Raw genomic sequence first — 144,179 nt, 5'->3', positions numbered from 1 at the left:
TTGGAGAAGACAAACCCTTGGACAAGCCCATTCATTCATTCATCCCATCTCACACCATCCTGGTGGCCGGCCTGTCCTCCTTAGTTTCTCCACTGAAATAAAAACTCTGGAAGGCCTTTAAGAAAGCTAATGAGGCCCCAGGAAAGGAGACAAGACTTTGAAGGAGACAATAAAGGATTTGGACTTTAACCCCTGGCTGTTCTTGTGGTGATTATTGAACTGAATGGAAGGCTGCTCCAGAGACCCACAGAAAAATAGAACAAAGAACATTACAAGGTTTAATGAACAAACAAAAAGCGTGTATTAGGTAAAGCACTAATGTTGGAGGTGGCTTTAACACCAGGACCAGGGGATCTTGGCAACTCTTTGGTTCAAGTTCAGTGCTAGGACAAAATGAGGTTTTAGCAAGTTTGAGCTGCCAATGGCTAGGGCTACTTGATAGGCTTTCTCTTAATTCACCTTTAAGTGAAATAAGGCAGCCTGCTAGTTTGACTAAGCTGGCTTGTCTCCTCTGTTGGGAGTTGATGTTTAAATGAATGTGTTGGTGGAGATGGGAATAGAAGTCTCAGCCTTGAAAGGGGTTGCTTTTAGACAGAACTTCTTTCAGTAAACCTTTGCAACAAGTGCACTGGATTGCATTTTCCCACAAATACACGTGATGAAGTCCGTAATGGTGGGTGTGGTTGGCAGATGGGGAGAAGGCTCTGAGAGAGATCAGTTTAGCTCTGAGGTCCCATCCTCCGGTAAGATTGTCCCTACCCAGACAAATCTGAGGCCTACCCTCTGTAGGGGTCTTGGGCAGCCTCCCCTTCCTGTGTCCTGTCAGAAATCCCAGTCATGTCCCTGAGGTTAAATTCTCCCTATACATCTACTTAGGGTCCATGCCATGGCTGCTGCTCCTATGGCAGGATTTAGCCTGCCAGCTAAGGCCCCAACTTCATGGCCTGTTTCCTTTCCACTAAACCCTTTTATGTATTTTGTCTATAACTTCTTCCCTTAAATAAGCTTACCTTTTGCCAAAGAGAATGGCCTGTGAATTCTTCACATGGCTAAATCCTAAGATTTGGGGCCGACCATCCTCTGGTGTCTATATCAGTCAAGTCACATCAATAGGAAGAGTGAACACACATAGGGAGCACAAATGGTCACTGAGAGACATGAAGGGGCGTACAAATAGGAAATATGCATGTGGCCAGGGACCAGGTGGGAGGGACAGCTCTTGGCTATGATGCTTTAGAGCAGGGGAATGCTTCTAGGGACATCAGGGTAGGGCTCTCACTGGGCTCGCTTCCCATTGGATACTGCTTTTCAAGAAAGCACTTCTCTGGACCTATACGTTTTAGCAACTCTCAGTTCAAAAGCAAGAGGCTTAAAAAAAAAAATTAGTTATTTTAGAAAAACAATTATTCTTACCCCACTGTTAACACCAGCAACATACCTAGGAAAAATTCTCTGAGTTTTTCTTTTTCTTTCTTTCTTTAAAGTAGCCTATTTGTTTCCAGTCTAGCTAGACTTATTTCTTCTATATATAGTTGGAGTTGTGGGGTTTTTTTTTAGCCCTAGGCACCAAGCTTCCATTCCCAACTAGATTATGCCATCAGACTTAGCTTTTTATTTGGACTCCAATTTATGCTGTAGCCTTTTGGGTCTCCTATAGTGAGGATTCCCTATGCATCTTGATTTTAATCTCTGAGGCCAAGATTATACCTGGTTTTTACTGATGTGTTATTAAATTAATATCTATTTATATAGGTAATGTAGATAAGCAAATGAAGGTAGACAGCAAAAGTTGGGGTTCAGTCATGTGAAGAATTCACAGTGGCTATTCTCTTTGGCAAAAAGTTGATTTATTGAGGGAAGAGATTACAGACAAAATGAAAAGATACAATAGACACCAGGAAGATTAAATATGAAATAGAGTTGGGAGAGCATATAAATGACAAATTCCTTAGTGACACTCACAATTTCCCAGTAGAAAGGGTTGAGGTTGGGGCATGTCCTTAGCAAGAAGGCTAAATCATGAAAGGAACTCAGCACCCTAAAAGAGTTACTTAGCTGTGAGGAGAAGTGGAATTGGGAAGCAGCACAGTGGAGTTAGGGGAGATACCACATGGCATGGGAAAAGGGTAATCACCATGAGGCAGAGTGCCATGGTGGACTGACCCAAAGGAGGGCAGCAGCCATGGTGTGGCCCATAAGTAGATTTGCTAAAGAAAATTTAACTTCAGGGACATGACTGGGATTTTTGATGGGACATGGCAAGGGGAGACTGCTCAAGACTTCTACAGAAGGTGGGTCTCAGGGAATTGACATAACTTGGATTTCTGACTGAAAGACTTCCCCAAAGGGTGGGACCATGATGCTAAACTCATCTCTAGCAACGCTTTCTCCTTGCTTGGCTTGAGGAACAATTCTTTAGTTTCTCTCGGTCCAAAGCACCCTTAAAAGCAACTTAAAAGGTTAGGATTCTCCAGTTTTCCAATTCCAAATCTATTTTCCCTCACAGAAGAGTAGAAGAGATAAAGGTATAAGCAAAACCTAGGAAGCCTTTCTAATGCATTCTCTTGGCTTCTCATATGCAGATACAGCCAGCCAGACTGAAAGTCTTTGAGCTCATCTTTACATAAATTATTCTCCACTATTGGACTTTTAAAATACCTCCAGTTTAAATATTTGGATACATAGCTTTTTCTCTTTGATACTCAAAAAGGGTATATTATTAACCATGGAATTATGCAGGTCAAAGAATATGATTATTTTTATAATCTGCTGAACATTACCAAGTTGGTCTCCAAGATTCTTCAAGTTTAAAATTTACCAGCAATAAATATATTTGTTTCTCTACAATCATGCCAGTATAGTTTCATTATTTTTTTCTCTCCATTTTGATGAATGTGAAATGGTAGTTCCAAGTTGTTTTAGTTTGCACCTCTTTATTAATGAAGTTGAGCACTTTTTTCAAGTGAGAATTAACAATGTCTATTTCCTCTTTTGAAAATGAACTTCATATTTTTGACCACATATCTATTGTAGATTATCCTTTTTAAGTTCCATTTTTAGATGCCAGATTTTATATATATATATATATATATATATATATATATATATATAATATAAGACAAAATTCCAATTTCTTTTTCTGTCAAATTGGAAGTCAATTTTCCCAACTACATTCATTAAATAATTTTTCCCTGATTCAGATTGTGAGAATTGGATGGGGATTTAGTTTCCATGGAGTTATGAAAATAGGTGTAATAAACTAAATTAGAAAAATGAAACATAAAAAATAGGAGGCTGGAACCCAGAACAAGAAAATCAAAGAATGTAATCAGGGTTGGGAGTTTTAGGTTTGATAAAGAACCCTCAGGACTTTGCCCCTTTCCACTTCTCAGGTTCCTTCAACATCATTTCCCCCCATAAGAATGTAAATTCCTAGAGGGCAGGGACTGCTTTATATAATCCAAGGTGGAGAATTAGAATAGGAGATACTTGTGACATTTAATGGAGGGCAGAGATTTACTCGGGGTAACTTCCGGAATGCCCAATTCATGGGGAATCAGAAGTGGGACTTAGTCTTCAGATCGGAAATAGCTGTTCTTGCAAGAATGTAAAATAAAATACTTCCAAAATTCATCAGTGAGTCAGTTTATTTCTTGGTAAGTAATTTTGTTGTTTATTTTTAAAGCTTTTTATTTTCAAACCATATGCACAGTTTTCAATATTCACCTTTGCAAAACCTGTCTCTACTTTTTTCTCCCTCCCTTCCCCTCTAGACAAGTAATCCAATATATGTTAAACATATGCAATTCTTCACTACCTATTTCCACAATTATCGTACTGCACAAGAAAAATCAGATCAAAAAGTTTTTAAAAATGGGAAAGAAAACAAAATGCAAGCAAACCACAAACAAAAAGTGAAATACTATGTGTGATCCACACTCAGTTCCCACAGCCCTCTCTGGGTGCAGATGGCTCTCTCCATCACAAGACCTGAATCACCTTGCTATTGAAAAGAGCTCTTATATCTGAACGGATTATCATGTAATCTTGTTATTGCTGAAACACAAATCTTTTTTTATGTACTTAGTTGAATATCAGGTGAACTAATTCTATTTCATTCATCAGTTTATTTTTTGCCCTTTTCAGGGAAGTTTAGACAATAACCACTTTGCAATATTTTGGTTCCTAAGCATATTTCTTTTCCTTCTAAATTTAATGCTCTTTTTTTTTTAAAGGAATATTTCTATAAACAAAAGAGAATTCTGTGATACTATGAGCCTATTTTATCTACAACTTGCTTCTTAAAAAGTATATAATAGTGACACTTTCGAAGCTGGCCTGCCTCTGTTTCCGGAACCCCTCTCCTAACCTCCAGACTTTCATTCTAACTATCCACTGCACACTTCCAACGGGATGTCCCATAGACATATTAAACTCACCATGTCCCAAACGAAACTCATTATCTCAAAACCTAACTTGTCTATTGCAGTCACAGGAGCCCCCATCCTCCCAGTCTCCCAAGGTGACCACGTTGGTATCTTCTCTTTCATCCCCCTAGTCTAGGGCCTAGGGCATTTACCTTCCTGATATTTCATCCAGGCGTCCCCTTCTCTCCCCAGATAGCGCCACCACCTGGAAGGCCCTAGGCCACATTTAGACAACTGCAATAGTTTGCTGATGGGTTTCTCCCACTCAGCTGCTGAAACTGATCTTCCAAAAACCTGCACCCCCACCCAACCGCAATCAACCCCAGCCGCCGCCAATTACCTCATTCAAAGGTCTGTGTACCACCGGGATATCCCTCCCCCAACCCTTCTTCGCTTCTTTCCACATGCTTTCCCTTCCAGTCACCCCAACTTCTTTGCTGTTCTAAAAAGACACCCCAACTTCAGGCATTTTCGCTGCCTGTTTACGGTGCCTAGAATGTTCTCTCGTTTTCTCCCGCTACCCGCTTCCTTCAAGTGCCAAATACAAATCTACAGTTTGCAAGAAGCCATCCCCAGCTTCCTCTGCAAGGTAATGTGCTTCCTTTGTTAATTACTTCTAAAGTATCTTGTATTCAAATTTTGCAAGTTGTCTCCTCCTAGGACTGTAAGCTCCTGGAGGACAGGGGCGGTCTTCCGCTTTTCTTTGAATCCCCCGGGCTTAGCGCACAGTGTGAAAGCTTATTGACTGATGGGTTGAATGGCCCCATTTTAAACTTGTGAATTTGTGTTTAGGTCACAAGACGAGAGAAGAGAAATAGGAGAAAGTTCTGAAAGACAGGCATGCTCTGGGAATTCAGGTGAGTCGTTTCTTTATGCTCTCTGACCTGTCTCTCCACACCACAAAGAGAAATGAGGAAATCTTACTTTGGGACCGTGTTTTATTTAGCATAACGGTGCAGCCTCAGAAAGTTGTGGTGAGGCGTAAATGAAATTTAAAGTATCTAAAGCACTTTTCTAACTTTACAACGTTGTATGTAAAATTCAGCTATTATTCAAGTTGCTGCAGTAAGAGAGGAGCGTCCGAGCTCAGAACTGAATACTAAGAGCAATCACTTTTGTCCGGAAGAATTACGTAGTGCTTTCCGGTCGGAAGGGATTTAGGAGGCCTACTTCCGGTTGCGGGCCGAAGTGGGGGGGAGGAGGTGGATGTCCTGTCTACCTTTTACAATCTGTCAGGTAAAAATGGGGATAGTTGCTTGTCCCATCGGCTTGCTGGTCGTGCGTGTGGGGCATAGTGGCAGAGACTGAAGTCAGTGCTCTTTTTTAGGCACCACAAATCAACTCGGAAGCCGCACTGAGGACCCGGAGCTAGTTTCTGCCCGGAACCTCGTCTGGGTGCTCTCCCGCGGAGTTGCGGCTGCGCATTGAGCCTCACTGCCGCCGCCGCCTCTGCTCTGCCTCTGCAGCCGTCGCTGCTCCTCTTTGGCTTATCGCTCTACTCTTCCTCAGCTCTTCGCTGTCCCGACTCCAGGTGCGTGAAGCGGAGGGCAGAGTCGGTGGGGCGGGCCAAGCTCGACGCGAGTGGGAAGGCCCCAGCCCGTCTCGCCTCCGGGGAAGGGACCCGCCCCGGGCGGGGGCGGGGATGGGGGGGGAGGGAGAGAAGCGGCCTCCTCCTTCCCTTCCCCCCTCTCCGTTTCCCCCCCTCCCCGCCCCCGCCTCGTTGCAGTTACTGAAGTGGGTCTGCGCCCGCCCCCTCCTTGTCCCCTTTCCTGCCCCGAGCGCGTGCGTGCGTGTGCATAAGTGAGTGTGTGTGCGTGACTGTATCCTTGCGTGACTGTATCCATGCGTGACCGGCTCCATCTGCAGGGGGCGGGGGCGGTGTCTCAGGTCCCCTCCCCCAAGTAGCTTCCTTCCTTCCCCGCTTGACAGCTTGATTCCTTTCTCCAGGCTCCATAGGGATCGGAGGGAAATGCACCAGACCATCAGTTAGGTAAATTTTTTTTAACTTTTTGTGCAGAGGCCAAGGGTGAAAGGTGGTGTGGGCGGAGTTAAGGAGATAATATGGATAATAACTAGCGTTTATAAAGCTCTTTAATGTTGGAAAAGCCCTTTACAGATACCTCCTTTTGTCTTTTCAGCACTCCGGGAGGTAGGTGTAGAAGTAGTACCTACCTAGAAAGGGAAGTACCGCCAGACAGCAGTTAGGTAACGGCGCTAAACTGTGTTGTGGAGAAGCCGAGGATGAAAGGGGATGATGGGGCAGTCCAGATGTTAATGTTACTGGTATTTTTCAAGTGCTTTAAAAAGGTTTTGTCATTTTTATCTTCACAATAATCCCGGGAGGGGAAGGGATTTGGAAAGTATTGTTGTCCTCCACGTTTTACTGGGGAAGAAACTGAGGCTGACAGAGGTTGTGACTTGTCTCATGTTATACGGCTGATAAGTGCTTGAGGCTAGATTTGAACATCGTTGGCACTTAAATACTTCCTTCCCCTTATTTTACAGATGAAGAGATCTATACCTGATTTCATACTTCCAACGGTAGATGGTTTAAGTGTATTGAGGGCTTTTAACTGCCAAGACCAAGAATGATTTTTTTTATCAAGTAAAAACAATTGCAAAAAAACCACTTTTTTTTTTTTTTTTTTTTAAACAAGAGAATCAAATAGGTTCAAGTTACTTTATATGAAAAATTGTCTTGGGAGATAGGAGACCAAGTTTTTCACTTTTGGTTGTGCCATTAACTACTGTGAACTTGGATCACTTACTCAATGGGAGTTTGAAATTAGGGGTTCAGACTAATCATTCTCACATTCAAAATTCAAAATGTTACTAGGTGCACCTAAATTGTCAAGACACAGAGGACAATTATGCTGTGCCATAAATGTGAAACTTTCAGTATTTCCTGGTTGGATTTGACCTGATTCAATATGGTATTTCTTATTTTCCATTTAGAATATGAAGAATTGCTAAATTTCTTCTTTTAAGAACTATTATCTCCAGAAAAGCTGATCATATATTGATAAATCTTCAGAATCTCATTTTGAAGTATTTTCTAGTAAATAAAAGAAGGAAATTATTGTGCAACTCAGGCATAAACTACTACAAAAATATTTCAGAGAGATGACAGAAGTTAAGCAATTGTGCAAAGCATAAAATTAATATTTTTAAAAAAAATTTGATCATGGACTAGATCATGATATTTGTGTACTCAAAGGCAAGGTCTGCACACTGTCTTTGTTCAATGGAGATGTGGAGTCTTGACTACAACTAGCTTTTTATTTTTCAAAATACATGCAAAAATAGTTTTCAACATTCACCTTTGCAAAGAAATTCCCTTCTAAATATTGAGAATATAATTTTATATTACTGGAATATATTATCATTTTTTCCCCCACAGATATATTTAAGTTAAAAATTTTTTGTTCTTTTGACTGCCCAATAAGTGCTATACTGCATGCTTCCACACCAAATAGTTATTTACCTTGTTTGTTCTCTAGTTTTGATTCTATGGATTACATATATCTTAATGTCTTAATATACACAGTGAGGATTTTGAAAATTTATATAGTATTTTAAACTTAAGGAGAAAATTCTGGACATATCAAAAACAACAGGTAGTTAATTGTTTTATTGTTAAAGGATTCATGTTTAGTCTAGAATTGTTTTTGATTTTCTACTCTTATACATTTTGTTTCATTTGGTAGGGGAGGATAGATCATTGGAAAGAATGTAGTTTAGCTGTGACATGTCTCAACAGTATTCTGATCATTTAAGCTTAATAGGCTAGTTGGTAATTTTGAATAAAGCTGCTAGATTTATTTTGCCCCTTGTTCTAGATAGGAATTTCTTGGGAAATTATATACATATACAATATGTAATATATAAATAGCTTACTCTTATAAATTACAACTCATGTTATTTCTAATTCTGGTTACTGAGGAAAAAAAAGTGATGTGAATTATTTTGCGTTGAATAACTAGAACGAAAGGAGATAATCATTAATGCTTCAATGTCAGCTTGGGAGAATGTCTTCAGTATTCTCAGTGACTCAAAGTTCTGTGCTATTTAACATTTTTTTTCTTAGATAAAAGTCATAGATGGCATTTTTAGCCTATTTACAGGTAACCCAATGCTGGGAAGAAGAGGAAATAGGTAACACATTAAATGACATTGAGGATTCAAAAAGATCTTGACAGGCTAAAACAAAATAGACCAAATCAAACTAGATTAAATTTAATAGGAGTAAATAAACTTTTATGCATTAGCATTCAAAAAGATCTGTATTACAAGGAGAATGACAAGTTTGGGGTTAAGTAGTAGTTTGTCTTAAAGAGATCTAGGGCTATGTGGTTGAGCAAAATCATATGGAAGCCAAAGAGGCAGATGTAATATGAAGTGTAGTGTCTGGTCTTTCAGAGGTGACGGTCCTCTTGTCCTCTCTCCCCTCTGTCCTGGTCAGACTATATGTAGCATTTGTACAGTTCTTATTCAGTTCACATTTCAGGAAATACATTGACAAGCTAGAGTCTGTCCAGATGAGCACAATCAGCATGGTGAGGGACCTTGACTTCATTTGAGTATCATTAGAAGGAACTGGTCTGGGGCAGAGTATGTTTTGCCTGGAGAAGAGAACACTTAGAATAGGCATTATAGTTGTTTCCAAGTATTTGAAGGCTTGTCACCTAACAGAAGGATTTTACTTGTTCTGCTTGAATCCAGAGGGCAAAAGTAGGACTGAAAGAAAATTTTAGACTTGATATAAGGAAAATTTCCAAATAGTTATACACAGCTATAAAGGGCTTTCTCGGGAGGTGGTGATTTCCCCATTTCTGGAGTCCTTCAAGAAAAGATTGGTTAACAACTTCCTAGGGAAAGGAATTTTTAAATTCAATTCTGGTTTAAAGCATGAACTTGGAAAGGACAAAGGTTTATGTTTCTTGCTAACAAAATAGAACTATATTTCTGACCTCCATTGGTTTTTCAGTCATATCCAACTCTCCATGATACCATTTGGGATTTTCTTTACAGAGATACTGGTGTCGTCTGCCATTTCCTTCTTCAACTTATTTTTACAGATGACAAAACTGAGGCAGACAGGTTATATGACTTGCCCAGGATCACCCAGCTAGTAAGATTGAGGAGTCTTTTGACTCCATACCCAGCACTCTATCCACAGGGCTTTCTAGCTAGTCCATGATTAGACTTTCTTCAACCCTAGCACTAATTGAGAAGTGGGACAGAATAACAGCAAGGGAACACTGAGGGGGAAAAAATACTTCCATGTAAACATTAGAAGATTATGGATGGGAGGCAGTTAGATGGCACCAGCCCTGGAATCAGGAGGACCTGAACTCAAATCCAGTCTCAAATACTTGACACTTACTGTCTGTATAACCCTAGGCAAATCACTTAATCCCTAATTGTGTGTGTCTCTCTCTCTCTCTCTCTCTCTCTCACACACACACACACACACACACACACACACACACACACACACACACACAGTCTCCCAAACTTTCAAGTCCAGTGCTATACCCACCATGCCACCTGTTTATTATTTATTGACTTTATAGGCAACTCTTATGCCATCCTGGAGCTAATTATCTATGTCCTTTGCTTTTCTACCTTCCCTTTTAGTCACTCTCACTACAGAGAAATAAAAGGAATTACAACTTAGTTTAATAATTAGCTACTCTGGTAAGTTATTCAGTAATTATTTGTTGAGTGTCTATTGTGTTAAAAGATTTTGTATTGGGGATTAAGAACATATGGTCCCTTCCCTCACAGAGCCTATTGTCTATAATGATATATCATTTTGCAGTTTTCAAATAATTTCCTCATATTGTTCCATTTGATTATTATACAGTTTTGTAAAGTAAACAGGGCAGGTGCTATATTCCCCATCTCAAGGAGGAGGAAACAGGCCTAGAAATGATTTGTGCAAGGTCACTTGTCTGCTAAGTAGCAGAGCTAGAATAAAAAATTTGACTCAGTATAATGAACTTTCCATGGTACTGCATATTACTTATGGTGTTCTTTCATATGCAGAAATAGTTGACTGGTGAAAAGAATGTGCTAATACATCAAAAAATTTGCCACAGAAGGGTAATGTGTACCTCCTTTCTCTTCCCAGCAGATCATGCCTAATGTGTGCATCTTATTTTGTGCAAGCATATTTCAATACTATTAATATTACTCCTTGCTGGTTATGGTTGATCTTTTCCAAAGAAATATTTATCTAAGGAATTTTATTTGTTATAAATTGCTGATAACTATTTGTTATAAACTGTTTTCCTTTAATAAAGCCTTATTTCTTAGGATGTCTGAAGTCAGTAATATTATTTTGAAAGATAGATCTCTCTTATTCTTTTATCTAGAATTGGTATTTTAGTTTTAGGTGTTTTTGTATTTTAAATGCAGAAAAGGTCCAGGTTTTTCTTTCTGCATAGTATTTTTAACCTAACCCATTCATCTTTTAAATGTGACCAAAAAGTACTTGAAATGATGCTTTTTTTTTCCTTTTAACTCTTAGAAACCTATGGAGTTTAAGAAAGCAATGGATTTCAATGGAATTCACTAAAGAATTTTGTGACTGACGTTTTAAAATGGTAAAAGCTCAGCAGTGTGTGGTGTCCAACAAGTTACCTAGGAAGAGGCCATATATTTGTAATATATGCTTCAAGCACTTTGAAACACCATCAAAATTAGCCAGACATTATCTTATTCACACTGGTCAAAAGCCATTTGAATGCCATGTGTGTCATAAAACTTTTAGGCAACTAGTTCATCTGGAAAGACATCAGCTAACTCACAAGCTTCCATTTAAATGTAGTATTTGTCAACGACACTTTAAAAATCTAATAACCTTCTTGAAACATCAGCAACTCCACAATGAAACTTACCAGAATGATGTAAAGCAAGTCAAAAGATTGGCAGAATCCAAGCAAGAGAAGCCAACTTATGGAACATATCGTTCTTTTTCAACAGAAGAGAGGTGGGTATTACACCCATCCTCCAAGTCAGATCATGTGTATGGCACTGCAAGGAGAAGAAAGAAAATCCATGCATGTGATACCTGCAGCAAGATGTTTCCATCCCGCTCAAAGCTGGAAAGACATTTACTTATTCATACTGGCCAGAAACCTTTTAAATGTTCTCTTTGCAGCAAATCATTTAGACAGTCAACCCATTTGAAAATCCATCAGCTAACGCATACAGAAGAGAGACCTTTTCAATGTTGTTTTTGTCAAAAAGGATTTAAGATTCAGAGTAAACTTCTAAAGCATAAACAAATTCATACCAGAAAAAAGAATTTTCAAACTATTTCATTCAAGAAAAAGAATCCAGAGCCACACTCAGTTCCAATTAAATTAAATTTAAAGCAGGATGGTTTTGAAAATGGTGACACACAGGAATCCGAGGAGAATTCTCCAATTGATGTTGACTCTATTTATATTGTCCCTTTTCAGTGTCCAGAATGTGAGCAGTGTTTTGAATCAGAACAGGTTCTCAATGTTCACAAATGTTTGCATGCAGGAGATGCAAAAAATACAAATGGCATCAAAAGAAACCACAACTACAAAACTAATATTAAAGGTAAAGTTTTGACTAAGCTTAGGCGTCCTGGGGATAAGCAGTTAGATGCCTTTCGATCTGACAAAAAGAAGTTTAAAACTAGGTTCTTGAAAAATCGTGATCATCTTGGTGAGCAAAGCTCTGATCAGAATGCCTCACCTAAAACCTTTAAGAGTCCTCATGGCAAATTTGGATCTTACAAAAAAGTTAATAGTACTAAAAAGAAAAGACATTTGCCATTTTCCTGGCAAAAGCAATTGCAGAGCCCTAGTGCTGAGGTTAATTTGAAAGGTACTATTAATAGTGAAGGTATTTTAAATGTAGATGATTCAGTGAATAATGACATAACAATTTATAATCCATCTGGTGAGGAGTTCTTTGATGACCCTGATGCACTTCAACGTGCACTTTCAACTTCCACTGATGATATGCTTACAAGACATAAAATGTGTCCATGTGACAAATGTGAAAAGGTTTTTCCTTCAATATCCAAACTTCAGAGACACTATCTAATTCATACTGGACAGAGACCTTTTGGCTGTAATGTTTGTGGGAAGTCATTTAGACAGTCAGCTCACTTAAAAAGGCATAAGCTCACTCACATTGAAAAAATCCCTTTTAAAAGGCCTATTTACCAAGTAGAATTTGAAAATTTAAATAAACTTTTCACTCATCAAGGAGATAATTCTCAGTTGGTGGGTTATTCTGAGGCTTGTGATGCTCAAGAATATAAGGTGACTGACTCAAGTGAAGTATCAGAATTCAAAGTTAGTACAGAATCAGGGGATTTCATTCTTGTCACTCATGGTAGAAATATGCAGCCCTATCTGTCTAAGAAACTGTTGGAGACAGAGCAGAGGCGTTATAGCCGTTACCACGGCTATTCAGGAAGTGCTGAGAAGAATGAAGGCCTGCTTTACCAGTGTAGTGTTTGTTTTAAAAGTTTCAGGTCTCCATCCAAACTCGAAAGACACTATTTAATTCATGCAGGACAGAAGCCATTTGAATGTTCAGTGTGTGGCAAAACTTTTAGACAGGCACCCCACTGGAAGAGACACCAGCTTACTCATTTCAAAGAACGGCCCTAGGAAAATATGGCTTTCTTAAATTTGGTTATGTAACTGAGAGAATCGCCAACATAATTGGTGCTAGGCAGACCGCTGGCAATATCCCTGGAGATTTATTTTAAAGTCTATTGCATTTGGAATGTGTGGTTATCAGTAGGTCTACATTAGCTGAAAGGCCGGGACTGTGTCTTATTCATCTTTGTATGCATGCCTTTCAGCACCTAGCATAGTGCCTTGCATATACTAGGCCTCAAGTGTTTGTTGAATTGAATGGAACTGAAATTGAGTGAATTAATATGCAATTGCTTGTCTTGCATGGTAAGGTCATAGGATGAGAAAATAGTAAATATATTGTTTATGTGTATCCACCCATTTAAAAAATACTTGAGTGTCCAGTGTTTTATTTTAATGTTGCAAATATATGTGGTGGCTATATTAAAAGTATTATTGAAAATCATAATATGATATTCATTTAGTGGGATTCTTCCTTACATTGTGCCATCTCTTTACATGTACACAAAATCCAAGAGGCAGAAGGTTGTTCCCACCCAGAAGTAATAAACAGTTTTTCACTGTGGTCCCTTTGTATTCCATATGACCTGAAAGTGTAACTGACATTTATATAGTGCGTTATGGTTACAAAGTTCTTTAGATAGAGCATGCATTTAATTCTCACAACACTCTATTGAGGTAGGTTTTGCAGGCATTACCTCCCAGTCAAGTGATTTTTGCCCAGGTATGTGTTTAGTGGTAGAGTGGGCCTGGCTGAATATCAGGTCTTCTGACTATTGTCCATTTACTACTTAATTTTCATCAGAATCTTCTAGTAGCTTTTTTTAAAAATGAGAATTAGTGGAAATAAAAATGAATGAAAAATTCTTATAGCAACATTCTGGTTGCTAATTTAACCTCTTTGAACCTTTGGCTTCTTCATAAAGAGAGAATATGAAATGTTTATTAAATTGACTATAGTAATATTGCATTTCTTTTCAGGAGATACAAGCAGATCTTTTCCTTCACCTGCTTTGGTCTAAGGCAGGGGTTCCCAAACTATGGCCTATGGACCACATGTGGCCCGCTGGGTTATGGCAAATGGGCTGAGGGGCGGAGACAGAGTGTGAGCTTTTGTTTTTACTACAGTCCGGCCCTCCAGCAGTCTGAGGGACAGTGAACTGGCCCCGTATTTAAAAAGTTTGAGGACCACTGGTCTAAGGCCTGGGGTCCTTAACTTCTTGAGTCATAGACCCCATTGGCAATTTTATGAAACCTATAGATCCCTTTTCTTAGAATAACATTTTTAAATGCATAAAACAAAATGCATAGAATTATAAAGGACACCAATTATATTGAAATGCAGTTGCCAAAATATTAAGAAAGCAAGTTCTCAGACCCCCAATTAAGAATCCCTGACCTAGTCAAAGGTTAATGTTTTTAAAATACATTTGAAAAGTGGTACTAAAGCTATGTTCAGTTTTCAGGTCTTGAATATTCTATAGCTTCTTTAATCTTTTTGATTGTGGTGATTGGATTTTCATCTTAGAAACTGAATAAAACTCTTCAACCTACTTTCTTTATGGGAATTACTAGATAAGTCCACCCATGTTATTTAGTTGCAGATCAATGGCCTGTTGCTGAGCCCCATATCCCTTATACCTGAGTTCCTTTTCATAAAACTATCAACTCTGCTTTTCATGTAGTGGTGCCACTTCAGTTATCAACAACTGCATCTAGTGTGTCTTATTTTATCCATCTAAAACCTCTTACAGAATTCTTATGTTAGATAATACTTTGGTTTTAATACTTTCTTGGACAATTATGCAGCATCATGATATATTTGAAGGCAGATTTGATTTAGAGTCAAGGGAAGGCAGTTTCAGGGGTGACTGTGGGTAAATTATTTACTATCTGATGGTCATCTGGAAAGTGAGCCAGGGTTGGATTAGATGATCTAAGATCTCACATAAGTCTAAATCTATTATCCTCTGTATTTGGAGATGATTCCTGTTAGATGCTCATCATGAGGAATGTAATAATCACTTTACAAAACAGAATTCACGATTTGGAAAACTTATCAACTGTAAAGGCAATGTGGTAAGTGCAACTTCTTTTTGGATTTAAAGATTTAATCTTACTTGAAATAAGGAATTCTGGTAAAGCATAGAGGTAGAAAGAACTAGGAGATTGGTTTGAAGTTAGGAAGACCTGGATTCAAATTCTAGGTTAGCCATTTACTAGCTTTGTGTCCCCTGCAAATTATTTAACCTCTATATACCTCAGGCAATTTTCTTTGGACTAAGGAGTTATAGAGAAGTTGCTTTTTACTTTGGTGGGCTTAGTTAAAATCAATGGTGTTCTTGAAAGAAAAGAACCAGCATATGGAGTATAAAACAGGTGAGTACCTATAGGAAACACTATATATAAAAAGTTCCTATCTTTCTTTCTTTTTTTTTTTTTTTTTTTTAAATTTTCCTTGAGGCTCATTTCTGAAAGGGAATTCAGATAAAGAATGAAAAGTTTTGGAACCTGTTTTGAGAGTATTCCTACTTTTTTGGGCTTAATATTTATAAAGAAAAAAAATACATACACACACAGAAATTTGATTTTTCACAATTATTCCAGTAAAAATTCCAAATAACAGGATTCAATGTTTTTTTTTTTTTTTAAGTTTCTTTTAAATATTGAATTTTGTTGATGCAGGTAAAACATTTTCATTTGTTAATTTGTTTTACATAGACCTTTAAAAGTTACACACACTCCTATACAAAATATAACTTTAATTTTGTCTGAATGGATTTGAAGATGATTAATTTCTCTAGGCCTTTTAAAGAAGAATCATGGTTTTTATTTGCATTGGTATAGTTTTGGTTGAATTTGGTTTGAATGAAATTTGTCCCACTCCCAGACTATGAAGATAAAATCAAAACAGGCTTATGTAATTTTTTAAAAGGAGTAAAGCCCTTGCTTACCTGTAAATGTTATTATATAAATAAATTTTCTGCCTATTTTTTGAGTTGCAAAAACCTAAAAAGTTGTCAAAGTAGAACTTTGAAGTACTTGTAACAAATCATCTATTTGTATTGTACACTACGTGAAGATTTTAGAAATGTGAATATATGCTACATAAATCTTATTTTAATAAGATTAAGCATTAGATGTCAAAGTAACTGATGGACTGCTGCATGCTGAAATCAACGGGGTTTTTTTGGGGGGGGTTTTTGGGTTTCTGAGAAGAATAAACTTCATAAAACTCTTTAAAGAGTACTGGAGTTTTTTTTTTTTTATTGTCATCTACTAAGTTGATAAACTATCAATCACATGACTCCTCAAAGTTTGGTAGAACTAGTGGAATTGTTTTCTGTAAAACTAGTCAAACTCAAACAATTTTTTTAATGAGAAAGTTTTTATATTGATGATTTCTCCAAATTACAGAAAATTTAAAAATATATTAGTTTCTACAAATATTACTCTCTAGGACGTCTACAATAACTTCCTGATTCCCAAAACATTAGCCTCTCCTATATTCTAGGCATTGAATTTATATCTCCTAACTTCTCTATTCTCCCTTGTATTGTGACATAGTATTGTGAGATTTGGGTTTAGTCTTCTATCAGCAAAGCTTCCCACCTGGAAATTCCAGAACTATCATCTTAAGAGAGAATTTAATGATGAATTGTTAGATACCTCAAAGCACCAACTTAAAAAAAAAATAGCCTTTTATTTTTCAAAACACATGCAAAGATAATTTTCAGCATTCACCCTTGCAAAAAATTTATATTTCATATTTTTCTCCCTACCTCCCCCCTGCTTTAGATAGCAAGTAATCCAATATAGGTTAAACATAAAAGTACCAATTTTTTACTTAATATTTCTGCTGTGCTGTCTGACTAGTATGTCTCGCATAACTACCACCAGTTCCTTTCTAATTTACAAAATATCCATTCTAGATCATCTGATCTCTTGCTACAGACTCAAGGTACATGCTTTTGTGGTCGCTGACACACCCATCCTTATTTTTATCAGCTATATTCCTCTGAATGCCCATTCCAAATTGATTCTTCCATCTCCTATCCCATTACACTGTGACCTGCTCCAATAGCAGAAAACCATATAAGCAATGGAAAGAATGTTTAACAAGCACAAGCCAGAGTTTGAAGTCCACTGCTGCCACTTAGTTTTTGTGAGTCCTTGGGCAAAGCATTTAATCTACCAAGGTCTTAGATTAGGGATTCTCAAACTACTGCCCACAGGCCAGATACAGCCTGCTGAGGACGTTTATGCGGCCCACCAGGTTATGGCAAATGGGCTGAGGGGTGGAGACAGTGTGAGATTTTGTTTTTACTATAGTCCCGCCCTCCAACAGTCTGAGGGACAGTGAACTGGTCCCCTATTAAAAAAGTTTGAGGACCATTGTCTTAGACTCGTCATCTATAAAACGAAGATGCTGAAGCAGGCCTCAAAAAATCTCTTATTGCTCTAGACCTACAATCCTATGTTAAGATTCTCTGAGTCCTTCCCACTCAAAAATTCATTTGTTGAACCTGCTTCATCTTGTGTGAAGGATCTAAGTTCCATACCTCCCATTTATTCATTAGTGTCCAACTCTTTGTGACCCCATTTGGGGTTTTCTTAGCAAAGATAATAAAGTGATTTGCTATTTCTTTCTCCAGCTCATTTTACAGATGGAGAAATAGAAGCAAATTGGGTTATGTGACTTGCTCAAGGTCACACAGCTAGTAAGGCCTGAGGCTAGATTTCAGGTGCCCTATTCACTGTACCACCCTGCTGCCTCCAATCTCCAACTTGAATCCCTTACCTATAGTTTTAGGGATTGCTTTCCAAAAAATCCAAAAGGGCTGTTTGTGTCTTATGCCCTGTGATTTTTCTTAGCTAGATATCCTGTCTAAATGGGATGCTTCATTTGGAGTCATCAATTTTTACCTTAATTTTTCATTCCAGATTATTACCTTTATTATGTATATGTACCAGCAACAAAACTGGGCTTTGAGCCAGTCTATCCTGGTATATAATTATCTGTTCATACATTGTTTCCTCCTAAAAGTCTTAAAACTCTTGCCTCTATCTTTCCAGTTATGCAGTCCATTGCCACTATGATCCACATTAGCTCAAGTTCTCATTACTCAAACAAAACAATAACCTAATTGCTTTCCCAGCCTTTAATTTTGTCTCTTTTTAATCACTATTACCAGATTATGTGATTTTTACAATTGTTACAATTTTACAATTGTGTTTACAATACAAATATCTATTCCCTGCTAAATTATAAACAAGAACAGGGACTATGTCATACATGAATATGACATCACCTCTACTTCGACTCAATTAGGATCAACAAAATAAAGCCTGTGGGGCAAATTTGTATGACTCTTAGGTTGAAGTTTGCCATTCTACACTAGATTAATGAAATTGGAAGTAGTGTGTGACATTTGAATTGCTACATTTTAATTAGTAAAATCTAAACTGCAATATTTTTATTAGTAATATTTCACTGTTTTGTTTTCCTTAACTGATCTTCACATGCAGCATATTACTGACTTGAAAATGAAGGCAGTGAGAAGGTGCATAGTGGCTTTAAATGGGCTCCAGTGTGCTTCCAAAGGCTTAAAAGAAAGTATGATTAGAGATAGTATTAAGATTTAAGTATGAAGGCATACTGAGAGAGATGTTGTGTGTTATCTTGGGCAAGAATTAACTCAGGTCAGTCCTCTGGTAATTTAGGTTTGATTTGGGAACTGAGCCATTCAACAATTAACAAAAGGGAATTTACTTAGCCATGGCAGGAAAAGTACATTTAACAAGGGTATATTTGAGAAGCCCTGTGAATCAATCCAGTAGTGAAGAATCTCAATGCCCCTCTATAGCCCTGTGGCTTCTTTGTACTCAGGCAATTAGGAAGTAATATATGAGCCCTTAATCTTCTGAACCAAGTAAATCTTGAAGATAACTCAGTACCTTTTTCAGGAGAAGCTAGTCTAAGCTGTGTGGAGAGAAGGGTAAAGAGGTTGCTGCTAACATACACATGATGTAAACAACTCAAATGGTGAAGTGGTACCATTGAGATACCGAAAGAACAGGATAAAGCCTCTAGTTTGTTGGATACACACGATAGTTATTTGTTAAGAAAATACAGAAAAGAATTGTAAGGTTATTGTCAGTCAACTTCAAAGGATGAGAATAGGAAAAGGGAAAATGCCATCTTGCTTTTCAGTTAAAAAAGAAAGAAAGAATGGCATTACAAACTAAAGGTCTGTGAGCTTAAAATATTGGGGACATTCTAGAAATAGTATTAAAAGTTATAGTTTGTAAGCATCTAGAAAAAGGAGCTATGGGGCAGCTAGGTGGCACAGTGGATAGAGCACCAGCCTTGAATTCAGGAGGACCTGAGTTCAAATGTGATCTCAGACACTTAACACTTCCTAGCTGTGTGACCCTGGGCAAGTCACTTAACCTCAGGGAAAAAAAAAAGAAAAAGGAGCTGTGATAATTGGCAGCATGACTTCACCAAAAGCAAGTCACGCCAGACTAATTATATATATTCTTTTTAGAATGGGATAATTAGATTTATTAAACCCTGAATATGTGTAATTTACCTAACTTACTAAATAAGTATGGGAGAAACTAGGCATTGACCCACACCTAATATTGTATACCAAGATAAGGTCGAAATGATTTAGATATAGTGATATTATAAGCAATTAAAAGAACAAAAGATAATTTATCTCTCAGGTCTGTGAAGAAGGAAGGAATTTGTGACAAAGAACTGAAGCTCATTATTGAACACAAAATAGATAATTTTGATTATATTAAGCTAAAAAGTTTTTGTATAAACAAAACTAATGCAGACAAAATTAGAAGAGAATAACAACAAGATGTTAGAGGGAAAGAGATCCACATGTGCAAAAATGTTTGTGGCAGTCTTCTTTGTAGTGGCCAGAAACTGGAAACTGAGTGGATGTCCATCAGTTGGAGAATGGCTGAATACATTGTGGTATATGAATGTTATGGAATATTATTGTTCTGTAAGAAATGACCAGCAGGGTGATTTCAGAAAGGCCTGGAGAGACTTACATGAACTGATGCTGAGTGAAATGAGCAGAACCAGGAGATTATTATCTATAGTCACAACAAGATTACACAATGATCAATTTTGATGGACGTGGCTCTTTTCAACAACGAGATGATTTAGACCAGTTCCAATGATCTTGTAATGAAGAGAGCCATCTGTACCCAGAGAGAGAGCTCTGTGGGAATTGAGTGGGGATCACAATATAGCATTCTCATTCTTTTTGTTGTTGTTTGTTTGCATTTGGTTTTCTTTCTTATTTTTTTGCTTTTTGATTTGATTTTTCTTGTGCAGTAAGATTATTGTATAAATATGTATGCACATATTGTATTTAACATATTTTTGTCATGTTTAATATACATTGTATTACTTGCCATCTAGGGGAGAGAATGGAGGGAAGGAGTGGGAAATTTGGAACACCAAGGTTTTGCAAGGGTAAATGTTGAAAAATTATTCATGCATAAGCTTTAAAATAAAAAGCTTTAATTAAAATAAATAAATAAATAAAATCAGCATCATAAAATGGAAAGGCACAGTTAGACCTTAGTTTGTCTGAAAAAGATCTGAGAACCTTAAACTGGACCCATTAAAAATTATCTTACCTACAACATACCTGCTGCTTCTACTACTTTATCGTCTCTCAACAATCTGTGTAGTCTCAGTTTTACTCGATGTCATTAGTGTTTTAGCTCCTTGGCTCTTCCCCCTACTCCTTAGCTCCATCATTCCTTGTTAAAGACTGCCCTCTGAACAATAACAATCTGACATTTCTATGTCCCCTGCTTTGTCAAACAAAATGGAGCGCGCGCAAATGGAGCCCAATCCTGTGTGGGGATTCTTCTCTGAAGAAAACCATCACTCTCACAAGCTTATGAGAACTTGAAGATTCTGTAGCTGAAATGCATATTTTCTCTTTCTCCCTCTTGTTCTCTTCTCTTTCCTTTCTTTCTCACCCCCTTCTCATTAAAAATTTTTTTTAATTAAAATTAAAAGAAATCTTTTTTTTTTTTCTCTTTCCCATATCCCATCCCATTGGGACAAAAAGAAAAAAGAAATGCCTTATTACAGATATGCACAATCAAAAACAACAAATTTCCTCATCAGATATGTTAAAAAAAAAGTCTCATTTTGTACCCTAAATCCATCATTTTTCTGTCAACATGCTCCATTATTAGTTCTCTGGAAGCATATATAGTCATTACATTTATCACAGATTTTACAACTTTCAATTTTTTTTTTTTTTGGCTTTACAATTTTGCTTTTATTGTATAAATTGTTCTGGTGACCATCTATCAGTTGGGGAATGGCTGAATAAGTTATGGTGATTGTTTTCCAGATCAAAAGATTCTCAGATCAATAGAGGTGGGAATTTCTTGTGGGAACCAGGTAGTTTTTCCAGAGCCAGAAGGGGTTGAGATTCAGGGTTTTTCTAATCCAGGTCTATAGAGGATCTCAAATATTGGGGAATTCTGAGAAAAGTATACTTGAAGCAGAGATACTTATAGCAGGGTGTTAATTCAGTGTGACTCATGAGATAATGGTTCTCTAGTTCACATATACTTAGTACTTAGCATGGTGATGTAATGGTTCTCTAGTTCACACATACTCAGTGTGCTGTAATGATGTAATTGTAATAGTGTATTTAAGGGCTGAGAGGACTTGAAATGGGACATTCCATCTTTGACCATCCTCCTGGTGGCTCTGCTGCCTCCTGCACTCCTCCACTAAGATTAAGGTTGGTCCTGAGATCCTCCAGAGAGCTAGTCTGAACATTGGACAGGTCCAGCCCCTCCAGAATCAGGGGAACACAGTTTTATTATTTCAGAACTACTTGAAAATTGTGACCAAAAAAAGAATCTTGACACAATAATTGACCTGTCATGATAGAACATGAAGGGAAAATAAAAACAGAAGAAAATCTACCAATCACCACTTAAACAAGATCCTTTGTGGAAAACACTTAGGAATGTTATTGCCAATTTTCAAAGTCCCAGATCAAAGAGAAAATTTTGTAACAAGAAAAAAAACAATTCAAATATACTGGAGCTACAATTAGAATTGTATAAGACTTACCAACCACAATAAAAGACTGCAGGTCCTGGAATCATATATACAGACATTCAAAAGAATTAGGCCTACAGCCAAAAATACCATATCCCGCAAAATTATAATATTGAATTAGAAAAAATGGACATTCAATGAACTTTCAGATTGTCAGGACTTTCTATCATCTAAAAATGAACTTAATAGAAAATTTAACATAGAATCAATATCAAAGATCAGTTTCAAGGAACTAAACATGGACAAATTGTTTATATATATTTTTTTTACATGGGAAAGGAATACCATATGTTTAAGATTGACATCAACAATTGGATAGCTCAAAAGAAAGATTAGGGCCGAGTTAAGGTAAAAATAATAACATTATACAAATGAGGTTCTGAGGAGAATAGACACAGAAGCATTAGAGGAGGGAGGAGGGCTCATTTCTGAAAACCTACTCATATCAGAAATGGGTTAAATAGGAAGTTATATATATATACATACCATGACAGAAATGGGTTAAATAGGAAGTTATATATATATATATATACCATGAAGGGTATAGCACTCTCCAAAATCTATAAAGAAATAAAGGAGGAGGGATGGGTGAACAGGAAAGCAAAGAGTGAGGGAAGAAGACAAAGGAAGGATCCATAGGTATGAGAGGTTAAGTAATAGCAAGGCAGAATTAAAGTAAAGAGTCAGCAGGGACAAGAAAGAGATGTGTATATGTAAGTGTGTGGAGGATGTGTATGTGTATGTATATGTCTGAATTATGTATATATAAATATATCCTTTCATAATAATAGCCTGCTTGGGGGTGGGGACGGTGATGAAAGAGGGGGAAAAGAATAAAGTAAAAAAGGTATGCAGCAGAGAACAAAACTATAAGAAAGTGAAGAAAAGATGAACACTCATGAATCTAATTTCTTCTTTTATCTTTTATATTTCTAAATAGTTTTCTAACATATTTTCACCATTAAATCTTTAACCCAAGAAAGTAAAAGAGAAGCTCACTTTTCTAACAATATTTCTAATAGAATTTTTAATACTATCAAACTTATGTTAGTCACTCTTTACCCGCATTGCATATTAATAAACTGAAGTAACACAATTTATTTTAAGAGCAAAACAGCTGTCAAATTTCCTGAGATTGGAGGCTTCCTTGACCCATACATTTTCCAATATTTTGTTTTAAAGTTTAATAATAGTAATATGAACCAAAATATGAACTATCTTTCTCTGTCAGGAAGAAGACCAAACTATATTTGTGTAGAATAATGTGAAGTCAGAGTCTGTTGTTAATTCATCTATCCAGCATCTTTAAAGACCTTCATAATAACCTGTGAGACAACCTTAATGGGAACTTAATTTTCCCAGACTATCTTATTACCATAGATTAAGACATCATAATGTAAATTCTATCAACCATAATTGCATTGTGAGTTCCACCAAGGAACTTATAAAAGTCTTTTCCTTGCTAATTATATGTTCTCTCAAATCTATAACAAATCCATTGCCTTTGTTGTCTGGTTAGTAATTATTTCAACGAGGGCCTGGAATCTAATGAGTTTATTCAGCAAAAAAATTGCGATCTTGTAACCCCAACTCCCATCTAGAGCCATCTATCACCCCATTGGTGTCTCCAGTAAATAGAGGAGGTAATTTTTCACAAACAAAAATATCTATCAGCAATCACAAACATATTAAAAGAAACAGACAGATATATGCATCTAGAAACAGGCCAAATAGTCATTTATCTACTTATTTAGGATATAATGACCACATATTTTCAATTTAAAAATTGCAAGATTTTTACATACTTAAGTTGTATTGATGACTTCCTCTGATTATAGGAGCTTGCTATAAGAGGAAAAAGCAGGGACATAATAATTATTATTATTATTATTTTTATTTAGAATTTTTTTCACAGTATATATGCATGAGTAATTTTTTTTTATAATATTATCACTTGTATTCATTTTTCCAAATTATCCCCCCTCTCCCTCCATTCCCTCCCCCTGATGACAGGCAATCCCATACATTTTACATGTGTTACAATAAAACCTAGATATAATATATGTGTGTAAATACCATTTTCTTGTTGCACATTAAATATTAGATTCCGAAGGTATAAGTAACCTGGGTAGATAGACAGTAGTGCTAACAATTTACATTCACTTCCCAGTGTTCCTTCTCTGGGTGTAGTTATTTCTGTCCATCATTGATCAACTGGAAGTGAGTTGGATCTTCTTTATGTTGAAGATATCCACTTCCATCAGAATACATCCTCATACAGTATTGTTGTTGAAGTGTACAGTGATCTCCTGGTTCTGCTCATTTCACTCAGCATCAGTTGATGTAAGTCTCTCCAAGCCTCTCTGTATTCCTCCTGCTGGTCATTTCTTACAGAGCAATAGTATTCCATAACCTTCATATACCATAATTTACCCAACCATTCTCCAATTGATGGACATCCATTCAACTTCCAGTTTCTAGCTACAACAAAAAGAGCTGCCACAAACATTTTGACACATACAGGTCAGGGACATAATTATAATCAAAAACTGGTCCTTCAGGCCTCAGCCCATATATATTACACAACAAAGCATCCTTACCTCTGTTTTACAGTTGACAACTAATTATGCAGTGATAATTCTACCTTATAGCCACTCAGAAATAATCAGGTGGGTTCTTATTCAAAGGAATACTCCTGATAAACTGAGTCAGAAGAATCCCACCTTAAGCAGAGGCGAGGTTGTCCTCCCAGCTCTTGCCCAGATACTAACAGGGATCTGTTATAAGTGGAGACCAATATCAATTCAGGGTTATATTCCTCTGAATATGCTTTCCTTTGAAAGCTTATGGTCTATTCCTTTCAGATGGTAGATAACTGTCTTGATGATCCAAAAGACAATCATATCTGAATTCAAAATTCCAAATAATATCAGCTACAGTCCCACGAGATTTTATCTCAAATAGCAAGTCTCAATCAAAGCTTCAGGTGAATTTAGCTCAAAGATCACATATCCTAAATAAGTATTGACTATACCAACCCTTATTTGATAACAGAGATTCATCCTAGAAAGTTCATATTTTTATATCTAAGTAGATGGGTTTTAAATTCAACATTACACATCCCCTACATCTCACTGTCCCCATTGGTGTCATTTCACTAAAACCTAACCATAATATTTGGAGCCAGGCTCCCTCTCTGTGGAAGAATACTTCCTCAATACCTTTCCATCTATCTCTAGACACATTACACACCCTTCAGACACAATTTGCTCTTTAATTATACACATCCCCATATACCAAACCTTCCTACCTCTACCTCTTTGTTAAAGGGAGAAAGCAAGACAAACCTTTAAGAATAATGTTCTAAATAGCTTTGTGTAGAGGGTCACAGTCAGTGGGGAAACTCTGGGTGAGGTATAAGACCCTTCAGCCCAGAGGGAACCTGTTGACAATGTCTGGTTTGGCTCCCCATCTCCCCTAAGGGTTCTCGGTTTTCCTGAGAATTCAGGGTGCTGTGACAACCTGTGTGGAGATTGAAGCAGAGTGATAGCAGGTGGAAGACTGGTACCAGGTGGCAAACTACATACAATAGCAAGTTGTTTATGTGGTCCCACATGCTCAGTGTTGTTTTTGTTACATTATAAAAAGGGGAAAGTCCTTGAAATAAATGGACTCCATTTTCCCAGCATCCTCAGGAGTCCTGCCTCATCACCTCTCCACTAGGAAGGTATATTTTAATCAACCTGGTGTGGGGGCTCTAGAAAGCAATAATACATTTTATCACCCCAACTTGGGGGCTCTAGAAAGCAGGACACAATAGCTTTGGACTAAATTTCACAAAATTTTTTCCATATATCCAGCTGGCAATTTTTACAAATTTACAAATTGCTCAATATATTTTTATTCAGATGGCTCACCAGTTGCTTGGCAGAGGAGAGTCTTCTTATTGATAAAGTCTTTCCCTACTCCTCACCAGTTTTGCCTTCTAGGCTGTGCTGCACAACTTACTTGACTGATTTCAAACTTTTCTCATCTGGCTTCTGTTCTAGGCCAAATTAATCCTCTGTCTGTGCTAGTCTACTTCCGTTTTTGCTTTCTCTGAGTATGTCTCTTTGGGAGTTTACCCGATCTGAACAGGAATTCCTGAGCCAAGTCCAAGGACCACTGGAGAACTCTCTGGAAGGTGCCTGCCCAAGGATTTGAGAAGGGAGAGACCCTGTCACAAACAGGAAATATCCTAGATGAGCCCCCAAACTGTGTGGAACGAATTGACCACAAAAACAGAGACTCTCAGAATAAGAAAAGAAAAAAAGAGGTTTATTACAATCTTGCAAGAAAGACATTTCCCATCTGACAAGGTGTTTGTCAGTGAATGGGACTGATTGGGTGAAGTTTTCTCAATTTATGAGACTAGGCCAAAGTCACATGATCCCTATTTCCAGAGCCAGAAGGTCAGACTCTAAGTCAGTGAAGTTACAGGAAGTGACGTGACCTATAGAAAGCAGATAATATTGGTGACCTTTGGTCAAGGATGATTACTTCCTTTTATTCTATGCAATGAAAAGGCTTGGGTCCTCTTATTTAAATCACGACAAGCCAGAAGCTGGTCAGGTTCCATGAGCACATGGGATGGCTTCCGGGTGTGCTTGGCCCTCTCACTAAATAAGTGCTTTCTCTTTGTACCTATAGATGTCTCTGAATAGTTAATTTGGGAAAGAGGATCTAGCACTCCTCCCACATGTCAGTAAAAAGGAGTGCAAAGCATAAACTGAAAAACACCACATTAAATAGAACAGAAGTCACCTTGACCTTTTCTCCCATTGTTTGGGGGAGTCCAGGCTTATACCTAAACCCAAAATCTATCCCAGAAACAAAAGAATACAAGTCAATAATAATAAAATCTTAATTTAAATTTCCCCAGAGAATTGTAAATAAGCATATATCCTCCAATAAGAGAATTCAATGGCATCATCACCCATAAAAGAAATACATAAATTCTTACTAAGGGATGGTAGGAAACAGGAGACAAAAACCTGCAACTTTTTTTTTAGCTATAGCTCTATTTGTTATAAGGTTCTGGCAACCTTAAGGTATAGTTTAAGAGTATATTCTTATGAGACTGTCTTCATTCAGTTAATTCCACAGAAGGGGAAAAAAAAATTTAAAAAAGAATCAAATCATGAACATGCAGCTTCAACAGCTTCAGTGGAAGCAATTAACCTCCACTTTCTCCTCATTTTTAGACCTCCCTCCCAGATACCAAGTCCCCAGAACTCCAGGGTGAAGAGGTGAGCTTCTAATAAAGAATTGGGACTTTGGAAGAAAAACTGCCAAGAGCTACAGCATATTCTACAGAGCTGCCAGCCATTTCACTTTTCTAACTCCTCAGAGAGAACCTGATGAAAAACATGAGTTGGTCTGGCTTAGATTACTGGGACTCCAAGGGTATAGAGGGGAATTTTCCTATGGTGTCTGCATCTCTAGTAGGATTCATTCACATTGTAGTGGCCTTTTATCCTGTTGAGATCCTCATAGATTCCACAATGTCTCTCCTGAACTCCACTTTTCCCTTTGGCATTTTAGAAAATTTTCAGTAGTGATTAGTGAATTATATTATCTATATTTCTCACCCCTTTCCCCTTTTTTCCTCAGGAATTTGTACAGGACTCATATTTTCCTTCTTTCATTGGATATTCCTCTTCACCTTCTTAACCAAGATTTTCCCAAGACATATAGGGACCCAATTGAGTTCTCTCCCCATAGTGATATTCAGTTCTGCTCTCTCCTTGTCACAGCCCTCCCTCACTTTCCCTCATACACTCTTTATTCCATCTTTGCTTCTCCACCCATTGAGGAGATTCTACCTTCCCTCTAGATAGGTAGCACTTCTGATATTGGAAGGGTCCTTAGCTCACTCCTAATATAGTTTTATTTGTATCCCTCTAAATCTCTCTTTTTTTTTTGTGCCACATTATATCCTGTTCGGAGAGGCAGTTGAGGGAATAAGGTCCCTCATCAATTATTTATCTTCTGGACTTTTGGCCCCCTGCAGTATCCCTTATATCATTCCACTCTTTCTATCCATGAGCTTGGTAGCCATAGCTGGTGCTTTATCCAAGACCTTCATGGATTGTCATCATTTATGTGATCCCTAGAACACCTGTGGTTTCTAACCCCTGTACCCTTCTTAATCTCATCCCCCATGACTCCACCATTTTCACCACCACTGATTTGTGTAGCATTTTTTTGTGTTCGCTTTGACTCTAATAGCCAATTCCTTTTCTTCTTCATCTGGGAGGCTGGCAGAGTATCTGAACTGTAGTACCCCAAGGCTATGACAAGAGCTCCATCTGTTTCTTACAGATCTTGAAAGCAACCTTTGCTAACCTTGAATTTCTTTCAGGGTCCACTTTAAGTATGTGAATGATTTATTCTTGTGCTCTCCAGATCTCTAAATGATTCTGGCAACCTGATGGCTAAGTATATCATCTCTTCTCCTGAAGAAATTGTTGAGACAGGTTTCCTCCCACTGGCCTCTTTAGCCCTGTTCAAGCTGAACTTGAAATATTGGTCTGAGCCTATGAAATGGCAAAAAAAAAAAAAAAAAAAAAAAAAAAAATGGATGAACATTTACACAGAAATCAAGTATGACTTTGAGATGACACATGACTTTGGGATATAGAAGAAATATCAAGGCTCTTTGCTTTTCTTGGCACCTCTATTAAGAATAGGATTTAAGTCCAGATATTTCTTGACTCACTCTTATTGCAGCAGCAGTGGCCATCATTGGACTCTCCCTGTGCTCATGCTAAACTTGCATGCTAACCATGCTGCCTTACAATTCCCTATTCTAATAGACCTGTCTTACTCTATAGCTGCCTCTGGATTGACACTGTGGCAGAAATTGCTATTGTTTAAGAGATCATGTCCCAGTCCATCCAGGAGAGGCTTGAACAAGAAGGATGCTCAGATGTAGATTGAATATCCTATATTAGCTGACTCCACTTTTCATGTTCCTTATCCATCTAGCTCACTGACTTGGCCTTCTTGTGCTAGCCACCTTCTTTTGTTCCCTTTCTATCCTCACTTACCTGGGTTGTCCTTTTGCTCCTGGCCTCCAACAAGTTATGTTCTCTACAGGGCTTAATTCCTGATGGATTTGTGCCCATCCCCTTGATATCCTATTCTTGGTGAGATTCCTTCAAGGTTTTATAATTTCACTCCATATTGTTACTTTCCCCCTGGCCCTATTCAATGTCACACAAGTCTCTATTTTTTTTTTTTTTTTATTGCCTTAGGAGGTTAAGTCTTATGGGACTGGACTTAATATTATTCTAAGTGTGATTCTAGATATGATTGTTAAGAAATATCACTTTGCCAATGATCCATAATGCCAACAGCCCTCTGGGGATGACATTTTTGAATAGCAGGTCTTCTGGAAAGCTAGGATAGTGGCTTAGGATGAGGAAGTACTTTCCTAATATTTCCATCTGAGCAGAGAATTTTTACACCCGGCTGATTTAAGCCTGACTGTGACATTCTGTCCATATAATTGTCTACTTATATGACTCTTGCCTGGAATTGACATCTAGCTAGGGGAGCATTTTCCTGTACCTTACCTGTGTCCTTCTTTTCCCTATATGGAAAATTTCAATAATCATGGTAGGTGTTCAGTAGCCTTTACAAATCAGTATATGAAAAGAGTGGGGGAAACAGGAGCCCCCATTCTGATCAGATTTATTACTGCTGAACCTTTTCCAGTCTTCTCTATGCACTTTTGCTGCACAAGAAAAATCAGATACAGAAAGAAAAACAAACTGAGAAGGAAAACAAAATGCAAGCAAACATCAACAGAAATCATGAAATGCTGTGTTGTGATCCACACTCAGTTCCCACAGTCTTTTCTCTTTGTTTAACACATAAAGACTACTGGACCTGGTCTAAATCATCTTATTGTTGAAGAGAGCCATGTCCATCAGAATTGATTGTTGTATAGTTTTGTTGTTACTGTGTATAATGATCTCCTGGATCTGTTCATTTCACTTAGCAACAGTTTATGTAAGTCTCTCCCGGCCTGTCTAACATCATCCTGTTGATTGTGCAAAACAATTTTTGTAACAACTTCTTGGGGCTGTGCCTTCCCTTGAGACTCCCTTTACTGTTGCTATTTAAACCCTTCGCTCTTTGCCTGTCTTGGATACTCTTGCACCATGGCGCTGCATGCAATTCCCTTGCCTTAGTTAAAAGATGTTAGTTTTTGCTGTTTTGGTAGTTCTTTTTTTCTTCAGGTTGACAATCCAAATAGGGTTCAGATTCCTTCTTAAAGAGGGCCATGGCAGCAGGAGGTGATGCCATGAAAGGCAGGTGAATTGGATTTAAGTGAAGGAGGGCTTTCAAGTCATATTTCAACTAAGTTGAGCTTGGGTTGATAGCAATATTTAAAATTTCAAAAATTTCTGGGAAAGCTTCAAGATTCAGAACTTATAATAATCACTTAGTTCATTTTTAAATACATGTAGGATACTCCCAGTCCACTTTAATATTTTCCCCACTTACCATCTTTCCTTTCCCTACCCTTTAACTTACCCTCAATGATAGAATAGGATAGAAAACCACAGGAAGAAGCTTTATGTTCTCATCCTCCACTTTGGAGCCTGGGACTATCCAGATGCCAGATCTCAAAACAAACATACTACAATCTTTTTCCCATTCCCTGCTCCCTTCCCCCTCACTCTCCCCCCCCAAGTTTTCCATATCCTTCTTAATTCTACAAAAACAAACAAACAAAAAAAAACCCAATCAACCAAACACAAATAAAAACTTCAAAAACTTTTTTCAATATGCTTAAATTTTCTTCATCTCTATCTAACTGGGGAAGAGGGAAATTTAAAGATGTCTGGAAGTTTATAGGATTGCAGATTTATATTATAAATTTTTATCTTAAATTTAGGTTTGAAAGAGATTTTAGAGGTAATTTGATCCATTTCCTGCCATTTACAGATGAGGAAATTGAGACTGAAGCTTCTAGTGGTTTGTCCAAAGTGAACAGGCAAAGCAGAAATTTGACCATGGTCAGCCTAGTCGAGTAGTTATAGGGACATAGATTTCATGCTAGAAGGAATCTTAGAGGTCATTTTATTCTACTTCATTTTACAGCTGAGAAAATCTATTCCCAGAGATTAGGTCAAATATGTGGCAAATCAGATAAAGTCCAGAGCATAAAGCACATTAAGAGTTAGGTCCTGTGACAAAGCGCTTAGCTGCCCTAGGGAATGCCTCTGCATTCAGAACTTTCCCAAGTAGTTTAAATACTTTATTTAAATAGTATTTAAAAAGTATCATGTTGCATCTCCATGTCTCCATCTGGATTACATCAGTCTTCCTGAAGACTCCAGTGATCCCTAGGGACTTGGGAAAGGTAGGTCACCCATTGCTACAGAATGGGCAAGTGAGATGGCTGGGTCAACTTGCTCCCTTCATCACAGCTTGTCTGCATCTCACTGCCTTGTCTTCCTCAACATCACCAAAAGTAAAGAAAAATCAGCCTTTGCCCTCTGTGCTTTCTCTTAGTCTGCCGGCAGGGGGCAGTATAGAAAGAGTAATCTTCTTCATTTCTTGCTTCTCTATCCCAGAGTATTCTATGACCACCTCCGTTCGTTCTACTCCGCGGGAAACTTATAACCCCAGGCTCCTCTCTCTCTCTTCCTGAAAGTGACGATTTCCGCTCCAGATGGGATCCCGGAAGTGCTGGCAGTTCTTCGCCGGTGTGTGTGGAGAGAGATCTCTGGGGCGAGCCAGGGGCCTGCGCTTGTCTCCCGCTGCTTTTAGGGTTGGATCTAGGGCCGACCGACCATGGCGACTCCAGCGCCGCCCAAGAAGATCCTGGCGCCCACGGTGTCCCAGATCAACGCCGAGTTCGTAACCCAGGTGAATGCGGTGGGGTTCGGAGGAATGGGGAGATAGAAGTCTAAGGAGAGTGCGGAGGGGGCGGACGTGGGCGGGGGGGGGGAGAGAACCGGGGGTCTTTAGGAGATGGGGCTGGGGCAAGAGGGCGGTACAGTGCTGGGAGGCTTCTCCATTCCTTTTTTGGGGAACAAATTCTAGTTCAGCTTTCTTGTCCATCCAGAAAACTGCTAGGAGGTTTTTTTTTTTTTATGATTGTTTGTTTTTTAAACCTAGAAAGGGAAAGTGAGGCAGGAGGAAAGTTGGAAGCTTTCAGTTAGCCGGAGCTGGGAAGTTTACTTAAATAGCACACTTCTTGAGGATGGGAGTGGCATTTGTGTGTTTCCTGTGATTGATGGGAGAGGAGGATGGAAAGAGAGTGGAAGACTTAAAGAAATTGTTATAGAATAATCCAACAGGAATCAAGTGTTTATTAGAATTCTAGAAAGGAAGTACAGTGATGGATGGAAGAGATTTAGGAGGTGGGATCTTCGGGGCTTGGAAGGTGATCATAAGAGGATCATAAGGAAAACCGGGAGGAGTCAAAGATGCATGAACGTTACATGAATGCTACTGTTACTGATAAATGTTGGAGTAACAGACACAAGTGCAGGCAATTGAAAGCAGTTATAAACCAGTATTTATGAAGCACTTGCAGTATGTCAGGCACTCTTTTAGTCCTTGATGGACACTGGGACTCTGGAAAATACTCAAGATCGTTTTCTTTGAATAAAGGGTCCAAAAGAGAGAAATAACTTAGTAAAAAACTTTTATTAAGTGCGTGTTACGTGACAAGTGCATGTATGGATCCATGCAAACCTGTCATCAGTCTATAAAAAACCTTTCATACGAATAAAATAACTTGTAGGATCATAGATTTTGGGCTAGAAAGCACTTTTGTAAACTTTAAAACCTCATCTAAAAACCAGTGGTATATGTATCTTAATCTTGTTTTCCTGGTGAAATGATAAATTCTTTTTTTTTTTTTTTAATTTATTTATTTAGAACTTTTCCCCCCACAGTATATATGCATGAATAATTTTTTTAATAACATTATCCCTTGTATTCATTTTTCCAAATTATTCCCCCCCTCCCTCCATTCCCTCCCCCCATGACAGGCAATCCCATGCATTTTACATGTGTTACAATATAACCTAGATACAATATATGTGTGTAAATACCATTTTCTTGTTGCACATTAAATATTAGATTCCGAAGGTATAAGTAACCTGGGTAGATAGACAGTAGTGCTAACAATTTACATTCACTTCCCAGTGTTCCTTCTCTGAGTATAGTTCTTTCTGTCCATCATTGATCAACTGGAAGTGAGTTGGATCTTCTTTATGTTGAAGATTTCCACTTCCATCAGCATACATCCTCATACACTATTGTTGTTGAAGTGTACAGTGATCTCCTGGTTCTGCTCATTTCACTCAGCAACAGTTGATGTAAGTCTCTCCAGGCCTCTCTGTATTCCTCCTGTTGGTCATTTCTTACAGAGCAATAATATTCCATAACCTTCATATACCATAATTTACCCAACCATTCTCCAATTGATGGACATTCATTCATCTTCCAGTTTCTAGCTACAACAAAAAGAGCTGCCACAAACATTTTGGCACATACAGGTCCCTTTCCACTCTTTAGTATTTCTTTGGGATATAAGCCCAATAGCAGCAATGCTGGATCAAAGGGTATGCACAGTTTGATAACTCTTTGGGCATAGTTCCAAATCGCTCTCCAGAATGGCTGGATTCTTTCACAACTCCACCAACAATGCATCAGTGTCCCAGTTTTCCCACATCCCCTCCAACATTCGAAATGATAAATTCTTAAAGAGTAGGGATGTTACTTTATACATCTTTAGTTATTGGTAGTGGACTAGTCTCTGTTTTACAAGTGAATAAATTGAACCCCAGAGAGAAGTTGATAAAATGGATTTTCCTCTCTTCTTTCTAGATATGGGAGACTCTGAGGGTGAAGTATTGAACCTTCTTATGCATAAACTTGAAAAGTATGAAGCAGTGTGATGGACCAAGTCAGGAGACCTGGATATGAGGCAGATTATTTAACTCTTCCCCTTCCTTGATTTCTCTTGCCTGCCTTCAATTCACAGGATTTTTGTGAAGAGCAAATGAAATTAATCTTTATTATATTATTTTGAAAAGTATAAGATTATATGTATTCTTATCTCTCCCCCCACCCCCTTGCTGGGGTTAAGTGACTTGTCCAGGGTCACACAGCTAGGAAGTATTAAGTGTCTAATACCAGATTTGAACTCGGGTCCTCCTGAATTCAGGGCTGGTGCTCTATCCACTGCACCACCTAGCTGCCCCTATGTTATAGTATTCAAAACAGGAGTAGTCCATAAATATAGATTGTCGAATCAGGAGGCCCTCTGATGGGTTTCAAATGTATAAGGTACTATTCCCACCTTCAGAAATTTATAATCTCATATGGTAGACAGGGATAAGATACATGGTTTTTAATGGTGATTTAAAATTTACAGAGTACTTTACGTTCTTATTTTATCTTCATAACAACTTTGAGCTAGACTTTGCAGAATTAAATGTTTCAGATGAGGACATTGAATTTCAGATTAAATGACTTGCTCATGACTCCATAGTAAATGTGCAAGTTGGGATATTTTTATGTAAAAGAAGTGCTGTATTCTAAGTCTTGAGGACCTAATTTCAAATTCTAACTGACATATATTACCTTTGTGTCTCTGGGCATGTGATTCGGCTTACTTTGTGCTGAAGAAGTTCTCTAATTGATAAATTTAGTGGTTGGTGAGTAAATTCTTAAAACAAGAGTAGTTCATCATAGTTATTCATATTTGTAAATACATGTGAAATAAATAAATGAATTAAAAGTCATTTATTGTTTAATATGTAACAAAGTTGTGCTAAATCCTGGGACACAGAGAAAGAAAGGGAAAGCAGGTCTTACTCTCATGAAGTTTACCATATATTTGGGAGAAAACACATATGGGAGGGTCAGTTGAGGTGTAAATGGAAAAGCTCAATGGTCTTCAGGGTACATTGGGACCTTTTCTATAAGAGGGGGAGCAAGCCTTTATTAAGTTCCAACTATGTGCAGGTGCTAAAATCTTTTAAAAATATGGTATGTTATGTTCTGTCTGTCCAAGTTCAAAGGAGGGAGATTGAGTTGGGCTGCCAGAGCAGAGGGTATTTTCATGGAAATTACTAGAATTTTAGCCAAGCCCGAAGGATGTACAGGATTTCAACTGGTAGGGATAGGGGAAAGGATATTTCAATTGTAGGTAATGTATGATCCATTGACACAGTTATAAAAAAAAAACCTCAAGGATGTATTCTGGAAATTGAATAATCTAGTTTGGCTGGAGGACAGAATATATTAAGGTGAAAAATATGAATGATGTTGGAAAAATAGTTTTGAGCCACATTGTAGAGAAACTTGTCCGTGGAATCATGAACATTTTTTGTTCATAGTACTTAAGTAACAGGTATGTCCTGAACTGTGTGTTAACAGTGCTTTCCACCTTTGAGGTAGCAAAATGCTGTATCCTTCTTCACCTGGACATAACTCAATATACTTCTTTTTTCTTGCTTCCATTTTTATTTATTTGCCCTTCTACTTTTCTCCAAATTGCCTTTTATTTTGTATATATTTCATTCTTATGTGTTTATAATTATGGCTCTTTTAATAGAATGTAAGCTTCTTGAGGGCAAAGATTGATTAATTTTGTCTTTATGTCTCCAGTTCCTAGTACATAGTAGGCATTAAGAAATTCTTGATTATTTGATTCCACTATTTGAATCTTTGTTTTTTTCTCAAGTTTACATTCTGATGAGAAGATATGTATGGAGAGGGGGAGGATAAGCTTTTATATTGTGCCTACACTGGGTCAGGCATTGTGCTAAATGCTTTAAAAATATAATTTCATTTGTTCCTGACAGCAACTCTGTGAAGTCAGTGCTCTTATGATTTTCATTTTACAGTGGAGGAAACTTGAGGCAAATAGGTTAAATGACTTGCTCAGCCTCACCTAAGAAGTTGTGTCTCAGGCCAGATTTGAGCTTAGGTCTTTGTACTATTTACTGGGATACCATGGGGCATGTAGAGCAGGGACTGTGATGAAAAATAGTTTTGATTCAGGGAGATAGAGGGATTTTGAGTGGAATAGCCAGTTGTCATTTCCTTTTCAGCAGCAATGGTAACATTGACTTATTCCTGGTTCAGAGTAAGAGGAATGTGAGGCAGATGATAAAAAATGCCCATTTTGAGTAGACTCTGGAGTTATGAAACATGGCTTTGAGCTGCCTAGTTAGAGTAGATGTTAGATATATAGATGTTGGTTGTTCACCCACCAATCACCATAGCTCAGGTTCAGGATGGACTGCCTAAGAGTATGTTTATTCTCCTATGATGACAGGAGTATTAATATTTGGAGGTCAGGATTTGAAAGTTCTTTTTCTGGTGGAAAGGAGAGGAAGGATATTGACACTGATGTGTAGAATTGATAGAAGAGAAGACCAGAAAGAGACTAAGAAAAATTCAGACACTATTGTAGACTATTATAACCTAACAAGAAGTTATTATTTACGAGGGTTAGGGAATGGAAATATATGATGGATGCAAGAGGTTTTTTAAAAATTTTTTTTGAATAAAAAAAATTTACTTTCCCTATTTCCCTTCTCCATTGGAAAAGAGTAAAGAAAAACAAAAGCCTTGTAATATATATGAATAATCAAATAAAACAAATTACTACGTATGACGTGACCAAAAATTGTATGGCTCATTGCAAGATATATTTTGGAAGCAGAATCATTGTAATGTGGCAAGTAACATATGTGATATAAGGAAGATAGGAAGGAATCATAAGTGACTAGTTTTGAGGAGGATAACTCCAATCGTAGGACTCAAGAGAAGCAGAAAAAAGTAAAAGGGATCTTGAGAACTGTATTTCTGTTGTGGATATACATTAAGACTACATGTATAATTTGATTTTAAGTATATAACTACAAAAAAGGGAAGTAGAAATGGAAAGGGGATAGTGTAAGAAAAAGGGGAAAAGGGAGATAAAAAGAGGGAAACCACATCCAACAAAGAGGCAAAGAAAACCTATCATATCTAAGGGAAATTAGAGAGGGGGAGAAACATTGTGTGAACCTTACTTCCATCAGAATTGGCTCAAAGAGAAAATAATTAACATATTAATTTTACAGAAAATTCTTTCTCACCTCATTAAAAAGAGGGAAAGAAAAAAGGAAAAGGAAAAGAGCAATCAGGAAAGGGAATAAGAAAGGGAAAGGGATTTAAAGGGAGGAGGGAGAGATATTAAAGAGGGAGGGCTGCATGATGCAAGTGGGTCTCATAAGTTTAATACTGGGCAAGGGGTTCGGTGGGGGTAAGGGAAAAAAGCATAATCAGGGGATATCATGATGGCAGGAAATACAGAATTAGTAATTTTAACTGTAAATGTGAATGGGATGAATTCTTCCATTAAGCGGAGGTGGATAGCAGACTGGATCAAAAGTCAGAACTCTACAATATGGTATTTACAGGAAACACATTTAAAGCAGGGAGATACTTTCAGAGTAAAGGCAAAAGGCTGGAGCAGAATCTATTTTGCTTCAAGTGAAGTCCAAAAAGCAGGGATAGCCATTCTTATCTCAGATCAAGCAAAAGCAAAAATTGATTTAATCAAAAGAGATAAGGAAGGAAACTATATCTTGCTAAAGGGTAGCGTAGACAATGAAGCCATATCAATACTAAACATATATGTACCAAGTGGTATAGCATCTAACTTCCTAAAGGAGAAGTTAAGAGAGTTGCAAGAAGAAATAGACAGCAAAACTATAATAGTGGGAGATCTCAACCTTGCAGTCTCAGAATTAGATAAATCAAACCACAAAACAAATAAGAAAGAAATTAAAGAGGTAAATCAAATATTAGGAAAATTAGGTATGATAGATCTTTGGAGAAAACTGAATGGTGACAGAAAGGAAAATAGTGAGTTGAGCAGGAGGAGAAAGTTTTGGAAAAAAAAAAAGATAATGGATTTGATTTTAGACCTAAATTATTTTAGAGGTCTTTTACAATTAAAGAAATTATTTTATTATATGATAATAACTGTATTTGTTTTATTTACATTTCTAGTTAGCATGTAAGTACTGGGCTCCACATGTCAAGAATAAATCTCCCTTTGATTCAAAGGTAAGCATTTTTGGTTTGTGTCACAAATTTTCTAGATAATGTAAAACTTTGGGCTCCTATTTTTGTAAATTAGTTAGTCTTAGCTAACTTTAAACATATGTTTATGTATTTAAATAACTTGAGATTTTAAACCAGTGAGGAAGGACTTCCTAATTGGAAGGATCTGAGGAAAACCAGTTTCAATGAAGGGATGGAGGGTTAAAATAGAGACTGCTATGTAATAGTGCTATAATTCTTCATTGTGCGGCTGAATGAGAGTAACCTAAACTCAGTTCAGTTTGAGAGAGAGGCCAAAGAATGAATTCCTAAAGATATTTGAAAAAAATATTGGAATTTTATTTTTAAAATACTCTTTAAATAGATAAGTATTGACTGCCTTGACATAATTTAGATTGTACATATGACTTCAGTGAAATTTTTCCTGTTATTACAGAAATGCCCAAATAGCATCGTTAAAACCAGAGAGTGGAAGATTTAACTCCTAGATCACTTTGATAACATCAATACTATTTTAATCACTAGTTTTAGAAAGGTGGAAGAAATGTAATATTCCCCTAGTTGATATATACTGTTTTTATTTTGGTTGAAATTTGATGTAAAGTATCAACAGTAGATTCCCCAAGTTCCATGTCGACTAGGCAAAACTTGAAGGAAGGACAAACTTTCCCCAGAAATCAAAATATGTCACAGTGTATTGAGGATGTAGCACTTTTGATCAGAACTTAAAGACTGCCACATGCATTTCAGTTATTCTAAATTGATAACTGGAGATGATGACTGGAAAGAATGCTTTCCAGGTGCACTAAGTGAAGAGCTTCAAGTGTCTTTGAATATTTTAACAAATATTATCCATAAATGAAATGAATTGCTTCTGTTAGTCATTACATTTTTGGGTCTGAATTCTGAAATATTTATGAATTTTGGGGTTGGAAAACTCTATTAAATATTTTAAAGCATCTTGTTACTTGTTTTTCCAAAATATGACATGTTTTGCTTTGCTTTTTTAACACTATTGTAAATATTTTTTATTTAATCAAATAAAGGTTGCACTTTTACTTAGTTTGACTTAATACAAAACTTTGGTGCACCTATAACTGTTCTTAGCTACTTAACATATTTTTACTTTTCAAAGAGTTTGTAAATGAGATTTAGCTGTACAACCTGTATTTGGTCTAATACTATATTTTATCCTGCAGTTTTATATTAACTTGTTCTTTTACTTCACATGCATTGTAAAATGTTGGTTTAAAATGATTATACATTGTTTCTAAAACATTGTCTTAAGTAATCTAAGGAGTTGAAAACTACTAACTAAATAAAACGATTATCTGAAAAATGAATAGAATCTATCCAAATAACTTTGATTCAATATTGCTTATTTTGATCTTTGGTAATAGGTCATTGAAGCTATATATGAAAAAGAGATTGTCAGATCAAGGTAAGTGATATATACATATTTTTTTCATGTTTTTGTTTTCTTGTTTTTTGTTTTCATGTTTAGGACTGACTGATTTTTTTTTTTTTTTTTTCTGTGTCTTCCTAGTATAGCATATATTATGGAAGTAATTGGGCTAGAAGGGTAACCCGAACTGTCTAAAGACTCATAATAGTCATACCTATCTTTTTCCATCCAGTGTCTGGTTTAGGTTGTTTCAACACAATTTTATTTGGGTTTTTTTCCTTGCAAGTTCCCTGGAACTAAGCAGATGGAACTAATTTTCAGAGTTCATAGACTCATGAGTTGGGAAGGAGAGTGTTGAAAGATCTTTTAGTCCTGCTTTAGAAATAATTGTTTATTGATCAGTTGACTTTGGTGATTTTTGTCTACATTCTTCACAGATGGCCTAAAAAGTTGGGATAGTGGTGAATGACTATCTTCTAGGTATCTTCACATTACTTAAGTACTGTCATAGTACTTGAGTTATATATCTGCTATCCCTTGATCTTGCTACATGACCAACCTCATTCCAATCATACATATTTTGGATTGTTTCATTTATATATTTCTCCCTGCATATTCAAAGGCAATAGGAAACATTTTTTTACATAATACCTCATCATCTCTTCTTCCATTATATTAAACATGATAAAAAAAGGCCATTGTGAAATAATTGCAATTTTTGTGCCAACATCTGTAGCAGGTTGTAAGGAGACAGACATCTTACAAAGGATCCAATAAAAATCCTCCAAATTAGATCAACATGTATTTTAATACAATAACATCAATGTAAAAGTTGATATAAAGGAGAATGATCAAAAATAAATTGAAGCATGGTACAGTATCAAGAAGTTATATGCATATACAAAAATAATATGTAAATTGATATGCATATTTGTATGATTTATACATTTATCCTTCTCATCAATACTTTTTTCAGGAAGAGAATTGGGAAATCACTGGTTATCATGTGTTCCAAATAATGTTTTAAAAGGGGTGAAAGAGGGAAGAAATTGATCATTTGAATTGATCTGTGATTTTACTAAGGAACTTTATTGACCAATTAAGACAAATATATCTTTTGCAATTAATGGATTTGGATAGTTGCTTTGGGGCACTAAGAAGTTAAGGTTCAGGGTTTGAACCCTGGTTTTCCTGGTTTCATGGCTAGCTCTCTTTCCACTACATCATATTTAAAAAAAAAAATACACACACACACACACACACACTTATTTATCTTTCCCCTAATTACATGTTAGAACAATTTTTAAGCTTTTCTCTTCCTTCCTCTTCCTTCCCTTACCTCTCCCTGACATGGAAGCAATCAGATATAGGTTATACATATGGGATACTGTAAAACACTTCCGTGTTAGTCATTTTGTATAAGAAGATTACACTAAAGAATGGAAGAAAATGAAAAGAACATACTTCAGTCTGTTTTTCTTTGGAAGTGGATAGCATGTTTCATCATTAGTTCTTTGGGATTATCTTGGATCATTGTATTGCTCAGAATAGCTGAGTCACTTACAGTTCTTCATTATACAATATTGCTATTACTCTCTACAGTATTCTCTTGGTTTTGCTCATTCTATTTTTGCATCCATTTACATCCTGCTCATCCTTGATGAGTTATCTTAATAGCCAAGAAGTGATGATTGCTGATAGGGAAGTCCTTTTTGAACCCCAGCTACTTATGGACATTTAGACCTTTTATTTTGTTAGAATCATGCTCAAAATTCACACCAAGTTAGAAGAAAAGATAAAAGATGAAAAGATATACTATGCAATTAAGGTTACTCTTTTATTAAAATAGCCCTTCATACAAAGCTCCTCATGCTGAAAAATAGACAAAAGAATAAATCTTCCCTCCCTCCCCCCCCAGGCTGGGGATAAGTGACTTGCCCAGGGTCACACAGCTAGGAAGTGTTAAGTGTCTGAGATCAGATTTGAACTTGGGTCCTCCTGAATTCAGGGCTGGTGCTCTATTCCTGCGCTACCTAGCTGCCCCAAAAGAATAAATCTTGATGTGAATCAGCAGTGGTTTTTTTTTTTTTTTTTTGTTATCATCATCACTATTTTCTACTAAAGTATATTATCAATTCCCATAGTGAAGAGACCAAAGTTACTCATTCCATTGAAAACTTAATTTTGTCAAATTAAGATACATAGCAGGCAATGTTTACAATATGAAATCATTTGCAAAGTCCTATGCAAGAAAGTGGTGCAAGATTATGGGCGGCATCTTACAGAACATTGAAAAGCAGTGGAGGAAAAAATAAGTTTTCAGATAATTTTTGTTCATAGATCAGAAAAATTAACTTATTCCAAGAGTGTTTAATTAAAGCTGGAAGGAGAACAAGAAGCAGAATAAAAATAGAAAAAATGTCAGCATTTTTATAGTAAAGCATACTTTTGTCATTATTGACAGTGAAACCATTACATTTGCTTTGTGGTGCAATGGATAAATTTTTGGGCCTGGATTCAGGAAGAGCCAAGTTCAGATTTAGTCTCAGACATTTACTAGTTACTCTGGGCAAGTCATTTCATGTGTTTTCCTCAATTTTCTTAACTGTACCTCAGAGTTATTGTGGGATTATAAATGAGAAAGTAACCATAAAGTGCTTAGCATAATACCTGGCACATAGTAAGTGCTATTATTATTATTATTATTATTGTTTTTTATATTTGGAACCTTAACAGCTTCTTACTTTGTGAAGAAATGGAAATGGTGGTGCATAAAATGAAGACAGGAAGAGCATCTAGATCAAGAAGTATTCACAGAGGAAGAGGGATATGCTAGATTTAATGCAATTTTGAGGGCATACATAGAGATCAGTCTTAAGATAGCTGTAAGAAGGGAGGGTACCAACAATTGGTATTACTGAAAAAAAGGCAGTCAAGAGGACATCAATAACTGTCAACCCTAATTTTTTTTACTTCTACAAAATTTTAATGAAAAAAATATATATACGTGTGTGTGTGTGTGTGTGTGTGTGTGTGTGTGTGTGTGTGTGTGTTGCAGATATATTTCGTGGAAATAAGACAAAAATAGGCAGGCTTTCACAAATATTATTCTCACTCAGACTATATACTCACTTTTTTTGGGCTATCTTTTGGAAAATACTTTGAATCAAGAGAAGAAATAAATTTTAGTGATTTTTTTTTTTGGGGGGGGGGATGTAAAATTTTGGTTTTAAGATTCCTTTTGTTAGTGTGTAAATAACAAAAAGAATGAAAAGCCAACAATGTTTTTTAAGCAGTGAATACTTTGCTATGTTATTTGTAACAGCTGAAGGGAGTGACTGTCCTTTGTTAGGCTCACTGAGATTTATAATGGCAATCCCAAAAGCTATTTCCTCACCCTTTAAAAATTTTCAAACACTTAAAGAAAAACTGATGTGATTGTATTCTACCCCAAAATCCGAAAGTTCAGAAGCTAAGAAACATTCTACCACATTTCAGCTACAAAGTCTATTAAAACATTTAAATGGCCATTTTTGAGTCAAGTGCCTAAGGTAGCTATTTTCCTGAACAGTGATTTGGGAGTCATGGATAGTGTGGGAATAGTTTGATGTAAGATTTATTAACTTGTTTCTAGTTTGTAATAATGCAAAATTCATTGTCATAAAATACTCTTAATATTTAAGTAGAAGCATTAAATACTTTAATACTTTTAAGGCAGAGTTCCTGTTGTATATTAAAAATGTGTTGTGATTAATATTTGTATTGGTATCTAATTAAAAGTTATAGGAAAATTTTATCACTTTTGACTACAATAGTTGCCTGCTATAGTATAGTCTTGAAAATAGGATAGTTTACCAATTCATAACAATTTTCTTTCAGTCTTTTCTATATTATTAGGAAATACATTAGTAGTATATAGTTAGTTCTTTTCATTGTTTTGGTTTAAATGATTACTACAAAGTAGTAATTTATAAGTTTGCACTTTAAGAAAAACATTTGGTTTAGAGATTCCTACTCTTCCCCCCTCCCCCCACCCCCCCCACCCTCCTACTCCGGGTTCTCACTACCTTGAGTAGGAAACATTGAAAAGTGATCTGAAATAGTAGTGAAGAAGCAGTGACGACCACATATTACTATTTTGCATTTTATAGTTATCCTCTCTTCATGTATTCAGAAGAAATAGATTTGGTTGAAAAAAGGTGATTTAAATAATAGAGCCAGTTATTTTAGCTTCATTCCTACTTTCTAAAGATACTAAATTAGATTCAGTCTCATGTAGACACTCCTTTTTTTGAAATTGTTGTAGAGAAGGTTGGGTTCCCATAGACCATTATAAACATGTAGAATCTTTATAAAAGATTTTATAAAGCTTTTGTAATCTTTTCTATGCTAATTTCACATAAAAATGGATGTTATTTACTATGCACAATTCTGAAAAGTGATTACAAATTACAAGAGCAACTTAACAGTATAAAAATTTTAGCTAGTCTAAGGGGAAAAGGCTATAAGTATGGGGAAATAATAAAAAGTGATCCAATAAGAATTTACTGTGTATTCTTAAATACAGTGTTCTGGATTAGAGAGAAACAGATTTAATAATATGATATTATTTAGTATTAAGAGATTATAAAGTGAAGTTTTAAAGTCAAATTCAGTAAAGAACAACTCCTCCCATTTTTATATTTAAAAAAACAAACAAACAATGATTTCACCTTTTCCCCAAGCAATGCCTTCGCTGAATTTTTTTTTTTTTCTCTCTTTTTTCTTATAGCACTTGGTACTAAGCTTACACACCTTGGCCATTGGATAAATGTTGATGGACTATGAAATAAAATGTCCATGTGAAACATCTAGAGATGCTGAATGTCATTTGGTATTATACCTGGTGAATGGCTTATATAGCTCTGGAAGCTAGTCTCTTGCTTTCTCTTTACACTTTTACAAACTGAAAGCCTTTACCATTTCACGCTCTTGTGGTATTTCACACTTTTGTGGTATTATACATTCATAATGCCTACACATTTAATTTTTTAAATGGGAGAATTTTATCCAGTGGCAATATTCTGATCTAGTTGCTTTGTTATCATTATAGAAAATGATAAAACAAAATTAGTGGATATTTGAACTAGCTTTTGAAAATGAACATTTTTTGAAGATGAACATCTGTTCTTATCTAGTTAAATAATCTTTTGAAATAACACTGTATTAAAAAAAAAAATCTGATGATTCCCGTTTTTTTTTTTTTTTCTCTTTTCCCTCAGCATAATTGCATGTTTCCTTGGTTTTGTAGAGAACATAAAGCTCAAGAAATAGCAATAAATGTGAGAATATCTTCTTAAAAGTTGTCTATGTAGTTTGACCTTGTGTGTGTATTGCCCTAAAACAAAAGTCGTTTTGAACCCTCTGATATTGAAACCTTTTCATTTTTTATTTTGATTTTGAACTTAATTATCAAAAACATAGACATGTCATTATAGAGGCTTATATAAAAAAAGAGGCTTATATAAGAAATTGAACTTCTGTTATATACTGTTTGTTTACATATGTTAAATTCTCTGGGAAGTAACAAGCACTTCTATTTGTTTATATTCTCTTCTGTCCTCTTTGTTTTCTTTTATGAATTAAAATTTTGTTGATGTTTTTAATTGTCAGTCACTACTCACTAACCTACCTTAGTCCCTTCTTGAATAGAGAAACTCTTCCTTGAAATAAATGCATTGTATTAATCATATTTGAAAATGCATATCCCAAGCTGCATTTTGAATCTTATTTTCTCTTGACTTCTCTTGCATCCATTATCCATAACTTTCTGTGAAATCTCCCTAAATTATTTCTCAGCCACTTAAGATTGATTACTTACTAGGTGATGAGTGTTAATGAAACTTTATTATTGATGTGTATTTTCCCACTATGTCTTTGATTTGCCATCAGCAAAATACAACAAAAAGTTGTATTTATGAATCGTAGTGTAGAGTGTATTGTAAAAATGCTTGGAAGTTTAATAAACTAGCCTTTGTAAATTTTATGGGCAAAATGTACAGGAAAAATGATGCTTCTTTATAAAGCTAAAGATTTGAAAAGTGCAGATACAGTAGTGACTTTGAAATATTGGTGGAAGAGCCAGAAGAGAAAAGTAATTTATCACAATTTACAAACTATATTTTTATCTTTTAGGTTTGCCATTCGGAAAATAATGCTTCTGGAATTTAGGTAAGTTAAAAGGTCTTATTAAAATGTTTCTGTTAAGGGTAAAAGAACTGATATACTTGTCCTTCTATAATAACTGATTTTTTCAAAGCCAAAGGTCCTGTGAAACAGGAAAGAATTTGAAAATACAGAAGATTCAAAGTTTTAGAATTAGGTTATTTGGAATATGTCAGTGCTCACTTTTACATGCTTAAGATGATTCCCCATCCTCAGTTAAACCTGCATTGTGAGCTCTTTTTCTGGTAGTTATTATAATGGACAGTGTTGAACCAGTCATGTTTTCTCACTTTGGTCTTCTACTGACCAGTGACCTATTTTTACAAGAACTTGTCTGTCAGTAGTATAATTTATGACCATGGAACAGAATTCTCTCTCTTTCTCTCTCTCTCTCTCTCTCTCTCTCTCTCTCTCTCTCTCTCTCTCTCTCTTTTTTTTTTTTTTTTTTTGGGCTGAGGCAATTCGGGTTAAGTGACTTGCCCAGGGTCACACAGCTAGGAAGTGTTACGTGTCTGAGATCATATTTGAATTCAAGTCCTCCTGACTTCAGGGCTGGTGCGATATCCATTGTATCACCTAGCTGCACCCAGAATTTTTCTCTAAATAAAACTTAACTGGGAAGTTTAGGGATTGAATATATAATCGTTGACAACATTAGCAGCATTTTCTTCATAAGCAGACTGAACAAAAAATTACATAGTTGTTTAGATCACAGATGTAGGTTTTCTATTTGGTGGTAGAAGTTTGGGAGTGTAGGATGAGTCTTTAGGGTCCAAGAAGTAGAAGCAAAGTGTTCTGGTCAAGCAGGTATTAGATGTTAGTGTGTCAAAAGTCAGGTGTTCTAGAATAGATGGGCTAGTATAAACATCCAGAAACTAGAACTTTAACAGGAAGAAAAGAAAGCAGTCAAGATGGTATGCCAGCCCAGGAACTTTGTGTGTAGGCGAGGCCCAGTATTCAAGTATAGCCACCCTGAGGCTAACATGTTACAGGGTTAGAGAGAAGGCACACATTATAACAGGAGCCATCTAGAAAAAGAATTAAGTTTTATTTACCAAGGACTGTCTAGTTGAAGCTATGTTATCAGGTTAAAATTTTTTTTAAAAGAAGCTATGCCATATACATAAGACAAAAAAGAGGATTGTTTGTGAAACTGATTCCATTTCATATATGCTTCTTTATTATTTTTATTTTTTAATTTATTTTCATTTATTTATCTATTTAGTTATTCATTCATTCATTTTATCTATTTATTTATTTTTTCATTCATTCATTCATTTATTTAGCTAAGGCATTTTGGGGTTAAGTGACTTGCCCAGGGTCACACAGCTAGTTAGTGTTAAGTGTGAGACCAGATTTGAACTCGGGTCCTCCTGACTTTAGGATAGTGCTTTATTCACTGCACCACCTAGCTGCCCCTATGCTTCTTTTTTAAAGAACTATGAAACTTTGGTATTTAAGAGTAAGTACCACTAGCAGTTTATTTAAAATGCTGGCATTATAAATAAAACTATTCAATTACCTAGAAAAAAAATAAAGAAGTTTGTAATAAATTCTGTGTGTTGCTTTTAAGACCATCTTCATTCAATTTGGTTTCCTTCTGAACTTCTAAAAAATGTTACAGTGACTTTTTTTGGGAATATCACTATTTCTAATTATCTTCTTTTGTACCACCCTCCTCGTTATAAAAAAACACCAGCAAATTTTTGTAACAAATAAGCACAGTTAACAAAGCAAAATAAATCCAGATAGTGGTTTTGTCCAAAAATGTTTGTCTCTGCATGTTATACCTGTTACTTCTGTTAGGAGATTGGTAACATTCATTATAAGTTTTTTGGAGCTGTAATTGGTCATTGCCGTGGTTAGAGTTCTTAAGTCTTTCAAAATTGTTTTTCTTCACAATATTACTCCTAGTATAAACTGTTTTCCTAAGTTTTCTTTCTTTCCCCTGCCTTTGTTTGTTACTACCCAAAATTCTTGAAATCATCTCTTATAGCACAGTCACATTACATTATATTCATGTATTCATCCATTCCTCAGTTGTTTAAAATGAATCTAAGACACTAGATTTAGTGTCTTTTCCCCTTCTTTTAATCTCTTCCTTCAGGATCCTGAAATTTGTTTTGCTTGTGATAATTCGATTGCCAGTATTGTCTTCCATCAGTATAATACCTTCATCCCTTTTCTTGCTTTTTCTCTGTTAAGTATAATGTATTTCTCTTCTAGATTCAGCGTGTGTGTGTAACTCTGAGTCTTATGTCCATTTTAGGTAGGTGGGAAGGCCATTTGCCTCCCCCCCCACCCTTTTCTATGATTTTATACCCTGCTCATGCATTCAGATTAAAATTTAAAGACAAAGAAAATAAAATGCAAAAATTGGTTGAAGATACAAACTATTTTTCTTCTTTCTCACTCTGGTTTTCTTAAATAATATTTTATCCCCCCCCCCCTTTTTTTTTTCTGATAATGGATGCTTTATTTACTCTAATAAAAGCTAGTAAATATAAAATGAAATTTCTCAAAGTACCATGAGCTTTTCAATATTGAACATTCTTTGTATACTACTGAATAATGTAGTATAATTTTGTCAAATATTCATTTATATGGGAGGGGTGATATATTTTTATTATAGGGTTGCCTGTAGAGAGAAGGAATTGCTTCTTTACTGCTCATGTTTTTTATATTTGGTGCAGAACTTTCATTGTTGTCACTAAAAGAGAAAAACCCAGGCAAGCATGTTTGTAGTATCAAGGGAAGATACAGAAAAATACATTTTGAAAAGCATGGCTATCCAGAAATATGTAGAAATAATCTGCTCTATATACTTTAATTGCCTTCAAAACACCATCATTTTCCTCAAAATTTTAAGGGTATTTGATTTTATTGGCATGGGTACTTGGTTTTCTTCTCTCCAAATGACTGGTAATGACCTTCTCTGAACTTAGCCATACTGGTTTTTGGAAGATTGGAATACAGTCTTTAGCTAATTTCATATCTGAAGTTATTATAGCTTAATAGGTCCTGTGTGACCTTTGGCTTGTCTAATATTGCATTTGAGAACTTGTGGTCATTCCTTTGCTAAAAAGAGGTTTCAAAATTGGACTTGAGTTTTATAGATGTTTATGATGATAGCACACATCTTTTTAGCTTTTAAAGCTTTATAAAGTATTATTCTTATTATACCTTTATATGATGAGTTTTTACAAGTATTATTTTTCTTTATAGATGAGAAAATGTAGAATAATAATAGATGTTCATAGCAAACCATTAAGAAAAGACAAATTATGTTTAGTATTTTGTTTTTGAGGTTAGAGAATTATTACGTATCTTAAAAGTTTTTAAAATTTTAAAAAAAGCTTTAGCTTAGAGATATGACTTTCCATTTTCTACAGATATAACAATGTGAAAGGTCTTTATCTGGAGATTCTGGAGAGATGACATTTGACTATACTGATAGCTCCTCAAAAAAAAATCTATTTGTGACAATCAGAGCAAACATTTGTTTTACACTCAAGATACTGTGCTAAGTTCCTATATTTCAGCTATGACTTTCCACTAAAATTCTCATAAGAACAGCCAGTGATTTCACAACCCCTTTTGGTTAAGTATCTAATTTTTATTCAGTGAAGGAAACTAGATGAGATTTCCTGTGGCCTATTGGTCATGATAGTTAATGTGTGCCACTCTCCATTGTATCTTCCAAGATGAGTTTTCTGCTGTCTCTTCTGCGTAATCTAATCTAATCTATATCTTCTATGAATAAGTTTGCAGCAGCAACAGTGATATAGATTAAGGTAACTTTGTGAACTGTTCTTAGATCATAAATATGGATTTTCAGAATGCTTTCAGGGAGACATGGATAATTATGCTTTTTTGGGTGAATGACACATTACTGTGGGTGGTAGCAACTAATAAAATATTCTGTGCTTTTTCACTCTCAACAGCCAGTACCTTGAAAATTACCTGTGGATAAATTATTCCGCAGAGGTGTCCAGCAAGGCCTATTTAATGTCAATCTGCTGTATGGTGAATGAGAAGTTCAGAGAAAATGTCCCTGCGTGGGAGGTAACAGATTTGAATTACTTGACTTATTTGAGTTTGACTTTGATCTAGGAGCTGTAGCTTCACATTGTGCCAACTTAACCTGTTGAAAAGTAGCAGAACTTTTAATTTGACAATAAACAGTGCCTGTCTGCACAGTACTTGCTGCAGTGGCAGAGGTAGCTCTGATAGTTATTTGAAAGGTTGTTTCTATGGCAGTTTATTTTTTCTTTCAACTGTTCTCACAGTAAAATTACTTCCTAAATTTAAAAATTATTCATGTATGATTATTCTGTGTTTGACACAAAAAAATGACATAGATTGTGAAGCTTTTGATTTCTGGTGAAAGCTAAGCACAGTTTACAAATACAAATAGATGTTTCTTGAAATGAAATGGTAATTTCATTTCTGTCAGTTTCTTTTTTATCCTACCTGGGGAAATGCATTTGTAGCTTTAACGTGAACAGAGTGGTTGTTGAGATTGTGTCATGGTTAAACTTCATGCTATGACTTCAGTTATGAAATTTTATTCCTGACATGGGATAGTTTCCTTTTTTACCTTATGAACTGAAACTTCTCACTGTTATTGCTTCTTAGAGCCCATGTGGCATTAGAGAGTCCAAACTAATTTCCTATGAAAGTTCCTAGATTTGAAAATTATGAAATGATAAGAATATTTTCTCCAGGCTTCAAAAGAGTCAACTCAACTCCACAGTTTTGCTTCTTTTAGATGTGTGTATATGTTTCACAAAAGTATGGTAGAAAGAGAAAATAATTATTTCTGAAGAGATTTATGTCCATTTGTTCTACAGTTGCCATTCCATTCCATAAGGAATTTTCAGAGATAGAGAAGTTTTAATTCCCTAGAGATAACCAGGAAACATTTAGTTCTTGTATGAAAATTCAGCAACCATTTGTAAAAGCTAAGGTTTTGTGAACTGTAGTCTCAGAGATTCATTAAGTGATTGCAGATCTGGGCCAGATTAGAGATACTGACTAATTGGAAGGGTGGATATTTTGGCCTATCAGTAAATATTTAATATTTGTTAAGTACTTAGCTCCTTAAAAAAGTATAAAGAATTAGATTGACTCAAAAGTACTTAATGAAGAATTTCATTGTAAATATTGTAGCTTTTTGTGGTTCTTTGAATGAATGAAAAACATTTATTAAGCACTTACTATGTGTGGGGGGAGGGAAGGCAGAAGGAGGTCGCAAGGGAGAGAGGATCCTCCCCCAAGCACTATGCTAACACTAATATTACAAATTCAAACAAACAATACAGTCCTTGCTCTCAAAGAAAACGTCCTAATGGGGAAAGCAACATATATAAGGAATGGTGGTGAGGGAGAAGTGTTTTGGATAGGGAAATCAGAGAAATGATGATTGGAGTCTTAGATGATTGAATGTCCTTCCTAGGAATTATGGTATCCTTTTGGTTATTGTTCTTAACAGTTAGGGTTGGAAAATGTTTGGGGTGGGACATAGGAAAGGTATAGGTGCAGCAACATGAACTAAAGATAGCCTGAAAGGGGGGGGGGGGGGTTAAGCCTAGGGCTTCTTAAACTTTTCCCTTGGAAAAAAGACTAAAATAATTATGGATAAGGGTGATAGAAAATAAAACTAAAAGAATGAATTGTACCAGCCTTTTCCTATAGGTATAGTTTTTCAAAATCTCTTATGTTTGTATGTACTGTCATGTCTTCTTTATTTCTAGAAGATAAAATGTAGTTTTGAATAAATTAACTCAAAATGAATTTATTTTTTTACTTTTTAGATTTTTAAGAAGAAACCAGAACACTTCCCTTTCTTTTTCAAGTGCATCTTGGAATCAGTACTTATTGAAAATGAAGATGAATTTTCTCTACAGGAACAGACAATCTTATTACTCTTTCTTGATCATTGCTTCAATAGCTTGGTAATTTTAGCTTTATTTAGAGGTTTTCCCCCAAACTTTCTCTTCCTCATGGTAAGGTTTAGAGAAAATCAAAAGTATAGTCAAGTTTCTGATGGTAACAGGATCAGGAAAATCAATAGTTAATACCGAATTTTGAATTTCAGTTTCCTTAACCCAAACCTGCAAGAAAAAAAAAACAACTAGATTTTAATTTCATCTTTTCTTTTTTCCTTTGAAATTCTATTATGCTATCTCTCTGAATATTAGTCTATTGATATTTTTCCTTAAAGATAGATGTATGCAAATTTAAGGGAAAAATTTCGTTTTGCTTATAACTTGTTTCTTTGATACCTTGAATAGGAAGTAGATCTGATCCGGAGTCAAGTACAACAGCTTATCTCTCTGCCAATGTGGTTGGGTCTACAACCTGTGAGTAATAATGCCATTTCAAAAACATAGATATTTATGTTTCCTAACTTGTCTAGATGTAAAAATTTTTGATAATAATACTAATGATAGCTAATACTTATATAACATTTGAAGGTTTGCAAACATATATATGTTATGTCACTTAATCTTTGGGGACTAATTTTTATCCCCATAATATAGAGATGCAAATTGAATCAGAGAGAGGTTAAGTTACTTATCGAAGAACACATAGCTAATAAGTAACTGATGTGAGACTTGAACACATCCTGAGTAATTGGTCACTGACTCACGTAGGTAAAAGTTCTTGCCCTCCTTAAAAATGTATCTATTTATTACTACAATTTTCTTTCTTGCTTTTTTCTGTCTTCAAAGTATTAACTTAGTATTTTTATTGACTTAGAATTTTTAAATAGTATAGCATAAGTTTTGCTTTATTAATTGAGGTAAAATGAAACTTTCTATTCAGTTCTTAAAAGATAGTTGCATAAATATAAAACATTATTATCGTATTTGCACCAAGGGCATTAGACCAGTTTAAAAACTTAAATCTTTTTGTTTATCTCAATTGTATTATGCAATCCAATTTTTTTTCTGACATCTTATAAAACAATGTTTTTTAATAATGTGTGATATGCATATTATTCCTATAATAATTTAACATAATTGTCTAGATATGTATTATACCAAATCCAAATTTAGAAATGAGAACTAGATTTAATTACTGATCTTATTTAGATTTTTTTTATTAGAAAAGGCAATTTCATAACAAAGAAATGTGTTCTGAATGTCAAAAAGAATTGGAAGTTAGTATAAGGAACTTTGCTTTTGGAGTATGTTCAGGTTTTGCTAAGTGCAACTTGCTTCTAATAGGTAGATGTGAGAAATGAATTGCGTATTGGTTTGTGCTTCTACCCCACATGCAATTTAATGCCATCAGTGACTACATCCCACCTTCTTTTAGGCACGTTTGGAATTAGAATTGAAAAAGACGCCCAAGCTTAGAAAATTCTGGAACTTGATAAAAAAGAATGATGAAAAAATGGATCCAAAGGCACGAGAACAGTATGTAGTGAAATTTTTATTCTTTGTTATTTGTCTTTCCAAAATTTTGAATTTCTTGTGCACATAAATTGTGCTTAAAGTTGCTTGCTGGTATGCCAGACACTATACATAATATATCCATATGCTTTTATAGGTGATTTTAAAAGTTTTGGATTGTGTTTTGGAAATGGTGTCCAGATTATCACTGATGTTTTTAGGTCATTGTTTGGAACCAGTCTATTCTATGCTTTCTCTATGCTTTCTCTCTTTCCTCTTTATCATTGATAAGTTTGTTCACCAGCAGGTAGTACTTCCTCATGGTGTTTTTCTGGATTTAAAATGATCTAACAGGATTTGTTCCAGATTTCCATGTCTTTTAAATGAGTTCTTCCTTTTGAATAGATTTGATTTTGTGGAGATGAAAAGCATGAAAATGAAGTCTGTGATCTTACATACTTTCCAATTCAGAATGTTTTTATAGTAATACCACTCATCATCTCAAAAGTGATAATCTTTTACTCATTCTTTTTTTCCTTTTTATTTCAGAAAAGATACCCTTACTTATTTCCAAGCCTAATATCTTTGGGTTCTTGATCATGTTCCCTGTTTTCAATTTTTTGGTTTCACCAATTTTTTTTTTTTTTTTTGATAGGTTCTTTTAGAAAAAAGTGTTTTTTTTTTTTTTTTTTAGGTTATACATGTATATTCATTTTTTTGGTGGGGGGGGGGAATAAGGCAGTTGGGGTTAAGTGATTTGTCCAGTGTTACAAGAAGTGTAAGTTAGGAAGTGTGATTTGAACTCGGGTCCTCCTGACTCTAGAATTGGTTCTCTATTCAATGTGCCATCTAGCTTCCCCACTTTACATTTATTTTAAAAATATTACCATATGATTCATGTTGGGAGAAAAAAATCTGAACAAAAGGAAAAAATTACAAGAAAAAAAAGAAGGAAAAAAATGGTATAAAACGGTGTCCTTCCATCCTCATTCAGTCTTCATAGGTCTCTCTCTGGATGCAGGTTGCTTTTTCCATCCAAAGTTTATTGGAATTCCTTGAATTACTGATTGTTGTCAGTTATTCTCTCTCTTTCTTACATTTTCAGTCTCTTCTTAACTGACTCCTTTTTTTTCTTCTATAATTATAATCAGATCTTCCTTTTTAAAGAGAAAGGAAAGCACCTCTATTATCTTGCAGCTATTTTTCCTTCTTCCCTTCCGTTTTCCCCAAAAGACATCTGTTTCAATGGTCTCCATGTCTTTGCCCTCAATTTGTTCCTTAATCCCTTACAGTTTAAATTTTTTCCTTTTCATTCTTAAAGCCACTAATTTTTAATTGCCACATCATATTAACTCACTTCTTTCTTCTATGGTGTTCATCACTGACTACTTTCTTCCTCTTGAAATGTTCTTCTCTCTACTTCTTGAAGCTATTTGCTCTTGATTTTTTTTTTTTTTTTCTTCTGTATTTCAGGCTTTTTTCCCTCTGTCTTTCCTAATTGTATTTCTTTCTTATTCCTTGTAAATATGGACATGCAGTGAGGTTGGATTATAAAGAAAGTTGAGAACTACAAAATCAGTGCTTTTAAATTGTGATGCTGGAGAAGACTTAGATTTTTTTGGACAGCAAGGAGATAAAAGCAGTCAATAATTAAAATAATTCAGACCACTAGGAGATACTAAAAAATGCAAGTCATTTAACATATTAGTCCATCACTTCTCTACCATGAGATGGGTAGCATTCTTCATGATTCTCTGGAATACTTGTTTTGGACATTGGGCCTTCATTTCTCACTCAGGCTTGAAGTGCAATAAACAGTTGTGGGCTTGATCAGTCCATGAAAAAGTTTTGACCTACTGCATTTTCTGACCAAAATCAGTTTTCCCCTTCTTCTTTGTGGTTCTTATGCTCTAGAAGCTATATTTGTAACAGACCTGATGTGAACACCCAATTGATTTTAGCCCTGTTGCAGCTCAGAATTCTCAAGTTCAAGAGATCTACCATTCTCAGATTCCCTAGTAATAGGAATTTCAGATGACCTCTATCATAGTTGACCTGGAATTGTGTTTGGTTACAATTTAAGAACTATTTGTTTTTCTAGTTCTTTAATATCTCAAAAAGAGATTTTTTTTTGTACACATAATATTAAATATTTTTGTACATATAGTATCATTGGATCAGAGATTACATTTTAGTAACTTTTTAGGCACAGTTACAAATTACTTTCTAGAATGGCTGGACCAGTTTTAACGTATGTCATTCTCTTTTTCTTGGTCAGCCCAAAGTGATAGGTATATATTTTTTTACTCTAGGTGCCTTTAATATGTCAAATGTACTTGCTGAGTAAATATATGAATAATGAATATGGGAATTAGATGATTTGGGGAAGTCCCTTCTCATCTAGTATCTTTTACTTGATGGTGAAAGATCTTTAGCAGAAATAGGAGGTTTATAAAGTTAGACCTTAGAGATTATCCAGTCCAACGTATCATTTTAAAAAACTGATGCCCCTGAAAGGTTAATTGACTTGCCCAAATCACATTGATAATTAGCAGAATCAGAATTTGAACATAGGTACTTTGATTTCAAATCTAGTGCTCTTTGTACCACAACATATTTCCTTTGAGTAATTCAATAAAGTAGGTAATAGAGCTTCCTCATATTTTTAATTCAGTGCTTTGATATACTATACAAATTAGGAATTCAAACTCAAGATATTCCTGGTTTTAGAGAAAGACTCAGCCATTAAATATTTATTAAGTACCTCCCATGAACTAGATTCTGTGCTAAGTCCTGAGAATACAAATAAATACAGAAGATGGCCTTTGTTTTCAAGGTGCTCACAGTCTAATGAGGGAGATAACATGTGAACACATGTGTACAGAGAAGCTTTATAAAGATTAAATAGGAAATAAAAGAGGGAAGGCACTAGAATTAGGAGAGGTTGAATAATATCAAATGTTGAGTGTTATCTCGCCCTCAAAGGAAGAAGCAGATCCACAAATAAGAAGGGAAAAGAGTCTAGGCATGGGGACAGCCTGGGGAAAATGTCCAGATTTAGGAGATAGAGTGTCTTATTTGAGCAAGGAGACTGGTATATGGGTAGCAGAGTAAGGTGGGATGATGATGTAAGGCTTTAAGAAGATAGAAAAGTGTCTGTGTAGAGACAAGTTATGAAGGACTTTGAATGCTAAGCAACATTTTCTCTTTGAACTAGGAAGTATTAGGGGGCTATTGAAATTTTCAATTAGGGGATGATATGGTCAGACCTATATTTTAGGAAGATTATTTTGACAGCACAGACTGCAACAAGGAGAGATTTTTGGCAGGGAGATAGACCCAGCATATAATAATAAAATATAGTAGTAATGATAATCATGTTTCAGTTTTTGGAATTTTTTTTTTAATGTCTTTTCAGATACATAAATATATCAAATGTTTGTTATTTTTAGGGCCCATAAGGAGCGAAGATTCCTTTCAGAGCTTATCCAGAGGTTTATATCTGTGCTGAAATCAGTTCCACTTTCTGGTAATTGTTTTGTTTTAGTCAGCTTGTTTTTTAAATTGTTATCCATATGATTTTGTCAAATTAAATGGGGCTTTAAAATTAGCTTTCAAATCTACTTTTAGGATAATTTAAATTATAATTATTGCATATCTAAATATAAAAAAAAAATAGATGTTTTACCCAACTATTTGTTATAGGCACCCTGGGCAAGAATGGAACTATTTTTGAGCAAGGACCTTGTGACATATTACCCTTTGAGCTAGAGAAATGAGTTTGGGAGTAGATTTCCTCCCATCCCAAACCTCACTTCCTGAGGAAATAATAAATTAATGATGCTGGGAACATCATAAACCCTAGTGGGAGTTGCACCTTACTATAATTAAATTCTGAAACATTTCCATTATCCTAGCCATTATTTATGGGACCTTTAAGTTTATGCATTTTAATAAAGAAGAGAGCATCATTTTATCCGAAAGATCTTAAATTCTTTAAGCCACCAAGTCAGATTGTAGTATGTGACTTCAAAGCTAAGTGCTATGGAGTTTCCACTTGTACATGAGTTAAGTGACTTGCCCAGTCACACTCGAAGTATGTTAGTTAAATTTGTACCTAAATCTTCCAGCCTATATAGCCTTTTACTTTATTCCCTACACCAGGCTACCACTATTTAGCTTTTGTTTACCACCTTTAGCTGTAACTCTTTTTTCCATTTGCTTTTGATATAACTTATTTGTTTTGGTGAGGTAAATCAGAAAAAATAATAACTAAAATAAAAGAAATATTGATTAGGTTTTATTACATGTCTTAATGCTTGCTGTTTGAAGTCCTTTACGTCTAAATGTTTTTTAAGTCCTGTGTGTTTGAATAAATGTTATTTGGCTAAGTTGTACATCAATTTTATGTATAGCATTTTCTCATGAAATTTTCAGATCAAAATTTGTGAAACAGTAGAATAATTATTTAATTTACATTCCTTAAGAAAAAGCAATTCATTATTATGGAATTTGAAGTTATTTTCCCTTTAATAGACAAAGCTTTTGACAGTATGATTTTAACTGGCAAAATGTTTTATCTAAATTACTTTCTGTCATTTTGTACTTTTGGCCTTAAAAGAAAATTTTTTAAAATACCATTTTTTTTTTTTAAAAACAAGAAGACTGCTTTAGAGAAGAAGAATATGAAGAATGTAAAACTGAATAAGAATTTACAAAAATAATTTCTTTAACGGAAGAAATTCAAATAACAATAGTGTGAAATTATTTTTTATTTCTTCTTCAAGTTTCTAGGCCCTCTCTAAATCTAGTTTCTAAGTAGAGTTGATTTCTTTGGAATATGGTACTACTTGATGAGAGAGGAAAAGAGGATTCAAAAAAAAAAAAAAAAGGAGATCAAGTAAGGATGAGAAATGGAGCTCTTTTATTTGAGATTTGTGGTGAGACCTTTAACTTGACTCTTTCTTAATCACAACCTTCTAAACATGCCCCTTTTCACCCTCATCTGAGAGATTAGATAGACATTGAGGTTTCAAAATAGAAGTTTTATAGCAGAATATGAATGATGGCAGATTAAAATAAAAAATAACATTTTTTTCTTTTAGAAACCCTCACTATGGACAAAGTACATTACTGTGAACGATTTATTGAGCTGGTGGTTGATCTAGAGGTAAGAAATCTAAGAATGAGGCAGAAGCCCTAGTTGGACAGTGTTTGTATTTAATTACATCAGCTTTGTTTTGCGCTAGATATCTGTCATAAATGTCTCCAGGAAAAAAAAAAACAACAAAATCCACCTAACCAATACATTATCAAAATTGTAGTAAAAAGTACCTAGTCAAAAATTCTAGAAGTCATTAATAATGGCTTATGAAGTCAGTTTGTTTCTCATGATAGTGATAAAATACATTGTTATGAGCAACATTTGTTAGGTAACATTAGAATTCTACTTTGTTCCTTCTCCAGTTCATTTTACAGATGAGGAAACTGAGGCAGAGTTAAATGACTTGCCCAGGATGACATAGCTAGTAAGTGTGTGAGGCTGGATTTGAACTCAGGATGAGTCTTCCTGACTCTATTCCTGGTTCTCTATCTACTATGCCACCTAGCTGCCCCAGAATTCTATTTTAGCTGTGGAGAATTTGCAAAATTGGTTTCTGTCATATTTATTCTAGGCCTTGCTCCCTACACGGCGCTGGTTTAACACAGTGTTAGATGACTCCCATCTTGTGGTTCACTGTTACCTGTCCAATCTTGTTCGTAGAGAAGGTGATGGTCATCTTTTTTCCCAGGTGAGCTGTGATGTATTTGAACATTTATGTTATATATAAAACTGATGATTTCTTTATTTTTTAAATGTTTGAATTTTGGTTCATTTTGATGTATAGGAAAAGTTCTCCACAGAAAGCTTATCCAGTGTCTCCTTAGGATGTGGAAGCAAATTATGAGTTGTAGGAGTTTATACCAGTGAGGTACAAGCCCTGACAAGTGGTAAATATTGGAAAGTTTTGAGTATCAGAACCATCCTGATAACACTGACTTCTGCCTAAAAATTAGACTAGCTCCATATGGAGAGGTCTGTCACTAACAGATTGCAACTTCATGTTGAATACTTGCTTTTTGGAGATCCCTGAAATAGAAAAAAGGACAAAATAAGCTTCTGTTCTATGGGTTCCTCTTTGGCTTTTGCAATAACAATGGCAGGAAAATGGATAGAAGTTGCTAAGAGTCACAATTTCTAGAATATCTATAAACTTGAATTAAACTCTTCTTTAAACATTAGATTCTTATGCATTGAAATGCATAAACCCATTGAAATGAAATGAAGAACCCATAGAACTGCATCTTTTCAGTATTTACATTCTTACTGTCATTGAAATAAAAATATTAGGAAGGATGACTCATAAGTTTTCCTCTGACAGGTAAATAGAGAGGTCAACTTCATTATATATCCCCATGAAACTTTGAAAAGAAAATCAATATAAACAGAAGAATCAATGCCAAATTAGGAAAAAAAAAAAAAGAATAAAAAGATATGGTAGGCAAATGAAATAGCTTTGAATTGACTTAATTACTTTAGAAATATTAAAAAAAAAAAAGGAAATGGATAAAGGAATAGTCACTAATATGTCAATATAGCTATTTTTATTTATCCATTTCCAGTTGAGATTTAACCAGAATCAGTTTCTTGGAGGAGAACAAAAGAATATTCTACAAAGATTATTTTAGACAGTATACATATACTTAGCAAGAAGGTCTTAGCAGTTATTGGCTAAATGGGTTTAGAGCATAAACTAATTTGCAGAACATTTTGGATGAGGATGGTTTAAACTATGGCCTGTTATTGTCTCACAAAATGGTGAGAAGTGATAGAGGAGAAAATGAAATTCCAGGAAGCTTATATGAAACCATAATTTAAAAAATAGCTCAAGCTTATATGGTGATCTAAAGTTTGCCAAACACTTTCATATAAGTATTCTCATTTGATCCTTATATTACTATTATGCTCATTTTATAAGTAAGAAAACTGAGGTTGAGTAAGATTAAGTGCTTTTTTGTAGTCACATAACTGGTAAAGATTTGAGACAAGATTTGAATTTAGTTGTTTTTGACTGCAAGCCCAGAATTGTATCTACTATTCCATGCTGAATAAAGACTATCTGGAAGAGAGACAAATATACATTTCTTTAATTGTTTTTTTTCTTCAGTAAGTGTGGGATTCTGTATCAAGATATCAAATAAAGAGGAGTCTGAATACCTTGTGGGGGAAAATTACTCACCCCAAAAAGTAGAAAATTAAAAAAAAAGACATTTATTGCTTATCTATGTAAGCAATTTTTATGACAATGTTCTGCACATGTTTCAAGGGCATCTTCAACAAAAATATAAGATTGAAAGAGATGCTTTTTCAAAATATGCTCTCTTGCAGGTCATATCTTCCACATCATATTTGACTCAGTGGTACAGAGTACTAGATGTCATTGTGATTATTGTTAAAATTGTAAAAAAAGATCTTCAACGATTTGATAATAATGATACTTCTCTGCCTTTGCAGAGTCTGGGCCCTCTACCAAAGATTATCTATCTGCTCACCTTTGCTTTGCAGAATCCTTAACTCCCTTGAAGGCTTATTTCAAGTGTTATTTCGTATAGGAGACCTTTCATGAGACATCTCTTCATTGGGATAACTATTTTACTCATTTTTTTGAGAACCAGGATTGTTTTGTTTTAGTTTTTGTCTTTGTACTTCTAGCATCTAAACTTTGTTTGACACATAAGATACTCATAAATGCTTGTTGAATGAGATTAGAATTATGGGTCATCCAAAGAAGAATATAAACATATTCGTAGGAAAAACAAATTAAAATATTTTGTACAGAACTCATAAGTGCAGAAAAAAGGTGAGCTATTCATGTACTGAGTATGAGAAATAAAGGTGAGTAGGTGTCATGCTGCCTTGTTACCCATATAACTTACAGGAAGGACATCAGCATGCTAGATAGCCCTCCAGCAGAAGATTGGGAGAACATAGATAATAGTAGCACAAATTGCAAAAAATCCTGCACCGCTGGAGGGAGTATACAAATCAATCAGATCAGTAGTTCCAATGAAACAGTGACCTGTTTGTCTCATTGGTATGCTTCTGAGTTTTATTTTAAATTATCTCCTTTACTATACAGAATAAATACTCTCCTTGCAAGTTGACTCTAATAACAGCAATAACTGTGTGCCACGTACTGTGCTAAGTGCTTTAAAATGAGTGTCTCCTTTTGTCCTCACAAAAACCTTGAGAAGTGCTGTTATTATCCGTATTTTACAGGTGAAGAAACTGAGATAAACATGAGATTAAGTGGCCTGCCTAGGGTGACACTAGTGTATCTCTATAAGGCCAGATTTGAATTCAGGTCTTCCTAACTTCATGCCTGGTACCATCTATTATGCCACCTTTCTTCCTCTAGAATGTATATCTGAAAATTGCAAAGGGGTTTTCCTTTTGCTTTACATTCTAATATTGGATCTTTGTTCTCATTCCTTATTTAATTACAGTGCTACAGGAGAATAGCCAAGGACAATAATAATGATTTCAAATGACTTCTACCTCACCCTTCTGTTCCCATTCTTTTGGTGATAAAGTTACCTGGGATCATTGATACATATCCCCAGGAAGCAATGTCACTTCTTCCCATCTTATAGTGTTGATATGGGAAGCAATAATGTGAGTCTTCTGGAAACATAAACCTAATTCATTTCCAACTTTTCTGATTTTGAGGGGCATTTTTTCCAGTTTAAATTGTCATATGATAATCTGTTATGGACTTATGACATGCCGTATTATACAATTAAATAAACAGCTCCATATTGGACTTAGTATCATCATTCCTTAGTACAACTCTTGTGTTGTCTCTGACTGTGAAAGTGGAGAAGAATCTTCCATGATCTGCAGCAAATAGTCAGCCCTCACTGTATATAGCGAGTGACTTGAGGTGAGGAATGAACTACATAGGATCCAAGATAATACCCATCCCCTGCCAGGCCACTGCTAATGTAGCACTTTATTCTTTTCATTTGGAGATCTTATAACTGTCAGTCCTTTTATGTTCTGGTCAGAGTATATGGATTCAGTAGTACCCTTTGTGTTGTATTTTTATAAACTTTCTTTTATTGAAATTTAGAACTGATTTTAGCATTTTTAATGTCTCAATTTTATTATTCTAGTTTTAGAATTCTTACATGGAAAATTGAATATGCAGATTAAATGGACCATTGAAAATTCTTTCATTCAATTGTAAAACTGGTCACAAGCTAATTTTCAATCTGGAATATGTTTTATTTTTGTTTTTTGGGTTTTGATGTCTGTAGATTTCTACTTCAAAATATAGGTATTTCCTGAGGCTATATATAGACTTTTTGATGGGGAGTGCTGTTCACAGAGGCACAATGTTAGTTTTTGTTTTTGCCATATGTTCCGATCACACAGCTCATTAATTTAAATGTCTCATTTCAGCTTTTAGATGTGCTTAAATTTTACACTGGCTTTGAAATTAATGACCAGACTGGGAATGCTTTGACAGAAAATGAGATGACAACAATTCACTATGATAGAATTACTTCCTTACAGGTAATTTTAACAAAAACATTAGATCCATGTACATATCCCTCAGATAGTTAGGCTCAAGTCATATTTCTAAAATTTTGGTAGATTTCTTACTTGCGATGTTAATGGGAAAAAAATTTACCTTGCTAATACTTTTAAATGCTGCTTTAACCTTTAATATTTCTTTTGATTTTTAAAGAAAAATATAGTGATTTTCTTTCATATGAAGCTTCACTGCTCCCTCTTTTTTTCTCTAAATCTTAGGAAACAATCTTTTAAAAGATAAAATTTAATGTAATTTAAATTTAATATTGGTAATAATAAAGTTTATATATCACACATAATTTTGTTAATTCATAAATAACCAAATTGGATGGTTCCAGTTATTTAAAAAATATTGGCACCTTTTGCCATTTAATTTTACTTAGCAAATATGAAAATGGTGAACTTTTGAGAGTAAAAATATGTTATCAATATATGAAAATTATTGGCATTTTTCTTGCTCTTTTTCTAGAGAGCTGCTTTTGCACATTTCCCTGAATTGTATGATTTTGCCCTTTCAAATGTGGCAGCAGTGGATACTCGTGAATCTTTGTTAAAGTTTTTTGGACCTCTTAGGTAAGTCAGAAAGAAAATATTTTTATGTGATAATATAATTAGTATGCTTTAGTGACTAAATTTTAATTTTTATTTTAGTGCTCTTAGTTTCTTATTTTCATTGACTTTCTTTATTCTTTCCTTTTTTTTTTTTTTTTTTTTTTGCTGAGGCAGTTGGTGTTAAGTGACTTACCCAGGAAGTGTTAAGTGTCTGAGGCCAGATTTGAACTAAGGTCCTCATTACTTCTGGACTGGTGCTCTATTCACTGTGCCACCTTCTGCCCCCTCTTTTCATTGATTTTGCCAACATTTATTAAGCTCCTAGGATGTGCAAAACCATTTTTATGATTATATTTTATCACTTTAGGTTCATGCTTTTTTATTTAAAATTTTGCAGTTTTATAAATTAGTAACTTTCTCATGTCTCAAGATTCAGCTCTTTTCTATTTTTCTTTCATTTAAGTTAAAACTCTTCATTTCCCCTGTTTTGTGGGAATTCTTTTTTTTTTTTTTTTTTTTTAAATTCTTTTTTCTGCTCCGTAGTTATAAGGAAAAAATTTCCAGAATAGGGGTCATAGATAGTAAGCTGGACCATCTGTCATTTCCGATTCTGTGAAAGTAGTGCTGTGTACATTCTAGACATACAACAAATATTTATTGAGGCTGTTATAGATATAACAGTGAATTTTACATGCTTGGGAGAGGTGATGGTAGTAATATCATCAGATAGTTATTAACTACTTGTAAAAATATCTCTGCTTTTATCATTTCTGGAGAAAATTTGTTTTTGATAATTGGTCATGTAAAATGGAGAAAGAATCTTGTGCTTTTGATGTTCATATGAATTAGATCTGGCATATATTTAAGGTAGTGAGCAATTCACTTATTTAAATACGTGATTATTTAGAAATAAACATTAATAATATCTTTCCTTTTCAAGCCCAAGCAAAACCACCCATATTTCCTAAGATGCCTTTTAAACATATTTGTTTGACATATTTCAGTTTTCAAATATATTTAGATTTGCTCCTCACATTGCAGCCAGGAGAGTAGATGTAGAAAATTAGATTGAGAACTGGAAGGGTGTAGTGACTGCCTAATCTAACCCCATTGATGGGGAAAAAGGTTAAGGCAAGCTAAGAGTCTTGCACAAGATGGTGGAAAGAGTGAGTAGTAGAGGAGAAATTTGAATTCGGGCAGCCTGAGTCCTTCCACTACCTTCCTTGCCTGACTCAAGATATTGGTGAATGTTGGTCAGTTCCTGAGTAAAGCTTTTCTCTCAAAATGTCTTATGTACTTTTGTACTTCTCTGCAGGATTAAGATGACTGTAATCTTATCACCTATCCAAATTGTAGCTCATTTATCATTTGTCTTTTTATTATGTGTAACTTATTCATGCATGTCCATAAATATACCTTGAAACATTCAGGCTTTTCTTCTACTCTCTTTTGTCTTCAGTACATAACCAATCTATTTCTTTTTCTGCACAAGGACTTGATGATGTATTTTTTGCTACCTTTTACACACAGGAGATTGTTTATATTTGTTAGCTCTATGATCCATTTTTGTTGTGGCTTCTGTATCATGTCTTGTAGGGATCCAGGTTCATAGAATAACATTGAGGTGCCACAGATAATCACACATTTATTGATTCCAGAGTAGTTCTTGGAAAGCTTTGGGGATCAGCTCATAGTTTAAATGTAGCCTGATTTCTGTTCCATTCCCATTGAAGCACCTCCTACTGGTAGAGCTTGCAATCACTGCACCTTATTTCTACCCAAATATCACTTGGTCATTGGTCCTGTATGTCCTTTGTTGTTGTTTGTTCTTTTTTCATACTTACTATCATGCATCCACACAGTCCCTGTTTCTCTGCTTGGGCAGATAGATGGTCTTAATCATTGGCTTCATATCTAGATATTGGTATCTTTGTTCATGATCTAGGTTTTAATCCCTTAAAAGTATTTTCTTGTTACCTTGATCCAGGCTTCCATGGTTTTTGAGATCATTTTTAACACTTCTCAGCAATATCATAACCTGTTTGTATTGCCATTCTTCTATTCAACCTGTAATACTATTTTGGGCTATCTGTAATTTTAATTCTTCAGAAATTCTTCATTCTTTATGCTTTTCCATGATTGAAGTCCTCTAACATCACCAGGAGGATATTAGGCTCCTGCAGTAAGAAGCAATGTGAGATTATTGGAAAACTTTTTGTATTTTTCTATGTGTAATTCAAATATTCCTTTACTCATGCTTAGTTCTACCAACAGACCATGCTCAGTGACCTCCTAATATATATGAATTAATGGGCTAAATGAAGGGGCTGCCCATCTAACAGCACATTACAATATGTGGAATATGCATTTAAAAATTTTAAGCACAATACACAATTGTTATGTTATGTTATGTTATGTTATGTTATGTTATGGATATTTATTTTTATGTTTATGTATTTTTATTTTATGTTGCAGTTCAAATACACTCCACCAGGTGGCATCATATCTCTGCTTATTGCCAGCCCTTCCTGAAAAGGAAGACACAACTTTTGATAAGGAATTTCTTCTGGAATTGTTGGTAAATTACATTTTTAAAAAATGTCTTATATTCTTTTTTCTTTTGTCTTTTATACCTTCCTGGAGATGTTGAGCTAATGAAATTATTAGCAATAATTCGAATTTATTAGGTCAGTAATTTATAATCTTTTTAAAAATCCAGCATAGTTAATTTGGCATATTGCTTATTCCATAGGAGGTCCTCAATAATAAGTTTTTTGTTCATTCATTATCTACCTTACCACCTCTTTAAATTGGTACATGGCAAGTGCAAAAAGAGCTTATGAACATTTAAAAATGAAGTGTTTATTACCAAAATGTTTCAATTTTATTAAGCATAAGTTATTCCTAATTAAAATTTCTTTTGTTTTGATAGGGTTGATAGACATGTGGATTAGGTTAATGCTGTAGAAATAGTGTGTGGATTTCATTGAAGTATTTGACAATGCCTTAATGACAGGATGGAGATTAATAATAGTCACTTAATTAATGACACTGCTGAATGAGTTTATTACTATGCCTAAAGTGTTTTGAATAATGAATTATTATTAACCCTGAAGGAAGTTTTTAATAGCAAGTTCCAGGACTCTTAACTCTCTGCTTTTAAAAAGAAATTTGTTCATCATTTTAAAAAAAGTCAAAACATCCTGTTTTTTTTCTTTCTCTTGCCTTCTAGATAACTTTGTCTAGATACTTCTTCTATTACCTCAAGCTCAATGTGAACCTTTCCCTAAGTTCAACCTTTCTTCCTAACTTTCCTGTTAGTGGTACTATCATTCTTTATGTAACCCGAACATGAAACTTAATTCATCTTTATAATTCTAGAATGAGTCTGCATTGCAAAATGATTGTCTAAAAATTTGGTAAAATTTTAAACTGAATTCTTCACTATTTCAAAAGGTTTGTGACCTCATTGGTATGGAAACTACTACTAGTAGTCTACACAGTAGTAGAAGATGTTCATAGATTGGCTAAAATGGTCTGTTGCCAGGTGCCAAATTTTTTGGCAGTGAGTCTTTCCATATTTAAATACAGAGAAGTAGTCTGTTTGCAATCCCACATTCTAAGTTTTTCCATCTTGGTAGAATCTGGGAGAACTTAAATTTTTATTAACACGTTAATAATCTAGGTTCACCTCCATTTCCCAAGGAGTCACTTGGGCAGAGAACTTCAGTGCAGATAGACTTTGTCATAAAAGTATATTGTAACAGCATCAGTTTTGGGTACCATATATAATGCATGGAGAGGTGACGAGGGTAGTAATATTCTTGAAGTCTTGTTATGAGGAATATTTGAAGGTACTGGAGTGTTTAGTCTGTAGAAGAAAATAATGGAAGAAGGGAGGAGAAAGAGAAAGTCAAGGAGTAGCTTCATAGCTGTTTTTAAACATTTGAAGGACTTTTTGTCATGGAGATGGATTATATTTTTTGAAAGAGATAGAGCTAGGATCAATGAATTTATACTACAAGGACATAGAAAATATCAGCCAGTAAAAGCATAAGCATCCCCACAATTAGCACTGTCCAAAAATGAAATGGGGTGCTTTGTGAAGCAATAAATTCCCTTTTATGTGGAATATACAAGCAGATTCTAGATAACTCCCTGTCAAGAATGGTAGTTAATCTTGCACAGAGTAAGAAATTAGACCAGATGACCACCAACGTTATTTCCAAACTAAGATTTTATGAAGAAATTCAACTCCAAGCTAGCAATTTTAATGTACCTCTGAACAATTCTTATATCAAGAGAAAACTAGTTATTCAAGAAGACAAAACTAATTTTCAAGTTAGTTCCAAAGAACTGTCTAAAGTCTCAGTGACAAATGTTTAAGCCTTTGTGACAGGTGTTTAAGCTACTCTTGGTAAAATTCCCTGAGGGATTTTCAAATCTCTTAATATAGTTTTTTTTTTTTTTTTTTTTTTTTTTTTTTGTAAAGTAAAAGTATATTAAACACATGGAAAACATTTTCCTATTGATATATTGCCTCAATTGGAGTAATATGATCTTGGGGAGCAAGCCTGCTTTACTCTCTTCCAAATCATTCTTTTGACTATAACTGCTTTCTAAAAATTCCTTTGGCTATTATCCGATATTTTAAAGTCTTCCATTTTAAGTCAGGTTAACAACTGTTGCTGTCAGTAGTAGATTCCATTCCTTAAGAGAAAATAGAATTGTTCTGATTAAAGGTTAATAAAACCATTTAATGATAAATAAATATTGATTTCAAATAAAAGATTCTTGATTTGAAAATGCTTGTTTTAGTCTTTGGGGTGGATTTATTTTATTTTATTTTTAAAAAATTTTTTTCACCATTAATTTTTTCTTTTTTTTGAGGCAGTTGGGGTTAAGTGATTTGTCCAGGGTCATATAGCTAGTAAGTGTTAAGTGTCTGAGGTGGGATTTGAATTTGGGTTCTCCTGATCCCAAAGGCAGTACTCTATCCACTGTGCCATCTAGCTACCTGTGGGTTAGATTTTTAAACAAAAAGTTTTTCTCTGCCTAATGAATGTTTTACTCATTAAGAAGAAAAAACCCCTGATGATCTTAAAATTAATTTCGAATACTAAAAAGCTGTTAATGAAAAAAAAAGATGACTTTCAAAAGCTATATGGATATATTTCTCATTTTTCATTAAGGAAATTGTGTAAATTTGGAAAATGAAAGAAAATATTGTAAATTCTTTTGAAAACTTTTCTTCTTTGATTTCTCATGGATTGATTCTGTTGATAAATTTACTCTCTCTCTTTTTAAAATAGGTTTCCCGTCATGAACGTCGAATTTCTCAAATTCAGCAACTTAACCAAATGCCTTTGTATCCAACTGAGAAAATTATTTGGGATGAAAATATTGTCCCAACTGAATATTATTCTGGGGAAGGTATGTGCAAATTAAAAATAGAGCAATTTGGTTTAAAAAGAGAATTTGGTAATAAATATAGTTAATTATATTTTATTAGTCAAGAAAATTATTTAGCATCTCCCAAGTTTATCTTTCATAACAAGCAAGTCTTTGATACAAGTAGACTAGGATAATTATTAAATTTAACTTAGCTTTTAACAATACTACTCAAATTTATTTATGGAAATGAGTTTAATTCTTCTGAATAATTATATTAGCATGGGCTCTGGAGTCAGAGGTTCTAAGTTCCACCTCTGATGCTTCTCAGTTTTGTAGCCTTTGACATGTCTCTTAACCAACTTAGGCTTCAATTTCCCCAACTACAAAGTTGGATGATTAGATAGGATGGCCTTTGAAGTTCCTTCTAGTTCTAGCTCTAGATCTGAAAAGGCTTCATCTGTTTCATTTATTTTTTCATTGTCTAAGATAGTTTTTTTGAACTCTGACTTATAAGCTACGAAAGAGAATATTCTGTTTTATAGTTATGCAGTGTTTTTAATCCAAACTGGTATTAGACAGTTTGATCAGCTATTTCCTTCATTAAATTTAGTTTGGGTTGTATTTAAAAAACTTAAATTCACTATCAAAGAATGAATGTTATGAATGTTATTGTTACTTCTTTTCTAAGTAAGCTAGCTAGATGAGAACTAGAATCCATTTAGCATTCAGTGTTCTAAAGATTTTCTTTAGAGGATTAATAATTAAAAGGTAACTTTAAGTTGCAAAACTCTTCAAAAAAAAAGGAATTGTGTCAATGTAGAGCTGTATAACAAGTCTACTAGCAGCAAGTCAACTCATCTGATTTTCTACTGTATCTATTGTTACTTAGGAACGTGAGTTATAACAGAGTTATAACATTCATTCTTTGATAGTGAATTTAAGAAAATTGAAAGAATATTCTGAGAACATGATACAATGGAAAGAACACTGGACTTAAGGGTCACAAAACTTGGGTTAAAATCTTTGTTGTCCCACTTATCTGTGTAACCTTAGTTTCCTTAGTTTCCTTATCTATAAATGGGAATAGTAATAGCACTACCCCCAGGCTGGTGAGGATTAAATGAGATAATATTTGTAAAGTTCTTAGCACAATGTGTTAACAGTGGCAACAAAACAAATATATTGCTCTGAAAATGATTTCTTTGAAACGGGAATCCTTCATTTAGATTTGCAAGTTCTGTAGTAGTTATTTTCCTTGAATTCATTAGCTTTTGTCCTTATCTCTGATGTGATTGAAAACATGTTTCTAGCAGCATTCTTCACTTTGAACAGTCTTTTTTTTTTTTTTTTTTTTTCCCTTCATCATCCTCTTGTTATCAACACAAGTCTATTTGGGTGAAAACTTTAAATCTTTTATTATACTTGGCACCCATTGCTAGTTTTGAGCCTTAAATTACAGTCTTCTTATGGAGATATGCTACTTTCAAAAAAGATGTGAAATTGCTGTTTTAACATTAATTGGGGAGCATCAAAAAATTGGCATATATCTTATTTCTAGAGAATTTGTGTTCATCGGTCATGTTGTTACTTCTTTTCCAAGTAAGCTAGCTAGATGAGAACTAGAATCCATTTAGTATTCAGTGTTCTAAAGATTTTCTTTAGAGGATTAATAATTAAAAGGCAACTTTAAATTGCAAAAAAAAAAAAAAAAAAGAATTGTGTTGATGTAGAGCTGTATGACAAGTCTACTGCAGCAAGTCAACTCATCTGATTTTCTACTGTATCTATTGTTACTTAGGAACTGTTTCTCAGTGATTATAACAATGTTTAAAGGTCAATCTCACCGGGAAAATAGATTATTATTATTATTGTTATTTGTAATGTACTTATTTTCCTGAAAGGTGGTGAGGCAGAGTAGAAAAAGAGTCAGCCTCAGAATCAGGGTGACCTAGGTTTAGAGGCAACTCTGAAATATACTGGCCATATGTTGTTTAACTTCTCAGGGCTTGACAACACCTTCCAAGGTTAGTAGCAGAGATGACTACATCAGAAAGGGGGCGGGGTTCCCCATTGAATATTCCTTCTACCTTTAAATCACAGGTACAGTAAAAAAAAAATTGAAGTTAATTTTCATGGAAAACCAGTTACTATTTTCTGATGGCTATACTCACAGGATTAGTAAATTATCCTGTAACATGTAGATTATTTGTTTTTTCTTTTCTTTATTTGGCATGTAATTCCTAGAGGTTAAGTCAGATTCACTTTTTCTTTCATACAAATGAACAAGGTGAATCTCTGTGTTATCAATGATGTTTTTAGAAGAAGTAAAACAGAGGGTACATCCTTTTTTTATATCTCCCTTTATAGGTTGTCTGGCTCTTCCCAAGCTAAATTTGCAGTTTTTGACTCTTCATGACTATCTGCTAAGAAACTTCAATCTGTTCCGGTTAGAGTCAACTTATGAGATAAGACAGGATATCGAGGATGGAGTCAGCAGAATGAAGCCTTGGTTAGTACATTGACATGCCTTGTAAACCAAGAGGACACCTTTCATTGTTAAACTTTCTTATATCACTGACTTCATAACTAGATTTGAAAATGACATAGGAGACCTAGAAATTACTTCTCAGGTATCAAATGGAATTGGGAAGGATATTGCAGATATTCATAAATAAGATGTCAGAAAATATATGACAAATATCTGAAAGTCTTAGGATCGAGGGAAGGCATTAAGGTTTTACTGCTTTAGAGTGACATCTTTCATTTACTGGGGGCAGTGTTCAAGTTGAGTTGCAAAGAGATAGTGAAGGCTATGGAAAGATCTGAAAGGAGATTAGCCAAGAGATGAAACTAGAGCAGGTGACTCCAATGAAGGGACATTTAACATGTTCTGCCATTGCCAGCAGCTCTTGGGCTTAGATCTTCACTGGGTTAGCAAAATCAAAAGCCTTTTTTTTTCTGTGGTTAACATAAAATTCTCTGCTTTGCGTGATTTATCAAGATTTTATTTTTATTTAAATATTGCTGACTTCATATAAAGAAAGATTTGTTCCAAGGATTTTGTAAATTATGGTGCCACTTTTATAAAGTTATTTACTTGTCATCCACTTTTATTTTCATTTCCTGGATAATATAGTTTCTGTTCTGTTCCTGTATATCAGCATCTGTCAGAGTCCACAAGTTCATGTAGAAATAGCTTCGTTATTTTATACTTTGTATATGCTACTACATTCTGAACAGGGAACTTTGTTTGTTTGTAAACTGATTCAGGTAATTTCCATCATTTGCTAATGATAACAATATAAATGCTATTTGTGATCATATTCTTTTTTGTTTCTCTTATTACCATTCACACATAACCCTATATTTTCCATTAATTATTGTGTGAAAAGTTATTCTGGGTGAGACCATAAAGCATAGCATTTAAAGGAAAGTATTTTTGACTTAATAATCAGTTGAGTCAGTAGGCAGGGATGTGGCTGGCAGTTGGAAATTTGTATACCCACTGGCTGATCTATTGCTCCCTGCCCACAGTTTTACTGCTGCAATTATTGCCCATTATTTGAGTCTGGATGGGGGGATTGGGGGCCCACATAAAGAGCAACTGCCCCAAGTTTTTGTCTACCCTGACTTAGTAGTTCTGATTTTATATTGAGGCATAGGTATATTTCAGATCTTGAATTTAAATCACAATTTATCAACTTAAATTTTTTCTACTTAAATTCCAACAGTCTTGTGTTGTATTAATCAAGGAGAATTTTAGATATTATTTTAAAATCCATTACAATAAGGGGAAAGAAAATAGCACTTTTGAAGGTAATTCATTCACATTTGGAAGATAGAATTTTGACCCATTGATTCTTGTTGGCTGGTATGATGCTGTAAAAATGGTGAAATTTTAAAGGTGTCAATCTCCTTTCATTATTCTTGAACATTGGAGATGCAAACCCAGGAAAATTTATTTATATCTGGCACTTGTAAAGATCGTGTTTTGAGATTGCTCAGCCAACATGGGAGGATGGCCTGGATTAAAGAAATCTCTATTTTTAACATCACATTTTATGAGTGGAAATATGGGACTGGTTCCACTTGGATTTAAGCACTCTGTGAACTAGTCTTTAAGAAATTGTCTCAGACACCAATATTGTTATTGGATCTCAGAAATAATTTTCCATCCCTTAGGACTTTCCCCCTCCCTTTTCTCTCCTTGCTGTTATGGATTTACAGTTTTAAAGGGTCAGCATCACTGTTAATGATACTAGAAATCAATACTAAGTGAACAGATATGTTCTTGAGACGTCATTTTTGTTTACCTTTTTCCTCGAAGGAAGGGCTTCTACAGATTTCATGTTTCAACGTCCATCTTCAATAAAGAATAGAAGCAATGGAAAAGCATTATTATCTTATTATATAGTTCTATGTTGAGTACTGTTGATAACCCATTGAAAATTTTTTTTTACATCCCTAGTGACATCTGTTAAATAGAAGTTTATGTGGCATTAAATAAAGGAGAAATTCATACATGTTGGCTTGGTTTATTTCCTTTCATAACATAACATTCTATAAATACATTTTCTTATATAAAATTGTCTTTTTTCCTCATATTATTTTCTTTCTTTTTTTCTTAAACATTTCCTTTTGAAGTTTCTCATTATTATAATGAAAGAATAACAAAGTGGAAGATATTTAAACCGAGATGAAAAATTTTGTGAAACATTTTTATACTCAGGAATTTGATTACACTAAGTTTAAGTGGTAGCTGGTCATTTATTTGTTTTATTATTATAGCAATTTAGGAGGAATTAACTTCTGTTTGATTGTTGCCAGTGTAATTAATCATTTTGACCTCTTGGTTTTCAGGCAGTCGGAGTATGGAGGCGTGGTGTTTGGTGGCTGGGCTCGAATGGCTCAGCCCATTGTAGCTTTTACTGTAGTTGAAGTTGCCAAACCTAACATTGGTGAAAATTGGCCGACTCGAGTGCGTGCAGATGTTACCATCAATTTGAATGTCAGAGACCAAATCAAAGATGAATGGCAAGGTATTCTTATTTTTCAAACACTAAAGTTGATTTCTACCTTTTTTTTTTAAACCACTAAAGGAGGATATTATGTATATGATGCATGTCAGAGGAAGAGTGACACACTTTTATCAAATGTAATATTGAAAATGTCTATTCTTTCCTAGATAGAGAACACTTGTTTTCAGAGTTTTAATTATCTTTATTTACTGCTGTCCTAAAACACCTAGGATCAAATCTCATTATTTATTTTGGACTTGTAAATTGTGTCTGAATTTACTTGGTCTGTAAATTTGGGGGCTTTCTGTGTAGATCAATGTTAACATCCCCTTTAGGATATAACCCAAAAGTTAATGTATTATGGTGTTACGTTGTGGGGTGAGGAAAATAAACTTGAAGAGAGATGAAAGTAATTGGAGCAGAGGATGATCAAGAAAGCAGTGTCACAGAAACCAGTGGAAGAGATCATTGTGAAGGAATGGCTAAGAAGAGGAAAACTAAGAAAAAGGCCGTCATTGACTTAACAATTAAGTGGATATTCGTGACCTTAGATAGCAGTTGTACAAAAGGCAGATTGCATTAGATTGAATCATTAATGGGTAATAGTGAAGTGGAAAAATGGAGTGTACTCATTCCAAAAATCTATTAGGGAAGGGGAGAGGAGAAAAAAGATGATAGCTTAAAGCAGATGAGAAAAACAAAGAATTTTTTGTTTTTTTTAAGTGTAAAGAAAGAAAGCTGAGGAGAGATTGAAGATGAGAAAGACGGTGTCAGATATAATCTTGAAAGAACAGGACATCTAGGGCACAAATAAAGGAATGACCCCTGATCAGTAGCAAGGCCATTATATTCCTTGAAGCTAGAGAATAGAAGGAGAGTGGATACAGGGAGAAATTTTATATTGTAGAGGAATTGGAGATGAGAAAAATCATATAATTTTCATTGGTCTTAAAATAGTCATCTTTTGGATAAGAGAGGATAAGTAGAATTGGAATTAAAGTATTAAAAATAAAGGTTTAGATTATTCTTCTCTGTAAAGAGATATATAAAAGCTGGCCATGCAGCTATGAGACCTACAATGAGGATAAATAGCATGGTAGTTGACCCACTCAGCTTGGTGTGAGTGAAGCAAGAGTGAAGAAGGTGAGCAGTAGTTCTGACTTAGGGTGGGACCATCTAAAAAATAAAGGAGCAAAAGGATTCAAGAATAGAGGACATTGCTTTGTTGGCATTTCTGACTATAACCTCAGAATTAAAGGAAGACAAAGGAAGCTGTAAAAAATGATGGATTAGAAAATTTGGCAAAAGGGATCAGCCAAGAGTGCTGAAGAATTTTGAAGGCTCTTGAGAAAAGAATTGATAGTGGATCACAGTTATAAAGGACCTTTACAGTCCTTTCCTCCAACACCTTTATTTTCCCAAGGAAAATCCTCAGATTCAGAAAGAGAACAAGTGGCCAATCTTGGAATTTACACTGAAGTCCTGTGATCCTAAATCCATCCCTTTTTTTTTCACATGGCTACTCTGCTTCTTGCTGTGGAATTGTTGGTGAACATGTGTCATTACAAATAATCATTATCCCAGAAGGCTGACATATTATCACCACAACAACTCCTATTTAGGCAAAAGGTCCAAAAAAAAATCTTAAAACTGTATATTGAGTATTCTTCATTTTTGGAGAAAACTTCTAGAATTTAAATAAAACATAAAATCATTCAATAGTTAATTAAACACTGCCATTTTGTGAGTATAAAAAAAGGAATAAAAGTATTAATACTGAGTAATCTGCTAGAATTATTTGATGAATTAAATAAGCATGTAGACAAGGGGTGATCAGTAGTCATAATTTATTTTAACTTTCAAAAAGCCTTTTTCAAGATTCTATGCCAAGGACATAAAAGCCAGATAAACTCTTGGGAGATCAGAGAGAAATAGGGCTTGTTGGATTAGCAGGTTTCTAGAGTTCTTACAGCTCTGAGATTTTGTGAGTTAGTAACAATAATTTAAGTGGTATCTGTAGAAACCAAAGCCTTTAATTCTTAGTATCCTTTCTTCCTTTTCCTACTACTCTGCTCCTATCTCTACAGAAACAGATCATAGGTTATAACATGAAATAGATTTATTTTGTTTGTATGCTATTTCATGATTTTCTGTGGTCAAATTATTTGCCACTCAAGAGGCCAATTGGGCCGGTCCTCATACAGCAGATGCAGTTTGTCATAGTTACTTTTTTTAAAAAAGAATAAAAGGAAAAATATATGAACCAAAATAAAAAGCGTTACTTTAAAAGTTATTTATACCTATGATCAGACTTTAGGTCAGACAACATGGCTCTGATGTTGTGTGTGGGGGACACACCACACATCAGTGTGTGATTTGTGGGAAAGGATGAAATGGTACAAAAATACATATAAAATCATCAAAGAGATGTGATCAGACCAGAAATTGGCCAATTATGTAATGAGAACTAGGAGTACCAAAAAGCTCTACATCTTTTATTGGTGCATAAATGAATGAATGAGTGAACAAAGTGCTTACAATGTGCTGAGCACTGTGCAAAGTGCTGGGGGTAAAAATGTAAGTAAGCAAGAAAATACAAGTAACTATATATATATATAGTTGTATTATACACACACACACACACATGTGCGCACACACGTGCATGCGTAACTCCATAGGGAGTGAGTGGTAACAGAGAAGTTGGAGTGAGTAGTGATTGGAATCACAGGGTACTTGATTAATATCATTAGAAGTGGCAATGCTGTTTTGAGTATCATTCTCAGATAGAATAGGATTGGAACATATGAGTAGTAGCATGACACAGAAATGGTCAAAAAGTGACTTCATGGTCCTGAGACCTGGCAGGTTAAGCTAAGAGCCCACCATTCAGAGCTAGAGATCATAGGATTTGGGCCCTTCAACTCCAGATGTAAGTAGAGCCTGAAGTCCAGGTTGTATAACATGGAGATAGTAAATGGCCATATGATATTCAGAGGCCTAAAGTGAGATTCCCAGTCATTGGGATAAACCTGCTGTGGGGGATTTATGGTAAGACATACACAAATATTAAGCAGAATGATGGGATGAGTTAGGATCTATACTTTTGCAGTTGGAATATCCACATTGATGAGATTACTCCAGTGAAATACTTTAGATTTTTATTTTTTTTTTTGAGGGGAAAGTGAAATGATTATTTGTATTAACTTGTATAATCAAGATGGTCCAACACATAGTACTTAAAAATCTATGTTCTTCACATTACATCATCAGGTAGTTTTGTACTTTGTTTTGTCAGTAAGAAGTCATAAAAATTAATGTGTGTGTGTGTGTGTGTGTGTGTGTGTGCATGTGTGTGTGTGTGTGTGCTTGTATGTATATATTTTTTCTTTCCCCAAGTCATAAGTTTATAGCGTGCGTGTGTGTGTGTGTGTGTGTGTGTGTGTGTGTGTGTGTGTGTGTACAGTAAAGTAGTATAGGGCTGTTTTGAAGATTTTTATAACAAGGTTTTAAAAAATTTTTTTTAAGTGGATAGGAAGTAGATATTAGTACCTTTACTTTTTAGATGGAGAAAATAGTAGAGTGAATTTCTAAAAGAAAGAACTACGATCATGAAATAGGCTGAAGTTCAAAAAAATAGCTAATTTTGGTTTAACATAAGGATAAACTTTGTAAAGAATTAGAACTCTTCCAAACCAGGAATAGTCTTGCAGGTTTGTACTCTTGGTTTCAGAGGTTATCATCTATTAAAGTATTTCATTCTTTGTCTTTGTAGCTCCATGCACTGTACTTTGCTCATGGTAGGTACTTAGTAAATGTTGATTGATGGATGGATGTTCCCTCGGAACTCTAGAATAGATCATCTTCCTTCTGGTCTTAAAGCTCTGTCTATAATATTAATAATGTGGGTGATCACAATGCAAGCTAGAAGCAGAATTCAAAATTCAGGCCCTTATTTGCACGAGTCTTTTTGCTTCATTATAAAGGAAGAGATTTTAAATTCTCTTGAGAAGAAAACAACAGTGAAATAAGTGGGATGGATGTTGTATTTTTTTAGCTTTATCCTTGACTTACTTCCAAAACAGTCATTTGATTTAAGGTAGCCTTTTTTCACATCCTAGACCACTGTTGTGACATGCTGCTAACCACAATCCCAGTTTACTGTTTTGGTTAAGCTAGTTGAAACTTTGCTATCAAGTTTTTGAGCAAGTAAGGTGATAAAATGTATATTCTCATTAGTGCGAAACTGGCTTATGAGAATAGTTCAGAAAAAAAGTGCTGGCAGATGGTCTGACATTACATACTGTGAAGTCTAATTTTAGGTTTCTTGTCTTAATAGTGTCCCTTTAGTAAAATTGGAAAAATTGGTTAGGTGTATTTATGGCATAATCATTGAAAAGCTTTAGATTTTAGCATAAGCGCCTTATTATTTTATTTTGTGTTTCCAAATTTTAACTTACATGAATTGAAAGCTCATATTCTCTTCCACATGTTGGTGTGGATAATGTTATCAAGAATTTGTGTCTTTTGAACTATATTTTAGTTGATTTTTAAGACAAGTCACATTGATAAAAATATTTCTTTTTTGAAGTGATGTTGATGGATTATCTTTAACTGACAGAATTTCTAAATATCATTTAGTCAGTTTGCACATCAGCCATTTTTGGCCACATATTCTAAATTTGAAATTCTAAATGTGGACCATGAACTAATAGATGGAATGTGACAAAGATCCAGTTTTTGTAGCTGTGACATACGTAATCTATCATGTTAACATAGAAATTAGTTATGGTACAAAGTTTCCATGTTTATTGCAGATAAGAGATGGGAAGGGTCACATTAAAGTCATTAACAATAGTGTATTTACTATAGAAAGTATTCTTTAATAAAGTAGTTGACTTATTAATGATATCAAACATTTACTGTTTTTACATATACCAAAGAATTAAGATTAGTCTATGATTAGACAAATGATAATAAAAAATTACATGCTAACTAAATAATCTGAAAATGTCTTCTTTTAACCAGGCTTGCGCAAGCATGATGTTTGTTTTTTAATTACCGTACGACCCACGAAGCCTTATGGCACCAAGTTTGACCGAAGGCGACCTTTTGTGGAGCAAACTGGCCTGGTGTATGTCAGAGGCTGTGAGATCCAGGGCATGCTGGATGATAGAGGACGTGTCATTGAAGATGGTATGGTGACACATTTTTACTTTGGGGCAAAGATTTTTGCATAGAAAGTTTCCTTGCTTTTTTTTAACTAGGTAACATAAATAGTTTTGATCTTAAATTTATTCATCTATTAGTTGGTTCTATATCTTATAGTATATTAATTGTTATGCTGGCTGGAGGTGTCACATTTGTGATTTGAAAAGTTTTGGAGTATAGCCTGAACCAGATTAAAAATGTAATTGTAAATATTTAACAAAATGTTAAAAAGAAAAAAAGTGAGTACACACATACACACACACACGCACACACACACGTAATAGAATAGGTAATGTTTGTGATCTTAAACCAATAACATATTCATTTCTATTTGAGTTGAACATCACAGCTTTAACTGTAGTATGAGCTTCCTATTACTTTATTATTGATTCCAAGAGAACTTGTAGACTCTCTACACACCTTTCCTTATTAGAATTCCTGTCGCAGCTATTGACCATGAAATCTTGGCTTCCTTTGAACTATTATAGCAAGCAATGAAACTTTGGCTTTACTATATTAACCTTTTAATAGCTCTGGCAAGTTTCAGTGTATTTAGAATTTTGTTTTATGCTTATAAGATTTGCCTGTGGATGTGTTATAATGAGGTATGTAATTAGTATCTAGACTTTAATGAATGGGAAAAACTGTGCTAAACTCCAAAATCTGTTGATTTAGCAAATATTTAGGAACCAATTATATATAACATAGTGTTAAGTTCATTAGAAGATAATAAGTATAGGGTCTATCCCTGGTCCTTCAGAATCTTATATTCTTGTTGGGAAAGATACTTCATATACAAAAATATCTCATACATAGTGTCCTATTAGTAGTACTTATGGTAAATGCTATGTGAGTTCTCCTCTGAACTTATGGAAGATCTAGGAGAGACTTCATGAAAAAGGTGGATTAGGATTGATCTTTGAAGGATAAGATAGACTTTTGATGAATTACATTTAGAAGGAAGGATGGGCAGAAAGTCACAGTTGTCATCACATTCCTAAACAAAATAATTTTTATTTTAGGTACTTTTTTTTTTTTTTTTTTTTAAGTATCCTTTTAAACATATGTTGTTTAATTTTCTTTATTTCTCAATGTCTGTAGGACCTGAACCCAAACCTAGACTAAGAGGAGATTCAAGAACTTATAGAGTATTTCTTGATCCAAACCAGTATCAGCAAGACATGACCAATACTATCCAAAATGGAGGAGAAGATGTATATGAAACTTTTAATATCATCATGAGGAGAAAACCAAAAGAAAACAACTTTAAGGTATGAGACATGATAAATTAACTAGGGACTCTAGCATTTAACCTGGGAAAGAAATTTTACTTATATGATATAAAGTGAATTGTAAGAAATGTCATAGAGCTTTTTGACAGGTGAAAACATTTGGTGAAAGAAACTTGTTCACTTTATACAAAGTATTATTTAAAAGCTTAGTGTATAATTTAAAACGGAGAAATCTAAATGAAAATCTTTGTCCTTTGAAGACTCCTGTGAGTGGGTTTGATGACCTTCAAATATTAACTGTTTAATTTTACTCAAAAGTGAAGACAGTCCTACTAAAGGTATAACTTTTTCCTTTTTCAGAGTCATTTATTCATCTGGTACTTAACATTATGGTAGAAGAGTCCTTTCTATTAAAATTCGTCATTCAGGCAGTATTTTCCTGATATGCTATAGTTAGTTGCATAGGTCACTGTAATCTCTATGACAATTCATTAAAAGAATTTAAGTATTTGATTTAGCATTTATTCTTTAAACCTACATTATTGATATCATCTTTTTTTTTTCTACCTCCAAAATAGTATCTCTATAATTTTTGACCTAATAGAGATTGGTTCTCTTGTTGGAATTAATTCCATAGCCATAAGTTTGACTATTATTCAAGCCAGATAGCATTCACATGGTGTAAGAGTTGTTAGAGATAATTTATTCAATCTACCTCCATTTCCATGCTCAGAGAGATTCAGTGTTTGCACAAGGTCAAATTGGTTACAGAATATGAAGAAGGGATCTCAGAGACAACTTTCAAAGCAACCCATTTCAGTTTGAGTTAGTTAATTCTTAGAAAGTTTTTCCTTGTATTAAGTCAAACTCTCCTCTTCAAATATTGCCTGTTCTTTTAACATTCTTTCCTACAAATTTCATAATCTTTAAATTGCCTTCTAGTCTTCATCTGGTATTATTGGCAGAGGGAAAGACAAATCTTGATCTGTGCTGGAGATTGAAGTAGAGAAGAAAGGACGGTGGGGATAATGAACCAAGGTCCTCATAGAATCATGGCTCACTAAGCAACCTAAGTACATACACATTTTGATCAGAAATCATATGATTGTGTTCTAGTGAATGAATAGCTAGTAGAGTAAGAATGAAAAGACTTAGTTTTTTAAAATCTGCTAAATCTCTTGATCCACCTACCAATCCCCTATTTTTAATAGGGATGCTGAAAATATACAAAATGATTCTTTCAGCTTTTTAAAGAATAGTGATTATTAATATAAAATCAAATTTGAACATGCTTATTGAAATAAAATTTAGAGAAAAATAATATCTTCCCTTGGAAAGGGAGGATGAATTTTCAGAAAAGTAAATTATTGTTCTTCTTACATAGGCAGTTTACTTCATTGGAGTCTGATTTTTGTAAAGTAGACTTTTTCTAATGGGGGGTGTAGTTTCATTTCTTTGAAATCGTAGGATGAATGGAAGAATGCTGATATTACAATCATTGAAAGGTGGTAGGGTTATTGGCTGTCTTAAACATGTATTTATGACAGACATGTCCAATCATGTTGTCTTTCATGCTGGGAATGCCCATGACTAGTTAAAATAAACTTGATAACAGAAGCTCTGTTCTTTTCCAGAGAAGCTTTATTTGCTATTGGGAGTTTTACTTTTCATCTCTGGTTTCTTATTAGAATTTCAACTCCTGGTTCTATTAAAAATTCAATACCTTAGCAAGATAGAGCCATCATTATTAGTATACTTATAGATTTCATTTGGCTAGTTTAATCTTATTATTATTTATATCATTTTATTTCAAGTGGCTTTCATTGTAAAATCATAGTAGACTTTGGTTGTCATGATGAAAGCAACACTTTATTTGGAATGATTAATGAATCTTATTTGATAGTAAAAGAAATTCAGTCAAAATTTAGAAGAAAAATAACATTGTGTATCCTGATTCTGAATTCAAGAGTATTTTAAGCTGCCAACTTTTAAAAGAAGGGAAAATGTTTTGAATATTTTTTTTTCCATTTTATAATATTATAGTATAAATGTGATTGAGATTAGTTATTAGCAGTTGCTAATTAATTTTATCTCTCTGAGTTTCTGTTAACTATAATTTCACTTCTTTCTGTTGGCAATTCAGGGTTATTAGGTTACATGATATTTCCCTAAAATTCTGGTTATTTTTATAAATTTTTTTTTTCTTAAGGTGGGAGATGAAAATTTAAAGAGTTCCAAAGTAGAAGCTTTTTTCTTTATAGACTCTTTCTACAATATTTACTTGTTGCTATGCAGACCCTGGGACAGATTACTCTCTTTTCCATTAGGAACCCAGTGCTAAACTTATTTGTGTCATTATGTCTAAATGACCTCTTAATGGATAAACTGTTCTAGTTAAGTTTGATCTTTTATTTAACTTAGTCTTTAGTATCAGTAGAAAATGTAGCTGCTGGTTCAGTCCAGCCAAGCACCTGTCAGCAGAAAATAACTTCTTGCCCTGAAATACTCTGGAATGCTGGATTAGTTTGGAAAGCCAGTTCTACATGCCAGCGAAGCTCAGATGTTTGAGATGTCACGTTAACATAATTATTTTGTTTTGTTACTGACAGGCTGTATTAGAGACTATTCGGAATCTGATGAATACAGATTGTGTGGTACCTGACTGGCTACATGACATCATCTTAGGATATGGAGACCCAAGTAGTGCCCATTACTCAAAAATGCCTAATCAGATTTCCTGTCTTGATTTCAATGATACTTTTCTTTCCATTGATCACTTAAAAGCCAGTTTTCCTGGTTATAATGTCAAAGTGACAGTGGATAACCCAGCCCTACAGGTACCCCCTTTCAGGTAAGGTCAAAGATCTATATGCTGAATTTTAGAAATCAGTTTCTTGTCATTCTATAATCACCTTGAGGAAGGAGGTTGAAATTATTGGCTAATGTAAAATTTGGGTATTGTGGCATAATTTTATTTGAGAAATGTTTTTTTCTTTGCCATATGTTGAATACAGTTATAAGTAGTTATTAGTTTGTTTAGTAGAGTCTATTACATGGATAATCTTACTACAATGTAAGTATAATTTGAAAATTATAAGAAAAGTTATTGAATATAGTACCATGCACTTTGCCACTATTTATTGCTTGAGTGCTACTATGTTAATAGGCTTTTACTCAAATGTAAATCCTGATTTCTGTTTTTCACTTGTATCATCTTGGGTCAGTTATTTAACTCTTTTGGACTTCAGTGTTATTATCCACAAAAAGGTCAAACCAAATGAACTCTAAGGGCCCTTTGGATTTTAATCCTCTTGATCCCATTATCCAAATCTGTTAGTTTAAAAAGTTGGCAAGTCTCAAACTCAAGGGGAGTGGATAAAAAAGAAAGTGCCCATTTGTTTGAGATTGGCTCCTTGTCTTCCTTTGCCTTGAGTTTTGGAAAGATGCTTATTGTTAAAAATAGAACCAGTGCTATAGGTAAGATAGCTCAAGGCCATGGATGAATGCCACTTTATCCTTTGGAAATTAGAGCCTATAGCATTCAGCTAGGATAGAAAACAGATTTAGATTACAAGAAATAATTAAATTTTGTGTGTTATAGGATAACTTTCCCAGTAAGAAATGGAAAAGGAAAAAAACGGAAAGAAGCAGATGGAGAAGATGACACTGAAGAAGCTGAAACTTTAATTGTTGAGCCTCATGTTATTCCTAATAGAGGTCCCTATCCTTATAATAAACCCAAACGGTAATGTCTCTTTATGGAAATGCATCTTTGTGATGCACGTCATATCCATGCACATATATTATGTATACATATGTCCAATATACGCTGGATTAAGTACAAGTCACCTTAACTTTAATGCTTAGCAATTGGGTGATCATTATACTTACTAGTTATTGGTTAGCCACATTTTAAATTTCTTAGGTTAAAACACTCTTCTGGAATGCCCTAGTAAAAGCTTGATTTATACTAATATTAAGATATCTGGCATTCTTGACCCCTATTAAAATGGGGGAGCCAGAAGAATTTTTTGGCATTCTAAAGTTAGGACATTTCAAAACTAAACACATGCAGGGAAAAATCAGGGTTGGTTTGTTTTAGTCTTAGAGGTAACATGGTGCAAAAAAAAAAAAAAAAAAGGTTTATTTGAAATTAGAAAAGCTGAATTCAAATCCTGCCCCAGTGTGAGGTCCTTTGTGACCTTGGGCAAATCAGTTAAAATCTTAGTGCAAAGAGTGTCCTCATATAAAATAATAATCTTTAAAGGTTCTTTTCAACTTTAAATCAACAATCCTGCGAACACAGACATTTTGTCTAGTCTGATGTATTCTCATGTCATATAAACAGCAAAACTATCCGTGCTTGTATGCTATTAGTGATAATCTAGAATTGTTTTTTGTACAGTACTTATTTAACCTTATTTGTGTCATACTTTATTCCTTGGTTAGGAGATGGAACATAATCCCTGCTCTTGGTGTCATTAGGTGGACTCAATACTGTGCCAAAGACACCATAATCAGTACTGGAGGAGATTTATTTTTTCATTTCCCCCAAGAATTTTCCAAGTTAATATAATGGAAATGGTGATCATTCCCTCAAAATGTATTCACTTCCTCTTGACTTATAGGGTGGGTCATGGTATCATTCAGGGATTTTTGAAACTTTTTTTTTTTTTTTTTTGCTGAGGCAATTGGAGTTAAGTGACTTGCTCACGGAAGTATTAAATATCTGAGACCATATTTGCACTCAGGTCATCCTTATTTCAGGGCTAATGCTCTATTCACTGTGCCATCTAGCTGCCCTGATTTTTGAAACAATTAAGGAAGACAATCCTTTCCTTTTTGGTCCAAATTCTCATTGTAATTTTTAGTATAGCTTGCATTTGTTAAGTTCTTTACATATATTATTTTGTTTTATCTGCCTATGTCCTATGAAGTCATTAATCTATATTTTTTACCAGTTTTAATTTACTATTTTATTTACAGCAACACTATTCAGTTTACACCTACTCAAATAGAGGCCATACGTGCTGGAATGCAGCCTGGATTGACTATGGTAAGAGAGTAACTGTAAAATAATTTTCTTATATTGACCAAGAAAATAAATATTCCATTAAAATTAGGAATTTTTTTATGTTAAATTAATTTCATGATATTTTGTTCTTGTGTTTCCCCAATAAGCCTGCCCTTAAATGAAGAATTATAAAAGGGATGAAAAGGTAGTTGAATAAAAGTAATCAATATCACAATCATGTCCAACAGTTGATAGACTGCTCCATACCTTGGTCATTCTAATTATATAGCATTCAGTTTCAGTTTCTTTTTTGTTTTTCCATTTTAGTTATCATTGTATATATTTTATTGGTTTTGCATATTTCACTATGCTTCAGTTCATTTAAGTTTTATTGTTGTTGTTCAGTTGTATTTGACCCTTTTTGACTCTGTGGGCCATACTGGCTTTGGGGTTTTCTTGATGCTTGTTGTTATATTGAATTATTGAATTGCTTTCAGATAATCACTCCTGATCTCTTTTTTTATAACAAAGAAAGTATTTAAATAAATCTAGCCAACTGTTCAAATTTTCCTGACAGCATTCTATACATCTAGCCCCGTTTCTCCTCCTCTTCCCCGACCTCCACCCTTCCTACTATAAGAAGCAGAAAGATTGAGTTTCTTCATATCTTTCTCTTGGACCATGATATGTTATTGGCTTTAATTGGCTTTAATCTGTATTCATATTTTAGAGTTGTTTATATTAATAGCCATTATCTATGTTATTTTCCTGGTTGTGGTTTCTTCCATCTGTAGTGGATGATACAGGTCTGTTTCCCAGAGTACTTTATATGATACCATAACATTCTGTTGTGTTTAAATGCCTTTTTTTGTTCAGTGATTTTCCAGTTGGTGAATATTCAATTTGTTTGCAGTTTTTTTGTTGATATGGTCTCTCTGTTTCTGAAGTGATAATGGGAAATGGAGAAGAGGATGCTGAGAATCACAGTTTCTAGATTGTCTATAAGTAATATTAACTGTCAGTAGTCAAAATGTGTCATCTATGTTTAGTGACCAAGTATATATACTACTCTAAATAATACCAATTTTGATATTTTTGTTACAAATGAAACTAAAGTTCAAAAGAGAAATGACAGCTAAATGAAATGATAGCATAAGATTATCTTTGGAGTTATAGGTAAAAGTGACAGAGCTATTTTTTATCATACTTTATAAAGTATATGAAAACTTTATAACTATTTATCATGAATGTAGCAGATATTAGACTGAGTGAGTACTGAACAACAGGAACTGAATGATTCATGCCACCTCTACATGAGCATCTGATCCTTCGCAGTTTGTGTTCTTCCCACTCTTCTTAATTACTTAGTATATATTTACCTGTGTATATGTACCTTTCTTCCTCCTCCACCTCCCTATAAAAGTTTAGATCTTTGTTTAACATAGTGCCCTACACATAGTAAGTGCTTAATAAATGCTCTTTGAATTGAACATAGGAGACATTTTTGAATTGGCTCACAATTTGTTAAAGCAAAGAACAAAATTAATACCAGACTAGAAGAAATAAAAAAAGAGATGGAGATATAGCATTCATTTAAGATATTTTGTACTTGACTTAACAAACTGTTGTTTTCAAAAAAATGAGATATAGATAATTGCACACATAGAGACATATTTCCTAAGCCAGTTTAATCAATTTGATTCAGTTGTCAGAAGGAAAATAAAAGATCCTAAAGACTGCCTTAACTCGATTACACTTAATCTCCTTTCTAGGTGTAAAGTTGTCAGCCAAGTTTAGAAACACTGGTTTAGATTGATTGGTTTGGAAGCAAGATGATAGAAGATTATGATAGTATTTCCTTACAAAACAGAAAAAAATGATAGAAATCACATTTGCAGGAACAAGAAATCCTCTCCAGCCATATCATCTTGTAAGCATTTAAGAATGAGACAGAGGGAAAACAAAATGAATATCTATCAAGATTTCTGTACCATGCTAACTTTTTCGTGAATACATTCTAGTAGCTATGATGTTCGGGCTAGCTCTCTGGAGGGCCTTAGGATCAGTAGAGTCAGGATCAATCAAAGTCCCTTGGTCTTTCGGGGGAGAAGTGAAGGAGGCAGCAAGCTGCCATAAGGCTTGCCAAAGATTAATTCTGGACTCTAGAATCCAGAGCCTGAAGTCTCTCTCTTCCTTGTCCTTCAACCAAGCAACTCTGACCTCTCTCCCTCAGCCCTCCAATCCTTGCCTACAATTATCTCACCACCACACATTGAGCAAGCATCAATGGTGAGGAGAGCCATCGTATCATCACCATCTCATCTAAATATATGTATATAGAACCATTATCTCACATTGAATAGGTAATTAGACTTAAGTGCTCTGCTGTCTCAGATTCAAGTACACCTTTTCAGAGTTTCAGCCTTCTACAAGCAGCTACATTTGCTTTATAATATCACAGTCCCATGTGTACTCTGTGATATGATGTGATAAAAATGAAGCTAGTAGGAGTAGCTGGACTAGACCATACATACAAAGAAAAATCGATGCTATGTGGTAACACCGTTTTGATATACTTTTTCCTGAATTATCCTGAATGAAGATGCTAAATGCTTAGAAGAAAATTCTAGACCTAACAACAACAACAAAATATCAGTGATTACCTGTTTTCTCTAAAGTGTTTGTTTTTGTTTTTTGTTTTTAGTGAGAAGGCAATACTATGCCATGAAAAGCACTGATTTAGAGCTGAGACCATCATGATTTAAATGATTTAAATTCATTTAAATCATGCCTCTTCCACATATTGACTTTTTAGACTCAGAGAAGTCAATTAATCTCTCTCCACCTCTGTTTTCTCATCCATAAAATGAGAAGGCTATTGAAAGGTAGAATGAGAAGACTATTAAAGGCTTTCTGAGATTTTTTTTTTTTTTACTTTTGAATCTGTAATCATTAAGGACAGCTAAATGAAGATATGAAAAGGGAACAGGAAGGCTTTCAAAAGCAGTATATCATAGCAGACTACAACATTGCAATTGCATAATTGACTAAACATTGATAATACAAAATTTTGCTGTATTTATTATTTGGTGATTGTCCCCCCACCAAAAAAAAACAAAAACAAAAAAACCCAACTAACTAAAAAATCCCTAATTTGATGGACCAAAATGTTCCTCTAAAAGCATTCTTCCATGTGTATGTTGAATCATGCAATATTGCTTGGGACTCTATTGTACATACTTTCTGATAATTACTATCAAGTGGTGCTTGAAATATAAAGGTATATGTTTACCAAAGGTGTTTGCCACATACTTGAAGGATGTCTGCCCCAAAGTTCAAATGAAAGAATTCTCTATAAATGGTAAGGTTCCCAAGAAGCTCTAGTTTATGGGCACTATTTTGCTGAGCAAAATGAGATTTTTAATTGCTCAAAAAGACTTCAGCCAAACCAACAGAAGAAATCAAGTAGATGGAGAATATTCTGCAGTTCATAAAACTGATCCCTAGAGCAGGTGGACAATGGATTTGACTAAGCATTGGATAGGAGAAAAATAACAGACAGGTTGCTTTTGGGAAGTTGAGCAATGCCTATAATGATCCTTCTCCCTGAAATAAGGTTCACTTTCTCATCAGTATTCTTCAAATGATGCTGAATGTCTGTGGGTCATGGAACATAACAACAATTCCTGAAAAATTTAATTTGGAGGTGGTCATTCCCATGAATTAAGTGCAATATGTTGGCAACCAAAAACAATTCAGGAAATAGGGGCATAAAAACTACCATCAAAAAGATGTATGCCTAAAAAAAAGCTGATTATATATGAAGGGTGAACAATAATCTCATCACGCTTGACCTTTTTGTAGCTTTTTGGCATGTTAGCTATCCATTTATTCTCTCCTCTCTGGGTTTTTATGTTTACTATTCTCTGGTTTCTCTTCCTACATTTTTGATCCCTTCTACTCATCTTCTTTCTTGGATTATCTTCCAAGATACACTTCCTAAATGTGGGTATTCCCTAAGATTCTCTCCTAGGCCCTCTTTTCTCTTTAAACTTATTTGAAGACCTTGTCAGCTACCATGAGTTTAATCGTCATTTCTTTGCAAATCATTGCCTGAGTCTTCCCAAACTCCACTTCTGTTTAACTAGTTACCTATTATGCATTTTAAACTATATGTCAAACTAGTATTTCTTAACAGAATTTATTTTCATTTCCCACAAACCCATTTTCTTTTTAATTTCCCTTTTTTTTTTGTCAAGGCTACTGCCATCCTTCTAGTTACTCAGGTTCACAACATGTCATCATTCTTGACATCTTAGTCTGACTCACTCCCCATAATCAGTCAGTTGCTAAATCTGTTTATTTTTACATCTACGTTACATGTATCCATCTACTTTTCCCTATTCTTATAGCCATTACTTAAGCCTTCATTATCTCTTGTCTGAACTAATAACCTAATTTGTTTCTCACAGGCACCTGTCCTTCACATATGTGCCAATGATTTTTCCTAAAGGGCAGATCTGATCATGTCATCCTATAAATCCCCTTTGTTAGCCATAGGATCTTATATAAACTCCTCTGGCCTTTTATCTGATGGCATCCTATGCTTCCACCTTATTACATAACTGCTCTTGGAATGTCTAGTTTCCTTCAGCACTTGGTTCAAGAACTATTTTTTACATAAAGCTTTTTCTGCTCCTGTCCCATTCAACTCCCCCATTTGGGAGTGTTTTTCCCTTCCAAAGGTAAGGCATATATATTTTGTATAAATCTATGCTTGTTGTTTTCTCCTTTTTAAATATAAACTTATATATGTATTAGCTCCTCTTCCTTTCATGATCTTTAGTTTCTGGATCACATTAGTTGCTTAATAAATGTTTGTTAATAACACATGTGTACCATTGGCATTCATTCCATGTTAAGAAATTTAGAGCAAAGCCCCTAATCCATTGGGCCGGCACAGCCTACCTCTCATTGAAGAATCTACTGAAGGATATAACCAAGAGTCTCTCAGTATGAAAAGTATAGAAGGGCTCTGTTGTACACCGCTGGACAAAGTACTCTCATTGATAAGACCATAGAACTTCTCTATACTTTATAATGCACAAAGACAGTCTTTGCTCTGAGAGATGTCATTTTCAAGAGTATATACTGAAAGATGGAAAGGAATTTTCAGATCATATAGGTTGAAATTTAGGCCTAGAGAATGATTTGTCTAAGATAGTAAGTATCAGGGCCAGGCTTTGCGCCTCAGTCTTCTGTACCATAATTTCTCACTTTGGAGAAAAGATGTGATCTTAACATAATGAGGATGTAAGTGTAGCACATGATGATTGCAAATTGAGTGATGTAAAATAGATGAGGAAGGGTAAAGAACTTTTTTTTTTTTTTAATCTAAAATAGGGAGAGAGAGAAGGTTAGTGAAAGTTTCACTAAGTAAGTTAGGTTGGCCTTTAAATATAAAGGAAGGCGAATGTGTTCAACAGATCGGATCATTTTTACATCCATTCCAGGTATGAGGGTTGGCTTACTTGAAGGCATAGAAAGATCAGGAAAGAAGGAATCAAATTTGCCTGGATTGTAGAGCTCATGAAAGCAGGTATTTATGAAAAAAAAAGTTAGGGAAGTAGATTAGAACCTAATTGTATAGGCCCTTGGATGACAGACCAATGATATAATATCTTCTGAAGAGGTTTGATTTTACTGTACTTGAAGGTTAAAAATAGTGATAATGTTCTGTTCAATCCTTTTTAATAACAACAAACACTATAGTGGTGTTTTTCTGCACCTTAACTATTATGATACTCTTTGTCATTGTTCTCTATAATTTTGGAACTAGAAGGAAGGGATTATGTTAGGTCAATTATTTATTTCAACATTTCAAGAATCTATATTCAATCGTTATGAATATATATTCCATTCCTATAGATATCACACGTTCCCTCCCACTCATTCCTGCTTCTCTGTAACTTAGTAAATAGACTTGGCCTGACAATTCCTCAGAAAGCATACATGCCGTCACTGTGCCTTGTGCTCAAAGCCTTTTCACCTCCAGAGTTTGCAATGTCCTGGCAAAGCATTTGAGAACTAAAGTCACTTCTGTACCACAATGAAATACCTAAATAGGACTTAATAGAAGTAAGTAGATATGCATTAGGAACATGTATGCTAGAAAAATGAAGAAATAAATACAGGGCAAAACTTAGCAGCCTATAACCTTAATAAAACTATTATTTCAAAAAACACTGATTAATAAGTAAATTAAATTATGCAAAAATTACACTAGAGACAGTGAGCATAATTTTAACATATAAGCTGATTTTTACTGCAGTTAGAAAATATCCAATATAGAAATTACTTATATTTATTTAGGTCTTTTGGGGGATAAATCTATTGAATTGAACTGCCAGATCTGTAATAATTATAGTGCTGGTGCAAGAATACCAGCCCCTTTGGAGAGGAGCCTCCTTTCAGACCAGTATTTCTTACTTGTCAACTGCAAAACTGGCTGGAAAATTATCAGTTCTATAATATGTAATCAACACTGAAAAACTGAAAAAGCCATGTAGGTATGATAGCTTTTTTGTTTTAATCATATAGGATTTATGGTCAACATGTTAAAATTTGATGAATCAATAAGAACTTTCTAATAAAAGCAGTATGATACATTGCCATCTGTGTATTTCCATATAACTATTCACACACTACCTACTTATATTTCACCTTGTTTGATCTTAAAAAGCTTTTACTTAGAACATGATTCTAATTATGAAGTTTTGATTCTTTTTTTGGGAGGAGGTGAGAGGCTTGTCACTGTTTTTCATGATCTTTTTATCAATTACTTTTCAACACCAAATATATACTTGTGTGTATATAGATATAGGTAAATGTTTACATTTATTTTTTCTCACGCCCAATTTTAAAAAAGTATTCTACAATTTGAGTAGTGCTTCTTTATGGCATCCTTACAATTTAAAATTATCTGAGCCTATCTATATAATTAAACTTTGACTAATGGAATATTATCTAACTATTCAGGATATCTAGGAAATAGGAGATTAGCATCTTAGTTTTACCTTAAGCCTTCATTTACCTTGATACTTTGTTCTTTGGCAATATTTTAATGTTATAATCACTTATGAGTTTGATTTGCATGCTTATTTTATCTTGTAGGTTGTGGGACCGCCTGGTACAGGTAAAACTGATGTTGCTGTCCAGATCATATCTAATCTGTACCACAACTTCCCAGAACAGAGGACTCTAATTGTTACTCATTCAAATCAGGTAAATCACCCTGTGGGGTTTAGAAAGATAACTCCATTTACTATTTTTTTGTACCACTGCCATTATACTAGCCAGGTCATGCTTCTTTCCCAAATTCTTGAATTGGCTGAATTTGTTATTATTAATGTTATTGCCATAAATTTATCTGGTATGTTTGTCTTTTATAGTTACAAAGGGAATTGCATGTAACATCTAATCATCATTTAGAGTAATATAAGGAATAGAGTAATATAAATTCATTTTGAACTGAGGTTCAGAGAAGTTCATTGACTTCTCATGATTATAGACGCACTAGAACTTGGAATTTGAATCCTTTGTCAAACTCTATATTTTCTTACCTTGTATATTACATGGAGAGATTTTTTTTTTTTAAAGCCACATTGACATCAAGAAAACCAGTTAGTGTCAAATAGCCTAATGCTAAGGAGGTAAAGAGAAATCTACAATAGACGTGAATACATTTCAGTCCTAAGAAAAATATGTTAGGAGAGATTAAATGTAACAAGTATTAAATATTTGAATTGTTGCCATTCCTCTTCTTTCATACCAAAGCCAAAGCTTCAAAGTTGGGTTGGAAGAATAGGCAGACTTTGGTGCCATTTTTCTTGATTTAGAAGGAGAAATTTAAAGTTGTTATAATTTTTATCAACTTTGTATAGAACTCTAAACCCCAATGTAACAGTGATGGCTTCCATTACTTCATTTTTGCATTGTATTTGAACTGGCAATGAAGGTGGAAAGCATGAAAAGTATATCAGTTAAAGTTTTGGAAAATATCCTTATAGTTAAGACAAACTTCTTTCTGCAAAGCAGCCTAAAAGGAATATTTTCTGCTGTTTGTATTTTTTGGGTGAGAGGAAGGGATGTCCACTGGTCAGTGTAAATTTGTTAATTTTTTTTTTTTTTTTTAACAAAAGTCATGGCAAACAGAACTTGAGACTCTAAAGTACTTTATAACTTTATGAACTTTGCAGTGATTACATCTATTTCTTTGTATATTGTATGAAAAAAGTAGTAGCTTTTAAATAATATAATATGACATAGTTCATGGATAGCAATATTATGATAATAATAAAAGTTGGCTTCTTTCTAGCTCCTTAAAGTTTACAGAATACTTTACCTGTTTTATCTCAATTGATCCACCTAATAAACACTTGCTATTTTAGTTATTACCAGAATTGTATTGATGAAGAAACTGAGACTGAGACATCAATTGAATTTCCTAGGGTCACATAACTAATAAATGTAAAAAGGCAAGATTAAAATTTTTCTTGACTCCCAATTCATGATCTCATACTGCTTGTCTTGTTACTATACAAAGAATTTTTGCAGCAGACTGGGATGAATATGACCAAGTATTCTAGATTGCCTTTTTACTTCACCTATCATTTTATAGCTCTATTGTTGTCTCCCATCTACATAAAAGTTAAGATTAAATGCTCTTTAGAAGTATCATGGCCCAAACTAGACAAACTTTACCTGCCCTCTGCAGCTTATAGAAATGCTAATTGAACAAAACAGAATTCAACATGTTCATTTTTTCAGAAATTTGTACCAAGTGATGCTTGCTTTTTTTCCCCCCATTTATTTATTAGAGACAGAATTTAATGGCTAGGTGAGTTTAGAAGTGGAACTTATTCTATTTGGTTTAAATGAAATGACTAACTTAAGAGTTATATTACTATTCACTTTAGTTTTGATTTCTTCCCAAATAGTATTTTTATTCTTTTCTGTTCTGATGAACTACAAATTAATAATATTTCTGGAAGAGAAATTGTCTGTCTCTCTTGATTTTTAGGCCCTGAACCAGTTGTTTGAGAAAATCATGGCTTTAGACATTGATGAGCGCCATCTCCTTCGTCTTGGTCATGGAGAGGAAGAACTGGAAACAGAAAAAGATTTCAGCAGGTAAGTAAATGAGTTAAGAATTGGCTTTTTACAGTAGAGATACTAGCACAAATATTTTATTTTACCTTTTGTTTTTTATTAAAGAAACTCCAGGAGAAAAGAGGAATTAATTAATTTATTTTTTGTGAAAGCATTTTAGCAAAATGCACTGGGGAAACACATTGACTAGGAGCCAGGAGCTCTTTTTATTCCGATTCTTCTTCTTTGTTCATCTGGGCAAAATGCCATCTGCCATTGTTTCTTTAAACATGCTCAGTTACTGGAAGAATTGGCATGTGGTGTTTGTTTCATTGTCTGAATGTTGCAAGGTGTCACTTATTTTCTGATCATTTTAAAATTTTCTTTGATCATTTAAATTTTCTCAACTCTATAATTTCTTGTTCATTTGTTTCATCCAAATACTTAATTCTGTTATAAATTCTAGATAGAGTTTTGAATGTGTTGCTAAAAAGTTGATTTTTAAAATAAAATACAGAATGAAGATTAGAATCATGCCAGTTTTGTAGCTTAGAATTTTTCCTGATTATTCATTTCATAATAACATATTTAATATTTGCAAATTGACTAAGTTTTTGAGATGAATTGTTGCTTTAGGGAATGATTTTAAAATTCTATTTAAAGTCATTTCCAGAACATTATTTCAGACAATTACCCAACAGCTATATGTACTTAATATATAACATATTAGTATATTATTTAATTTTTTTTTTTGCTAAGGCAATTGGGGTTAAATGACTTGCTCAGAGTCACACAGTTAGGAAATATTAAGTATATAAAGCCACATTTGAAGTTAGGTCCTCTTGACTTTATGGCTGTTGCTCTCTATTCACTGCACCATCTAGGCTGCCTCTGACTTTCAAATATTTTAACTGGCCTTTGACTACATTGGTCACAAAACTGTAGGAATGTTGAATTATAATATGACATTATTTTGAATTTATGGATTATAGAACTCTGTGGTTCCTTTTGAACATTGAAAGGGATTTTGGTTAAAGAGACTAAGGAATGTGGAACTTGAATTGTAATTTTGGCTCAGCAGTGGTGCTGTATGACTTCTTTCCATCTTTGTTTACTTATAATAAATCTAATTTTCCAGAATGGGTTTCCAAAATTTAATGACAGTCAAGTGAACATAAAGTTGTTATTTAAATGTTTAATTCTATAATTATAATGTTGCATTAGGATGAATAGTTAAAAAAGAATATTTTGATAGAAATAGAAGTAAAGTGGTTTCAAATGATCTTACGTTTGACTGTCTAAAAAATGAATTTGATTAAGTGTTTTGGTATTTAGCACACTTAATTCTTTAGAAGGATACTCTTAAATAGAAAATAAATGTTAATCCCATTTGAAGGGACTTTTCATTAAATAACTTCCTACTGTTTATTAAGAATTATACTGAAAATAACATTTTTCTAGTAATATTTTGTTTTGTATTAACATTTTGTAATATTCTGCAATATATTGTACTTTTCTTCCCCTGAAATATCATAAAGCACTTTGGAAATATTACCAATTTCTGAAAAAAGAAAAAATATGTTTCAAAAAGCATAATTACCTAAGTATATTATGAATACAGATAATTAGCTTTATAACATACAAGGTATATTAATATTTCATTTATTTCTGTGTATAAAATCTTCCACAACAGAATTTGGAGAAAAAAGGTAAGGAAGTTATTTATAAATAATTTCTCCTTAGCAGTTATTTTTCCTCTTGAATTGGGGAAAAGAAAGAAATTATGTAGGTAGTCACTGGAATTTACACATTCCGGATTCCTACTGCTAACCTTTGAAGTCTGAATTTTTATTATTTTATAAGTGAATTAGTGAGAGAAAGGGAATACATGAATAAAAATAATATTATGTTAGAACAATAAATTGACATCATACCTAATAGTATTTAAATAATAAAACTATTTTAACATCAAATTTAGTGGAATTTTTTGTTATTCATAGACTCTTAAATTTCAGGCAAGTAATGTAATATTAATTTATATGAATACAGTTGTACTCATTCCTTTGTCATAATGATTTAACTTTCTTTAAAAATCTAATATTATAAAGGTTTTGTAATAATTTTTGTTGTTAATAGCAGTTTACTGTTAAGATAACTTAGTGGAAAAGAAATCCACAATCAGTAATATTGTTAAAGTTTATCCTTATTGTTTCTTTTCACAATTCTTGTGTTTTCTAATTGTATCATGACACTTTTGAATTTTTTTCCTAGCAGTTTGAAACTTTCTTCATTATACAATTTTTCAATTAACCTTAATTGCATTTTCCAGGTATGGAAGAGTGAATTATGTTCTGACTCGGAGGTTAGAACTTTTACGGGAAGTTGGAAGATTGCAGGAGAGTTTGGGAGTTCCAGGGGATGTCTCTTACACTTGTGAAACAGCAGGCCACTTCTTCTTATACCAAGTAAGAGATTAAGGAAAGAGAATAAATATTTATACAATACATAATAATATACTGGGCACTGTTCTAAGTATTTTACAAACATAGTCTCATTTTGTTCTCACAACAAATCTGTGTTTGCCATTTTACAGTTGGGAAACTGAGATTTATAGAGGTTGTGATTTACCTGGGTTTAGTAGGTCTCTGAGGCTGGATTTGAATACAGGTCTTTCTGATTTCAGGCCTAGTTCTCAATCCAATCTACTCCCCTACTTCCCTCAAGAAAGAGGGTCTTAGACATATTTATTACTACATTTGAATATATATGGTATAGATTTAGATAAACCACTTTGTTTACTCTGAAAGCATTTCTATTTGATAACTGAGAATACAAACTACAACCAAAGATATAATTATGACTGCTAAATGCTTGGGTTATTATTTTTAATTCTCTTTGCCAAATGAGTCATCTGTTGAAAGGCCAGTGCCCCAGCTTTTTTTCCCTTTTTCGTGACTTTGGCATAGTTTCCAATCTGAATATTCTTTTAAGCTCTGAAAATATCAGTAATTTTTTTGTTCATGCTATTGATGGCAATATTCAGGACAGTAGCTAACTATTTCAATGTTTGTTAAACAACTAATGAAGAGAAAGCAATTATTTCTTTAAATGGTTGAAAATATAGTGTTGCTTAAAACAGACTACACAGTGGGGCCAAATGTTAAAAGAATCATCCTCATTGTAGAGATGAGGTTTTCTTTTTGGTTGGGTTGGTGGGGGTTAATCTTAATAAAAGTAAAATGCCTTACATGAATTCAGACCATTTTCTAGTTACTAAAACAGTTAGAAATAGTATAGATAGTTACAGACCCAAAACCAATGATTGGTAATAGGAACAATAAAGAATTTAGTATAATTTCAATTTGTTCTCTTTTTAACTCAACTGAATAGGTTATTAAGTTAAACATTCATTATAACCTTGATGTGGATAACACTGTGTTAGGTGAAATTCAGAATAGGACAAATACACAAATTACTGTGTTGCAAGGGAAAGTGGTCAGTATGAAAGAGAGATCATGTGTGAAAAGTCTGAGGAGGGAGAGAGATCATTTGCATCTGAGGGAATCGGGAAAACTTGTGATGATGGCAATAGATTTGCCTGGAAAGGCAATAGAAACCTTAAACCTAGCACTAGAAATAGAAAAAAAGAGTCTATTTGAGGGTTCAAAAAAAATGAGAAAGGATAAGAGAAATTTGGAATGGTCAGGAGCCAATTTGGGTAGAACCTTAGACTATATGGGGGGGAATAGTATAAAATAAAACATATAAATTTGGAATTAGGTTGTATACTTCCTTGAATGCTAGAATGAGCTGCAAATCAATCATTTATTTAATTAGTTGTGGGGAACTATTGAAAGTGGATTGATCATAGTGGTATAGTAGGAAGATTAAGAATCTAGATGATAAAAGAATCTGAACTATGGTGGTTGCAGTCTGAATGAAGAAAAGGGACTAACTGTAAGAGATAATGTGTAGGTAGAACCAGGAATTGGCACTGATTTAGATTGTTCAGTAAAGAAGAAGAAAGAGTCAAGAATAACTCCTCATTTAAAAGCTTAGGTAAGTGGATGACAAGGTGGGTGCTACTTACAAAAATTAGAGTAAGGCTTTCTGGGAAAGCTTTATGGAATCGTAGAAGATGATGAATTTGAAGAGCCAGCAGGACATTCAGATAAATCTAGCAGGCAATTAATAATGCAGCACTGGAGCTCTAAAGAGTAGTAGATAATAACTACAAATTTGGTAGTTATATACACATTATTATGTATTATTGAAGCCATTGGGATGGAAGGGCATTGAGAAAGAATAAGAGCACTATTTAAATGACAGGAGTAGGATAAGGAACCATGCCAGAGAGATAATCTTAAAGACAAGAGGAAAGCAAAAAAGCTCTATTTTATTTTCAATTCTTATTTTATGGCTAAGTACCTTAAAAGCTAGAATTGTTCTAGGCCTTTGCAGACTTTTGTGATCATTGGAATCCTACTATAGACTTCTCCCCCTCTTACTTGGTTGACCTCCAGTTTGCTTTGCCTCTTCTTTTTTCATAATTTCATAATTATTTTTGAAAATGCATAATAATATACTATTTGGTTGAGTGTTATAAACTTTGTTTCTTACAGGTAATGTCTCGATGGGAAGAATATATTAGTAAAGTAAAAAGCAAAAGTAATAAGATGCCTGATGTTACAGAAATCTCCAGCTTCTTCCCTTTTCACAAATATTTTGCAAATGCCCCTCAGCCCATTTTCAAAAGCAAATCCTATGAAGAAGATATGGAAATTGCTGAAGGGTGTTTCAGACATATTAAGAAAATCTTTACTCAACTTGAGGTGAGGCTTCCCAAGTTCACTAGCTGTTTTTGAAAAGTTTTTTGTTGTTTACTATGAAATGGTTTTTAAAGTGCCAAGAATAGGAATATTGGATTGCTACCTATGGTTGAAATGGTTGGGAATATACAGTTATTTTTAGGGCAAAATTAATCAAGAAAGAAAATAAAAAAGAAAATTGATATATGCTTTATTGAGTTTGCATTGGAGTTTTTCAGAGCAGTCTTTATTCAGACTTTTCCTCTTATTTTGTATTTGGACTGTCTCATAAAATGTTCTTACATAAACAAAACTTAATGAAACCTGAAGCTTAAAAATCCAATTCTGTATTGCAATGGGAACTGTTCATTGCCTAATGCTGGTAATATGTAGGCTACGATTCAGTGGTCATGATTTCCTGGTGGATGGTATCCTTGGGCTGAATATTATTTTTTAATCTTTCTCAATTGTTGATAGAGAAAACATAATGTTAAAATGTTGTGCTTGTTTTTCTCAAAGACCCTTTTCTTTTATAGGAATTCAGAGCATTTGAACTACTCCGCAGTGGACTAGACAGATCTAAATACCTTTTGGTGAAAGAGGCCAAAATCATAGCCATGACTTGTACTCATGCTGCCTTGAAACGACATGACTTAGTGGAATTGGGTTTCAAGGTAGTAACTCAGTTTGGATAAAAAATGTTTTCCAGGAATTAACTTTTTAAATTTTCATTTTTGTTCTTTTTTTTGGGGGGCGGGAGGAGTGAGAATGATAATGATGATGATTGTTGCATACTTTGGGAATTTAATTTACTAATTTCTTGTTGCAGTTCATATTTAGAACTTTTATCATTGATCCCTTTGAAAATATTTTCTAAATGTTAAGATTATATTATTCATGAACACTTAATCTGGTCTATACAAGTCTATTTATCCATAATAATATATTCATCAAGAAATGCCGCATTAAGATATGTAAAAAGTTCTAGAGACATAATTTTTGGGTAATGAGACTTTTATTAATTATGACTACCTAGTGATTAATAAAAGGATGGTCGTTGACCATCTTTCCTAAACCAAAGAACCCTCATGGAACCCAGCCAATACTTATATGCCCTTGGAAGAGAGGGTATTCCGAAGGGTGGAAATCAATTCCAACTGGCTAATAAGTAGTGAGAGAATTAATATTATGATGAGAAGTGGGCTTATTCTAATGACGATCTGGGGATATGACTGTGAATACTCAATCTTAGACAAAGAAATATTTATCTTTTCCCAGGCTATACTAGTGAAGGGCATCCTAGACGTAAAGGGGAATCTACTTCCACTCAGACCTGTTTGACTAAAACACAATGGACCAGAATTCACTTCTAGACTAGAATTTCTTTATCTTTTGATCAGATCTCAGTTTTCCCAGTGTGTTTCTTCCATTTTTTTCATGTCACTATCTGTCATGTACTTCAGAGGCTGTCTGAATAGCCTATCAACGTTGATTTTTGGATGAGGAAATAGAGGGAGGAAAACCTTAGTGGAAATTCAATAATTGGTTATCAACATAAGAGAAATAATCATTTCTTTCATTCTCTCATTTGATTTTATTGAGAGATGCAGTCTCCTTAATGAATCGCTGACTGATATATAAAGAATCACTTCATAAATGGTTTTTAACCATCGGGCTTATGATAGGAAGTGATATGAGGGGGGGAAAAAGAAAGAGATTGATCAGTGCATTGACAAAATGAAAATGGACAGTCCTCTTTGCTAGGGAAACCTTATAGGTAAAGGGCACATAGAGAAAAAGTAAATAGTAAAAAAAAGAAAATTTTTCATAGAGACATAATCTCATATAGCTTATAATCTCTTGTAGTTCTTTGCTCTGGTTTGAGCAGATTCCTGCTTCTGACTGGTTTCTCTGGTTCAAATCACCTCTAGAGATCCCTTTCTCTGTCAAAAAATCTCTTACAAAATTGAATTTAACACAATTTTAAATTTATTTTGTTAATAGCCAATTCAAATAATGACAGTTAACCTCAAACCTCTCTATTATTAGAAAGTTAAATTTGGAAACTTTTAGGCCAGATAGTTTACATTTTTAGGTTAATCAATTGTCACATTGATATAGCCAAGAAAATTCAGATACAAACTAAAAAAAAAACGTAGAAAACTTTGCAGTTTTTATATTTGACATTGTTCAAAAGTAAGGCATTTGATAAATTTCAGCACTTGTGTTGATGCATTTCTTGTGACATGGCTTAATCAGATGATTTTTGAAAATTTCCATGGCAGAAGTAAAAGCTATGGAAATAACATTGGAATATTGCTTCCATATATCAGATATCAGTCATCAGTCTGCTTGTACTGTTGACATTCTCATGTTAAGTTTCTATTTATTCAACATTCAGTATGAAGTGGAAGTATCCTGCAGTCATATACCTTAAGTGACAAATTTCAATTACTTAATTATATGTTAAAGACATAAGATTTTAAAGGCCAGTTAGTCTTTTAGTCTATGAACAACTTATCTGTAGCCCCTATTCTAATGATTTAGTAGAAAGTTGAAATTTGGGGATTATTTGAAACCCTATTGTTTATTTCATATTTTTGTACAACTCTCATAACTTTTGCATTTGAATGGCTCCATCTATATTGCTTTATAATTAATGTTTGCCAGTTTTCTGCAAAGCAGTTGTTGTTAATGGAGTTAATCTTAAAATGATTTGAACTTTATGGAAGATAAATTCAAGATTGAATCATAATTATTGTCATCTTAGAGGAAAGACTCTATACCTGTTAGTTTGGAAAACTAAAGTTAATTGAGTGCGACAAAGGATGAACTTGTTAATCTTGGCAAGAGTACTTAAATATTTGCCATTTCTTTGATGTGGGTGCTTTCTCCACCAATGAAAATTGTATTTCATCTATAACTTAGTAGATAGTGAGCTGCCATAGCTAGAAAGGTAATTACCATATTTTCATCCTGATAATTAGTCCCTCTGTCTTGGAGATGTACCTGAAAGCATCAATATTATTGATGTGTTTTAGGTTTTTTATTTTTCGGGGTATTCTTGGCCACAACCTAATTTACTTTGTTGCCAGAGACTGCAGTATTACTAATATGCACAGTTCTTAAGACTTTGAAAACTTTAACTCTGACCATCACCATTCAGTGTCTATGTTAGATAAGCAGAGAGAGTAAGAGTTTCTTAACCTCAGCAGCATGAAGCATTTAGCTGGAAGAACTAAAGAGTTTTCTTGGAACTAAATATTTTGAAATCTTTTAGATATTCTTGGAGCAATTTCTAAATTTTCCTCTTTCATAGTTCTACTTTTAATTTAAGCACTTATGCATGAGGAACAGAATTCTTAAATATATTTTGGTTTATCCACTTATGACAGATGAATTATTAAAGACTTTTTTTATCAAGAAGTAATTCCTCTGCTTTTAAGCCATCTACCACCATACTATACAAAGCTAATTTATTATGAACCCTATACCACCAGTATATATCAATAAACCTTATAACCTAATTGGAGATCAAAAGATTAAATATTGATTAATTGATTTTTTTTATTGAAGCTTTTTATTTTCAAAAACATATACAAGGATAATTTTTCTTTTCTTTTCTTTTCTTTTTTTTTTTTTTTTAATTCATTTTTCCAAATTATCCCCTCCCTCCCTCCACTCCCTCCCCCCGATGGCAGGTAATCCCATACATTTTACATGTGTTACAATATAACCTAGATACAATATATGTGTGTAAATACCATTTTCTTGTTGCACATTAGTTATTAGCTTCCGAAGGTATAAGCAACCTGGGTAGATAGAGAGTAGTGCTAACAATTTACATTCGCTTCCCAGTGTTCCTTCTGTGGGTGTAGTTATTTCTGTCCATCATTGATCAACTGGAAGTGAGTTGGATCTTCTTTATGTTGAAGATTTCCACTTCCATCAGAATACATCCTCATACAGTATTGTTGTTGAAGTGTATAGTGATCTTCTGGTTCTGCTCATTTCACTCAGCAACAGTTGATTTAAGTCTCTCCAAGCCTCTCTGTATTCCTCCTGCTGGTCATTTCTTACAGAGCAATACTATTCCATAACCTTCATATACCACAGTTTACCCAACTATTCTCCAATTGATGGACATCCATTCAACTTCCAGTTTCTAGCTACAACAAAAAGAGCTGCCACAAACATTTTGGCACATACAGGTCCCTTTCCACTCTTTAGTATTTCTTTGGGATATAATCCCAATAACAGCAATGCTGGGTCAAAGGGTATGCACAGTTTGACAACTTTTTGGGCATAGTTCCAAATTGCTCTCCAGAATGGCTGGATTCTTTCACAACTCCACCAACAATGTATCAGTGTCCCAGTTTTCCCACAGCCCCTCCAACATTCATCATTATTTGTTCCTGTCATCTTAGCCAATCTGACAGGTGTGTAGTGGTATCTCAGAGTGGTCTTAATTTGCATTTCTCTGATCAGTAGTGATTTGGAACACTCTTTCATATGAGTGGATATAGTTTCAATTTCATCATCTGAGAATTGTCTGTTTATATCCCTTGACCATTTATCAATTGGAGAATGGTTTGGTTTCCTATAAATCAGGGTCAGTTCTCTATATATTTTGGAAATGAGACCTTTGTCAGAACCTTTACTTTTAAAAATATTTTCCCAATTTGTTACTTCCCTTCTAATCTTGTTTGCATTAGTATTGTTTGTACAGAAACTTTTTAGTTTGATGTAATCAAAATCTTCTATTTTGTGATCAATAATGATCTCTAGTTCTCCTCTGGTCATAAATTCCTTCCTCCTCCACAGGTTTGATAGGTAGACTATTCTCTGTTCCTCTACTCTCTTTATGATCTCATTCTTTATGCCTAAATCATGGACCCATTTTGATCTTATCTTGGTATATGGTATTAAGTGTGGATCCATATCTAATTTCTGCCATACTAATTTCCAGTTTTCCCAACAGTTTCTTCCAAATAATGAATTTTTGTCTCTAATGTTGTTATCTTTGGGTTTGTCAAAGATTAGATTGCTATAGATGTACCTTTTTTTGTCCTTAATTGATTATTTTTAATTGACCTACTAACAAGCCATGTTGCATCTGGTACCAGAGTTTTAATGGTCAATGAAGTTAGCCTGAAAAAAAGTAATGGACTGTTTTTCCAACCAGTAAATGTCATTAGAATTTCATAAATGAGACTTCAGATGCCATAGTTAAACACGTAACTGAGCTAGATTCCCCTTTTTACTCTTGTCTTTGAATCCTCAAGTTACTAATGTGCCTGACACATAATAGATAGATTTATTGATTGGTCAAGTTTCATGAGATCCTAACACTGAAGTTTGGGATCCTCTTATGTTTGTTTAAAAGACTATTTAGACATTAACATGAATAGAGAAGTAAATGGTTATTTTTTAATCTTATTCCTTGTACCCAAGGGAATTGCCCATAAAAGATTGGATGCATATGTAGTTACAAATTGATTTTTGATGGTTTTTAAGAGCTGAATGTAGGGGCATTAGTGGTTGATATTTAGTAAGGATATATGAAATCTCAGAGTTGAATCCCTGAGAGAGAACTTTGATATTTTCCAAAATCAAAATGTTGAAAAGGAACATTGCCAAGCAAGAATCATATTTGCTGTTTGAATGTTCTGTTTTTCTAAAATGATTGCTCTTATCATTTTTTTAATGACTTTCTTATTGATAAGCTTTTTTTTATTATTTTTTATTTTTAACCCCTCAGTATGATAACATCTTGATGGAAGAGTCTGCTCAGATTTTGGAGATAGAAACCTTTATACCTCTTCTTTTACAGGTAATAATTCAACTGTGAAATAAAAAACATAGTACTTTGAGATTTTGGTGGGGGAGTTATCAGTAAAAAAGCAACTGCGCAGTAGTTGATGGTGCTAATTGCCACAATTATATATTCTCAGTTTTGTTCATCCTTTCCAATATTCTGTAATAAGTTTGTAAACTTCCTTTTATGTATTCACTGATTACTCTGTAGTTCTGCTGCTTAGGGGGTATTTAATTTCACTTAAAAATTCATATTTTATCTGTGCAAAGTATTTTGAAAAAAAGACATGTAACTGTAATAAAGAAAATTACATTGTTGTGTACTTTGGAGAGTAGACAAGCTATTTTTAATTCCTTCCTTTCATCAAAGTTATTTCTAGAATTGTTTTTCAAGTTGCCTTTTTTTTTTTTTTTTTTTTTTTATGAGTCCTAAGCCAAATTCCGAGATACAAGTGTTTCATGCTGTGCATTAATTTTTAACAGCCCTTTAGAATTGGAGTTTTGAAAAGAAAATTTGGAATTCCAATTCTATTAATACAAGCATTTCTTAAGACCCCATTCTGTTTCAGTAGTTAATTTTTAATCAGCTATTTGAAACCTAGGATAGATTTTATCCTGATATGCATGTTGGTTAGGTCTCCAGATTAGCCAAAAAACAAACAAAAACCCCCCACAACAACTCATAACTAAGAACTCTTTTGATATAGACCTATATTTTCAGTAGTGTAGGAAACTACTCATGTTAGTGAGTTGATTGAGGTTCTCCAAGGCTAAATGATTTGCCTCACATAATAAGGCCTAGTATCTTTCAGGGACAGATTTTAAACTTAGGCCTGTCTTTTTTCTAGGATCTGCTCTCTATCCACTATGTCACATTGCCCTTCCATCTAGGACTATATGGATTGAAAAATCCACAGCTCATAATTATAGTATTAAGCTTAGGCATAGAAGGTCTTTGCTATTTCCCTAAGCACAGAATTAATTATGTATAAAATATAGAAATAGGCAAAATTTCCTTTTGACATTTATTCTTGTTCTTCTTCCTTTTTGTGTTCCCTAGTCAGAAGTGTCCTCCTTGAAGTATATTTATTGCAGGTATCACAGTTACATTCTGTGTAAAAATCATTGCTTAATCCTCCTTAATATTAGAAGGAAATGGTCCAGTTTCAGCTAATTCACTTAACTTTTACAATTTTACATGTAACAATAGGGTATACACTAACCTACCTAAATGCATTAGTGGAATTTCAACTAGCATAACAGAAAGTGAAAAATTTCAGGTAGAAAGTACATCCAAGATTATACTATAAAGCTGTCTGTGGTCCAAGACTCAAACAACTAAACTGAAAGGCAGAGAAATAGGAGATGGATAGAATGTTATGTACTGAGAACAGTAAATAAACCAATTAGGTTAGAGTAGAGAATCATGTAAATCAGTCTGGAAAGTTTGAAGCTAGACTGTGTAAACTTTAAATTCCCAAATTATTTACATTTTATGCCATGTATCTTGATGTCATTGTGATATTTTAAAATTACCCTTATAAAAATTTTAGTATTTAATGACCTGATTCTTTTTTTCAAAATCTATATTCATCATTAGAAAATATAACTTTTATTAATTGGATCATTCTTTGCTATAGGACCTCAAAAGTAATGGGCTAGGTGGATATGTTAAAGGTTGCTTATTGGTATATCATTGGAATTTGTGCTGATTTAATGGCAAAAGAAAATGGAGTTACAAGTTGCAGGTTTATGATAAAATTGCCGTAGGCATTTGTAAGTAAAATCTCTTTCATTTCTATGATGCCATTATCATTTCTGTTTCACATTCCCAGAACCCACAAGACGGTTTCAGCAGACTTAAACGATGGATTATGATTGGTGACCATCATCAATTGCCTCCTGTCATTAAGAATATGGCCTTTCAAAAGTATTCTAACATGGAACAATCACTCTTTACTCGTTTTGTTAGAGTGGGTGTTCCCACTGTAGACCTTGATGCCCAAGGACGAGCCCGAGCAAGGTAAATGAAAAAGAGGAAGGAAAAATAGTTTGTCTGTTTACTACATGCTGCATTCTGAGTTTGCTCTTTTAACTGAAAAGGGAGACATTTTAAACTAAGGAATTGATTGGCTTAGTGTCAGTAGCAAATACTAGAAGACATACTGTGGAATCAGGCTCAGCTTCTAATCTTCCCTCATAAGGTTCTAATATTAGCACAGATTAGGAGGTTTACTACATGACAGCCTTTGCCAAATTCCTGTCCATTTTCCCTTATTTTTAGCTTTAAGTGTTTTGATTTTTTGGCTTTTTCTTTTTTTGGACAAAATTGACTATTGGGAAAATCATCCCAAATCATCATCTATGTTTTGACCAAAATGGTTTCTGCTAACACTCTTTGACTAAGTTAGAGCCTGTTATCTCTTTCTTTTTCTCTAATATTAATTTTCTCTTTTGTAACAGTGCTAAGTCTTAATTCAGGATTATTTTCTCAAATCCTGACCTTTTAAAAATGGAATTTTATTTTAGGTTCATGCTTTACTCATCTAGACCTTTTAATAATGTTTGAATTCATTTCTTGAGCATCTCTTAAATGCTATGCAGCAAACAGTTTACTCAGGGGAAACAAACTTTTTTAGATAGCGTAATGGAGACTGCATTTTTCACTTGTTTAAATTGAATCGTTTGCTAATTTCTTTTAAAATTAAATGAGAAATACCCTCCAAAACTTCTCCATTAATAAGTGTTGCATAAAGATGACAATAATAAATTCATATTAAGATCTAATGCAAAGGTTAGCAAACAAGTATGACTTGCCTTCGTGTATGGTACATGGGCTGTTTGGTGTTTAGCATATGGCAATTTGGATTTACCAGTCAACAAAGACAGTCATCCCCCAATGGAGGAAAGCCTATTGGATACTTCCTAGAAATTGACATGTTAATATTTTTCTGCTAGTAATTCATTGAACATAGTGATGCTGTGGACACTGTAATCCCATGGACCTGACTGTGCCCTTAGTTGAAGGAGGCAACCAGCATTAGGAAAGAAAGAATTATTATTAGGATGAATAAGGGCAAAATGGGCAAGATGAATGTCATAAAGCAGTATAGTCTTTGAAAAATTTCTCTAAGGTAGATCTGAAAGGAATTTAAATCATTAATCTTTTGTTTTGTGGGGATTTTTTTTTAACTTGTGCAATTTTTAATTTTTAAGCTTGTGCAATCTATACAACTGGCGTTACAAGAATCTGGGAAACTTGCCTCATGTACAGCTCATGCCAGAGTTCAGAACAGCAAATGCTGGACTTCTCTATGACTTCCAGCTCATTAATGTGGAAGATTTCCATGGAGTAGGCGAGTCCGAACCTAATCCTTACTTTTACCAGGTAAGAAAGATGATTTTTGTATTCTGAAATCATACTTGTAGTTCTTGCTAACTAAACTCGATTAGTGTCTAAGTTAGTGGAGACCAGAATTAGATGATTCTGAAATTCCTGAAGTGATTCTTGAGTATGTGTGTATGTATGTGTATGTACATGTGTATATAGTCACTCTGGCATACTATAATTATACATATGCCTGTATGTATATATTTTAAGATATATATGTTTAAGACATACAAGAAGTATGGTACACATTTGATATGTATATGTGTGCAAAAAGAGAAGAGAAAGTGGAGTGTAATATGTTATAGTGTCTTAGAGTTCTGGACTAGGAGTAAGAAAGTATCACTTCTGCTGAGTGAAATGAGCAGAACTAGGAGATCATTATACACTTCAACAACAATACTATATGAGGATATATTCTGATGGAAGTGGATATCTTCAACATAGAGAAGAGCTAATCCAATTCCAATTGATCAGTGATGGACAGAATCAGCTACACCCAGAGAAGGAACACTGGGAAATGAGTGTAAACTGTTAGCATTTTTTGTTTTTCTCCCCAGGTTATTTTTACCTTCCAAATCCAATTCTTCCTTTGCAACAACAACGACAACAACAACAACAAAATTCGGTTCTGCACATATATATTGTATCTAGGATATACTATAGGATATTTAATATGTATGGAAATGCCTGCCATCTAGGGGAGGGATTGGAGGGAAGTGGAGGGAAGGAGGGGAAAATTCGGAACAGAAGGGAATACAAGGGATAATGTTGTAAAAAATTATCTATGCATATGTACTGTCAAAAAATGTTATAATTATAAAATTAATTTTAAAAAATTAAAAAAAAAAAAGAAGAAGAAAGTATCACTTCAATTCCCACCAATGGCAAGTACTAGCTGTAGACAATGGGCAAGTCATTTAAGTTCTTTAAGCCTGTTTAATCATCCATAAAATGGGGATAATATTCACTGGAGTACTTATTTTGTATGTTTGTATGTATGTATGTATATGTATGTATATCTATAAAACCTTTTGTAATAAACTTTGGTTATTTTCTTTCTGTTTCTATTTTTTCACATATCTATTGTTACAGAAAGATGATAGTAGTAAAGTATAAGGGGAAAACACTATAGCTTGAGAATTCCTTTCTGCATTACTATACTGAATTTACACATACACACACGTATGTCTTCGTAAATCCAAAGCTATCTCGTTTTATTTTAATTGTTTGACTCATAGAATAATGTAGCTAATTTAATTTGTATTTTAAGATCCTAAAAACAAACAAACAAAAAAACCACTCTATAAATATTAAGTAATATCTTTTTAAAGCAAATATACCAGAATTCACACATCCAAATGAGTACTATTCTTCGGAGTTGCCTTCTCTGGATACTGTGTAAGCTGTTGAATAATGCTGTAATTATGTAAATACTTTTGGAATTGTCTTTAGGGCCAGTTTATGACCCACAAGAGAAAAAATTTTCTTATTATTTGACAGCTACATCACATTTTTGTTCCAAAGCAATATTAGACCAGCTTGATCACTTGATTCTCATATTTGATTCAAGTGACTTTGGGTTGATTCTAAAAATTAGATTAACCCTCAGAAATTAAAGTTTTACCTATAAGCTAAATTTGCCACGCTATTTAAAAGTATTGTAGACTTTGAAGACAGCTGCAGAAGAGGACTTTTTTTTTTAATGGGTTTTTATTTACCAGATATATGCATGGGTAATTTTACAGCATTGACAATTGCCAAACCTTTTGTTCCAATTTTTCCCCTCCTTCCCTCCACCTCCTTCCTCATATATCAGGTTGACCAATACATGTTAAATATTTTAAAGTATAAATTAAATACAATATATGTATGTATACATGTCAAAACAGCTATTTTGCTGTACAAAAAAAATCAGACTTTGATATAGTGTACAATTAGCCTGTGAAGGAAATCAAAAATGCAGGTGGACAAAAATAGAGGGATTGGGAATTCTATGTAGTGGTTCATAGTCGTCTCCCAGAGTTCTTTTGCTGGGTGTAAAGAAGAGGACTTCTGAAAATGTTGGTTAACAGTACCTACAGTGCTAGAACAAGTACACGCTTATCTTAAGATGGCTACCAGGGGCAGCTAGGTGGCACAGTAGATAGAGCACCAGCCTTGAATTCAGGAGGACCCGAGTTCAAAATAGGTCTCAGATACTTAACACTCCCTAGCTGTGTGACCCTGGACAAGTCATTTAACCCCCACCTCAGAGGGGAAAAAAAAAAAAGATGGCTACCTTGAAACATTCATTAAGATATATTCAATACAAATACACAGATGCATTCGTATATACCTCAGATGTTTGCTTTTTCAAAAATCTTTGCTTTATAGTAGAGTATTCTATGTAAATTTGTAAATATTGTTAGAATATGTGTCCTTCAAGAAAAAAAGTTTCCATTTTGTCCATTGTCTCAAAATATGAAAGTCTTGCAAACAGGTTTTAAATACAAACAGGTTTTTAATACTCTAATTATTTTCCATGTCAATCCCCCAGTTTGTCCTTTTTCCATTGGGAGTACCTTAAATTTTTTTTTTAAGCTTTAATGTTTAGTAGTGTTATGAAGATTTGAAAAAAAAAGACTTACTCAGGGGATATCTAATCCACATGTGTGCACACACATATGAGTTTGCATGTGCTTTTCTTGTCAACATTGTAAGCTTATAGGAAATTAGAATTGCAGAGAAATTCTTCAAGAATTAAGACCAGAGAACTTTTTTCTGCAGTTTCTATCATTTTTCTTTCTTATCTCTATGATGCCACATCCAGCTTGTTTTTATTCATGACTTATTATCTTTATGTTCTCATGTATACTAGTTTTCTTATTTATTTTTCTTTTTTCATCAAGCTTTACGTTTTAATCTGTATTGTATTGGATGATTGTAAGTTGTTTACTCACACTACTGCAGATAATTCAGAGTCCCCAATGTATTAGCTTTTGGTTGTAGTCTTTTTCCAACCAAAATTTTGGCCAGAATTTCTAACTAGCCATTGACCTATCTTGTAAAAAGCCAACCTTTTTAAGCCACTAGCTAATATTTCACCATCTTAACCAAGAATAAATAACTTAAAAGCAAATAAGAAAAAAAAAGGGGGGAAATAGGAACATGAAAAGACATGATTTTACCTTGAAAAAAATTAATGTTATCACCAAATCTATACATCTAAATCTTACACTGGGATTTCTTATCTTCACAACTTTAGATAAAAATACTTTACCATACCTATAGTTAATAGTGTAATATTGTTTTATAGTACTGGCCTCTCTGTTAATTAGCATGTTACTAGGACCATTAGAGAGTTATTATATCTTTATTCTCATATTATCCACACAAACCCTTTTGAAAATGCAAAGTGCTATACACAATTCCATTCAGGAAATATTATTTAAGTGACTATCATGTGCAAAAAACAATATTAAAGTTTGATGAATTCATGATCACAATGATGTGAATACTCTTGAATTATAAAAATCACACTCTATATGCCAAGTCTTTTAATATATCATGGATGATAGTATTAGTACCTGTGCTCTCCCTCTCTCATCCCTTCAACTTATGTGACTAGCCCACCTTTTCTGGTCAAAAATGGCCTTGATTATATCCTTTATGTTTTTTGTTGCTTGCAGATCATTGTTGGTAATATACTTTGGCTTACTTTAACACACCTTAATGGCCATATGTTTTAATTTAGCAGGGGTTAGGCTATATTATATAACATAACATTGAAGGAGCCTGAAGATACTTATCCTATAGAAGAAAATATTTATATTAAGTTTTGATAATAATTTCTGACTATCCAAAGGTCTATGATAAGAAAAGTGATTGACCTTTTTTCAGCTTCCTTTTCTAAAGATTCAGCTGTAAAAATAGTTGGGATAGGAATGGGGAAGGAGATTGCAGAGGGACAAAATTTGATGTGAAATATGGAAAAGCTTCTTACCAATCTGAGCTGTCTAAAAGTAGAACCACTATTTGTATCCTCAACATTTAACACAGTACATTGCATGTAATAAGTATATATTACATGATATTCATTTATCCATTCAACCTCCCCTCTTGCTGGAGGTTCTTCAAGGAGAGACTGAATCAACCATTTGCTAGGGATGCTGTAATAGGTATTTCTGACCATTTATGTTTTGAACTAAATAATTTCTGAGAATACAAAATATTGTATTAAGTGCTAGATCTGGTGTTAGATACTAGAATTTGAATACTAGCTCAGTTCCTTACTTTTTTGAGTGAATTTGGGCATATCATATAAGACCTTTAGGCTTAATTCTTTGTCATTTTTGTCATTGAAGAGTAAGCTAAGTGATGTTAGTTTCCTTCAAATTCAAAGTCGAGTAAGGTTATTCCTCAGTTTTAAAAAAGGCTTCACTGGCCAGTTGATTCATTCTAATTTCCTAAGATCTAATAAGCATGCTATATATAATTATTAGCCTGTTCTTCCAAAAAGTTTAAAAATAATGAAATTAATTTGTGACTCGATTTGTTTATTTTACAGAACCTTGGAGAGGCAGAGTATGTAGTGGCACTTTTTATGTACATGTGCCTACTTGGTTACCCTGCAGATAAGATTAGTATTCTTACAACATATAATGGACAGAAGCATCTCATTCGGGATATAATTAATCAGCGTTGTGGGAGCAACCCTTTGATTGGAAGGCCAAATAAGGTAATTTTCCAATAAGAAAATAACTCTTAAGTTGAGGAAATTAGCATATATATGTGGAATAGATGGAAGATATGTTTAGAATTGTTACTTAACTAAGAATGAATTCATGTTGTTCCAGTTAGTTTCCTTTACATTGTTTTTCCTTTGTCCTATTAGTGACTAAAAATGATTTATACATATTACTTATTTGTGAACACCTCTTTCTTCCCAAATTTCTACCCCTTATTCAGGGACAATTCATAATGGTTTCAGTTTTCTGTTATACATTACTAGATTAAAGATTTATTTGAGAGGATGTCAGAAAAACCCATTTTTTATGTTTTGTAACTGGTGATAAACCAAATCTATGTATTCATCAGTTTTGCAGGAAAACTAACAAAGTGTATCCTTTGGGGCAAGTGTTTTTGATTTCTAAGAGTAAGACTGATAACTTATTTAAGTATTTGGTTATCTTTGAACTATTTTATTTTATTTTTACATCTCATGCATTGAGATGAGCTGGCACTAGCTAATTATGGTGATCCCAGACTTCTAGATAAATGATGTGCAGGTTGAAGAAAAAAGTAAACCAGAAATACAAATACAATGTAATTGAAGAGTTAATCTGGCATAATGAGGATTTAAGGATTGTATTTAACAAAGAGATTATGTAGTTGTTTAAATTTTTAAAAAGAAAATGTAATATTTTGTTTCCTCTAATTATAGATGGGGTTTTGCTTAAGACTTAATGATAGCCAATTAGAATCAGATTGGCTTTTGTTTAAGGCCTGGTCCTTAAGAAAGAAATTGTTACTACTGATTTATGATGGGACAATGATTTTCCTTTCTATACAGTAAGACTAAAACTTTCCTTCTAGGGATATTATATAAATAAATTAATAATAACTACAACTGGTTTTGAAAATGTAAACAGCTGGAGGCAGAACCAAGATAGTGAATAATGCCTCAAAACAAATTCTAAAGTGGCAGAACCACCAAAAGGCCAGGGTAACTTAGAAAGTCAGCAGAAAAGATATGCTATCCACAGTGAAAATGGAATGCAATGCAGTGAATGTTAGGCCCTACCAAACCAACTGCAGATCTTGGGACAATTTTTTATCATTCCTATTTTAAAATTTCTGGGTTCCAAATTCTCTCCATTTCTGCCTGTTTTATCCCTCCCTTTTCCCCTTTGAGAAGTCAAGCAATTTGATGTAAGTTATATGTATGCAGTCATGTGAAACATTTCTGTGTCAGTCAAATTATGACAGAAAACACAGACAATAAAAAAACAAAAAGATATAAAAAAAAAAGTATGCTTTGATTTGCATTCAGACTCCATTAATTCTTGCCCTTGGATCAATATATTGCTGACAATTAAGTCATTCACAGTTGATCATTATACTGAATCACTATTACTAGCTACAGTGTTCTCCTTGTTCTGCTCATTTTATTTTGCATCAGTTCATATAAGTCTTTTTTTTTTTTTTTTTTGATCATGAATTTTTGGGTAATCAGATTGTTTCTCCTGGAACTATTTTTTCAGATTAGTTGTTTTTCCAATGAGGTATTTCACATTTTCTTGTATTTTTCATTCTTTTGATTTTTTTTCTTCATATTTCAAAGTCAATAGCTTTCATTTGCCCAATTCTGTTTTCTTCAGTGAAATTTTTTTAATGCTTTTTTTCCAATTGATCACTAATTTTTTAAGAAGTTCTCTTCAGTGAATATTTGTTTCTCTTTTTCTTTCTGGCCAATTTTGCTTTTCAAGCCATTCTTTTCCATTGCATTTTTGTGCCTCTTTTACCATTTGGCCTATTCTATTTTTTTTTTTTCCCCTGAGGCTGGGGTTAAGTGACTTGCCCAGGGTCACACAGCTAGGTAGTGTTAAGTGTCTGAGACAAGATTTGAACTTGGGTCCTCCTGAATTCAGGGCTGGTGCTCTATCCACTGCGCCACCTAGCTGCCCCAGCCTATTCTATTTTTTAAGATGTTATATTCTTTAGTTGTTTTTTTTTTTTTTTTTTTTTTTTTTTTTTGTTCCTTTTTTTAGCCAAACTGTTGTTAACTCTTCCCAATTTTTCCTTCACCTCTATTACTTGATTTTTAAAAAATCCTTTTTGAACCAATTCATATTTTTCTTTGAAGGGTTGGATGCAGCAGCTTTGACTTTGTTCCCTGTCATCCTAGTAATTTTCTGTAATCAGGATATTTTTCTGTTCTTATGGTTATTTTCCAGGCAATTTTTTTACTTTTAACTTTAGCATAAAGTGGGTCTCTGCTTCCAGAGTAGAGGGATCACTGTCCCAAATTTCAGGGTTTTTGTGCAGCTGTTTTCTGAAATAATTCTAGGGACTTATAAGTTTTTCCAGGGTGGTATGATTTACTATTTTTCTGGCCTGTGTTTGATCTGTGAGTGAACATATTCTTTTCCTTTTTGAACTATGACCAGGATTCTAGTGATCACAAGCTCTAGTATGTTAGTGCTTTACCTGGGACTGTGACCCAGAGCTAAGTATGAGCAATACAACAGAGTCCTACTCCTGGTGATCCCTGTCATCTGACCAATTGTCTTATTCCTTTTCCCTCTTGTGAGCTAAGAGATTCAGAAACTGCTGCTGTTGCCACTGATTCAGTCACTCCCAAGATCTGCAGTTGGTTTGGTAGGGCCTAACATTCACTGCATTGCATTCCATTTTCACTGTGGATAGCATATCTTTTCTGCTGACTTTCTAAGTTACCCTGGCCTTTTGGTGGTTCTGCCACTTTAGAATTTGTTTTGAGGCATTATTCACTATCTTGGTTCTGCCTCCAGCTGTTTACATTTTCAAAACCAGTTGTAGTTATTATTAATTTATTTATATAATATCCCTAGAAGGAAAGTTTTAGTCTTACTTTATAGAAAGGAAAATCATTGTCCCATCATAAATCAGTAGTAACAATTTCTTTCTTAAGGACCAGGCCTTAAACAAAAGCCAATCTGATTCTAATTGGCTATCATTAAGTCTTAAGCAAAACCCCATCTAGTCATTCAGGTCCTGATTGATTGAGATTGAATGTAAAGAACAATCATTTCTAGTTTGGCCAGAAACCCAGAGGATCTTTCCCTCCTAACATTCATTCATTCATTTTATTAGATTTTTTTTTTTTATTTATTTTTTTTTGATCTAAGTTAAAGAGGAAATTACCTGTTTCACTTGCTACCTAGCCTTAATTACTGAATTGGAGCAGCCTCAGTCAAACTAAGACCTGTTGAAGGGATTAGCTTAAAAGGCCTTCAAGGTCTCCCATTTCACCAGGTTCATCTCTAGTTGTCTTGATTTATATTTTGCCACTGAACTCAAATAGCTCTGTAGGGGAAAGTGAGGCAGGTGATCTAACACAGCCCTCCCTCACTTAAATCCAATTTACTTGCATGTCATGGCGTCACCTCCCTAATATCATGGTCCTCTTCAAGAATGAAGGACAAACAACAACAATCATCAGCATATGGGTTGATTTCTGGCTTTCTATTACTCAATATGACATGACATGTTAAAATGTAATTCAAAGAATTAATTTGGTAAAATCTTCTGTATCTGTACATTAATTCTTCTGATGTAATTATAGAAGAAAACTACAAATTCTAACAGTTTTGGTCACTCAGAAATTTAGTGTAATAATGATAGTATTATGCTCAATTTGGTGAAATTTTAGCATAATAATGATAGTTTAATATTATGCTTATATTGGATAGTTTGGTATGCTCATTTTGGTGTATTCAAGACATAAACAGGCTAAATTATTTATTCAAAAAATGGACAAGGACTTAGAGTTTGTAACACTGCTTCTTAGTTACATATCTTAGTTAAAAATGATTTGACTTTCAAGAAGACTGATCCCTTACTTTTCAAAGAAAGCAAAGCTAACTGGTTTAAAGATTGATAAATAGACTCCAGGTTCTAGACAAATGTGGGCATGAATATAATTGAGGGAAATTTTAAAGGAAATATTAAAGGGAGAATTAGTTTTGAGCTTTTAGGGAAATAAGAGAAGTAGTAGAGATTCTGTATTAAATATAAACATTTAGATTAGGATTAACTGTCTGGATTTGACTTGGACATTCATTGATGGCAAATCAATGAGCAAGGCTTTTAGTTTGTTTTACTGTTAAAGTGAAACATATTTATAATGCTGCATATATGGAATGTTATTGTTTAGCACTGATGAAATAACCTTATGTCAGTTTTCCTTAGGCTTCAGATAGCAAAATATCAGTGTATTCCATTAGAATCAAAGAAACCAGATGAAACTCTCAGAAAGCAATAGAATAAAGACCAGGGCTTTCTTTAAGCAATGTGTCATTCTTTATATTGCAGTGTTCCTTAGCTTCATTGTTTCTGCCTATCCCAGGTTAAAGTATATAGGATATTTTTATTGATCATATTTACTAATAATCTGAAGAAATGTTATTAACAATATGGTTTTGAAAAATATATGTTGCTTTTCCATTTCTAGGTGACAACAGTTGACAGATTTCAAGGTCAACAAAATGATTATATACTTCTTTCTCTAGTACGAACCAGAGCAGTGGGCCACTTGAGGTATGTAACAAAATAATCTAATAAGTCATTGAATATATATTTCAACTGCATTGATGACCTTTTAAAAACTTTTCTAGTTGGATAATTTGGTTGTTATATATTAAAAGACAAAAATTGTGTTGAAATTGTTCATTTAAATGTGCTATGTTTTAGTCCTAGATATTGAAATGCATTAAGATTCCTTATGTGACTATTGATTGGTATCTGTACAGTCTTGTGGTACTTAAGGATGCATCATTTAAAATAAACATATAGAGAATTACATCAGAATATCCTTAAATATCCATTTCAAATCAGTGGAAAGTTTGGTAATAGTTCTACAATTAAAGGAGTTGAGTGATTAAAAAAAATAATGTGTTTATGATATGTAAGTTTTTAAATTATGTGTGTGAGCTGTGGTTGGCCTTGGTTCCTGACTTTTCCCCCAGAATATTTCAGCTTCAGTGTTAAAGGATAAAGGAGCCATTTGCCTTCCTAGGATTAAGAATTGTCAAAACAAACTATAATCTATTTTTGTCATTTATTGTGATGTATTTATGTGTTAGAGATTTATGGGAATAGCATCTTCTTATTATAAGGCAGCAGTTTGGTTTTATGTAAACCTCCATCTCATATGACTTAGGAGTAAAGCTATAAGAATTCTTTTTATTATTTTGTCTTATGGGTAATAAATGTCCATACTTAAAAATAAAACCAAGCTCTCATAGAGTTATCACTGTAGTCAAGATCTTTTGGGGGCTTATCCTAGTAATCAGGTCCCATTAGTCTGATAACCTTTTATGTAAGGGTAACTAAAAATGCTGTTTCAAGTCCTTGCTATTTTTAAGCATAGATTGTTCCTGCTTTTATTTTCCATGGGAATATATCAGGCAGCCTTTTCTACTCTGTGTGTGTGTGTGTGTGTGCGTGTGTGTGTGTGTGTGTGTGTGTGTGTGTGTGTGTGTGTGTGTGTGCGCACGCGCGCATGCGCGTGCTTGGCGCATGCACGCACACATCAGTGCGTGCGTGGAGATATTTCTGGCTTCAAAAATAAGAGGAGCTTGTTGACTGAGCTCTGAATGGACTTAATCTTTATTTTTTCTTTTTTTCTTTAAACATTGGTTCCTTTGTATTGATTAATCTTTGTTAGGTCTTTTCCCTAACTTCCGATTGCCCTACCTTTTACATTTTATCTTTCTTTCTTTTTACATCTTACTTTCTCAGGAAAGGTCTTAATTGAGACATGACTGCTTAAAGGCTTTTTAAAAAATGTAATATCAGGTTTTTTTTCCCTTAAATATCAATATACCATACATCATAATCTTAAGTAATGGATGATGAATCAAAGAATCTGCTTAAATGTAATTTTGAATGGCTAGCTTCTTTTTTTATTTCCTTTTTGCTATCAGTATATAATGAAAAAATGTGTTAAACTGAAATTCATGATTTAATTTATCTAGTCACTGCTAGATTGGTTATCAAATACCATGAACTTTTAAGTAAATTCTTTTCAGTTTAGAAGCTGAATAGGAAAGTTAAAGTCAAAGAAAAAACAATTAGGTAGTCATTAGGAAGAAATTAATTTTTACCAAATTTAATAATTCTTTCAGCGAGCCAGATAATGTAATAGATGTCTGAGTCTTTGATTTTGACATATAAGGAAGAAAAATACTGTTTTGTAATTGCTATATAATTTTTTAAAAATAGCCTTTAAAATAAAATGAGGAGACCTGCCTCCTGTTCACCCCATTCTTTGACCCTCACCATAAAACTATCTTCTTCATCTTAGGACACACATGGTAAAAGGGATGGCATCCTATCCTGTACTATTTTCTTGTATAAAAACTGGATGATACTCTTTGTAAGCCAGAGAAATAGGGAATTCTGGCTGCTTTCCCAACATCCATTGTTCAGGCCCATAAATTTATTTGGAGGGACTAAAAAGCTTTAAATAGAAGTAGTTGGCCTAGAGTAAAGTAGTGAGATTTTTTTGTGATGACTCACGTATTGGAATTATACCAGAGTGGTGGTTTGTTGCTTGCCTCTCCTTTAGAGCCAAAATCACTTTAATGATTTGTTTGAAGACTAGGAAAGCAGTTAATAGTGGCCACTTTCCTGGCTATAGAATAGTATTAGGTAGTTCCATGTATTTTAGCTAATCTTGATTTTTAAACAATATTTTTGATATATGTCCACAACAGGTAGCTACATTTAGCCTAATTGTGTATTGTCTCAGGTTCCCTATTCCAAAATTGTGTCCTTTAAAGTAAATACATGAGTAGAGTTGTTAATGATTTTTAAATATCATTGCTTAACCAGAGCTTCTCTTACTTATGTAAAAGTACTTAGAGGTAGAAAAAGTGAAAAATAATGAAGTGTTATTCCTGGATAGTCTTAAGTTGTTGGAAATTCTTTTCTCCCCCTTTTCTTCCAGATTTAAACAATGCTTTAATTACATAAGTGTTTTATGTCAATCTCAGAACATGATAAGCTAAGATAGGATTTTCTTTGTTTTTTGTTCACTTGAGTATGTGGCCAGATGCTTAATTTATGGGTGATAACTGGTGATAACTTTTCTGACATAGGCCAACAGAGACTAACATACAGCATGTAATATGAACTTTTAAGCAACTTATACTATTTCCCTTATTATAGTAATTTTAGGCTACAGAATTTAATGTATCAGACAGGTTCTTTGATAACTCTTACCTTTGCAAGATATTCAAAACTGTAAGTAGTCATAGACAAGCAGTGGAAAATTGGACTTTGACTAAATACTTCAGTAATCCTAAAAGCACAATTGTAATTATCTCTCAATTTCAATTCACCATTTGAAAATAGGAACTTACCAATTTTTCCTTTATCATTGAGAACAAAATGGTCTTTTCCATTCAAAACAAATGCTTCTGTAATAGGAAATAAATATGAACTATGATGTGTTGTAATACAGTAGATGAGTTTTATTTGGACTGAGCTTTTTCATTTTATAAATTGTAGATAATTCATAGACCTTCCAAAATCTTCTATGTTTAGAATTTGAAATGCCATCGTCACTAGTTATTAAGGAAACAAGAGCTAGGCTGTGTCTACACACAGATGGGTCACAGCATGGCCAGACCTTTGAGCTGACCATTGTAAATTGGCAGCATGTTTGAATCACTCATGGGGACCATGCAGATGGGTCATTGCAAGCTAAAATGTATGGTTTTACTATGATATAGTCTAGTTGCTTTGACTTTTATGTCAGTGTAATGATTTATTTCTTTGATTAAGCAGCCTGATTTATTTCCTGTAGATAGAACTCAGTAGCAAAATACTATCGTGTCTTGCTTAGTTCATGGTTTTATTAAAATATTCTTCACTAAAGTTCAGTGACAGATTTTGCCATGTCTGATGAGAAAAATTGTAGATGAAATATTAAAAAGTCACCTGCAAGAATGTAACAATAAAATTGAAATGTATTTACTCTTTTTCCTCTGTTTTCCAAAGGGATGTTCGTCGTTTAGTTGTGGCCATGTCAAGAGCCAGACTTGGGCTTTATATCTTTGCAAGAGTGTCCCTTTTCCAGAATTGCTTCGAACTAACTCCAGCTTTTAACCAGCTCACAGCCCGCCCACTTCATTTACAAATAATTCCCACAGAGCATTTCCCTACCAACAGAAAGGTATATGGATTATTTTATTACAGAGTACAGGTTATTAAATATTATAAGGGATTTACATAGAATTTTCTTTCTCACTTTTTCTCTTGTAAACTTTATCTATCTGGAGAACACTGAAGTATATGCTTTGGTATGATACTAAAGAAACACAGGTCACCCCTCATTCCAGAAAAGCTCACCTTATGAAGTTGGCAGATATTTGCTCTTAGACAACAAGTAGCATTTCAAGACTTGAATGCTATATAGATAGAGGTGTATAGTATGTAAATGTAGAGGAGAAGGTGAGAGTAATGAGAGTATAACAAATGAATAAATAAAGGAAGACTTCCCAGAAAGAAGTGATTTTTGAGACAGGACATAAATTATTGGAGAGTATTCCTCATGGGGATTGAGCATATGCAAAAAGATATTGGTTCTAAATAGAGTTGCATTAGAGGGGAAAGATGAACAGATAATATAATCCATTTGTTCCTCCAGTTTGAATTATATTTTTATAATTATATTGGTATGATCCTTTTGTTTTTTAATTGCCTGTTTTGAAGTCTGCCTGAAGCAGAGCACCTAGTAAATAACTTGCATGCTCTTTGCACATGAGATATTGTGCCCAGAGTAGAAAATGATCTTCAGTCAAAAGAATGCCTGCTAATATACTGAATAACCATACACCTCTGGCAGTTCTAAGAAATGTCGTTGAATTTGATAAATACTCTCACTTTGACATGCTCTGAATTATTTGTAAGTTGTTTTTGTTATATTTATAACATTTGTTTTCCCTGACTATACTGATAGTACATATAAGCCCATACAATTAAAACTAGGAGGGATCTCGGGCGGGGGGTGTGGGGTGTTATATATTCAATCCAGAGCTTCCTAAAGCTCAAAATGCTAATTATTCCTCAATACTAGAGTTAGTTTTATAAAATGATGTGTTTTTCTTTCCCTGAATTGATTTTACTTCTATGTTTTTCTCAGTTCATGGGAGGAAATCTTTATCATTATCGTTTTAAAATGAGTTGGTTAGATCTTATTAGTGAATCTTTATAGAAAAGTGGACAGTATATAAGAGTTTTGTCTAGTATGATTTAGGTCAGAGGTTTCATGGACTACACAATAATCAAGTTAAGGGCCTGAACCAGATTAAAATGTATTTGGGAAATAGTTAACAGAATAAATTTAAGAAACAATAAAACATAATGTTACATTTTAAAATTAAGCTAGTAGTGTGACCTTTGTGGATTAATGGCCCCTATTTCTATTTTAGTTTGACTCTACTGGTTTAAAAAGAGTCTTTATGAATTTTTCTCTTCCTTTTTATTTTTTTTTATTTCTTCTTTCCTCTTTTGTCCAATTTCATTTAGAATAGTCTTGTTTGAACAAATGAGTATGTCATAATATCTATTTTAAACTCATGGTGATTTTTGTTTTATGGATGAAACAAAATAAATTGATTCATCATAATCCATGGATGTGAAAAGCCAATGAGCAATTTTCTTTGAATTTCTAATTTAAAATATTGCTACTCTGTATCCATTCCTTTGACCTTTTTTCTTATCCTCTCTGAAAGCTAATGCTATTCTTACATATAGTGGATAAGGGGCATTATTGTGTTCATTTTACTGCTGACTGTTAATTAAACTCACTTTTTCTTCCCTTTCCAGAATGGAGAGCAGCCATCTCATCCTGTTCAGATAATAAAAAATATGCCCCAGATGGCAAACTTTGTATATAACATGTATATGCTTATGATCCAGAGTACACATCAATATAATCAGGTGAGGTAACTGAACCTGCTTTTCTTTAGAAAATGGTCTTGTGTAATACAGAATAAATTTCTTTAGTCTATAAGGGACTTGATCCTTTCAGAGAAAGAACTAAATTCACATAGTCTAGTACTGCTTTTTAATTCTGTAGAGTTTTAATTGTCTTTTCATTTAGTGTTCCCTACCAAGAAAGGTTCAATGAAATAATAGATTACAGATTTCTTTATAATAGATTTACAATAATAGATACCTCCAAGTGACTAAAAGAAAGAATACTTTATAATCTTTAAAAGAATATATTCTTATAAAGAATACTTTTTAATACTTAGTGCCTACTTTGAGAACCTTCTGAATTCACTGTTTGAGATCAAAGGGTTTTTTAAAGTGTTATTATTATATCTCTACTCAGTGGACAAGCCATAATGAATGTAGAGCTCTTAGGGCCAAGGAGACTTGGAGACTTGGAAATCAGAGTCTCATGTCTGATACTTGCTGTCACCTTACATCTCAATGCCCTAAATAATTCTAAAACTGTAAGTAGGAGGAAGTTTCATCACTGAGAGTTCTCTGTATCAATGAGATCATAGGTTTGGACTCCTCCCCATCCCTGACCTCAGCCATGCTTATGGCACATTTGTAGAATTAAACATAATGATGCTGATTCACATTTATGTAGCATCTGAGGATTTGCATATTTTGTAAAACACCTATTAGATTCTGTGTATAACCCTGAAGACAGTGTATGATACGGTTTATAAAGAACTGGCCTCAAAGTCAAAAAGACTTAGTTCAAATCAAACTGCCTTATATGTATACTGTCTGTGTAACCTCTCAGTGCCCAAGGCATTTCTTGAAGTCTACAGATACCTCTGTTGATGATCTGCATGGGTAGAGGGGGTATCTTCTCAGAGCTCCGTACACATGTAATATAGATAGTTTCAAGGGCTGAAAGGACCTTCCAGAGACTGTTTAATACAACTTTATCATTTTATAAGTGAGGAAGTAGGCCCAGGAAGATTAAGTAACTTCTTTAAGATTACACAGGAAGTGACAGATCTGCGATTGGAACTCTTGATTCTAGAGCAATGAGTACTTTTCAAATGTACTTTTCTAAGCCTATACTGTCTCTACTCTTCTCTCCCTCTATTCCCCCCCCTCACATTCCTTCCTTCTCCTCCCCTTTCCCCCCCAAAATAAATAAAAGCCTTTCTAAATTATCCATATGGTATGTTTTCAAAAAGCAAGATAAAATTATTAGGATTGCATGCACGAAGACTAGGTCAAGTTTTTTTAAAAGTAGATACCATGTGTTTTGACTAAACAGACTCAACTTTGCACTCTGTCAAGGTGATTTTAAGAATTATTTCTTATAAATTCTTAAGAAATAGATTTTCCCAGAAAGCAAATGGGCTATAGAGAACAGATCTAAAATAATGAATACTTGCCAGAGAATGTTAGAAATTTTTTCCCCCCTGAGGGAATTAGGTCACACAATTAGGACTTGCCCAGGGTCACACAATTAGGAAGTATTAAGTGTTTGAAACCAAATTTGAACTCAGGTTCCCCTGACTTCAGAGTTGGTGCTCTACCAACTGTGCTACCTAGCTGCCCTTAGAAATTTCTTTAATGGAAATTTTATACCTTTTGGAATATTTGAGGATGAGAATTAAAAAGCAGATCTTAGTGGCCTTGGTAAAGATATATTTTTGAATACGTTGTTGCCATTCTGTGCCATTAGTGACTCAGCTCATTTTTCTGTGCTTCAGTTTTGTTATCTATAAAAAAAGAAGTTATTGTAGTTATAAAGATTAATTAGGAACAATACTTAATTGATTTTTCTCTAAATCAAGTTCTATGCTTGATTTAATATATATATTATATATATATATATATAAAAAATATATGTGATATTGTTGTTTTATATATATATATATATATATATATATATATATATATATATATATATATATATATATATATAATTGTTATTATGTTTTTAACTTAATATGTATGAATTCATAGTATCCAGGATTTTATTATCACATAGTTGTTACTATCAAGTGCTCCTTCTTAGGGCACCCCATGCCTCTATAGTCACTATTTAAATTGATAAAGAAAATGTGTATATGTGCATATTCCTGCTGCATCTATCCACATAGCCAAATTCTGTTGAGAAGACAGAAATGACCATTTCAGTGAATGTAAATCAGGAGTTCTCCATTTTTGCTGTGTCATGGATTCCTTTGACAGTCTGATGAATCCTTTAAAAAAATGCCAGATTCCCATAAGTTGTTTGCAAAATAAAGTTACAAGATTTTCCCCCATCTTTGGGAATTCTTTAGAGGTTCTTGTACTACCAAGTTATGAACCTCTATTGTAAAATGATAATGATGATAGGATTTGGTTCCAACAAATGTGTTAGCACTTTTATGAGGAAATGGATTGGTTAGAGGTGACAAAGCATTTGGATCATTCAATGTGAAAAAAGCTGCTGTTATTTCTATTACCTCTCTTTCCTTTTCCCACCTTCTGAGGTTGATCATTGTGGCTTTATAAAATGCTTTCCTCATTTCTGAAGTCAGGTAGTCATCCTGTCTTACAGATGAAAGAAACTGAAGTGAAGTGCCTTGCTTGCAGTTGAATAGCTAAGTGTCAGAGCTGGGACTCAAAACTTCTGTGTCCTTACTTTTTTTGGTCCAGTGTTTTCTGTGGTAGTTCCTTTATCACTTAAATTCACAAATAGTAATGAGAATAAAATGGCTGTTATATGCTGGGCTGTGCCAGATGTTTATTTTGTGAAGAGTCAATATTATCGTCACATACTCTCTTTGTGGGTAACACATAAAGTAGAAAGCAGTTGGGGTTGGAAGTCCATGCTTTGAATTTTGATTTTGCTTTTTGCTATCCTGTGACAAATAACTTCCCCTCTGTAAGCCTCAGTCTCCTCATCTGTAAAATGAGAGAATTAGATTAAATGGCTTTTAAGGACTCTCTAGCTCTAAATCTAATATGCTGTGATTCGGTTGTTTGTAATTAGAGAAGCCTGGGGATTTTGGCCCAGAAGAGGAATAAAACAGTATTTGTAATCATAATCATAAACAGTAGAGACTAAAGTGTGTAACAATTAATTTTATTTTTTTTTAAAATTTTATAGACATGCTGAAATATTTTCTTTCCCATTAGGCTTTGTTACCTCCACCAGCTATGGTAGAAGAAAGTGATGCAGTTCAAAATCAGGAAACAGAAATGGAAACTGAAATAGAACTAACGCATCTACCATCAGAGGCCACTCCCACTCCAGCAGAGGCCACTCCCACCCAAACAGAGGCCTCTCCCACCTCAGCAGAGGCCACTCCCACCCCTGCAAAGGGCACTTCTACCACAGCAGAGGCTACCCCCATAATGGCAGAGAGCATAAAGACAGATTCCAAGCCTGTTCCAGAAGAGGTTCCTTCCCTTTTGACAGAAGACACCTGCAACAGAGACTGACCAGTAAACCTGGTATCCAGATTTGAAAGGAACACTATTCATTTCTGTTCAAAGGTGGTACTTTTCTGCTTTAATGTTTGTTTCTCTTACTTGGAGAACACTGACTTAATGCTGAATTCATATTATTGCTACACTTTCTGGTGTAAATAGTTGGTTTGTTGTTTCTTTCTTTCTTTTTTTTTTTTTTTTTTTTTTTTTTTTTTTACTGTTCCAAATATTAGGATCCAAGGGTCTATTAAAAAAATATTTTGCAGCCTTGTTTCACTTATTATGTCTCACAAAGGGCAACTCATTAGTAATCTAAGCAGAAACAAAAGACATTAAAAATAGATGGCAAAAACACTTAAGTAGATGTTAAAATGGGGAAAAATTTTTTTATCTTCCCAATACTCAAATGACTATGATCTCATTGATTTGGAATTTCCAGTGATACAGATTATAACCCATTATTGTCTGGCCATCCTATTTGACACTTGTCTTTGTCCTCTCATAAATTCACAACAAAGGGCCTTCCTACTTGATATGCTTGAAGCCTTCCAAGCAGAGGTTACCAGCATATCAGAAAACATGGCAAACCATTGGTCAGCCCTCACTGTTACCACTTAACTGAACAGTTTCCCCTTCATTATGTAATTCCATAATATTTTTTATTTCTGTTCATCCAAGTTCCTTATTGGTTGCATTTTGAAACTTACTCATAGCATGTACTCCATTGCCTTTTGTATAGTCAGTTGAATTTTTCATAGTTGTGTATTGCTGCCATATAGCAACACCTGTAGAATGTTAGTATTTAAAAAAATGAACATTTGCTTTTAAGGGCAGTAAAAGAGTTTTACAGTTTCCCAAAGTCTTTCCAACTTAATTATTTCTTGTTCAATGGTGGGCTTAACAGAATGTCCATCTGAACTGTCCATCTCAGATATACATACTGATCGACCAACTCAATTTTTATGTTCATCCAAATGTATGTTAAAAATCTGGGCAGTAGTCAGCTTTCATCTACTTGATGGATAGACACACCAAATTCATTTTTATTATGTCGTTGCCATGATGTTCAGTAGGGTTTTGGGGACGAGTGTGATATAAGTACAGTGTCTTCTACAAATAGGAACAATTGAAACACCTCAGTATCCAAAGAAGAATTCCTCTTTGATCTGGAGTATCTACTGGACTCTCTTCCACATACATATGGCAAGCATACATTTTCTTGTTTCATTCCTTATGTAATGTTTACTAACAGAGGCTCATTAAACAGTATTATTTCTATTATATATTCCAGGGAATTTTGAATGGTTTTGATATATGATTGGGAGATACCTTATTAAAAAAAATCTCTGAGAAAATGTTTTATTCTCCTGAGTCAGATGCCTTTTTCAAATTTTGTTGCATCAAAAAACAGTAAGTAAAATGAGATTTTTATATTGTTTTACATTGTTTAGTTAGTGATAAAATTATAAAGATGGTGCCATGCACTGTGCAATATTTCCTGAAAAAGCTTTCTTGTTCCCTATTAATACCATTATCAAAGATGCTCATAATTTACATACAGAAACTTCTGATTTTGTGAAGTTGAGAAAGTAGTCATATAGGTCAGTAGCTATTTATCTCTTGGTCATTTTTTTTTTTTTTTAATTGATGAAGTTTGAGATTTCCTCTCGTCCTTCCATTTTTTGTGTCTTTGCTTGCCTCAGATACTTGATGTATTAATTTCCACATTTTTGTAATTATGTCATCTTCAGCATAGGTCTTTCCTATATAGACTTTGACCAGTCTGGCTGCTTTTTCTATTTTTGTTCCCTTCAGCTTTATTTCTATCTCCTGTGTGAGCATATCCAGGAGGCCAAAAGAGTTAAGATTTTTGTAATTTTTTTTCCCCATTTTTTGTAATGTATGTAGTCTTTCCATTTTTCTCCTTAAATACACGAGATAACTTTGAAAGCTTTGTTTAAACGACTTTTGCCACTTGTTGATTGCTTTGTGAGATGATCATATTCATCATTATGATTTTACAAAAAGCTAATGTCTGCTCCACTGTATCAGCCATCTTTTTTTGGCAAGTAAGTCAAATACTAGGTAAGGCACTTTTTTTTTTTTTTTTTAATTTTTTTTTGTATAATATTATCCCTTGTATTCATTTTTCCAAATTATCCCCCCCTCCCTCCATTCCCTCCCCCCGATGACAGGCAATCCCATACATTTTACATGTGTTACAGTAAAACCTAGATACAATATATGTGTGTAAATATCATTTTCTTGTTGTATCTAAGTATTAGATTCCGAAGGTATAAGTAACCTGGGTAGATAGACAGTAGTGCTAACAATTTACATTCACTTCCCAGTGTTCCATCTCTGGGTGTAGTTATTTCTGTCCATCATTGATCAACTGGAAGTGAGTTGGATCCTCTTTATGTTGAAGATATCCACTTCCATCATAATATATCTTCATACAGCATTGAAGTGTACAGCGATCTTCCGGTTCTATTCATTTCACTCAGCATCAGTTGATGTAAGTCTCTCCAAGCCTCTCTGTATTCCTCCTGCTGGTCATTTCTTACAGAACAATAGTATTCCATAACCTTCATATTAGGTAAGGCACTTTCTAGCTTCTTTTGGAATTCATATGCTGGCAATTTATATCAGTTAAGCTTCTAAATAATGTTAATACCAATTTGATGGCATTTCTGTTGTTCTTTTAATAATTTTGATTTTGCATGTATTGTATTGTTTCCATTGTATATATATTTTTTTCCTGTCCCTGGTTTTCTTGTTTTTTATTTTTTTTTTTTCTGTACCTGGTTTTTTTACTAATTCTAGGCTCTCAACTGTCTTGTGGCCTGACTGTACAGATAAGCTGATTCAGGGAAGAAAATAATTGCATATCTTTTTCTTAATTCTTGAAATAAAACTTTTTGTTCTTAATGTTGTTACTTGGTATTTAGTATTTGCCATGTCTAGCAACTCTTCTCAAAAGTGTTTTAACATGGAGATGTGTGAGGCTTCTGTGTCTTCAACACATCTTGGCCGTTCATTTTTATTTTTTTTCCTTTCATTTTAAATAATAGCTTTTTATTTTCAAAATACATGCAAAAATAATTTTCAGCATTCACCCTTGAAAAATCTTGTGTTCCAAATTTTGTCTACCTCCTTTTCCCCCCCATGCCCTCCACTAGATAGCAGGTAATCCAATATATGTTGAACATGTGCAATTCTTCTATATATATTTCCACAATTATCATGCAGGACAAGAAAAATCAGATGAAAGAGAGAAAAAATAAGAAAGAAAACAAAAAGCAAGCAAAACAACAAAGGTGAAGATGTTATCCTGTGATCTATAGTCAGTCTCCGTTGACCTCCTTCTGGATGCAGATAGTTCTCTCTATCACGTCTATTGGAATTGGCCTGAATCACTTTATTGTTGAAAAGTTCATCAAAATTGATCATCATATAATCTTGTTGCTGTGTATAATATTTTCTTAAATCTACTCATTTCACTCAGCATCAGTTCATGTCAGTCTTTCCAGACTTTTCTAAAATCAGCCTGGTTCTCATTTCTTAAAGAATAATAATATTCCATTACATTCATATACTATAACATTCAGCCATTCCCCAAATGATGGGCATCCACTCAATTTCCAGTTTCTTGCTGCTACAAACATTCCTGCCTATGTGGGTCCTTTTCCCTTTTTTATGATCTTTTTGGGATACAGACCTAGTTGAGACACTGCTGGATCAAAGGGTATGCATAGTTTGATAACCCTTTGGATATAGGTCCAAATTGCTCTCCAAAATGGTTGGATAAGTTCACAACTCCACCTATGCTGTATTAGTGTTCCAGTTTTCCTACATCCCCTCCAACATTTGTCATTATCTTTTCCTGGCTTCCAATCTGAGAGGTATGTAAGAATTCCTCAGAGCTATTTTAATTTGCATTTCTCTGATCAATAATGATTTAGAGCATTTTTTTCATATTACTAGTAATGGTTTTAATTTCCTCATCTGAAAATTGTCTTCATATCCTTTAACCATTTATCAGTTGGAGAATAGTTTGTATTCTTATAAATTTGAGTCAATTATCTTTATATTCTAGAAATGATGGCTTCTCCTTAATACTTGTACTAGATTTTTATATATATATATATATATATATATATATATATATATATTTGGAAGGTCTTACCAAGTTCTTTAGAATTTTTAAACTATTTTACCTTTTTGCAATATATAAGCTGTAGTTATTTTCATGGGGATTGTTTTGTAACTGCTTATTAGCATTGCAGTACATGATGACCAGATATCCCAGCAAGTGTGTTTTTGTTGACTTTGAGCATATTATAAAACTTACTATACCAACTAATGTCTTTGCATTTCCAAGGAATACCTGTTTCATTGACTTGCAACTGTCTTCTTTTTTATAGCATATGTCAAAACTTGATATGATTCAATTCTTGTAGTACATTCACTCTCTCTACTACTACATATCTTCCTAAGATACCATTTTTATTACTTCACCTTATAATTTTTAGAATACTTTTTTTTCTCTATTCAAATCCTAGATAGACTTCAAATTCCATTTTAAGCCCTGCCATCTATGTAGTTTTAAACTATTCTGTTTACATGAATATCTGCTTTTTCTTACTATTTTCTTTAACTTTCATTATCTTTGTCACATTTTAATACTTTGCATAGTTCCTTGTATTTTTTTCCCCACTGGTATATAATTCTTTGTTTTTAATTTTTTTTAATTACTTTTTATAATTATAACATTTTCTTTGACAGTACATATGCATAGGCAAATTTTTTTTTTTTCAACATTATCCCTTGTACTCCCTTCTGTTCCGAGTTTTCCCCCTCCCCTAGATGGCAGGCATTTCCATACATATAAATATAGTATATCCTAGGTACAATATATATGTGCAGAACCGAATTTTGTTGTTGTTGTTGCAAAGGAAGGATTGTATTCGCAAGGTAAAAATAATCTGGGAAGAGAAACAAAACAAAACAAAACAAACAAACAAAAAAAAAGCAATGCTCACAGTTTATACTCCTTTCCCAGTGTTCCTTTTCTGGATGTAGCTGATTCTGTCCATCATTGATCAATTGGAATTGGATTAGCTCTTCTCTATGATATCCACTTCCATCAGAATACATCCTCATACAGTATCATTGTTGAAGTGTATAATGATCCCCTAGTTCTGCTCGTTTCACTCAGCATCAGTTGATGTAAGTCTCTCCAAGCCTCTCTGTATTCCTCCTGTTGGTCATTTCTTACAGAACAATAATATTCCATAACATTCATATACCATAATTTACTGGTATATAATTCAACTCTTTATGAAAAGTGTGTGAGAAGAAGGATTTGGCTCCCTGTGGCATCTAAACAGGGTATCCTAAAATTCTTAGTGCGATCTTCAGTTTATTAAAGTGTTAGGCCACCAAGAGCCCAGCAAAAACTTATTGAGATGAATTAGATTGGTGGAGTAGGAAAAAAGCTAACTATTCTACAATGATTTTAGTGTGTACAAGAGACTTGCTTAGGAAACTAGGTGGTTAGAGGACTGGATTCTGATGGGAGTCTAGAAGAACTGATTTAAATCCTTCCTTGTTATACTCATGAACAGTATGACTATGGCTTAGGATATAACTAAGAGTCAAAGACAAGATTTGAACCAATCTTTACTCCATGTCTATCTACTCACTTCAACACCCTTCTCACATTACATAAATTATATTTACCATATCAGTTCAGCATTTTTTCCCAGCTATAAATGTGCTAAAATGAGAGGCATAGATAAATAGTTTTAAAATGTAAACCCATCTAAGATTTGATATTGTTGGCTTTTTATGTTTGTTTACATTTCCCAATTAGATTAAAGGAAAATTATCACAGGCAGGAAAAGTGCCTACTTAATGGGAAGATGAGAAATTGAGGTGATGGAATGATGAGATAAGTGAAATACTGAGAAAACTACACAGTATAAATCTAGGGTCCAGAAAATATGCAAGAGGGAACTTTTTCTATCAGAACTGAACAGGTTAGTCGGTCACATAATTTCACTTATTATAAGAATTTGAAAGCAGGGTTCAGGTTATCTACATGAGGCAGAGACCTGACAAAATGATTTTCATTGGTCAGAGGTCTAGATAGACAAAGTTGAAAAGCAGCTTTAAAGTAATTCTGTTTTTCCTGGAAAAAAGATTGATTTTTTTCTGTCTGCGCTCTAGGGATAGGGGTTATGATACCTGCAGTCAAAACAAGGAAACCAGTAATCTTCTTAAATTAAATAAGCCTCCCTTCTTCCCCTTCCCCCCCCTCCCCCCAGTAATACAGATTACTATTTAGCTGAGCCAAGATCTTTCCACATCTTTTCCTGATTTGCAGCAAGTTATTGCTTTTTGTTAAGTTATTTTTAAATTGTTACTAGAAACACCAATGAGACACAATGGACTGCACAAGCAATTCAGTTTGATAAATTAAGGAATCATTTAATCAGAATTAAATAGTACAGGGCCTGTACCCAATGTGTGACAAATTCAGATGAGGGTTTCCTCAGCTTTCCTATTTCTATATGCAAGCATATTTTTTGTGCTTTAGAAATATCAATTTATTTTTTTTCCTTCTATAGTATTTTATTTTTTCCAATACACATAGATAGTTTTTAACTTTTTTTTTTTTTTTTTTTTTTTTTTTCTGAGGCAATTGGGGTTAAGTGACTTACCCTGGGTAATACAGCTAGGAATGTTAAGTGTCTGAGGCCATATTTGAACTAGGGTCCTCCTGACTTCAGGACTGGTGCTCTATCCACTGCATCACCTAGCTGCCCCTAACATTCATCTTTATAAAACTCTTGGTTACAAATTTTTCTCCTTTCTTCCCCTGCCTCCCTCCTTCCCAAGGCAGCAAGCAATCTGATACATGTTAAATATGTGTAATCCTTTTAAACATATTTCCATATTTGTCATGTTGTGCATGAAAAATAAAATCAAAATGAAAAAAAATGAGGGAAAAAAAAAGTGATCATACTCCACTTCCATCCATATTCATTCTGTCTCTGGAGGTGATTGGAATTTTCCATCCCAAATTTATTGGAATTATGCAAGCATATTTGAAAACATTTCAAGATTTTTTAAAATTAAAAATGCATGTAAAATACTACCAACTAGGAGCCAATTAAAAACTTTTATTCATGTTTGAAGTATAAGATTCCCACTCTTCTTTAAACTTGATTGTTTTTCGTTTTTGTATCTCCCGCAGGGCCTTGTTCACAGTAGAAACTTAATAAGTTGTTTGTTGAAATTAGATGACTGCCTGAAGCAGTTCAGAAATTTTGATGGGGAGAATGAAAAGTTTCTAAAAACTTCTCTCTATTTAAACAGTAGTACCTATCAGGAGGATTCTTTTTTTATAGCTTTTTATTTACAAGATATATGCATGGGTAATTTTTCAGCATTGACAATTGCAAAGCCTTTTGTCCAATTTTCCCCCTCTTTCCTCCCCCTTCCCCAGATGGCAGGTTGATCAATACATGTTAAATATGTTAAATACAATATATGTATACATGTCCATACAGTTATTTTGCTGTACAAAAAGAGTGGGACTTTGAAATAGTATACAATTAACCCGTGAAGGAAATAAAAAATGCAGGTGGACAAAAATGGAGAGATTGGGAATTCTATGTAGTGGTTCATAGTCATCTCTCAGAGTTCTTTCACTGGGTGTAGCTGGTTCAATTCATTACTGCTCTATTGGAACTGATTTGGTTCATCTCATTATTGAAGAGGGCCACGTCTATCAGAATTGATCATCATACAGTATTGTTGTTGAAGTATACAATGGTCTCTTGGTCTTGCTCACTTCACTCAATATCAGTTCATGTAAGTCTCTCTAGGCGTTTTTGAAATCATTCTATCAGGAGGATTCTTAAGTTAGGAAGATGGAGGATACAAATTGAATGATATTCACAAATAACATTCAAAAAATGACCCGAATGCCCAAGTGTTCTCCTAAGTGCTCAATGTTCCCATGGATTAGTAATCTCATTAATTTGGTTACCTCTTTTGTGGGTCTAATCTGATTCAGGCCTTTTAGGTGGTTCAGTTTCAGAATTGGAATGAAATTAGACACAGTCTAAACAATGAAAGGAGATTTCCTTAGCTAAAACATGGAAAGGATATGCAAGTAGTTCAGGTAGATGTATCTCCCCTGAGCTTAATACAGAAGTATTTGGTCAAAAGACTGTCTTGACTTATAAGACATCTGTCAAATCTACATGGTACTAATTCCTTGTGGGTTGGCCTTTTTATATGCCAGATGACCAAAAGCCACATCAATGGCTTGAGTTCTTAGACTAATCAAATCTCAGAAACGGCTTCCCTATCTTTTAAGGAAAAATTTGCCCAGCCCAAATATATATGCTATCTCAGTATGGCCAAGATCCCACCTACAGGGCAGTCCTAATATCCACAGAGATTACTTCTGGGCCTCAATCTCCTGTTGCACTGTATCTGCCCATTTAAAGGGCCCTTACATGAAGAAGTAGTAAAGATACACAGCTTTTGTACAAGAGATTGCATCATAAATAAAAGAGCATTGAGAAGGGGAGGGTGAGGCATCTAACTGGTTGTTGCTATTCAGAGAGTTTGGAATGGAAGGTTTCTGTTTCCCCGAAATCACCTGATTTCTAGGAAATAGAAAATCAGGCCTTTAGGCATAATAAAGCAGATAGTGGTCAAGCTAATAGACTAAATATCGATAAATGTCAAATATTGATAAATGTCATCAGCTCAGGTTAAGTAAATATGTTTATAGCTGGCCAAGGCTCAAGTAAATATGGGCCTGCACATATACAGGTCATGGGGGAAACACAGAAATAATGAAAATAAAATACAGAAAAAGAATTTATACATTCCTGTAAATTCTTCACCTTCTCTCTCTATTCCATACAGAACCAAATTAAGAAATAGACCATCTAACATTTATCTAAAGGACATTTCCTTAGTCAAAGAATGGGAAGGATTTTCATCTCGAATATAGTGCTGGTTCAGATAGATGTAAGTCCCTTGTCTCCATATGGAAACACAACTGGTCAAAAGTGTAGGTTGATTCTCTTCATAGGATATCTGACAAGTCTAGCACTGACTTCTCATGGGCAGGCCTTTTTATTCCTCAAATGACTGGTAAGTTGCGTCATTAACTTGTCCTCTGGATTGATCAAGTCTCGGAGAGCTTCCCTTATTTTTAAAAGAGAAAAAAAAGTATCTTAGTTTATGTGAGAGAATCTCTGGTAGATATTACTTTGATCTTATTCACCAGTGTCAAATGTAATCCACTCATATATTTTCATGTTATGTTTTCTTTGTCCTTATCTTCCTACAAATTCTCCATCAAAGTTCCTCAGGAGGCTAAAGGCCACCTTTTAAGTTTTTTAACATCTTGTAGATACCAACTTAGCACTTTGGCTATATATCTCTCATTCTCAGTACGTAACCGGTCCTCCTCTTTTTCCTTTATTAAACCCCCTCTCTTCATTGATAATTTACTTTTAACTTAGTTATGCTCACCCATCATGCATATCTCTATTGCCCTATGAGTCACTTGTGATTTTTGGTTTAACATCACTAGAATATTGGTAATAGAAAGGTGGTTTGATGTTACAGGAACCATCTGCTAGTGGCTGCTGGATGTTATGGGAGCCACCTGCTAGTGGCTGCTGGGGATCCAACTCAGGCCAGCAGACTGGATCCCTTCGTGTGAGAGAGGATGATAATGATACAAGAAGACTGAGAGGCAGTTGCATTCTCTGACCTCTTTCCTCTTCCCTCTGCCTCCAATTTATTTAATTCCCAATCCACAAGCAACAACTGTGACAGTAAAGGCTGATTTGCAATTCTTTCAGGGTTGTTATGATTCACAGCTGTGGAGGCTTCCAAAGAACCAACCTGCCCCTTCACACTTAGGCATGGTACTTAACAGTTTGATGCTTCAGGAAACAGCTTGAGATTCAAAGCACTTACTTTTCCAAGTTCAATGCAGCCCCCCTTTTCCTATTCAATTCAGATTCCATAAACTTATGGAGTACCTATTTAAAATATGTGTCAAGTGAGTTATACAATGGATTGCCTTTCCAACTAAGAAATAGTTTTCTTCCATTTAAATTTTATATTTTTTAATTTTTTACTATATGGCTTGTTAGACTCTTTTAAATGACCATGGATTTCATTGAAAATCTATAGAATATTCTGCAATTTGATGCAGTCAGAACAACATCATTTCAAAGAGAATAGCGAACTGTTATGAGCAGCATCTGTCAAAACAGGGAAAAACAGTATGGGGGAAAATTAGCCTTCAGAGAGCTCAGTGTGAGATCTTACCAAGCTAAATTATTCCAAGAGCATTTATAGATTTAATTGGAAGAATATCAGATAAATCAACAATGGATCACATCTATGAGAATTTCCATAGTGATCTCTCATCATCAGTAACAGTGAAACCATCACATTTGGGCCAAATATCTTAGAACTCAATGAGTACTATATGAGTAAATGAATTTGGCAAGATGAAATTGGGAAGAAAGGCAGAAACAGACCAAGTATACATGGAAAAAAAATTTATCTTGGAGATGACATAATTTAGAAAGCATTGAAGGATTAATTTTTAAAATATGAAAAAAAATAGAAGATAGCAAATGATGAGAGAAAAAAGTCATGAAATGCTGTTATCACCTCAAAGACTATGATCAACTTCTATTGACTTGTGTGCCCTAATTATCTCTAGAATTTGTATGAGGAGGACCTAAATTGATTAAAAAAAACTTCTTTGATGAAAATGTGAGAAGAAAACAAGCAGATTTTTGAAGATGATTAAAAAAGATTATTATTAATTTCATACTTCCTATCACCTAGATTTCTCATTCCCCTTCCCCATTCTAAAGAGGCATCCCTTATAACAGTTTTTTTAAATTAAAGCTTTTTATTTTCAAAACATATGCATGGATATTTTTTCAACATTAACCCTTGCAAAATCTTGTGTTTCAATTTTCACCTCCTTTCCCCAATTCCCTCCCTTTGATGGCAAGTAATCCAATATATATTAAAAATGGTAAAAACATGTTAAATCAAATATATGCATACATATTTATACAGTTATCTTGCTGCACAAGAAAATTCAGAACAAAAAAGGAAAAAAAACGAGAAAGAATAAGATATAAGCAAACAACAGCAGAGTGACAGTGTTGTGGTCCACATTCAATTCCCAGAGTCCTCTTTCTAGGTGTAGATGGCTCTCTTCATCACTGAACAATTGGAACTGCTTTGAATCATCTCATCGTTGAAGAGAGGCACGTCCTTCAAAATTGGCCATCATATAATCTTCTTGTTACTATATTCAATGATCTCCTGGTTCTGCTCATTTCATTGAGCATCATCAGTTCATGTAAGTCTCTCCAGGCCTCTCTAAAATCATCCTGCTGATCGTTTCTTACAGAACAATAGTATTCCATAGCATTCATATACTATAACTTATTCAGCCATTCCCAATTGATGGGCATCCACGCAGTTTCCAGTTTCTTGCCACTACAAAGAGGGCTGCCACAAACATTCTTGCACATGTGGGTCCCTTTGCCTCATTTAAGATCTCTTTGGGATACAAATCCAGTAGAAACATTGCTGGATCAAAGGGCAACAGATTAAATAAAAGTGAGTAAAACTAATCTAAGAATCATTGAAAAAAATTTGATTTTATATGTTTAGTTCTATACCTACAGACAAGACCTTGTCTCTCCCCCCATCTTCACCTCTTGCAAATGATTTTCAACAGCAAATCAAATCTTTGTCACAGAATTGACCAAAAGGTATGTTTTGTTCATAATTATAAAAACTGCATTGATGGTACCCTATGATTGTAATATTCTTTTCCTAATCTCAAATCTTAGACAACTGGCTCTTTTTGAGACTCACTTCAGGTGGCACCCCTTATATGACACTTGCCTTAATCTTCTTTTCCTAGTCACTCGCCATATAAGACTACCTTCCATCTTTTCTATTTTTCTTGTAAGTGCCAATGTCTGTTTATATTGTTTCCCTTGCATAAATGTAAATTTATAAAAGTCAGGGACCATTTTTGCTTTTCTTTGTGTCCCTAGTGCTTATCACAGTTCATGGTACTTAGTAAGTTCTTATCAAATGTCTTTTGATTGGTGGATTGATTGATTATGCTAGATAAAAGAACAGAAGTATTCCAAAGCTGCCATGGTTCCTTTGAACATTCTAGATGTTATGTGTAATTTTGAAGTATTGTATTAACTATTTTTAAGCCAATATTAAACTCCTTCTCCCTGTTCCTGTCTCTCTCTTTCTCTCTCCCTCCCTCCCTCTCTGTCTCTCTGTTTCTGTCTCTGCCTATGTCTGTCTGTCTCTCCTCTCCCTCTCCTCTCCCTCTCCTCTTCCTCTCCTCTCCCTCTCCTCTCCCTCTCCTCTCCCTCTCCTCTCCCTCTCCTCTCCCTCTCCTCTCCCTCTCCTCTCCCTCTCCTCTCCCTCTCCTCTCCCTCTCCTCTCCCTCTCCTCTCCCTCTCCCTCTCCCTCTCTTTCTCTCTTTCTCTCTCTGTCCAAGGACCACAGAAGTCCTCTTCCATTCTTTCCTCTCTTTCATTTTCTATATTCAAAACTTTTTTCTTTCTTCTTTGTCCTCTGTGTGATTTCATTGATATATGAGAATTTACCAATGTAGGTCAGTAATCAGAACTTTCATTATAGTTGAAAGTCTTTTCAATTTGTGATATTACAAATTATGATATTAAAAAGTTTCCTCTAAATAGAGTGAAATTAGAACAATGTATATAACAATAATAACATAGAGAAAAACAACTTTGTAAGACTTTAGAACTCTGATCTATACAAATTCAAAAGAATGACCAAATAGAGACATGTTGAACTTAAAGTACAGAGACATTTTTAGATATGGCAACATGATGAGAATTTGTTTTGCAGGACTATGCAGTTATTCAGTGAGGCCTTCATTTGGCAAGGTTCATTATTTAAAAAAATAATTTACTCAAGGGATAGAGGATAGTGAAAGACAGATTAATAAGAACATTTTTTAAAAAATCTTTGATGGATAGACATTTTTAAGGAAGATGCCAAGGGGATATGTCCAATTTCATAATAGATTAATAGAATGTTAGTGATGAATGAGACCTTAGAGGTCATGTAATTCAACCCCCTAATAGTTATATACAAAAACAATATCTTGATATAAGATGAATGAACTGAGTAAAACAGTTTAACCAATGTACTATGACATTAACATTAGTTCATTTAAGTCTCCTGGGAAAAGGTCACTGAACATTTTCTATTTACATTTTCATTTTAAGCTCCAGGATTTAACACTAAGCCTTTCTTCCCTTTTTTTGCTTCCCTCCCTTCTTTTGCAAAGCAGTGAAAGCACACAGCTCATATTACCTACGCATCTCATTTTCTCAGCTCTTTGGTTCTCTTGCTTCTTTAAAAGGTGCAAATATTTTTAAAAAGAAAGAATTATTTATCATAGCCCTTGGGAACATGACTAGAAATAGAATAAAATTAAGGGAAATACAGAATACTGAGAGAAACTTTGTGAAGATGTTTAATTGGTCCCTATTGGGCCAATCACAACCAAATTGATCTTGAACTTTTCTTGGACTATGTCTAAGACATATAAATAGCTACCTTTTCTTCTCTGATTCCACTCCCATCCCCCTGGATGATTTACTTTCATTGTCAACATGTATTTTACATAAGTTTTTGGAAGTCATAGTAGCTTGAGAAAATCAAAAGATATCCTCCAAAATAAAACGAATATGGAACCTTGATTAAATGCTCAGAAGCATCTTCTTCGAGAAACTGGGTTGCTAAACTCAATTTTTAAAAGGTAGATTTACTTCATAGTTTTATCCTTTCTATGTAGTGATTAGATGAAATGCTGTCTTCAATATATTAGTTGCTAAGTTATTGTATTTTCATCCCTACTTTGTGTTTTGCGTGACATCATCAATTCTTTTAAAGCTTAGCCCACCTAAAAGAGAGATCAAGTAGCTTTCATCATATCATATGCATTAGTGATTTATAGTTGAGCAGGAGTGGATTAAGGCAATATTTATTTCTCTCTGCTTTCAAAAAGTCCTTATTAAAATCACATAATATGAGAAGATGAAGGGACCCCAATGGTCCATGCTACTTATTTTTCAAAATAAGAGTTTAAAGATCAAGGAAGTTAAGACTTGCCCTAGATCATTCTAGTAAGTGATAAAGTTAAAGTAGAATCCAGAGCTCCACCTAAACTTTTCATTCAATTAATCAAAAATTTAATAGGTGCCCACTATGAATTTAGCAGGAGAATGGTGGTATTATGGATTGGGATTAGATAAACCTGGGTTCAACTTTCACTTAGGACATATACTTTTTGTGTGCCTCCAGCAAGTCACTAACCTTTCAGTGCCCCTACCCAACTTTCTAATGCTATAATTTGCCGAGTCGGTGTCAGTCTTCATTAATAGAGGGAGCTTTTCTCTGGGAGTTCCCTATACTAATGAAATCTCAGGTGTAGTTCCCCCCTCAAAATGTGCTAGACATTAGGGTGTACAAAAATGAAAAATGACCTAGTAACTAAATTTACGACTGGATGAGGGGGGGAGATGAGAAGTGCACAAATAAATATTATGTAAGACAAAACATAATAGAGATCCAAATAAAATCTAAGTAAGCAAAACTTTCCCCTTAGAAGGTCAAAGGAATGTTTCATGGAGAAGATAGAAACATATTGGGCATTGAAGAAAGGCAAAGATTTTAAAGGATGATTTTAAGGAGAGAAGATATTCTGGACATTGCCTATGTGAACGCACAGAAGACCAGGAAGAGTTAGTAGTAAAAATGCCCTCAATGTAAAGGATTTGAGAGGGAGTAATGAGAAATCAGGCTTAAAGGGTTGTTGGAACTAGATTGTGGCATAGGAATAGGACCTCTAATTTCAACAGTAAGAGGGATTCCAGGGTGATAAAACTTCTATTAAGTCATGTTAGCTTCTTCTTTGCGATGAATATTCTTAGAGATTCACCCTAGAGCACTGAGAAGTAAAATGACTTGCTAGGATAACAGTCAGCATGTCAGAGGCAGGTTTTGAACCCAAATCTTCCCAATTCTAAGACCAATCTATGTCATAACATGACCTCTGTGCCAGACTAAGGAATTTGTCTTTTATCCTAGAAGCAATAGAGACCCATTGGAAAGTTTGGAGCAAAGGAGTGGCAATCAGATTTGTGTATTAGGAAATTATTTTGACAGTTGTATAAAGATGGTTGGAAAAAGGAGAAACTAGAAGTGAGGAGAGCAGTTTGGTTATGAGAAGTGGTATATTATAATGGAAAGGTCACTAGATCTGGAATAGTAGGACCAGGGTTTGAGTCCTGATTCTGTCATTTATTAGTGGTGGGAACTTAAGCAAATCATTTCAATTTTATGACTGTTAGTTTCCTCATTTATAAAGTGAGTATAATAATGTGTACACTACCTACTAAACAAGATGAGGAAAGGAGTTGTGTGAATCTGAAAGCTATCTCAGTATGATCTCCCGCCATCTCAGCAGTCCAGGACTGAGATGATGAGAACCTGAACAAAGTAAAGTGTCTGTGTGTATGTGGGGGGGGGGGGGAGGCAGGAGGAAGTAACAATATGAATTGAGAGAAGTAGATGGAATCAAAAGAGATTATGGAACTAGAATTGATAGGACTTAGTAAGTTATTACATAGTAGAGGGGAAGGAGAATAGGGAAGAATCAAATACACCTAAAATTTTGCAAGCCTGGGTGACTGTCATCAACAAAAATAGTGAAGTTTGAAAAAGGCAATTTTAAAAGGGAAGATGATTAATTTGGTTTGAGACCCATTAAATTTAAGAGAATTATAGATTTGGAGCTGGGAGAAACCTTAGAGGTTATCTAGTCTAACCCTCTCATTTTTTTCAGATGAGAAAATTGATGCCCAGAAAAGTTTAGTGATTTGTTGAAATTTCCACAGGGTTAGTGTCTCCAAATCTAGCACTCATCTATTGTATTCTAGACTAAAAAATTCTGAACATCATTTTCCCCCATAACTCCAATGATTTCTTTCTGAAATGCCATAATTGTAGATTGGTTTAAAATGCCTGTCTTAAAAGGAACGAAATAAAAATACTTATGGCAACTCTTTTCTTAGAGCAAAGAATTGGAAATTGAGGGGATGCCCATTTACTGGGAGATGGCTGAACAAACTGGTATATGATTATGATGTAATACTATTGTGCTATAGAAAATGATGAGCAGGATGCTCTCAGATAAACCTGGGAAGACTTCCATGAGCTCATGCAAAGTGAAATGTATTGTTTACAAAGTAACAGTAATAGTGTAAGATAATCAACTGTGAATGATTTGGCTATTCTCAGCAATACAGTGATCCCAAAGAGCTCTGAAGGACTTATGATAAAAAATGCTATCCATACTCAGAGAAAAACTGATTGTGTCTGAATACAGATTGAAGTTTATTTTAAAATTTTAAAAAATATTTTAAAATATTTTTTTTGAGATATTTTTGGGGGAGATGTCTATATTTTCTTTTACAATGTGACTTTTATGGAAATATTTTGCATGATTTCATGTGTCTTCTCAATGAGGGAGTTTGGAGAGAGAGGAAGAGAGAGAATATGGATCTCAAAGTTTTAAGCATAAATGTCAATTGTTTTACATATAAGCATATTTTTACCCTGTTAACTCCAACAGCATGAATGTCGAATGACTGTAATATAGAGCTGTGAGCTGCCAGATAGGAGAAGGGCAGAAGTTACCTTATCTCTCCCCTAGCCACTAAGTGTCAATGAATGCTTGGAATCTCTATTTCTTTGGTGCTTATCCTTTCTTGAGCTTATGTGAACTTGTGTCTTGAGATGATGGGAGTACACAGGTTCCCAGTGAAACAAAGTCCCATCAATAATCAGAGCCAGTAGCAGTGGTAGCTAAGTCCCATGAAAAGTCAGGGAAGCAAATAAAAGACCTTGACCCAGACCAGCAGTGAACTGACCAATCCATTAGCTGTAATACTTACTGTCCTTTGCAATCATCCCAGATGACATCTCTGACATATTCAGAAGCAAACTTGGCAGAGACTCTGTGATTGGGAGAAAAGACTTCTCTGGCTACTTTTTTACTTCAAATTGGAAATCACTGCCCCCAAGGACCTTATATGTATGTGGAATGAGAAGTAGAAGGGAAAGACTATGCCCCTAGTAAATAGAATTTATTTTTGTAACTTCAGTCATTATTATATTTTCCCGGTAATTACTGCTTTGTAAAAAACTAATTGTTGTCAACTGGTTGATCACTATTGATCAATACCAGACGTGGACATGTGAGCAATAACACTA

The 144,179-nt window shown here is 34.2% G+C and overlaps 2 protein-coding genes across 5 annotated transcripts; both read left to right on the top strand.

Annotated features, from left to right (window-relative positions):
- The first annotated feature begins 3,639 nt into the window (after positions 1 to 3,639).
- Positions 3,640 to 13,529, top strand: ZNF770 (zinc finger protein 770). 4 transcript variants are annotated; one of them, XM_074289209.1, is made up of 5 exons: positions 3,640 to 5,016; positions 5,220 to 5,284; positions 5,755 to 5,958; positions 6,375 to 6,417; positions 10,963 to 13,529. In XM_074289209.1, the coding sequence occupies exon 5, from the start codon at positions 11,036 to 11,038 to the stop codon at positions 13,091 to 13,093; it is 2,058 nt and encodes a 685-aa protein (XP_074145310.1). In that variant the 5' UTR covers positions 3,640 to 5,016; positions 5,220 to 5,284; positions 5,755 to 5,958; positions 6,375 to 6,417; positions 10,963 to 11,035; the 3' UTR covers positions 13,094 to 13,529. The 4 variants fall into 4 exon arrangements, with proteins under 4 accessions (XP_074145310.1, XP_074145311.1, XP_074145312.1 ...); XM_074289210.1 differs by lacking the exons at positions 3,640 to 5,016; positions 5,220 to 5,284 and adding an exon at positions 5,581 to 5,663; XM_074289211.1 differs by lacking the exons at positions 3,640 to 5,016; positions 5,220 to 5,284 and adding an exon at positions 10,068 to 10,127 and having other exon boundaries at positions 5,629 to 5,958.
- Positions 13,530 to 31,943: 18,414 nt separating this feature from the next.
- Positions 31,944 to 127,014, top strand: AQR (aquarius intron-binding spliceosomal factor). Its single transcript, XM_074289208.1, has 35 exons — positions 31,944 to 32,141; positions 38,304 to 38,360; positions 39,758 to 39,798; positions 45,937 to 45,972; positions 49,911 to 50,031; positions 51,783 to 51,923; positions 52,263 to 52,331; positions 53,293 to 53,393; positions 56,822 to 56,898; positions 58,475 to 58,539; positions 59,045 to 59,161; positions 62,875 to 62,988; positions 63,479 to 63,582; positions 66,037 to 66,139; positions 68,874 to 68,994; positions 71,323 to 71,464; positions 73,816 to 73,994; positions 78,999 to 79,166; positions 80,283 to 80,452; positions 83,023 to 83,264; positions 84,015 to 84,158; positions 85,400 to 85,469; positions 92,601 to 92,711; positions 94,510 to 94,619; positions 96,907 to 97,042; positions 99,200 to 99,409; positions 99,922 to 100,059; positions 105,147 to 105,218; positions 107,038 to 107,225; positions 108,419 to 108,590; positions 113,140 to 113,310; positions 117,787 to 117,872; positions 121,341 to 121,515; positions 123,171 to 123,284; positions 126,456 to 127,014. Exons 1-35 carry the CDS (start codon positions 32,067 to 32,069, stop codon positions 126,759 to 126,761), a joined length of 4,446 nt encoding a protein of 1,481 aa, XP_074145309.1. The 5' UTR covers positions 31,944 to 32,066; the 3' UTR covers positions 126,762 to 127,014.
- Positions 127,015 to 144,179: the final 17,165 nt, after the last annotated feature.

This window comes from Sminthopsis crassicaudata, chromosome 2 (genome assembly GCF_048593235.1).
Source record: "Sminthopsis crassicaudata isolate SCR6 chromosome 2, ASM4859323v1, whole genome shotgun sequence".
NCBI classification, from domain to species: Eukaryota; Metazoa; Chordata; class Mammalia; order Dasyuromorphia; family Dasyuridae; genus Sminthopsis; species Sminthopsis crassicaudata.
The sequence above is the reverse complement of the archived record's forward strand: the minus strand, read 5'-3'. Positions and strand labels throughout refer to the sequence as shown.

Bases quoted from the DNA above. Each gene is read 5' to 3' on its own strand.
- ZNF770 (XM_074289209.1), top strand. From the start codon at position 11,036: ATGGTAAAAGCTCAGCAGTGTGTGGTGTCCAACAAGTTACCTAGGAAG.
- AQR (XM_074289208.1), top strand. From the start codon at position 32,067: ATGGCGACTCCAGCGCCGCCCAAGAAGATCCTGGCGCCCACGGTGTCC. The intron at 66,140-68,873 runs GTAAATTACATT...TTTTTAAAATAG, and splicing joins AATTTCTTCTGGAATTGTTG to GTTTCCCGTCATGAACGTCG. The intron at 108,591-113,139 runs GTAAGAAAGATG...TTTATTTTACAG, and splicing joins CTAATCCTTACTTTTACCAG to AACCTTGGAGAGGCAGAGTA.